This window comes from Phasianus colchicus, chromosome 9, assembly GCF_987193195.1.
Source record: "Phasianus colchicus chromosome 9, bPhaCol1.hap1.1, whole genome shotgun sequence".
Classification (NCBI taxonomy): Eukaryota; Metazoa; Chordata; class Aves; order Galliformes; family Phasianidae; genus Phasianus; species Phasianus colchicus.
The window spans coordinates 19,115,829-19,233,853 of record NC_143444.1 but is presented as its reverse complement, the minus strand read 5'-3'; the positions used below and the strand labels follow the sequence as shown (position 1 = coordinate 19,233,853).

General features: G+C 39.6%; 7 protein-coding genes across 7 annotated transcripts; 2 read left to right on the top strand and 5 right to left on the bottom strand.

The window, feature by feature from the left end:
• The first annotated feature begins 3,663 nt into the window (after window positions 1-3,663).
• Window positions 3,664-9,202, top strand: RPF1 (ribosome production factor 1 homolog). The gene is made up of 9 exons (XM_031600153.2): window positions 3,664-3,967; window positions 4,050-4,106; window positions 4,536-4,616; window positions 5,036-5,131; window positions 6,071-6,224; window positions 6,736-6,818; window positions 7,670-7,851; window positions 7,932-8,058; window positions 8,831-9,202. Exons 1-9 carry the CDS (start codon window positions 3,722-3,724, stop codon window positions 8,870-8,872), a joined length of 1,068 nt encoding a protein of 355 aa, XP_031456013.2. The 5' UTR covers window positions 3,664-3,721; the 3' UTR covers window positions 8,873-9,202.
• Window positions 9,203-9,867: 665 nt separating this feature from the next.
• Window positions 9,868-12,772, bottom strand: GNG5 (G protein subunit gamma 5). The gene is made up of 3 exons (XM_031600141.2): window positions 12,594-12,772; window positions 11,640-11,795; window positions 9,868-10,109 (listed from the first exon to the last, which is right to left on the bottom strand). Exons 1-2 carry the CDS (start codon window positions 12,672-12,674, stop codon window positions 11,670-11,672), a joined length of 207 nt encoding a protein of 68 aa, XP_031456001.1. The 5' UTR covers window positions 12,675-12,772; the 3' UTR covers window positions 9,868-10,109; window positions 11,640-11,669.
• A 61-nt stretch (window positions 12,773-12,833) lies between these two features.
• On the top strand, window positions 12,834-30,939 carry SPATA1 (spermatogenesis associated 1). Its single transcript, XM_031600108.2, has 13 exons — window positions 12,834-13,615; window positions 14,477-14,583; window positions 19,426-19,543; window positions 22,225-22,278; window positions 22,367-22,691; window positions 22,786-23,034; window positions 24,686-24,827; window positions 24,976-25,036; window positions 25,958-26,075; window positions 26,789-26,914; window positions 28,724-28,893; window positions 30,008-30,106; window positions 30,835-30,939. Exons 1-13 carry the CDS (start codon window positions 13,580-13,582, stop codon window positions 30,937-30,939), a joined length of 1,710 nt encoding a protein of 569 aa, XP_031455968.2. The 5' UTR covers window positions 12,834-13,579.
• CTBS (chitobiase) lies at window positions 30,114-38,461 on the bottom strand. Its single transcript, XM_031600129.2, has 7 exons — window positions 38,282-38,461; window positions 37,907-38,045; window positions 36,700-36,908; window positions 35,888-36,059; window positions 34,921-35,018; window positions 34,013-34,174; window positions 30,114-33,022 (listed from the first exon to the last, which is right to left on the bottom strand). Exons 1-7 carry the CDS (start codon window positions 38,408-38,410, stop codon window positions 32,837-32,839), a joined length of 1,095 nt encoding a protein of 364 aa, XP_031455989.2. The 5' UTR covers window positions 38,411-38,461; the 3' UTR covers window positions 30,114-32,836.
• Window positions 38,462-38,567: 106 nt separating this feature from the next.
• On the bottom strand, window positions 38,568-60,202 carry LOC116236052 (vitellogenin-2-like). The gene is made up of 35 exons (XM_031604569.2): window positions 60,114-60,202; window positions 59,769-59,789; window positions 59,485-59,636; window positions 57,669-57,920; window positions 57,342-57,503; window positions 57,084-57,232; window positions 56,713-56,863; window positions 56,433-56,590; window positions 56,188-56,353; window positions 55,579-55,704; window positions 55,093-55,311; window positions 54,476-54,693; window positions 54,262-54,359; window positions 53,731-53,855; window positions 53,002-53,103; window positions 52,288-52,407; window positions 51,999-52,188; window positions 51,573-51,666; window positions 50,657-50,842; window positions 50,291-50,435; window positions 49,577-49,805; window positions 49,313-49,488; window positions 48,814-49,119; window positions 48,432-48,479; window positions 48,197-48,283; window positions 47,273-47,485; window positions 47,040-47,182; window positions 45,546-45,684; window positions 44,706-44,841; window positions 43,540-43,726; window positions 41,791-41,882; window positions 41,328-41,419; window positions 41,087-41,246; window positions 39,863-40,024; window positions 38,568-38,897 (listed from the first exon to the last, which is right to left on the bottom strand). Exons 1-35 carry the CDS (start codon window positions 60,151-60,153, stop codon window positions 38,779-38,781), a joined length of 5,163 nt encoding a protein of 1,720 aa, XP_031460429.2. The 5' UTR covers window positions 60,154-60,202; the 3' UTR covers window positions 38,568-38,778.
• A 2,952-nt stretch (window positions 60,203-63,154) lies between these two features.
• Window positions 63,155-83,391, bottom strand: LOC116236205 (vitellogenin-2). The gene is made up of 35 exons (XM_090146434.1): window positions 83,328-83,391; window positions 83,192-83,212; window positions 82,940-83,091; window positions 81,383-81,634; window positions 80,638-80,796; window positions 80,384-80,532; window positions 80,065-80,215; window positions 79,798-79,955; window positions 79,550-79,715; window positions 78,668-78,793; window positions 78,070-78,288; window positions 77,285-77,502; window positions 77,075-77,172; window positions 76,381-76,505; window positions 76,170-76,271; window positions 75,423-75,542; window positions 75,147-75,336; window positions 74,291-74,384; window positions 73,965-74,150; window positions 73,344-73,488; window positions 73,000-73,222; window positions 72,734-72,909; window positions 71,817-72,386; window positions 71,266-71,316; window positions 70,920-71,012; window positions 70,256-70,468; window positions 70,018-70,160; window positions 69,504-69,642; window positions 68,823-68,958; window positions 68,202-68,388; window positions 67,780-67,871; window positions 66,599-66,696; window positions 65,686-65,845; window positions 64,186-64,347; window positions 63,155-63,476 (listed from the first exon to the last, which is right to left on the bottom strand). Exons 1-35 carry the CDS (start codon window positions 83,365-83,367, stop codon window positions 63,358-63,360), a joined length of 5,433 nt encoding a protein of 1,810 aa, XP_090002560.1. The 5' UTR covers window positions 83,368-83,391; the 3' UTR covers window positions 63,155-63,357.
• Window positions 83,392-88,108: 4,717 nt separating this feature from the next.
• On the bottom strand, window positions 88,109-107,460 carry SSX2IP (SSX family member 2 interacting protein). The gene is given in 16 exon segments (XM_031600062.2): window positions 88,109-88,930; window positions 88,932-89,009; window positions 89,244-89,364; window positions 89,769-89,880; window positions 91,334-91,507; window positions 91,889-92,025; window positions 94,070-94,220; window positions 94,443-94,614; window positions 94,699-94,774; window positions 95,690-95,825; window positions 96,260-96,370; window positions 97,331-97,531; window positions 97,766-97,932; window positions 98,290-98,422; window positions 100,065-100,105; window positions 107,284-107,460. Coding segments are annotated over 14 exon segments (1,755 nt in total). The 5' UTR covers window positions 98,333-98,422; window positions 100,065-100,105; window positions 107,284-107,460; the 3' UTR covers window positions 88,109-88,854.
• Window positions 107,461-118,025: the final 10,565 nt, after the last annotated feature.

The following is a 118,025-nucleotide window of genomic DNA, read 5'->3' as shown; positions in this document are numbered from 1 at the left end:
CTTTGATGAGAAGACTGGCTCAGCAGAGAGCAGTGCATGCTGTTTACACCTTGAGCATTACCTTGAGCATTACCTTGAGCAGGCTACAAGAGCATTGTGGGAGACTAATTTGTGAAATATGGAGTGGATCATAAGGTGGGTGTGCAGTTGGATGGGCTGTTGGGTCGATGTGTGATGATCAGCAATACAAAGTCCAAGAGAACTGTGGCTTTAAGGGTGCTCATCACAGACCCATAAAAAGGCCTAAATAGTTCATGTCCTCATTAATACCTGAGCCAGTGCACACTCAGCAAGTTCTTGCATTATACCTATTTCGAGGAGGGGTGTGTGTGTCAATAGTCTGGCAGATAAAGCTACTATTTATAGGAGTCTTTGCTTTTTTACCATTGTTTTCTTTCTTACTTCAAAGACTTTTTAACATAAAAACCGTAAAAAGCAAGAAGACCAAAGAAATTCTAGAATGCTAGGGATGAAAATTGACCAAGATTTCATTTAGTCTTCTTAAGCATCTATACTATCACAGAGACTTTAATTTTAGGGACTGGCACTCAGTCTGCATTCCTCATGCAGACTTGAGTCTTCTAGAATCTGATAGCTAGAATGATCTTGAACATGGTGAAGTGTTCCTTGAACCTTACAGTAGCTATGGTTTTAATGTACAATACTAAGTATTCTCAAAATATCCAGCTTTGGGTGTTTCACTCTGGGCTTAGATATATAGATATATTTTCCTTTGGCAAACTTGTTTCATTTTCCCACCTCTGTGATGAAGCTAATGCCTTCTTCTCAATATGCAAGTATCAAATGCTACAAAGAAAAAATAACCTGGAAAAGCACATTAAAATAATTAATTTCCATATTGAGTTATGGAATTAGTACAGCCTGAAATGTTAGATAATACGTAGCTTCACTGAGCGTGGATCCCCATTTATCCATTAGAGAGATTGCCCTAGGTGATTGAAAATAGTGATTAAAGTCTATAAACAAGATCCAGTAAGGAATGCAAGCCTGTAAGCCTCTAAGTCCTATACAGGTGATCCAGAAAACTACCTACGCAGTTCCTGCATAGATACCTTGTAATTTTACTTTGCTCCCCTATGTAAGGTTTCCATTTGGTTCTGGGTATGCCCAAGTCTGGGAGCAGTCTGGAAGTAGCTGAGTGGCTAAAAATTTATTTCATGTGTACACACTGTTGGATGAACAAGAGATTTTCTGCAGCAGAAATTCTTGACACTATGGTGCTATGTAACAAATATCACAAGACTAGGCTCTCTAGAACTAAACACAACACAGGCTTTCTCTCAAAAAGTGATGATATCATTTTAATCTTTTGAATGTCAGCACAGCAGCAATAGATTGAATAAGAAGAATTAAGAAAGTTCTCAGTTTTGAAAAACCCAAGGGTTTGTGGCTAGATTGTTCCATTGAAAAGAAAATTATGAATCTCTGTCTGCAGAGGCTAGAAAGTCCTGCCTCTTGTCTCATATGTGAATACTTTAAGTTTGGAACTATCTGTGAAAGAAAGCTACTCTCACTTAGCAGGAAGAAAGCCTGTAGGCCATATCTCTGTTCACACAGAGACAGCTGTTTTGTTTAGAGCACGGCATTTTCTAGGGCACTTTTTTCAGTAAAGTGAATCTTGAAGAAAAGTAATACATCCTGTCTATGTTCAGCTAATGAAATTAGGAATAAATAATAATAATAAAAAAAAACCAACAAGAGAAAAAATAGCAAGATACAAATCAAAATGATGCTTCCACTACCGCAACTCAATCAGTGGTAATTTACAGAAAGGTTTGCTCCAAATAAAGAATATTCTGGTAAAACTTGAAAGCTGGCGCTCTATGAAGAAATTAACAGCATGCTTGCATTCATTACTTCGGCTTTCTCTTGAAATTCGAATTGTACCTTGTGATCTTACTTTACCAGGACCACAGTATGTTTCTGGTGTCTTTCTACTGCCCCTGCTTTGCCCTAGGAAGTTCCTGTATCATTGTGTATCATTATTTTGTTCCTGTGAGTCCTTGGAAGCCTATGAATAATATTAAGAAGTTGTCTTCCCTGTGCTAGGAAAGAGAGTGTGTTTTTGTCCACATATAAGCAGCCACTGAGCTTCCCAGAGTCATGACATACAGGTAATGATTCCAGTTGAATCTGAAACTACAAATAGCTCAGAATTCCCTGCAAAACTCTACTAACAGCAGTAATTAAAAATCTCTATTAATGATTTTTTTAGAGGCACACTTGCAATCTCTAATATTTGAATCAGCTGATGAGATAAAATTACAGACAGTCCTTAGTATATTCCCAACTAAATCCTCCAAACCTTAATTACCATGGAAACTACTTAACCTTAAGGCATAGCTAATTTTTTTTTTTTTAACAAAAATGGCAGTGAGGCCATAAAAAATGGGTCCGTGTGTAATGAGACCTTTGATCTTTCATCAACTCCTGTGTTAATTAGAAAGAACCTCAATGAAACAAGCTGAGTTACACAGTATAATTACTTTACACAGCAAGAGAAGCAGATTTGATGTTTTGTCCAGTTCAGTTTTTTCCAGGTCTTTTTCCATTAACTTCATGCAATAGTGTTAATACGTTTCTTTTTCACTTCTCTATGAAAAGAAATCTAAAATGCAAGATATTATTTGTATATAAAAGCAGTAGACATACCCATGTTTTGAGACAATTCTAGTAACAAATGGAACTAATCAGTCCTACTGAGGAGCAGTACTTAAGCTGAAAAATCACATTACAAACAGAGATCTGCATTTCCAACTTTATATGTATTTCATCTGTGATTACTTGCAAGGAGTCTCCTGTTTCATTTTAACATAAATTTTAACAGCTTTTAATTGAATAAAAGTAATTTGCAGTCAAGTTACTATCAAAAGCCCAGGAACAGGCTGCCCAGCAAAGCTGCAGATGATAGCCTGCCACTGTGTTTGAAGTCAGGCTGGCCAGGGCTCTGAGCGGGAGGTGTCCTTGTGTCTGATGGAAGGTTGGGCTATAAGATCTTTAACATCCCTTCCAACTCAAAGCATCCTGTGGCTCTGTGAAAAAAATTCTGTTTCAAGTAGATGCTCCCAACGAACTAACTTATTCCAGCTCTGCAAGCAAATGCCTGTAACACCCATCACTGTGTCATGTTTGTTGAGAGCTTTCCATTTTCATTTTGTTAAGTCTGATTACGAGTTACACTGTAACTGGCAATAAGTTATCTCATCTCCCATCTTATTACAAGGTTGCTTTCTTGCTGAGCACCTCTCCGACAGATAAAGGCTGAGGGAGCTGTGCCTGTTCAGCCTGAAGAAGGCTCTGGGGAAATCTCATTGCAATCTTCCCGTACTTAAAGGGAGCTCATTAGCAGGAGGGAGACCGACGTTAACCCAGCCTAGTAGCGATCGGACAAGTGGGAATGGCTAAAACTAAAAGAGTGGAAATTTAGGTTAGGTATAAGGAGAAATTCATCTCAGAGGATGGCGAGGCAATGGCACAGCTGCCCAGAGGAGCTGTGGGTGCCCCATCTCCAGATGTGCTCGGAGCCAAGCTGACAGGGTGCCGGGCAGCCAGATCTCGATGGTGGCAGCCCCGCCCATCGCAGGCGGTCGGAACTTAACCCACCCTACGACCACCCCCAGCTCGTTTCGAGCCCAGCCCGCCGAACGCCACGCTCAGTGCGCGTGCGCACCGGAAGTTCCCGTCTTCCTTCCGGCGGCGCATGCGCCGAGCGCGCTGCCCGGCCGAGGGGCGGGGCCGAGAGCGGGCCGAGGCGCAGCGCGGCATGGCGGGAGGCGGTGCGGGGATGGGCTCGGGCTCGGGTCCGGGCTCGGGTCCGGCGGGGCAGGATGTGGAGCCAGCGGCCCCGGAGCGAGTTCTCTTCCCGCCGACCTTCAGCGTGTCTGAGATCAAGAACAAGCAGCGGCGGCACTTCATGTTCCTTCGCTGGAAACAGCAGCAGAGGAAGGTGGGCGCGGGCCGGCGCGGCGCCGTGAGCGGGGGGTGGGCGGCACCGGACTGACGGCTGACGGCTCTCCCTCTCCTTTCAGGAGAAGCTGGCGCTCAAGAAGAAGAGGAGGAAGGAGCGAGAAGCCCTCGGGGACAAGGTGAGGGCCTGTGGGGCACGGCCTTGGCGGAGCCCTGCTTGGGCCGTGGACGTCAGCGCCCGGCCGCGGTGTCAGTTCGGGCATCGTTGCGGCGTGCTCTCATCCGTTGCCTCGCTGAGCTGCTGTCACGCAGCCTGCCCAAACCCTGCGCACACTGGTTGTCTGCTTGTCGCTTATTGGCTTCTCTTCCTAACCTACTGTAAAGGCAGATTGTTGGCTGGAAGTTGTGAGCTCCCGTGTTACGGTTCTACAACAGCCGCGTGAGTAGAGGGGCGAGCATTGTTACATCCTGGCTGTCGTTCAGTTGTGGGCACGAAGACAGCGTGTTCCTGTTGCACACAGAGCTTCTGGTAGCACGGTCTCATGGTAGCTTTTGCAATATGGTCTATAATGATGTGTGTTACATTAATAAAATTACGTTTATTTTAGGCACCTCCAAAAGCCATTCCAAAGACCATTGAAAATCAGAGAATTTATGATGAAACAACTGTAGATCTCAATGATGAAGAGGTAACTTTTCAATTTTTGCAGACGCTGTTAATCATTTTTGCTGTTGTTTTTTTTTTCTTCTTTTTTTCCCCCAAAGAAGAGCCTTAAAATGTGTAGATAAAATTCGTTATTCTTGACTTTTCTGTTAAGATGTTAATGGTTTACTTTTCATGTGCTGGATTCATCAAGACACGATGTCCTTTTTTTTTATTATTATTATTTATCTTAAATAATTGTCCTTTACGTTACAGCTATTGATGGCAAAACCTGTCAGTTTTCTTTAATCTAGACTCTTTAAAATGCAAAAATCACATTAATAGTTATAGGACAGAGCTTGTGAACTGGGATTTTTCCTGTTAAATTTCATTTCATCAAATTAGATCAGATTGAATAACTGTTCTTCAGTTATTTAATATGTGACAAGACTACTTTTCTTCTAGGTTGCTTTCGATATAGCGACTGATGAATTTGCACCATATTTCAACAGACAAACAGTTCCAAAGATTCTTATTACAACGTCAGACAGACCTCGTGGGGTGTGTATGCCATGCTTGGATTGTTCCGGGCCATCAGTTGCACTGTTTTCATGTGATTAATTAATTACATTTTTAGTATAGAAATGACTTCAAAAAACACAACTTCTTTGTATGCTCTCAGTAGAGACAAAGGAAAGGAAACTTGATGAGCAGGAGATACTTTCTGCTAAATTGTTAGATTCTTTTTGGTCAGGAAGTGTCCCTTGGGTTCTAGCACCATTCAAGATGGGCTTAATCTAACTAAAACTTCTGATCTCCAAGTTTAATGTAATGTGCAAGTCCATAATGACTACATACAATCTTATGTAGGAAAAACTACAAAACTTAAAATAATATTTTCTTGTTTTTTTTTTTTTTTTGCTGTGGTTTTTAATTTAGTGACTCTTGGGAAACTTTATGTGTATACAGTCCATTAGCTTCTTTAGCACTGCTTGTTTCATTAAAAAGCTCAAGTATACGTTCTTGTATGGGGTGGTGTGCATTACCTAATTCGGAAGATTTCTGATGCTTTGTGAAAACCATTAGAAAGTGATTTTAAAAATAAGAAGCTGTGTATCTCTAACACGTTGTCTGGAAGCTCAGATGTATGTATAGTATATGAGGCAATATTTCTACTGAAATACTAACAACTTCTTGTAAAACAAGATCCTTAAAAAATAACGAGTTTAGGGGTTATGATTTTTTAATTTTCCCACTTTACTATGAAAAGAAAATAATCTATTCCAAAAAAGCTGTCCCTAGTGTATTGCAGTTACTGCCAATAAATTAGTTTTCCAGCAACTGAATGAAACAATTTGGTAGCCTGTTGATGGCTTTTTATTTCCAGTATCTCTGTTTGCATCAAGGAGAGCAGTCAGAATGAGCAGACCTCTGTCCCACCTTGTATTTTGATTTGTTGCTGTATTTACCACATTGAGATTTAACTCATCTGCTTTACAGAGAACAGTGAGATTCTGTGAACAGTTGTCCACTGTTATACCTAACTCACATGTCTACTATCGCAGAGGATTGGCTTTGAAAAGAATTATTCCACAGTGTATTGCAAGGGACTTCACAGATCTAATCGTCATTAATGAAGATCGCAAAATACCAAGTATCCTTTGTGTATATACTAAAATAAATGTAGTATTAGATCTAGGCTATGGGAAAACTTTTTTTTTTTCTGTGTGTCTTAAGATCTCCTTTATTCTGGATTTTTTTTCTCCACTGTGCTGTTTATAGGCTAGAGTTAAAAATCACTGTGCCAACTGAAGTATCTGATGGTTAATGGCACTTGAAATTATTAAAGAAATTATGGTGTGGGTTTTTTTGTTTGTTTCAGTAAGCTTAGCTTCCCTTCCTGAACAGAAAGTTTCATTTAGTTTTGCTGACCTGATAAGTACTGAAAAGATGACAATATAACAGGTTAGCTATTGAAACAAACCTTAATGGATCTGTTTGAACACTAGCTAACTAGTTTCTGAATGTATCTTGGAAAATATAACTAAACCTTGTAAATTAGGCATAGCTAGCGGATATAATGTGATACCATTTAATAGAACATGCTTCTCCGTAAATTACATTTCAAATTTTACAAACTTTTTCTTTTTTAACACTGTGAACAGATGGGCTTGTTTTAAGTCATCTTCCTGATGGTCCAACTGCTCATTTTAGAATGAGCAGTGTCCGTCTGCGTAAAGAAATAAAGGTGAGACTCCAACAAAAACTTAAAAAAAAAAAAAAAAAAAAAAAAAAAAGTGTACTCTGGTTTATCAATAACTATTTTTCGTTTACTTGAGCTGCCCAAACTAGTTGTGCTTCTGTAAGGTTCATGTGATCATGCACAGATGCTTTTTCATAACCAGCAGGAGGCTAAAGACCATAATAGTCTACTTCCATAAGTGGTGTATTTCAAGTTTCATAGTTACCCACTGAATTTGACTGCCTGCCAAGTATTTTCATAACCATATCATCTAACTTTAATACAGGATACATGTACCCTGTATAGTACATTCACAACAGGGTATATAAAATAAGTGCTATACAAGATTTCAGTAAATGCAGTTCTCAGTCTTGAATAAAACCTAGTTTTTCTTATCTTACAGCCTTGTCACCTGTTCTGCAGTAAGTATTGCTTACTTAGCCAAAGATAACTTGTAGTATAATGTGTTTTATTAAGTAGTTTTTAAAATGTCATCTATTTTTATTAAAGGCTGTTCCATATATTTCTCCTTGCTATGCCTGGAATGATTTTCAGCCTCTTGATTCTTTGCTGTAGTGGGTGCTGCCAGGAATGAAAATTAGTGCAGCAGAGAGGAAATACAAAACTGTTTTTGTGCTTTTTCATTAAGTTTGTACCATTAAACCAAAGATCCTTACATTAGCACCTTCTGCTTTACTTACTTACAAACTTAGTATAAATTTTTTCAAAAAACAATTAGGCATGTCAGCCCAAATCAGGCCTTGGTTGTCTACACTCTATTTTATTTCAATCTTATCTTTGATAATACATTAAAATAATTTTGCATACCATCTAATATTTGCTTTCTTTCACTCCAGAGAAAGGGGAAACAACCCACAGAACATGTACCTGAAGTAATCCTGAATAATTTTACAACACGACTGGGCCATTCTATTGGTCGCATGTTTGCTTCTCTCTTCCCACATGATCCTCAATTCATTGGAAGACAAGTAGCTACATTTCACAACCAGCGAGACTACATCTTTTTCAGATTCCACAGGTAACTTCTTGACCCAAAACTCATGAATGAGAGAGATTGTTCACGTAACTTAACAACTAATCTTTTTTTTTCTCCTCAAGGTATATATTCAAGAGTGAAAAGAAAGTGGGAATTCAAGAACTTGGGCCACGTTTTACATTAAAATTGAGGTCTCTTCAGAAGGGAACCTTTGATTCCAAATTTGGAGAATACGAATGGATTCATAAGGTATGTCTGAGTTATACTAAGTCTGCTGGGGAACACAGAATACATCTGACATGAAATGTAACCACACATCTCAACCTAGAAAAGCACTTCAAGTGCAGTCCTCAAAACAGAAATGCCTAAGTGAAACACTGAGAGCTATTTTTTTGTCAAAGAAGTAAAGTAGAAACATTCTGCTATATAGCAAGGGTGATGAGTGTCAGTATATCATGACTATTTGTACTGTGTAAGGTTTTGAACGTATACCAATTGTAAGCAAAACTGATAAATGCTCTCTTGGTATGATTTATTATTGGAAGCCTAGTAAGCTTGACTAAGAACATTTTTATAAGGTCAAGATAAAAACTGGAATGTAAAAACAATTAAGCTATTTCCTCAAATGTTAATTCTTACTTTCCATTCAGTATTAATGCTGACTTCATCACACCTTCAGGTGAAGTGCACGTTACTCTACGTTACCAATTAATAACATTGGTAGTCACTCTACCTATCAACTGCAATTCCATGGTATTCGAGCTATATCAGAAGAAAAAAATCTAGTATTTATGACGTAGGCTGTGATGTGTATAATATTGTTTGTTTGACACTGTGCCTGCTGTCTGTAAATACTCTTCTAAACAACTGAACTAATGTTTCTCCCTTGTTTGTCTTGAAAAGCTGACTATAATAACTCAGTTGCTCTGTAGTACATTTCACTGCATTAGTGTAAGCTTGAGTTGTCATCTTTGTATACCGTTATATGAATTTGCTGTTAATAACTTTTCTTAAATTTCAGCGTCGAGAAATGGACACAAGTAGAAGAAAATTTCACTTGTAATGTACAGTTACTTGCCAATTGCTCACAACCAGAAATATGACAGTATCTTTGAACTATGGATCATCTGAAATTCAACCAGTAATAACACTGAACAGTATCTGGCTGCAGAAAGACAAAATATGAACTGTTCCTGTAGAAACTTTCTTTTTATTTCTATGGTTGTAGCTAAATCCAACATGACAAAGAGTTTAGTAGGAAGATCTATTGTAATGTTAGAGAAGGCTGTATTAAATGTTATCATTGAAGCTTTGCTATGACCGCTGCTGTACTGTAAATAGTTTACTGAAGACAGCGTTAAAATATTTTCAAAATAAAATATTTTCACATATACAGCTTATTTTCTTCCCTGTTAAGCACCTAAACAGAGTCATTCTGCATTTTAATCAGGTAAGAAATAAATATTTTAAACCTCTAACAGTTTTAGTTTAAAAAAAACAAAAACAAATAAACAAAAAAACACACCAGTATCCTGCCCAGTTAAATCATAAGGCCAGCTTCCAAGAAGTAAATAAAGTTCAGCAGAACAGGTGTGGTCTCTGAGAAGGATTTTCTCCATCAGAATCTTTATGGTTTTTTCAGTTGTGATAACTATAATTGAGTTGGTACTACCTGTGGAAGGAATGTCCTTTTGTTCTGGCTTAAATTTGCACATTCATTTTCTTTTGGATTACTTTCTTTCCATTGTGTACCGAAATAGTGCTTTTTAGTATTAACATAAAGGGGCTAAAAGTACACCAGTGACTCAAATTGCTCTTTTACGAAAGGTAGCTGTAGTTGTGTAGTTGAATCATAAAAGAAGAGCCAAAACCTGTTTTTCCCTGTTCTGCTATGCTTCTAAACATACTAGTGATGAAGCCTCTTTCTTTAAGAGTATCAGCCCAAGGCACACTTGTAGCACCACAGAACACCTAAGATCTTCAGCTGCTGAAAAATAATGCAGTAGCTGATGAGGTGTCAACATATCCCAACTTCTTAGATCAACTTCAACACAAAACTAAGTCAAAACATCTTTATTTTTTGCTTGGTATATAAAACTGATTCCCTCATGAACAGAATTATTGTAACTAGCATACAGTTCTTTTGGAGAGGTAGATGGTAAGAGGTTTGACACAGTAGCAATTTTACAGTTAGATTTGGCACATGAAAGCTAAGCTTTTGTACAGACTTCAAACCAGGCCATTCCTTGAGGCACTCTGCCTCAACAGACATCAGCAACTAGGAAAAGATGCTAAAAGATCTGAAAAAGAAACAAAATGAGGTGGTTAGAGAGATAACAAGCAATCCTACGATTAAGAATATTCATAGACAGCTACTTAAAAAAATTCCTTTTTTCTACAGCTGTTTAATAGAACAAATTATAAAATAAGCTTTTCAAAACCATGAAGCCATCCCCCGGGGGTACAAGAAGATGATCAAAGCTGGTACAAAACAACCGGCATGCTGCATCTCCTGGAAGCCAAATCTATAAAGAAGGGCAGAGTAAGTTGTTTCTGGTCACTTGATGACTATGGAAATATTGAGCATCTACTTCACCTTTCAAAAGCAGGGGGAGTCTGGGTAACTTAACAAATCACACTTCCTCTTCACTCTACAGAGTTGGTGCAGACTGTGCAAGTGTCAACTCTATTGGCTCATCTCATAAACACCAGGATTACAAGAAATTCACTGTTTTGAGGAAGTGCTTGCAAGAGGTGAAAGGGAGAAAAAAAACCTGTTCCATGCAAGTAGTTTAAATTGCTATTCTGATGCCTTTTACCTGTAGCTATAAGCAAAAAGAAGTGCTCAATTCCTTCATCAGAAAAGGCATTTAAGGGCAATAATTAAGAAAAATATTAACCCTGTTCTGCCCTATGAATTACTGCTTAAAACTGGAGCAACAATACTAGGAACACAAGTCAGTTCAGAAAAGTTATCTTTTAAAAATGAACAGTTTATAGAATTCATAATAAGGAAACTTAAGAACTACTCTAGAAGAACTACTCTAGAAGAACTCTGTGACTCGGTCTTGGTAAGACTTCTGTGAATCTAAACCTGATCTGTGTCTTATCACTAGAATTTTCAGGTAATGCCAGATCAATTGTCTTCATAGTGACAGCAATAGTGTTAATGAACTGAAGAAAGTTTCAGAATAAAAATACAAATGAGCACTTAACAGTTTCTAGTTACTTAAACTGCAATGTGTGTAGTAGCCTATTTTAGGGGAACTTGGGTGTTGATACAATTCTTGGCCTATGTAATTTCCTTTTTACTTAGAGGGTATTTTCTGTAGCAGACAGGGCTCTCCTTTGAGAGCATCACTAACCTAACCTCTTTGGGAAGTGCTCCTTAAGAGCTTAAAAACTAAGTCCTGAGAACTAAAATCTGCTTTATCTGCTACAATTGGCATTCACTGCATAACCCTTCAGGCAACTAATCCTATGTGAGAAAAAGGAAATGATGCTTTTAACATAGAAGGAAACTGCAGCAAAGCTACATTACAGCCAGGTTAATCTAGATAGCAGCTCAGTAACAGCTGGCCCCCAACTACTTTGGCTACAGTAGCAGAAACAGGTTGGAGCCCTGTAACATCCAACTACTACTCACTTATAAAATCTGTCTGGTATAGAGTTACCCTCCCAGTCTGGGAGCAAAGGACCAAAACGGGGATCCAGACCAACACCAGCCATACAAGTCAGATGTCTCTTTGGAATGCTTTAAACAAAGACGGTCCCACTTAAAGCAGGCTATTTTTAATGACAGAAGAAAGTTTGAGCCTTTAAGAACTTACCACTGAAAGATACCTAAGTAGTCCACGTAATTACAAAAATGAACAAACTTTCTGGGGACGGAATGGATTTGTACTCGATGATACTCCTGTCAGCAGGGGATCATGCTGTGCGTTCTGCAGGCAGAACTGCTTCAGGTCCACAGCAGCCTGGGAAACCTGGGCGTAGGAAGAGCTGGTGTTAAAACTCACTGATCATACTTCGCAGGGGATGTAATTGCATCAAGAAATACAACGCTGTTAAGTGATTCAGCAGTACACCCTAAGCAGATGTCAAGCAATCGTCTTCTGGTTAGTCAGTCAGTAAATTATAGAGATTATTTGAAAAATTAATGTTAAAAAGCCTCTAGGTATGAAACGTGAAAGAAGCGCTACGTCTCGAGGAGCGCTTTGCTAAACGCACAAAGACTGACTGTTTTCTCGGAGTGCCTCCAACGAGACAAGGCCCAGCCGCAGCCAGGGAGCGCCTCGACACGTCCTCGGCACGCCTGGCAGCGGAGCCTCCATTTTCCAGCGCAGGGCCGAGGCGCCAGCCAAGCAACCTGTTGCTACCCCGCCTCGGGCAGCAGGACGCTCCCAGCGCACGAAAATGAGAGGGGAGAGCGGGGCGCGGCCGTCCCGCTCGGGGCAGCGCTCGGGCCGGAGCGCAGCCCCCGCCGGCCCGGGGGAAGCGGGAGGGTGGGGCGGGCGAAAGGAAGGGACGCGGCCGCCCCCGGGCCGGTGCGGCTCCGGGGCGCGGGTCGGCCTCCGGTGCCACGGCCGGGGCGCGGGACGACGCGCCGCCGCCGGGAAGGGTCGTCGGGGCGCCGGGAGCCGTCGGCCCGGCCCGGCCCGGCCCCGCCCTGCCCCGCTCGCCCTGCCCCGCGGCTCGGCTCGGCCCGGCCACCTCCGAGGGGCGCCGTGGGGCGCGGCCCCCAGCGGTAATGGCGGCGCGGCCGCCCCGGGCCCGCTGCTCACCTTGACGCGAGTCACGCTGGCCTCCAGGCGCAGCTGCTGCACCACCTTCTTCATGGCCGCCACATTGGAGGAGCCCGACATGGTGGCGGCGACAGCAGGCGGCACACCCAGACCCAACTTTCCGACGCGTCCCAAACTCTCGGCCCGGAGGCGCCTGCGCAACCGCCGCCGGGACCGGGACTGGGACCGCCTCGGGAGGCGCTGCGGAGCCGCCGGGTGCCGCGGGGCGGAGGGCGGGGGAGCCGCGTGCGGGTTCGCGCTGCGCCGGGCTCCGCGGCCGAAGCCCCTGCGGGGAAGAGCTGAGCCGCAGAGCCAGCGGCGGGGCTGTGTTCCGGCTGCAGCGGGTCGTGGCCGTCGCCCGCCGGCAGTGCGGCCCGCCCGGGCTGGTGACACGAGGGCGTGGAGCGGTAGCAAGTGTGTGTGTGCAGGGAGTGCCGGGAGAGCTGTGCCGTGTGCTCCGGCGGCAGCCGCTGCGGAGAAGTGATGGGACGGTCTGTGTTATCAGCGTTAGGGACAAACCGGGCTTTTCGTGACAGCCGGGTTTCCATGGCGTGTTGTGTTTGGACAGTACGACGTGGAATGTGCTGCATACAGGTGGCTGGGCTGCGGCTCGCTGCGTTGGCCCTATGTCAGACATCAGCCCGGGCCCTGCGGGAGTCCCGTTTGTGTCTTTGGACGCACAGAACAATTGTGCAGGAAGTCACCTAGGGAGATGCCGGCAGGAAGTGCTGCAGGCGGTGTGAGGGCGGCCGGGCCCAGTGGGTGCCAGGTGACGGGCTGTGTTGGAGGTGTGGGAGGTGTGTGCAGTGAGCAGGGGCCCGCTGTGGCACAGAGACAGATACATGCTTCTCATAAATGGGAAAGGAAAATAAAGTAGCCTCTCTGGCGACAGAGTGTCATGAAACACGATTTTAAAGAATGTTTCAATCAGAAGGAAAATTAGGAAGCCCATCTGGCACCCACTGTGGTCAGGCACAGCAGGCAGCATGTCATTTGGCCAAACGAGGCCTCAGACATCCCAGGTGAGTGGTTTTGGACTTTTCCATAGGGTTTTTTAGATTTCATAAAAAGAATAAATGTATACATGCATTAAAATAAGTGAGACTACGCTGTCTCTGGGAGACCTGAAAGGAAGAGCGTGCCTTTCCAAGTTTTTATTTAGTAACTCAACAATTGAATAAATGCTTAATTTAGCTTATTTGCATGGTGCCTGGAGTGGAAATTGGGAATGATTTTCAGAAGTGTGTCCCATCCTTGCCTGCGCCATTTGATGTTCACTGGAAGTACCAGGACCCAGACCAGGAGGTCCCACCGGGACCGCAGGTCTGAAGGCACTGTGGGTGAGCATTGCTCAGAGCATTGCAAGCATTACCAAGAGCCCTTCTGTGCTCCAGAGTCATTAGTGTTATTAATAACTATCAGAAAAAAAAAAAAAAAAAGTTTTTTTTTTTCTTGTTGACACTTTCTATTGAGTTTGGATCAAGCTTTTATGGCTTTCCACTTTTTATGAAATGAATAAAGGTGTGATTTTAGCCGAAGTATTCTTGTATTCATGCCATATGCTTTTTGTTAGGCTGTGTCTGTCGCTGTCACAGTGACATACAGCAGAAACACAGACTCTCTTTTTTCTCATTTCCACTTGTTCTGATGTGACTTATTTCTGTGCCGTCACCTGGCAGTCGTGGACTGTTCTGCTCATTGCTGTTCTAGTTTATTGGGTCATCACTGGAGATAGAGCCTTGCTTGGGTCTGTACGAGCATTAAATAAACCATTCCTGCCTCCAAAACTGAAAGTCCAGTTAAGCAAAACAGAGTTAATAAGAAGAGAATTATAATATATATTTACTGTTAAGATCATCTTAACAATTAATTGATTTGTTTAGCTGGTGGAGCTCCATGTCTTTTTTGTCCCAGAGGAAGTGTGGAACTTCAAGCTGAATACAGTTCCTTTGGCTCTTGCCAGCAAATTCATCTCAGCTGGGTTTATAAGGTGAGCACACTCTTAGTCTCAAATGTGATAACACCTATAAAATATTTACTTGGTTGGTCCTCTATGTTGTCTTCCAGTCATCTGGTCTAGCTGTTGCTCTGTAAGGGTTAGGGTTAAGCACCAAGCATAATTATACCTGTTAGAAGAAGCTTGTTCTCTACTCATCTCTGGAGAATAAGTGGTGCCTGTGTCTATTTAATAGAATCATTAAAGTTGGAAAAACCCACTAAGATTACCAAGTCAAACCATCCCCACTAACCATGTCCCTCAGTTTCTTCTTCCAAAGACAGCAACTCTACCTCTCTGGGCATCCTGGTCTAACGCCTCACCTCTCTTTCAGAGATGATATTTTTCCTGATATCCAGCCTGAAACTCCCCAGCACAACTTAGAGCCACTACCTCTCATTCTGGTTCTGTTTGTACTGTTACCAGGACAATGCAGCCCTTGATTTAAACCATTGAAATGTACTTTTAGAGCAGTGCTAGTATTGCTGCAGAATATTTTTTGTTGTAAAATCACAGTCTTATACTTCTGGAGTTTGACTATTAAAATCTTGAATTCTTTTCCATGGTGTACCAGCTTTGAGATGGAGTGGCTCAGTGGAGGTGGGAAAGCCTGTCACTGAGCCCTCTTCATCTAAAGAAAAAGATTAAGCTGCGTATCAAAAAGGGATGCATTAGAGCTGGGAAACCATCTGCATATCTTCTTTCTTCTATAATATTTCTAAAAGGCTGCCCACAGTGTGTGCTCTCAGAGGACTTTGTGGAAGAATACTTTGACAGTTTGGTCTGTGCTCCTAAACACTTTGCTCACAAAATCTGTGTCTGTTTGCCATAGAAAGAAGTTGCAGACGAAGTCAAATAATGTAAAGGTTTGTGTTGGAATGGAGCTTTTACATGCATCTCCTCTGTTCATGCGCAAAACCTGTCAACTTAGTAGGATTTGCAGGTTTCAACTCATTTAAATTTAAGTTTGTATTGTCCCCTTAAGACAATATATTATGTAACTGAAAAAATTGGCATACCCACTCTACTGTACAAATCTCCAGTAGAGGTGCAAAATACAAAGCAGGAGTGGCAAATCATTTCACGTGTCTGTCCTGCATTCTCTGGAGTAAATTTATTTCATTAAGGCTCAGTTCTGAAGCAACAACTTAAATTAGGATTTTTATTGATTTCAATGAGTTTGTAACGCAAGAGAGACATGGATCTATTAGAGCAGGTCCAGAGGGAAGATGATCTAGATATCCTGTCCTGGCTGGAGCTCCTTTCATACGAAGACAAGCAAAGTGATCTGGGCTTGTTCAGCCTGGAGAGGAGAAGACTGCAGGGAGTTGTTATTACAGTCTTTCAGTAATGAATGGGGCTTCTAAGAGGGAGGGGGAGAAACTTTTTACAAGGACCTGTAGTGACTGGACAAGGGATGACGATTTTAACTAAAAAAGGGCAGATTTAAATTAGGTACTAGGGAGCACTTCTTCACAGTGAAGGTGATGAGGCACTGAGCAGGCTGCCTGGAGAAGCTGTGGATGCCCCGTCCCTGGAGGTGTTTAGGGCCAGGCTGGATGGGGTCCTGGACAGCTTCATCTGGTGGGGGTGACCCTGCTGTGGCAGGAGTTGGAAGCAAATGGTCTTTGAAGTCCTTTCCAATTCAAGCCATTCTGCAGTTCGGTGATATGTCTAGGTATTTGTTGCATACTAAAGAGTGTAAAGTAATTAATTATTAATTATTCTGTGAGTGCAATACAATGCTACAGTACATAGGCTCTAGCGGTAACTAACACTGGACCAGCTTATCACTGTCTTTAAAACATAAAATATTCTAAGAATCTTCTCTTAGTTTAACCTGGGAGAGAGAACAGCAGCCCTGTTGGTGCAAATTGTGCTGATAGGTCTGCCCATCCAGTTTGGTGATCCTATTACTGTGTGTGTCAGCTCAACAAAGGACTGCCAGATGTAAGTACAGGCCACTTCCATTAATCATGAAATTAGAGGAAAATATTAAGTGTATAATCATCTGCAGCTCAGGGTTCTTGTTCCCATGAACTTGATTTCTCGGCCTATGTGATCTTTTATTTATTCCTCATTCCTCACCACAGAACCAATACTTTTGTTATTTCTAGATGAGATAGCTGCAGTAAACTCTAGTTTGCATTATTTTTAAAGGAACACTTTGAAGGAAATGACTCAGTGTGACTAGGCTTCTGTTAGCCAGTGGCAGCAAGTAAGAAATATGTCATTATATGTTCATAGCAGCTGCACTAGCAAACATCAATTTCTGTTGTGTATTCCAGGTTCTGTATACCTAAATGATTTTCTTCTGTGATACATTATCATAGTTACTTGAATATTTTCCTTGCTGCTCATACATACCTTAGATTTAGATTTCTCTGCTAGTTTGAAATGGCATTATCAGTGAAGGATACACAGTTTTAGAATTGCCTCTGAAAGAGTTTGCAATTTTTGGATTTCAGAAGATAGTTCAAAGGACATATCTGCTTTGAGAAATCAGTTTGAGGAAAGCTTAGAGGAGACATATTTGAATTACAGATTATCTCTTTTCTCACATACGACCCTGATAGGATGTGTGTTGAATTATGTTTCCATCTTTCACGTATTTCTTTATATACTTGAAATAAATGACATCTGCATCAGGTGTGGGCAAAATGTGGATAGCAAAGAAATAAGTAGAAGCTAGATGTTCAGAGACAAAGTAGGATGGCCTAGATATATCCACTCTGCAGACTGCTTGACCCTGGGTGTCCTCAGCTCCTGTGCTCCAAGCAGAATTATAATCCTGAGGAAGGTCCTTTGAGTCCCATGTGTAAAATAACACTTGAAACATTGTAGCTCACTGAAACAGTTTTTATCCTATGGAGCTGGGGGTGTTTTATATATAATGGATATGAAATGAAGGCATAGAGTGCAACTCTGCTGGGTCAGTGCTGAAGATCTGCCCAAGATGAAGGGTTGGTATGTCCTTGTCCATACTATTTACTGAGAATGGTATGTCCCGTACCCCAAGCTATATCTGAGCATCGCTTCAAGAGTGACAGCTGGCCTGGGCCAAAACCCTGCGAGGTATGAAACGCTGCAAGGTAATGTACTAACACTTCAGCAGCGTGGATGATTAACAGTCTCGGGCCTGATTTTGTTCCCTGGTTTGTTTTATATGGCAAGATAGAAGCAATTAGAACTGCTCATGTTGTGATGCAGAGCTTTTGTGTGACTCTTGCACATTTGGTTTCAATCTGTGGAGGTGCATATTTATTGGAATTGAGTGCACCCTCAGCAAGTTTGCATATGACACCAAGCTGAGCAGTGTGGTTGATATTCTGGAGGGAAGGGAAACCATTCAGAGGGACCTGGACAGGCTGGGGAAGTGGGCCCATGAGAACCTAATGAGGTTCAGCGACGCCAAGTGCAAGGTGCTGCACTTGGACCAGGGCAATCCCAGGTATTTATCTAAACTGTGGGAAGGTCTCCTTGAGAGCAGTCCTGCAGAGAGGGACTTGGGGGTCCTGGCGGATGAGAAGCTGAACATGAGCCGGCAGTGTGCATTTGCAGCCCAGAAGGCCAACTGTGTTTGGGGCTGCATTTAAAAAGGGGTGGCCAGCAGGGAGAGGGAGGTGATTGTCCCCCTCTACTCAGCTCTTGTGAGGCCTCGTCTGGAGTACTGCATGCAGGCCTGGGGTCCCCAGCACAAGAAAGATGCAGAGCTCTTGGAACAAGTCCAGAGGAGGACCACTAAGATGATTAGAGGGCTGAAGCACCTCTGAAGAAAAGTTGAGGGAACTGGACTTGTTTAGCTTGGAGAAGAGAAGGCTCTGGGAAGACCTCGTTGTGGTCTTCCAGTACTTGAAAGGAGCATGTAAACAGGAGGGGGAAAGACAGTGGTAGTGACAGGACAAGGGGGAATGGTTTTAAACTAAGACAGGGGAGGTTTTGGTTAGATATTAGGAGGAGGTTTTTCACTCAGAGGGTGGTGATGCACTGGAACAGGTTGCCCAAGGAGGCTGTGGATGCCCCATCCCTGGAGGCATTCAAGGACAGGCTGGATGTGGCTCTGGGCAGCCTGGTCTAGTAGTGGCTGGCTACCCTGCACATAGCAGGGGGGTTAAAACTAGATGATCTTTGAGGTCCTTTTCAACCCAGGCTGAAAATACGATTCTATGATATGATGATTTTGGTACTGAGTTCATTACTTTGATATTTGCATGATTTCCTGTAGTAGATTAAATTATCTAATTTGTATTTGCATCAGCTTTCTCATTCTGAAACTATGATAGAAATGTTCACAATACAGTGTTTGGTTTTGATTTAAAATACATTTGCATGTACATATACACACACCCTACTATAAATTAGTGTTGGAGAAGAGAAAACCAAAGGAATGTGCTTGGCACTTAAGGTGATGAATTATCCTGTTGTTCTTAGTGCATAAATGTGGATGTCTCACAGTCCACCGAAATGGAAATGAATGACTGTAGTTTCCAGTGCTTTTGTTATTCATTCCTAAAGGATTCCTAAAGGAATCTTTTTCAAATTTCAGGCACTCTCGTATACTCACTTCATGTGGGATTCCTTAAGTATGAATATTGCTAGCTGATGTTATGACAGCCTTTTAATACAGTCTACTATAACGTGATACAATGTGCTGATTTCTGCCACACCAAACATCTCTGATCTACAAGTAATTAGGTACTGTTTCAGAAAAGAGTTCCCTTTTTTGTTCATTCTTTCCATGCAAGCCAACATTTAAATATCATTATCTTTCCCCTCGTACTAGCTAGCCATCATTGTTTGATCTTATAGATGTATTAATGAATAACAACATTTTAGGGTGTCTCCTCACACTACATTAAGAATGCTACGGGAGAAGCTTGGAGAATACCTGGGTGGAGTTGCAGTTGCAGACAAATTCCAATTTTTAAAATGCATTGGGAAAAAGCTTGCAGTGGTAAGTTCATTTATTTATATATATATATATTTCCCTTTAATGCACTTCTGCTTTATAGTGTAAACTATGGATTTGGTCCCTGCTGGTTAGAAAATATCATAGAATCATATGTAGGTCACTTCAGAAGTAATGCCTCCTGTTTATTCTCATGGAAAATACAACATACACAAAGAGAATAATATTATTTGATAGAACAAATTCTCAGCTACACAACACTATTTTTCAGTGTAGTCACTGCCATTAGCCAACTGTGTAGATGAGCTGATGGAGACACTTTTCATTTCATGATGTGACAGCTGTGTATGAGCTGTCCGAAACATGGCTTGTCTTTCACATTGCTGAAATGCACCTCCCATCACTTCTCTGTTCTCACATTCACTGTTTGGTCTCCATAAACATTCAGCAAGCATCAGTGAATGTTAGTGGGTGCCACTGCTTCCTTATAGAGGAGTTCATTGACGCACCTTTGCTTCATCCATACTTCCATGTCAGACTCCATTCTGACAGACTGCCCCTCTGCTGCCACCTGTCATATGGCAACAAAATTTAATGGGGTGAGAAGGTTCAACCCCTACTGCCATCCCACCAACATCCACCTCTGACATTGTGGGCCAATATATAGGCCAATGTAGTAAAACAGGAGGCATTACTTTTGGAGCAGCCCTTGTACAATGACTTGGGTTGGAAGGGACTTTAATCATCATCCAGTTACAACCCCACTGCCTTGGGCAGGGATGCCACCCACTAGATAACTTTAGGAGCTCTGTCACCATTCAATTTTAGATGCGTTCAAGAATGAGCTCTTCTATTTTTCCCCAAATACAAACACACAGCTTTAAATATCCTTTAAATCATCAGATGTAATTAGTTGCGATCCAGTGGAAGATGCTAAGACAATAGATTAAATGTAACTATTCTAGCTGAATAAAAAATATTCCCCCAAGGTCAGTACATGGTTAGGAGTATGGCATTTGAAGAATTTGCAATGGGAGTTGATTAAGTCAGAATTCCTTAAAAGGGAGGAACCTGCAACCTTGCCAATAGCCTTTAAAGATCAGTCTCTGAGTGAAAGCTTCTCTGAAGGTAAATTTCATGTCCTTAAATCAGTCCACTAATACAGCTTGAGAAGGTTTATGCAATCAGAAAACTGTGTCTCTGAATCATAATTGTTCCTCACTCTGATTTTCTGTATATTTATCTATCTTACAAACGATAGCTAAAGTAAATAAACTTGAAAATCAGATCAACTGAAAGTGCATTTGAGTAACACACAAAAAACCTGTATATATGTATAGATATATGTAGATAGATATATATATGGATACATGTATGTAGATTTTAAAGACTTTTTTCACCTGCTTGGAAATGGATTTGGAAATTAATTACAGGGCAGAAAGTTGGTGCTGCTCTTGATTTCATTTATAGTCAGTATCACTAAAATTACCCACACAGAAATCTAGAATAAATACCAAGTAATGTGTAAAAAGTAGGTGAAAAGGCTTGAACAGGAGCTTCAGGACTGTGATGCAACCTAAATCTGAAAATATGCATAAACCTACAAAAATTTCAGATGTTTTTAACTGGATGATAGTAACTGAGATGATATATTTTCTTCCTCACTGTCAGATCTGAGGTAAATGGAGAAATTTTCCAGCTCCCTTGAGAATGACAAGGGATTTAATAACATATTTTGCTTTTAATAGACAATTGAATACATTAGTAGATACAAGTAAAGGTTTTTTAGCAATGAGTTAAAAATATAATTTAGCATTCCTTTATATTTGCTTTGTAACAGAGGGTAAAACAATGAAGCAAATAACTAGTTCATTTATTGTTTAGGGTCATGGTAACCTAATTGAATTACCTCTCCATGATCAAATATTTATTGAGTTTGTTTATTTTCTCAGTGTTCCGTTTCACAATGTTTACAATGTAAACAGTACTGAGAGTTGTAGTCTGCTTGCAAATGCAGGTCGTTAAATGAATTCCAGTCAAAACCATTTTAATTTGTTCTTCCTTTTATATAGCTTGTGTCTCACTGTGTGGCCATTTTTGAGAACAGAATTTGGCCCCATGTTAATTTAATTTTGTTATTTCATCGCTTAATTGCAAGCTCAGAATATTTATCTAATGGTGTATTCCAATGGTCTTTCCAGTTTATATTGATTACCTTTGATTTTTTTTTTTTTTAGAACAGCTGTTGAAATCTGAAAACATACATCATACAAAGAATACCAAGACAATAAATACTGCAAGGCATAGGAGAGTTTTTTTTTTTTCTATAGACACCAAATATTCTGCATTGTTGTATGAGGTGAATAGAGAAAATTATGTTAGACTTGGCATTTCTGTTCAGATTTGACTTGAAGCAACTTCTAGTAAAGGTAGACTTTCTACTGCTGTCATTGTTGGGTTGAGTCCTTTGAACCACAGCAGAAACACATACATGTACTCTTGTGTGTCTGATTTAAATTTTGAAAGGTAGAATAGTTTCAGTGCCGTGTCAGAAAACAGAGTAGCATTCTATGTTTCTTCTCTCCATCAGGCTGTTGCGGAAGAAAAATGTAGTATGTAAAGACAGCAAATAGAATACAAAAATTAACAATATTAATTATTAAATGCACAACATTATTGGTAAGAGAAGTATTTTATCAATTATCTTCTGCTTTTTTATCTTCCAGGTGAAAGCAAAGCAAGAAGCAGAGCTGAAACTGAAATCGTTTGCTCCCCCTTATGTATGTATTTCATGGCATTTAAGATATCATTTTCAAAAGCTTGTACATTTCTTTTTTTTATGTCTGTTTAATATACTGCATATTTTAGGCACTGTATCCTGAATTATATTTATTACCTCAAGTGGAATATTTTGAAGATGTTTATCCTTTATCATCATCAACACAACAAAGACATCACTTTAATGCGGAAACTAATAGGTATGGTCATGGATCAAGACTACCTAATCTTCCCCAACAGAAAACTGAAAGCAAACAATTTTTAGAAAACATACAGAGCAGTCATCAGCTAGAAAATCAGAAAGTGTACAGTCCTGCAGAATGGTCTGAGAAGGAATCTCTTCCAGTATTGCACACGAGTCATGAGCAAGACCACAACAGGATTACAGAAACACAGACACAGTTCAGAGAGAAAGGTACGTTTAACCAGTGCAGTGAAGAAGGAGAACTATTATAGTTAACATTTACCATGAAATAATATTTCTCTTTTCTATATCAATTATTTTGTAGATCGAATTGGATCCAAGGGATCTCTCTTCACACCAAGTCCTTTAAATCCTGCAGATCAAGGGACTGGAAAAAGCTGTATAGTACAAAAGAACTCCCAGCATAGCCATCTCAGCCAGGATCCAAAGGAGCCTCATGCTCCTAAGTTGAATGACAAAGCCAAAGGAACTGCTCTTACTCTTCATGTAAACCACAGTGATGAACAAGACCAAAATAACCAAACACATCAAAATCTCATGACATATCCAAAAGGTACAGTTCACTGTCATCTTGTTGCTAAACCAAGCTTTCTAGAAAATTGGCAGAGTAAAGCTAAATTTAAAAAAATCTGTTGGTACAGCATAAGTTGAAACATTGCTGTCAGAGCAGTACTCTAACTTTTAAAATAATATTATCTTTCAAAGTGTACCTTTTATGTTGTATGAGTGATTTGTTATATACTGTTACAGAGAAACATTTCAATATAGTCAGTGCGTTTGCCTGAACTTAATATGGAAACAAAATGCTAAGCAGGTACTGTAAAGATTGGAAGGTAATGATCCTGTAATTCAAAAGCAATTTTAAATGAAAAAAAAATTGTTATCAGGAAACCATGGAAAGCAATTCATTCACTTCATCTTTCATGGTTATCTTATCCATGGCTATGTTACTACTGAAGGGAAATTGCTTTCTATCCTCCTATGTAATGTAGACTTACTGTTATTTAATACTAGTGAACAGTGGCATTTCTAAAACTGAGAGGCAAGAGAACTCTTTGAACAGACTATAGTGAAGATATATGAGAGTATGGAGTGATTTAAAGCTCACATAAACTGGGTAGCAGTTCTGTGCTCAGATAGAAAATGTTGTCTGAAAGACATCTATTAAATATTTTCTATAAAATGGGGTGTCTCAGGATACTGAGAGAAATTAAGTCTCTAAACAGTTATCTAATGTTCTTAATGGTCCTACATTTCTAGTAACTACAAATGAAGAAGTGACCAAGGCATTCAAATTAGATTTGAGTAACCACTATTAAATTAGCATCAAAATGACAAAATAAATTGTTTATTAGGAAATAATTTTGAAAGATAAATCTTAATATTTGTATATAATTTTACAGTTAATATAAAAAGGTGAACCTTCTTTTGTTGCAAATTTTTAACAAGAAATTATTAAATGAGATTATATTCGATTTTGTCATAGTTATGGGCACTTTACTGATCTCATTTAAAATTATTCTTGATATATAGTACTTTGAGTAAGAAAACAAAAAATTTGATATTGTGTTCTTTTAGACATGTCTGAAGAATGTGTTAGAAAAGGCTTTTCAGTTTCCATTCATAATCCATAAAAAATAGTGTTGTCCCTCCATTATCATGTCAACTGAAGTTTGAAGCCAGTTAATATAGAAATACATCTATATGTGTATTTTCATATATATGTGTTTATATACATGATTGAAAAGTTTTCCATAACTTTGTTTTGAATGATGAAGGATGGAGGATTTTGTTGCACAAAGGGTAGGCAAAGTCTGTCAGCAGTTTTCTTCTGAAAGATTTACTGTATACAACTTAAAGCTGATAACATTGAAATGCAAAATGTTTTGCTGACTTTCTTTACCAGCTCCAGTTTGTCAGAGAATTTCAGTCTCTGAACGGCAGAAAGTAGTAGAGAGCTATTTTAGGAAATGTAATCTAAATGATTTCCTTATCTGCTGTAATGTTTCTCTACTAGTTACCAGAAAGAGATAGATACAAATTGCTAAAACAAGTGATTTTTTCATTTATTTATTTCCCGTGTTAATCACAAAAACATTATTTACCCCAGAGATAATCTTATGTATTGAACTGATTTATGATTAAAAGTGCTTGAAGTTTATGATTATAATCTATATATTTTGGTTATCATTATTCTGTCACAGAACTAAACAGCAGCCTAATTACAAACGTGGAAAATAATGATCACCAAAAAGATGGCACACTAAGGGGAGACAGAACACAGCAATCTGGAGTTCACAGAACACTGGAAGACCAAACCACAGAATACATACACAAAAACCAAAGGTTAGTAAATAATGATTCTGACCAAACAGTGAATACCATCAATTCATGAGTAGAAGCTTATTTTACAAAATTCAAGTAAGTGAAAAAAAATGGAAAAGAAACTCCACATCATTCCATTAATTATCACGTAATTCAATTTTATCTTTAGGTTGCTGCCGTACAGAACTAGCAAGTCTGTAACTGTTCTTGGTGAAAACCTGGATGATCAGGTTTGTTTTTCAAATTAGAATATTCTTTGTAATGTGGAGCAGTAAGCATAATCCTCCACCTAGAAAAAGGGTAATTTTGTAAGACGGGTAACTCATTAGAAATATGAAATGTTTGATGTAGATTTTAGAGTAATTGAGTAAATTAATTCATTTAGTGCTGCTTTGGAGATTTGCTAATGAAAAATCAACCATATTTCTAAATAATGAAATCATGGGAAGTGGTACTTTTGGTTATAATCTATTTATATAGTAACCACCTCAATCTTATTCATATTAGCCAATTTATTTATTATTATTATTATTATTATTTATAATTTCTTGATAGTGACATTGTATTGACTTTATCAGTGGCATTTTCTATAATTTAATTATTTCCAATGGGATAAATATTAGTTTTATCTCAAGCAAAAAATTTCATTAAAAATATAAAATTATTTAAAGCATATGTATGGAATTGTCATAGCATCAGAATAAGGACATATTTAGGAAGACACAGCCTGCAATCATACAGCATAATATCCTCCCTATTACTTGTATCCTGTGAGTAATTATAAGTGCTAGTTTAGAAATAGGCAGTCCAGCTTTTGCTACCCAATGAGCATAGTTTTAAAGCCAGTTATTTCTGGTCTTATATGGGTATGTCAGCATCTTGTGAAGTTATGGACATGGACAAGAATATTTAGCAATAGTGTACAACATGGACATTGTGTTTTCCTCTGCAGTTTCAGTGTTGACTGTTCTGATTCTGTTGGTAGATGTCCATCTGTTTGGATTTTAGTAATCATTCCTACAGGCAGAATAAAAAAGAGATAGTATTCAGGATCCATTAATCCCTCACAATCACTCAGACCACTCTCAGAATGTATGTTTAATGTAACTGTTCTGGATTGTAAATCATGTACTTGTCTTTTGACTCACTAGGCAAATGAGAACAATCAAAATGATCCGACTTGTCCAAAAGAATATGCTTCTCCTCCTAGTCTACCTCTTCTGGCAATTTCTGTAAGCACAGCTCAAGTTCCAGCAGTTCAGGCAGAAAGTATGTGCTTCCAAGAAATTTCTGGGGAGTTAATATGTAATATGAAGACAGAAATACTTACCTTTTGAAAGAATTTGTGCATATATTTATCCATCAGATTGTTACAAATTTTCTGTTTGGATAATGGGGGAGATAAGGAGGGAGACTGGGTAAAATACTGTTGATTTACATTAGAATGTAGCAAAGATGAAGATGGTCACTTGCTGATGATCCTCAGCTACTTATAGGAGAAGTATATAAAAAATGTTTGTGATTGACCTGTTGTTGCACACTCGTTGAAGTCTGAGATATTATCTTAACTATTTGCTATCTATTGTTTAAGGCAAAATTTTGCTACAGATTTTATCAGAAATATTTTGAGCAGGAAATAGTCCTCAAGAGGTTTTCTATCCTTATCTGTCAGGAGTTTTCAATGTATATACATCTAAATAGTTTCTGAAAGTAATTTTTCCAATATATTCCACAGGCATTTAACAGGATGTGTACTGTTTGCATGTATATAAATGCCTGAATGCATGCTGGTCTACTCATTTTCTTCTAATGCAGAAGCCATTTCCAAAATTTAGATGGTTTATTAAAATAAAAGAATTTCTACTGCCTATTCTAGCAGAGTTTTTGGCATGATATATGATGGGTGGATTATAAAAATCTTGATTGATCTTTCCTCCTTGCAGTATCCAGATGATTGCTAAATATAATTGTAATATCTTTAGAAAACAAGATGGTAGAACAATTGGAACAAATGAAGAAAGACAGAAGGCTCATGGAAAAAAACAGAGAAGAACTGGTCAAAAAAGTGAAAACACTACTGGAACAAAATAAACTGAAGAGATATCATGGTACACTTTTTTAATTTATTTTGGAATTTGGAATGATAGAGAAATGCTGAAACCAATGTGGAAATGTTAGTCAAATTCTTTGTCAGTGAGTTTAATTACAGAAAGCACAGCTGGCTAAGCAAGAGCCCTGATAATGAGAAAGCTCATTAGAAGAAATAGTATGGTAGAAAGGCTGAAATGTCTTCTCATGTACTTCTGTGTAGTCTTATAAATCTGAAAATACTGTGGCTTTTATAAACCATCCAAGTTGTGTCCTGCATATATACAGCTCCCAGAGAGCTACTGCTGGCTGTTGTATGTCAGGTCTCAAAACTGCACTCTAAAACTCCCTTTAGCTGATGCTTACCAAGGTTTTGACATGTTGATAGCCCTTCTGTTCTAACTGCCAGATTAATACTTTTTTTTCCCCCCCCCCCTCTGCTATCTAATGTATTCAGCATATGATATGCTGAATTAATAACCCTATCATGGCATGATTACAAACCTTGTTTTTTTTTACATAAGTAGTTATTTCATTGAAATCTCACCTAAATTTTCTTTGTAAAAGTATTTTGAAGTTTATACTTAAGCTGCTTTCCTGAAGTCACATTCCAGTTATGCAGAGATTAGGTTTAATTACTGTGATGTTTTGAGAGTACTCTTTGTACTTAAATGCAGCTAAATTGCTGGGAATATCAACTGTTATCTAACTGATATGTAGCTTTGTCAAAGGGAAAATACATCCCATTTCTGCCAGTTGTCCTTTGAGGGCATGGCTGTGCTGCATTCTGCAGCATGGTGAAGCTGTAGTTTGAAAAAGGAAACTTGGTCTCTTCAGTGAATCTGCAGTAGCATGAGTCTGCAAGGCAAGCTCAATTCACCCTTCTGAGATTAAGTCCTAAATGGTTCCTGCATTCTCTTAAAAAACACTGCCCAGTTAGGTAAATTAAAGGTTATTTCACAAGGATTTCAACAGCTTCTCAGGTTCTTTAAGAAGCATTTGTACCTCCAAATTATTTTTATCAGACCTATACAGTTTCAGAAGTGAGTGCATTCGTATTTTTTCACAAGGTACAAAGGTGCAAAGGGAAGAGTATGTTCTTTAGGAACAGCAATGAAGTCTGTATTTAATTTCATCCTAAGATTGCCATGCTGACAGTCATTCTTGGTTACATACTATATAGTGTTTGAACACTGGGACTTTTTTTCTGGTAAGTTTCTATGAAGCAGTTGTCCTGCTTTCCTAAAATATGCCTTAAAATAAATTTCACACTGCGGAATAGCAGATGTGTGTGGCCATCAGATTGCCACACTGCTATAAGCCAGCTGCTGCTAACACGTAACAACACAGCTCAAGAAATCATAATTAAATGTAAAGATAAATAACTGTTTCCCATAACCCTGGGACTTCTGTTCAAAATCTCTCGCCCTGCAGAGCTCAAATTCTGCATAAAGCCTTTAATGGTGCTACAGTGGACTTCAGACAGTGGCAGGCATCCCAGTCTTAACAGGTATGGAGGGCTTGCACAGCTGAAATCTGCAGAATTGCCAGGCTAAACAGAATTTGGGTTTTTGATCTTCTGATATATCTTAGGAGACAGAGAGAGCTTCATGTTGCAAGTCACTGTGTGAAAATTCTAATGCCTCTATAGTGAATGTAATTTTAACAAAGATTGTCACAAATTGCTTTCTTTTAAAATAAACTTACTGATATTTTTTAATATCTGCATTGGCCAATTGAATCCTGTAAGATCAGTTTGTCATTACAGTCTTCAGTAGACCTTAAAATAAGATTAACAAAACCAAACAGTATTATATATTCCTGTGTAGATCGTGAAGAATGGAAGAAGAAATACTTTGAGACTAAGAAAGCTACAGTTTCACTGGAGAATGTTTTAAGCAAACTGAGACAAGATTTAGAGCATTGCTACCAGAAATTACTCTTGCAATTAGAAGCCAGATATAGCCGAAAACAATCAAACAATACAACAAACTTGAAGGTATGTACTTAAATTATTTAATTTTTTTACACAACCTCTTTCTTGTATAAAATATAAACGAAAGTAACAAATTCATCATCAATCAGTGACTTCTAAATTAGCTGTAACAGTCAAATATTCCTCATTAACCTGAGTTTTGGCCACTATGAAGTTACTCCATCGAGTTCTTGTTGAAATGGCTGAAGGCTTGAGTCTGAGCTTTTGAATCTTTCTGCTTTGTGTTTGTACAATACTGTCTCATTACAAAATATCCTTTTGTTCAGTGTGATTTTTGAGTTGTTCAGTTCTGCATTGTTCTTACAATCCAAAATTTCTCATGAAGAGGTAATGAATTGTAATTATGCTTGAAGAAGAGACATCTCTGAAGTTTTTGAAATGGTTACACCTAGACTGTTGAGCAGTTGTGAGTTTTGTGCTGTGCTGCTGGTGTCAAAGTAGGGGAAGTTCATAGAGGAATTACAAAAAAAAAAACAAACCCAAAATGGTAAACGCCCTTCCCAATAGTCACAGCTGCTGCTTTCATAAATGCATCATAGAAGCAAGTATATTTGCAAATCTGAATCTGGCATAGGAAAATACATAAACTGTAGGAAGTACGTGGTGCATCTTATGCCTGTCTGAAAAGTGGGAGATGATCTATGATTGTACAGTGTATATAAATGCACATTAACATAAATACCTAAAATGTAAAAATATGAAGTTTTTATACTACATTTTTATTACAAGCTATGTCTAAGTATGCTGGTATCCTTTTTGGGGAGTCAGAGTTCTTAGGCTCCTAGGCTGTGCACAAGGAGCCTTTATATATGAGATATGCACAACTTAAACTGCAAAACAGTATGCTGTTACTGAGGAGTTCTGATCTGAGAAGTGAGAGGGAGAAGGGAGGAAGGCCACTGGCTGCTGAGGAGAGCCACCCTCTGTTGGCAAGCAGACTGCTTCCAGACCAGGACAAGCAAGCGTGCATTGAAGGATGGAAGAGAGTGGAACTGGAAAGAGTCCAGAGGATTGTTTCTGAGTGGTGAAGTAGTACTCAGGGAATGAACAGATGCCTTAATGCTGATCTACATTAACGTTTTTGTTTTTTGGTTTTTGGGTTTTTTTTTTCATGTAGAATAACAGAATCATCCAGATTACTACAGTGCAGCATGAACTTGATCAACTGAAAAGGAAGCTGGATGGTACAAAAATGAAACTTGTAATAGAAATTAAGGTACTCTGAGTTTATCTTAGAACCTTTTGATTAAAGCAGTAAAAATGTTACTACCTATTAAAATCTTCTCAAACATTAGAAGACCTAAATATTTGCTAAACAGATCGTATTTTCAAGTTTTATGGTATTAGTTATCATACCTTAGCACTTGAACCAAATTACTTCAGAGCATCAGGTTAGTAGCTGTAGTTTTGGCATTAAAGCGCTTTCTTAAATTTTCAAGGTACTATGTTGCAATCTCTTTCATGAGAAGTAATTGAAGAAACATAGTAGGTGAGGTATAAAGAAAAAAAACCAGGCAGAATGATTTTCCAGGCAAATGCAAGTTCTTGTCAACTGCTTTATTCCATATCAGTGCTGCCTATGGCTCCTTTAGAAATGGTAGAGGCCTTCATATTGGATAGCAGTCCAGCTTTGAATGCTTGAAATCTCAGTGCTCTGCATCACAGAGATTGTGGCACTGTTACTGAGTAATCTAGGGTGGATATGCTTCCTTCATTGTATTACAAGGCAATGAATTCCATGGTTAAAGAAAGACACCACAGCCAAGTGCTAAAACAAAGCTGTCTATCTAATTAGACATGTAAGATTTCAAAGATAAAAGATGTATCCTGTATTCAGCCATCCCGCATAAAAGTCAGTCAGTCTTAGTTATATAAACACATATGCACATCAACTCCGAAAACTACTTTAAATTACAATTCCTTAAATGTCTGGTTCTTCTGCAGATGAGAAAGCAGGCAATAGCAGATTTACGAGCACTGAGAGCAGAACTGATGCAGAAGAAGATTCATTCAGCTTTAATTCTCCAGTCTGGGAAATCTGGAATTTAAGAGCATGACTCAACAGTAATGTATATAGAAGCTCAGAACTTCTATGTTGCTTATTTGTACGCTCTTAAATTTCTCTTGTAAAAAGACATCAGCAATGCAAGTGATGTGGAATTTGTAGACTAGCCTACTAATGTACTGCAACTCACATCTTTTTCTCATTACTGAAAGGTTTATCAGCTACATGAACCTACATTTTAACCTAGCCATGTGTCTAAAACAAAACTAATTTAAAAATGTAAATCAGTGAATCATGTGACATCACATCAGTATGCTGATGTTCCTTCATACCTACTAAGCAAATAAACCTAAAATCTAAAGTCTTCTTTTCAGATTTTGGGGCACACATTTAATTTTTTGATACATGATTAACATACATCTTACACAGAAGTAGAGCAGAAGTAATCTTTGTTTAGCTGTTTACTGAAGTGTATTTTAGTCATTATGTGTATACTTGTCTATAAAATATCAATGTATTACTGCTACGTTATTAAGTATGAACAAAATCTTTTGGTTCTTTCATATCTAGGTGGTATTATTTCCTCTCTCAAAGGAAAGCTGCATAAACATTAGCCTTATTCTGTAATTAGTGGAAGATGCAAGCTCTGCCTTCAATAAGTTTTAATTATGATCTTGGTGCTACTTACAGTACTGTACAGTCTGCTTTCCTTTGAGTTCTTTCTCAAGAAAGGATTTAATAAAAATTTTAGTGCTAAAGTATTAATATTAAAATAGCAAAGCCAGCTCGATGTATCTAATTCAACTTTAATTAGTAGAGTGACTAAAGCAAAGCATAGTTGTTCTTTGGTTAGGAGACACTTCTGAGAAGCAGAGAAGCTGTGTGGCTGTAAGCTGTGAAACAAGTCATACATAAACAGACAACAGCATTTATCAATCTTAGAAGGCAGTGTTTCATTTAATAAAAAAATCCTGTGGACAGCAGACAGGCTCTCCATGACTACTGTTACTTGAACAAGTTACACAATTTCCCTAGGCAAATTATTTTATGAAGAATATTAACTAGCTAGAATGAAAATACAATCCCCTACTATCTCAGGGGAAACACCACATAAAAGCAAAGTAAAGACAACTAAGTGGATCTTGAAGTGTGTGGAAAAATATGTATGCAGTTCATTAAATACGAAAACTGACTTCTAGTTTTGAGGAAATAGAAAAGTTTGAAATGGTAGAAAACACCATCCCAGTCCTTTCAATATTAATGCTATCTCTTCAAGATAAAGTCCAAGATTTTTGGCTTTTGAAACTAAAGAGTTTACATGATACACAGATATGGTGAAACGTGTTTACTGAACGTTCTTTTCTAAGAAGAAGAATGATAAAAACTTTAAGGGCAATTATTTCATGTTACATAATTCCTTTGATGTATAAAAGATCTTCTCTCTAAGCACAAGTTTCACCAAGCTGCATCTAAGCAGCAATCTGCCTATCAGTAATCTGCGTTGAGCCATACTCAGGAATGACTTTGCTGAAATACAGGTTGGGCTGGGAAGTCAGAAAGCTGAGTCTGCAACTGTGTGACCACAGACTGATTACCTGCTGCACCAGGCAGCCTTAGCAGGGACCATTATTATATGGGCCCTGTAAATTCACTTGGTCTTGTTACCAGATAAACACTAGGTTTGAGCTTTAGGTAATTTACTACTGTTTTGAAAAATGAAAAAGATGAGAAGTCTTTTAAAGTGCACAGGTAAAGCAACTTTACAAAGAATGAAAATACAGTCTTACGTACAAAATAGCAAGATGAATTTCAGTAGGTCTCAAAATTTTGATTGTTATCGTGGTATATTTATAAAAAGTCAAAATCTGTCATGCTATATGCTATAATCAGAAGTGACCAATTTTCATAATTCTAAATCAAGTAGTTCACGATTTCATATACTTATGGTGTCAGGGCTTGCCACATTGCTTTAGTTTGTTTTTCTGCTACAGCTTCCCTGGAATAGTCAAGACTGTTTCCATTCCACATGCCAATGCCCCTTAGGCCTCGATTCTTCACATATGCTGCTTTTAGAGAGATGCTGTGAGGGTCATCATACCATACTTGGTGGAAGCGACCAAGAGAATCCTAGAAAAACATGCAAACAGATAATGTCAGTATATACTTACCTATATAAATATGATATATTAAAGTTAATTGAGTTTTGTTATACTTTCTATTCAATACAGTGAAAAGTACAATTATAAGGTTGGATATACAAGCTATGTGTATTTATATTACAATGCTTTCCTGATTTATGGTTGTTTCTCACACGGGACAATTTAAAAAAAATAAGTCAAATACTTGGCTATAATTTTACATAGAGAATTTAAGTTATAAAGAAGTGATGCATTTTAACTGAAGTTAGAAGAAAAGACCTAAATAATCTCTAATGTTTTTTGTTAACTATAGCTATGATCTAGACACGCTATCTAAACTAGCATGTAAATTTAGTTAGAAACTATGTCCCTTTTTTCCAGCAATAAATGTTTTTTAGAGGTAGTTGTAAAACTCTTAGGAAAGTTATGTGGCCTTTACCTGGTCACTGCTTAAACACCTTCTGATCTTATATACCTTACACTGAAAATTCTGCCCAAAGAAACAAACAGTGGTGTTCATGTGAAGTACAATTATTGGTGGACCCTTTTAGTAGTACTACGTAGAAATCAAATGCAGAAACGAACACCCAAGCCACTAGTTTAGAAAAACTTAACAGCATCCGAGAATCTCTATTGGTTTAAATCAGTCTTCAACATCAGAAATCTGTAACAGTGAAGAATCAAGCTAAAGGATTTCTTTGAACAAAATACCCTTTTTGACATGGTACAGTTTCTTCTCAATAATAGCTGTGGAGCAATGAAAACCTTCATTACTCCTGTAATCTCAGTCACTACATTCCCTTTTCAGACTAGAAACAGAAGAGATGGAAATCCAGTCATCTTCTACTACACAGGGAAAAAGAAGAGAGACTAGAAAACACAAATGAAAAAGTCTAACCCCGAAAATTTTATAGTCAAAGAACTATGGCTCACAAACAAGTAGTCCACAATGTGTGGTGTTTTGTGAAGAGACACATACCTTGTATTCATAAAATGGAGAGTTTTGTACCTCATCCCATAGCGCCCCTGAAATAGAACTGTTCACCTGCTTCATTATTGCTCCATACGGCACCTGATGCCCTGCAGCATCACTGCAAGGGGCATCACGGAATGGTACTTTGGAAAGGGAACAAACATGATCCTGAAGGAAAAGAAAAAAAAAACCAGAAGGTTGGTTGGAACACATTACAGTGTTATTTAACTCCAAAATAGCAGTACAGACAAGAACAAAGTCACAAAAGCCACAAAACTCCTAGATATTTAAATATCTGTGCTAGTCGTGTTGTTTCTAGACAGAAGTAAATTAAAACAGTTACATTTTGTTTAAACCATAGTGTCACAGCATTGGCTGGTTTTCATTCAACTTACACAATTGTCTTACCTATTTCCCTTCCAATTCTAATTCACTTTTACATTGTTTTCTTAAGTACAGTGTAATTTGAGATTCCATGATTTATCCATAAGCTGCTGTACTGCAACAGCCATAGTTTTACTGTTGTTTGTTGCATCTAATGTTTAAGCAGTGAGCTTAATCTGCAATCAACTGTGTTGAGAAGGCAGATACAAGCGTTGCAGAGCCTTTGGACATTATCTCTTCTCATACAGATAGTATCTATAGCTCTTTAGTCAGTCAAACATGTTGCTTGGGTATTACAGGGTTCAGGTTACCAATGAGGATGGTAACTGATAAGCAAACAGGACAAGGAAAAGTCTCAAGTCCCAAATTTATGCTATTAGCCATCAGACCACAGTATTTCCTAATCCAAAAACAGGATTACTAGTATCTAGCTGGTTTCTTCCTTAGAAGTAGAAAAAAGAAAAAAAAAAAAAGAAAAGAAAAGAAAAAAAAAAAGAATTATTCATTTGCAACCATACAGTTAATCTTACCTCAGATAAGTTTAGGCACACGTAATCATAGCCATACCAGGGGACACCCATCACAAGCTTCTTAGGATCAATGCCCATTGTAATGTACTCTTCATACCCTAGTTTTGATGGAAGTAAAAATTAAAATGCACTACTGCATTTTCCCAACTGACTTATAGCCATAGTCAGCACAGGACTTGCATTATCCCTGGACAGAAACTAAGATGTAAGCTCCTACCAGCACAGTCCCAAATTGGCTCTGTTCAAGTTGCCAGTAGCAGCTTTCTCAGCAGTGCTGATAAGCATTAACATATTTACAGTAATTCAAACTATCCTCACTAGGTATTTCTTAGCAAAAACAAACAACAGCAACAACAGAAAACAGACAGCTCTAGATTGATCAGATTTATGATTCTCATTTATCTCTCAGTTCATCTGTGCTGACAGTTCCTTATGGGTCTGTGTGGGGAGCCAGATCAGAGAACTGATTCCAATTTAAAATCATTGCTTCTCTTTTATCCTTATTTTTAAGCAAATCTATCCATTCTGTAATCCATCCAGCTCACTGTGTATGTGCATGAACAGTTGCACCAGCAAAAAATAAATCCACCCTGTTGCCAAAGGAATCATTTCTTAAAATTTATCTTCAAAGGAACCTGCACTGATCACAAGGATGAGACAAATGCTGCAGGTTCTTTGCAAGCTCAGGCAGACACTATTGCTTTGGCTGCCTTTTGTCATGCTAGAAGTGTTCTTCCACAGCCACAAGTGCAAGATAATGATTTTACAAGTGAAAATGCAATTGCTAAATGTCTATCTTCAGTGTTAGAGGGATCTGAGATGCTATTTTCCCAGTAGGACAACATGTATTTAAGGCCACTAGAAAACCTTAGTACAATCAAAAAATATTTCTAAGAAAGAGCAATCTTTTCTAACTATTCATGTGAACATACAAATATTTAAATTTCTGAACAGGTCCTGTCCTCACCAACTAAAGTCTGAAGGTAAGGAGCATTGGCTTTTGCAATACAGTCGGTCCAGATCTGGCTCTGCTCATCATAAGACATCACAAATAAGAAATCACAGGCAGCTGCAATCCCAGTGTAGTTGTAGCACCTCTTATCAATGCACGCAGGGGACCAGGCCACATCAAATGTTACCTCAAGGAAGAGTTAGTTAGAGATACATGTTAGTATCATGTATGGCACTTTGGCAGTCGTTTTCTGCTTACAAAGAGCTGTATCTTTTAAAGACAGTATTTCCCAAATGTTGCACAGCGTTTAGCACACAGTGATACCAGTAAAGTCTAGGAGAAGCCGCTCAGCTGACAAAACAAACTTTAGATAATAAATAGTGACTGCCATTATTTGTGAATTCAAAACTAGACATGCTGTTTTTCTCAGTTTTTCCACAATTTACCACTTAATTTTCAAGCACCAAAGAAATTAAAATATAATGTCAAAATCATAAAAAATTTAGAAACCAGTTTACTGTTTTTTCACTAGAAGGCCCTACTTTAAAAGGATTCATCAGGCCATACTAACTGGTATCTCAGTTACTGACAATAACATTGTACCTACAAATCTCAGATAAACCCTTCTTCCATTTAAATTCAGATTGGTCAAAGAGGTGATTCTTATGACAGAATATCAGATCTAACATCCATAATTAACCACTGATGATAATATCACACATTAGCTCTGCATATTTTTTCATATTCACATGCTAAGCAGTGTTGTTAAAACTCCTTGTATTTCATTAAGTTAAGCTTAATGTTTGCATAAGGTACATTTTCATTACCTGTGATCCTGGAATTTCTTTGTGAAAAGCATCTGTAGTTTCTTTAACAAGCTCCGTTAATGCATAATACTCAGGAGAGGTTTCATTAACTTCTTGCTCTATATCTATATTAATTCCATCCATATATTGTTTTTTGGCAAGGTCCACCTGCTGGGATATCCACACTGCTCTTTTATCCGGGTCAACCATTTCCTTAAGAGGTACATCACCTAGGCAGGAGGGCTCCAAGAGTCAACATGTATTTGCATCACAGAATGGAGAAAAGATTTGTCTTTACTAAGCTAACTGACACAGACAGAAAATAAAAATCCCCACACATATACTGGTATCTATTTCATCCTTGTGCCATTCCTGGATAATAGAAAGGGCTTAATTTAATTTTTTAGGTATAATTTTGAGAACCCACACCAGGAGAGATTACTAAATTTCTTTAAGACAGCTGTGTTTAAAACAAAGTTCCTTTTGGAATTTCATCTCCTTCCTTCTGCCTATTACTCTCAGCCACTGTAAATTTCCTTTCTTGAAGGCAATTGACTTCCTGGATTTCCAGAGATCCAAAGGAACTGCCTTTTTCTGCTTTGATGCACGTGCTTTTACATTCAACCCCTCTTGTTTTCCACACTGTCATCTTTGACCCTGTTCTTGCCTTGGCAGATCCTAGACTTGATTACGGCACACATGTGCAGACTGACATGATGGACTTTGCCTTTCTAATGAGCTTTTGTACATGCACTTCCTGAGTATTCATGTTTTCAAACTCACACTTGTAACATACAAGGATTGAGTGAAAAATGCTAAAAATAACTTGCAACCGCTGTCTTTACCCTGTCTTCTGGGTATTGCACATGATATGTAGAAGACAGACCAAATATTGTCTTCTACAGGCTTTTCCTTCTCTCTCTTCTTCCCTGCTCTCCTCCTGCTGCGATGCTCTCTGTTAGAGACCATTTATTTAGATGTCACTGGAATGGTTTTGTTATTACTGTGGCACAAGACAAGGTTGGTTTTAATAAATACCTTGCATACCAGCACATGCAAAAGGTCAAGGTAAGATAACCCTGTGTGCACTATCCTCTTAGTCATTAACAACTCACTGATTTTTAATACCTTGCATAGCAGCAGACGTGAAATGTCACAGTATTACAGTGCTACGTACATTATGCTCCTGGTAATTTACAAATACCCACATTTTGATGAAGCAGCCCACCTTTCAGTACCACCCTGGCGCCTTTGGAGTGAGCAAAGCACAGGAGCTCTGGATCGTATTTCCCGAAGGCTGCCACGGTTGTAATTTTTGACCAGTCATAGGATTTCCAGGCTTCTTTCCCCACATCGAACACGAACACCTAGAGGTGGTAAGAGGCCATCTCATCAATTCTAAACCCTTCTCCGTTGCAGAACACGACTTTCTGCTGGACCAGAGCAGGGAGTCAAGGGCTGAGGTGCCCAGGGCTGCCCACGGCCACCACAGGAGCCCCAAACACCAGGCTCGCCCCGGACAGCCAGGGTCACCCCGCACTGCGACCGCTCCCCCCCGCCAGCCGGCCCGCAGGAACAGCTCCAGCAGCACCGGGACGCGCACCTCGAAGCCGCCGGTGCCCGCGATGGGCTGGCAGAGCCGCGGGTCCTGGCAGGGACACGCAGCTGCGCAGCCCAGCAGCTGCAGGAGGCCCAGCAGCGACAGCAGCCCCGCACGCCCCCGGCACGCCATGTCACACCCCGCCGCTAGCTCCGCTTCCGCGGGCGGTGCCGGCGAGCGGGCCGGGCCGGGCTTGCAGCTCCTCCCCGCAGGGCCGGGCCGGGTCCGGGCTGGAGGGTTCTGATTGGGGCGGTACGCGTGCAGGAGGAAATAATCGTCTCCACTGAGGTGCTTTTAAAGAACAGTGTTTTATTAAAAGATGAAACCTGCTTAAGGGAATCCACAGTTATTGTGAGGAGCTCAAAATAACTGCGGAGGAAAACAGCGTAGTGTGAAGCAGGCTCGGCCTCGGCTTTGCCGGCCAACACGGTTGTGTCCGCAGTTCGGCAGTGAGCGCTTACGCCGATAAGCAAACGTGATGCATCGCGTGATACGGGGCGTCACGCTGAGCACGGCTGCTGGGCACAGGCGCACGCCGTGTGGGCATCGACCCTGCTCACCAAGTCCTCCGACTTCTGGTCTAACCTCACCTGCCTCTCCTCCAGCTCGAGTGTGGAGTCTGTAAATGAGAGGAGAAAGGAGCCGCGTGAGGGGTTTGTTAATACGTCGAGGTACTCGTGCTAACTATGATCAACCTGAAAGATTCACAGCTTTTCACATCGGCGTGTGAGTGACGTGGTGTTACATAAACAGCATGAAAGTTCATCCCAAAATGTGTGCTTAGGTACAGCTCTCCACAAAAAGTCCTGAAAGTAAGAGTAGACTCGTGCTTGTGTGTTCAGTGTGTATCGCTATTGAATTGATGTAATTGTTACAAAAGTAAGTTCACTTCTTTGATCATTTATATTAGGTAGCATGAATTCTAGCTAAGATGCTTGCTAATAAGGCTTATTTGCTGGTGTGCAAAGATTTTGAAATATCCCATCCTCATTTTTTATCCAGAGAGGGTGAAATGGGATGCCTGAGACTGCCTAAGACTGAACTTTTTCTCCTATACACATAAGCTGAGTTTATGTATCTACATCCCATGGAGCCTTAAGGTGGGCAATGGCTTTGTATTTCACTGTGGTGAGGAGGAGTAGGGAGCAGCATAAGAGTAGAAATCATAGAATCATAGAAGTATTAAGATTGGTAAAGACCTCTAATATGAAGTCCAACCATCAACCCATCCCCTCCACACCCACTAATCCATGTGTCTCAGTGCCACTAACCCATGTCCCTCAGTGCCCCATCTACACAGTTTCTGAACACCTCCAGAGACAATGACTCCACCACTTCCCTGGGCAGCTTGTGCCAATGCATCGCTACCCTTTCAGAGAATAAATTTTTCCTAATATCCATTTGAATCTCTGCTGATGCAGCTTAAGGCCTTTACCTCTCATCATAACTAGTTACAACTAGTAACTACAACAACTAGTTAGGTTGTAGAGAACAGCAAGGGCTCCTTTGAGCCTGAGGAATTGCATCCTAACGCACGCATTGTGCTGTGCACATGTTGCACAAGCACAGAGTTTGTATACTCACCAGATGGTACACAGTGGAAACCCACAGAGACAGGAACAGTCCTGGTTGCTGAACAGCCTTCTGCACAGCGTAAAACTGGCTCAATGGAAAAGCATTTTGAGGCCTTTTTGTCAAATGCAACTGGCTTCTCAATTTTGACAAATTTCCTCTGCAGCTTGCAAGCTATAAAACATGAATTCTTTTAAATAAACTAGAGAATTTCTATGAATAACTTTTTTGAATTCAGTATGTAGTATTAACAACAATTAAGACCAGTGAACATATTGAGGGACACAAGATATATAAAACTACTCTCATTGAAGGGAAGGCTATTTTCTGTCAAACTCTGTGAGAGAATGGGGCATTTGGGATACAATCCCCAGCACAGGCACAGGTGAAGAAATAAAAAAAGATAGATATTTGTGAAAACCTTGCTCAGCTGACCCTAAGCTTTACCCAAACTGTGACAGCACTTAAGTTTTGTTGTGGCTCCTACACAACCATACGTGCACTTCTGCACTGTGCCTGTCATCACAGCTGAGCATGCCTAGACCACGTCTTCAAGGGAGACTGATGGAAGAGTATGTTCCAAAAATGCCACGGCTTGCCTGCAGAGTTGGTTCCCATACAAAATGCGGTGTACCCTACTGTGTCCAGTTATGTGTTTTCATACAGGAGCAAAATGGGAAGAGCAGTCATTCACAGGCTGAAAGTTTCAGATTAATTCCATCTTTAGCCTGAATAAATTAAAATAATTATTTCCCACCACAGGTTCCCTCTATGTTTTTAGCCAGAACTAGATATGTAGATATCTTGTAATGGGATTTAAAAGCTTGAAATAACATAACGGAAATTGAAAAAAAAAAAAAGAAAGAAAGAAAGAAAAAGAAAGAAGGAAACAAAAACCCCACAACTGTTATGGACAAGATACAATGTCTTTTGTCAACAGTCAAACCACCTAGCTTCCATATTAATTTATCAGCTTAGGAAGATTTATGTTTATAATTATATCTAGAACACACAAATTTCAACTAGCTTGGTAATGTGGAAGAAGTTACACAAGAATGCAACAAATCCAGATTTTGCAGTGAACTGCCAAACTCGGGGAAAAAAAAATTTAACTTTCCATTCATCGCAAGAAGAGTAATGACAAAAATAATATGATAAAATAAATTAGTTATGTAAATCTTACGGTTACTCATGTGACTACTTAATTAGTAAGCAGTAATGATGGAATCTAAATACCTCCAGTACATGCGTCTTCTGAGATGACCCAGGACTGAGCAAAACTCACTGCATCTTCAGCTAAATATCCACTGGGCATTTGATACTCCCTTTTCTTCTCAGCATCATATTTTCCACAAATACCACATGTTTTTCCAACCATCCAGAAAGCAACCTGAATCTTTGTGGAAATAAAGAAAAGACACTCTTAGGTGTTTTTCTTCTAAAAATAAATCCTCTGAAAATAATAATAAAAAAATACCTCAAGTTTATGTCCATCATAATATAGTTTTTCTACACCATATTCAGGGGCTTTTAATGACAAGCCTTCCTTTTCACTGCTTATCAGCAGACCTGCAACAAATGAGCAAAATGAGAAGTTACTATTTTAGGATCCAACCTTAACCACCAGTCAGATTCTTGGGGCCTTAGTGCAGTCAGTGGGTAGGACAGGGGGAGATCTGGTTGCCCATTCTTTGAGTCTTTGTTGACATCATAAGGGTACGTAGCCTTGCACTATATGGTTTACAGATACACAGGATTGGCATCTCTTTCTTTGCTCATCTTTCCTATCACTCCCATGAAAGTCAGGATGAAGTTATAATGAAATCATCTAATTGTTTCTCATAATAAAATGATCTCTATCTTGAGAGAGGTTTGCATGATCATGTAATTTTTCAAAAGAGCAGAAAAGATTAAACAAAATATAAAGGTGAGTCTCCTACCAGACTTAGATTTGTATGGTACATCTGTTGGGGTTTGAACACCGTTAATCTTCAGCTGGATTTGTCCACTGGAAACATACATGTCAACCTCACTTTAAGTAAAGAAAATGAGTGTAAATAAATGCTTGTGCTTCTCACCATTCAGTTCACAGTTTCTAATCTTGGTAGAACCAATACTGCAGAATGCCTGAATCACTCTGAGAATTACCTGCTACCTTGTGTGAGGAAAGTTAAGAGAACCCAGGAAAGCATTCCAGGGAGACTGCTCACAAAAGCTCTTTCCCTGGTCTCATCGAGTTCTGAGTGTCTGCTTGTGGCCATAGTTCAGGCAGTCAGACACCAGACTACATGGATCCTTGCTGCAAAACAGTATAGTTCCTCTTATGTTCATATAAATTGAAGGTGCTTTACATTTCAGAGGAAGAATGACCTCCTTACATCAATTATAATCTCTTACAGCTTGAATAGCCTGTGTATTGTAGTATATTCTTGAGAGCAGTGTTTGTTCTAATGAAGTCTGATGTACAAACACATCAAAAACACATCAGTACACTTGTAAAAAAAAAAACAGTTAGGAATGATGCAGTGACAAGGAATGTCTTTATCACAAAAAAGTATGGTTAATAAAACAAGCATCTTTCTGGTTTTTTGGTAAAACAATGCAGGGAATACCAGTTTCTCTCTGTTTCTCTAACATTATGACACAGCTAGACAGACAATTTTCAGATAATTTTAAACTGTACGGATCAAAGTTTACATATGCACTTTGAAGATTATTCCCTGTGATGACTTTGGTATGCATAATCCCATACTACTTAGAGTATCAGATTATATTTTTAAAAAAGAGCCCGTGGCTGTTCCAAGATGAAACAAAGCATGTCTTAAATTAGTTTCAAATAGTTTTGGAAAATTATGTATCAATTAAGGGAAAAAGTAAACACTAGGGGAACTACAGGCCAGTCAGTCTCATCTCAGTGCCTGACAAGATTGCAGAGCAGATCCTCCTGGAAATTATGATAAGGCATGTAGAAAACAGAGGGGCAATTGGGAACACCATGGCTTCATTAAGAATAAATCACACCTGACAAATTTGGTGGCCTTCTATGACAGGGTTACAGTACTGGTGGATAAGGGAGGAACAACTGACATAATCTACCTGGAATTGTGCAAAGCCTTTGGCAGTGTTCCACATGACATCCTTGTCTCTGAGTTGAAGGGACACGGATGTGATGGCTGTAGCACTCGCTGGATGAGGAGCTGTCTAGGTGTTTGCCCTCAAGCAGTTGCAGGCGATAGCTCAGTGTCCAGGTAGAGACCAGTGATGAGCCATGTTCCTCAGGGGTCGATATTGGGACTGGCACTATTTAACACTCACTTCTCAACATCACTGATGACTGCAGATATTAACTAGTCCTAGTTATTAGTTTAGCACAGGAATTCAGGCTAAATTATTACAGTAGTCTCTTTTGGATTTATAGTTTATGTTTCTACCTAATTACTAAGAAATAAAATGGTTAAATACTAACAAATTAATGAAGAGTTTCAGACAGCATATTTCAGAAATGAAGGACTTTTCAAAGGAAAAGCACAATCCCAATCCTCAGTGATATTCCTAGAAATCTTTCCACTGACGTCAGTAATTTTTCCATGAGCTTTATGCTAGTACTGATCTGCCCAAACAACCTGGTCTTCACATTTATAGCATCATCAGCTTGACTTCTATCTGTCATTACATTTGCAATTACTTACTGGCTGGCAAGTCTGACATTTATTGCTGTAAGGTCAGTAGATTCTTCGAGTCTTTTTATCATCACCAGAAACTTCAATTCTGGACTGCAATCCTGAGTCAAGATGTGGTAACAATTTGCAGGCATTGAATAGTTAAACTCAACTCCATTGAAGGTTGTTATCATATTTTGGGAAACTGAACAACGAGCTGAAAAAAAAACACAAAAGTAAACATTTTGTATTTTTAAGACAGTTATTCTATTTTAGATTTGTGTATTGTTCTTATTGTTTTACTGTTGAACATTTTCTGGTTTTACCTACTCCCATGTAAAAGAAAAATGATTCCTTCAGATTCATTTTTGAATTTGCAAATCAAAACTTAGTCAGTCCACAAGCAGCACAGCGACCCATTCACAGTTCAGTCACTGAGAGAGAAATTCTGCTCAGAATGGGTGCAGCTCTCTGCATGTGGCCTTTTGGCTTTTGTAACTTTGTTGTAGTCAAAAGAATTTCTTGACTGTTGTTAACAATTCTCATATCACGAGAACAAGAGTAAATTCAGTGACAAGTGTTGCTGTTATGTATATTGAGACATAATCAGGAGTAGAAATGGTAAGAAAATGGGGAGAAGAAAAAACAACAAACAAAACACTGTAATAGATTTTTCCCTTTTTCACTGTAATTGTATTTTGTTGGAAATTCTACTTGCTCCAATTAAAAACTGTTTTACATCAATTTTAATTAACAGACCAATTTTGGTGTAAGGCCTTTCAATTTAAAATTTAACCTATGTATCTCTTAAAGACTGTAACAAAAAATGATTTTTCAGATTTCACCTTCAAGAAGTGAAAGTAATGGGTGCATTTTTGAAGCTGGTTTATCTACTGTGTAACAGTACTATTCAAGTAGAGCACCCCAAGACGGAGTCCACTTAAACATCTTTCTAATAAATTTTTAAATTCTTTTCCTCCTGGAACAATATCTGCAGTGAAGTTTAAATAGATGTACTGAGAGATGTACTGTTGCTGTTTGGCATAGAACTGAACATTTACTCTTGCCAACACAAATTTATTTTTCCTCACAACTTTGCAGCCTCATAGATATTCATTTTAGACAGAATTACTTGCTTGTGAAGTCCAGCTGATTTTTGAAGCTCTAAATACTTGCGCAGATAGCTAATTGCTGACCTTTAAGGTTTTCAATGATTGAAAAGGCTGCTTGGGAAAAGGTATTCCAGACGGAGGATGGAAGCGTTGTGGTTGGTATATCTGAACTTGAAGGGAGTGGCAGGGGAAGTCTGATGGCTCTCTTGTAAACTGTGAGCTGAAAATCAGTCAGAAAACAAACATGAATGAATGCAAATGTCATATGCAATGTGGAGATAGGATAGAATTTTCCTATAGCATTCATACCTGTACTTACTGAAATCTAAACTAGAATCTAGATTTAGGTCAGAACTTAAAATACATCATGTCCTCTCTCTACAGCACAAAATATTTTTATAGCTTGACACATCTGCTATCAATAGAATAGCAGTGTTATAAATTAAGTTTGGTAGTTATCAATTCACAAGTTTTTCATGAGTTGTTCATCATGCTCACAGTCCAAATGGTTTTCTTACCTGAGATGAACACTTTTTCTTGCCTATATGTTCAGGGCTATTGTTTGGCTGTCAAGATTACCTACAGCCTGCTTTCATTATCTCTCCCAAGGCACAGCAAAACCTGCCTTCTTCCTGAAGAGTTTTGGAGGAGTAGTCTCCTTAATCAGTAATTGCTAAAGTGTTATCAATATGATTATGGTACTGTAGTCTCTTTCTTATTTCATGTGTTTACATACTACTTGTGAGAAAGAAGCTTTTTAAGACATTTTCATAATGGAATCATCTATGTGAAACAATGCCCTCTTGATGGGGAAGCTTCTTTATGGATCAATAAATGAAAAATTTTTTTAGATGGTGAGTTAAAAAAGCTATTAATTCTCAATTTCATAAGTACTTCTGGACAAAAGATGGTAGAAATAGTTACCTCAGGTAGCTTCAGGACCACATCGCAGGTTCTCGGAGATGTCAGAGCCATCACCATGGCTGCTTGGTGAGAAGGACCACGCTGCCGCTTTTGGGAGTAGCCAAGCATATATGCAGCTCCTGGAAAATATGTGTAGAACCTGGAAAAGAAAGGAAGTAAGTGATTGAAACCATCCATCCTTGAAAAGATTCCTTATCAGTCGTTCAGACTAAAACAGCCCCTATAGCAATATGCACTCTGCATTGGATTTGCATTATGTAGCAGGGTTTCTAACACATGGTGTTTTGTATGGGGAGGGGGATGGGAAGATTTTAACAGTGTTAATGGGTGAAAGAGCCTTCAAGAGACTGAACAGCAGCATGATATGAGAAGAAAAGTACAGCTAACTAGTTTTAAAGACTTACACAGTTAAAAAGTGAACTCCAATTAAATAAAAACTAAAAGACAGATGTCCTAAAAAACAGATAACTGGTTATTAATGTTTTGATCCTTCAATAATCATTTTTAGCAGGGATTGTCAATCTTAGCACTAAGATTGTCAATGAGATAACAGAGGGATCTCTATACTCAGACATTATATGCTTGGGATTCAAATAGAGAAATACAGGAAATGTTGCTAAAAAAGAAAAAAAAAAAAAGGTGTAGTCTCAGGTGCAAAACAAAGCTGAATTCTGTGGCTATGCTCCAGCATAGTCAGTTGGATGCTTTCCTCTGCTATAGTAATGGCAAGTAACAGCACATCAAGGTAATACAATCTAAGAAAAAGTTATCCTCTTCAGAAGGCATTTGTTAACTAAATCACTCATACCCCTTTAACATGTGTTGCCTGCATAACCAGATTGTTATATATACCTGTATTTTGGCATCACTGTTAAAAAGATGAGGATTCATATGGGTCTCTGCATTATTGTGGGTAAAATGCAATGTAGGTAGGTATAATGGATGAATGAATACAACAGATAATGAATGTAATATGTCAACATATATGGATAGATACATATAAACTGAATACAGTAGTTTTCTTCTACTAAATGCCATGTATCACTTGCTATTTACTGTGCAATAAACCATATGCAAAATATTCACATCATCTTCAGAAACTGGAAGTAAATTTCCTGTGTTAGGAAATGAGTCTCTTAAGGCTCACTGTACAGTCTGTAAGAGACAAGTTCCTCTAGAGAACCAAATATAGGCTTTTGCTCAAAGCTTACATTGATTGTGAAGCATCAGGAGACCAAGTTCCTAATTCAGCACTTTAAAATAAAAGCCTACCGGAAATTATGTTAATCCCATCATGGTCTTTGTTATCTTGCAAACAAAAAAGCACCAAGTTTTGATGAAATGAGTGCACAGAGAAAAACAGACTTGTCATCTGATATTATAAACTCATATTGATTAAGGGAAATTTTTCCAGCTCAGATTTGCAGAATTGATTCTATAATATCTGAAGCATTGACATAGTTGAATTCTTCAAAAAACAGAGTAAAAACTCACCATCTGGCAGTTTTTCGGACACTTGAAGGCACTTTTGACCACTCCACTTTCACCTGTATAGCTGGATGTGCAGCAAATTGCCCTGTTGCAATCTGAGTAGCAACCTTATAGTCCTGGCAATCTTTACCCCACTTAAGGGTACCCTATCAGAGGAGAATACATATTTTGTGTACAAAGCACAGTAAGATTGTTAAATTTCATTTACATTTGAGCTGATCACATTTAAAACCTACCGATGCTTTATGGGAATTTACTACTGAAGCATCACCACAGAGTTTCCACCTGTTTGATTCTGTGATGCTTGAAACAAACACCTGCACCCTCAGTCTGGAGGCCTGTCTGTCAGTGTACAGTACAAGCTGGTATCCTGTCGACTGCTCATTTCTTTTGATGGCACGAAGAACTGCAGCCAGTACTGGTGACTTGCTGTCTCCCAGGAACATAGGCTTAAGTCAGTAGAGAAGAGAGACCAAAGATGTAAACAAAGCACTAAAATTGCTATATTCAAATCACAAACAAAAAAGCATTTGTAAAGTTTCATTCAAAAAGTCTTTTCATATAAACTATATGACAGCATCATAGACCATCACACAATCAATACAGGTTGTGTATAGTTTTGCTTTTTCAACAGAGAGCTCTTACAACCTACAAAAGTAAAACACTATAATGTTGTGAAACTTTTGGTAGCATAATTTCAGTATAACTTTTTTTTATAAAAAGGAAGCATGAAGTAGAACCCTGTTGTGTAAAGAACCAGCACTGCCCAGCTCAGCATTGCTGTCTTATCAACCTGTAGTTTTGCCAATCATCTTTCTGATAAAAATTGTTTAGACACCTGCTTAAAACTGAGATAGTTTTTTTGATGGAAGGATCTGAGAAGGTCATGCTGTCCAGAGCGGGCTACTTGCACGTGTAGCAGCCTGCGACTCCTTCAAATTCAGAGCCCTTTGGCAGCAGCCGCCCTGGCTGTTCCTGTCCTACCAGAACTGAGGGACAGAGATGCCCACCTGGCCAAGGAGAGCAGCAGTGGGACAAGCAATGAAGTCTATGGAAAGGTTGGTCCAGATGGAACTGGCAAGGGCATAGAGTCAGCATATTTTTCCTATTCAATTATCATAAACATACATTAATTACTTCTTGTATATAAAGACTCTCACCTGAGACACAGGTATGGAGATGCCTTCATTGCTAGATGACGAAGAAGAGGAGCTGATGCTGCTGTTCCGAACATTCCTTTGTGGGTCCTGCAACAACAGAAAATCACTCTGAAGTAAGCTGTTTATCACTGCAAATTATTGTACAACTTATTTCTGATGATTTTATTCTCACTAACCCAGTAAAGCTAATGAGAGCAGTTATAGGCCTTGCCCACAGCATAAGCAGGAAATATACCTGTTCATCTGCTGGCTTGAACCAAAACTGGTAAATGGGTAGATCTGCCTGTGAAGATGAATAAAGTGTAAGAAGATTCAAGAGAAGAAAAATAACTTTTGACAAATGCATTAAAAAATCAGTATTGAGTATGGAGAAAAAGCAAAATTAGATGCAAATTTTAAAGCATTTTAAACTAAAATCTTCTGGAATGTGAAATTCTGAACTGAAATGCTTCAGAGAACCAGAGAATTGAAAACAGGAAAGAGCTCTACTAGGTTACCTCGTCCACACTGCAGCAAATTGTTTTTCACTGATCCATTCACTATTGGCACAATTTCCTGATTTCTGGTACAGAAACATTCACCACAGAAATATAAAAAATTCAGTCTGAGTGAATTACCTGTTGATTGAAATATTCACTGTCCACATTGCAGAGCTTGTCTCCAGAGCTGTCCTCTCTGCTGCTGCTGCAGGTCTTACTGCTACCAGAGCCAGTGCTGCTGCTGCTGCCAGAGCCATGCTTTTTTCCAAATTGCCACATCTCATCTTTCTCATGTTTATTTCTGGGCTCCTTACCCTCAGCAGAGGAATCAGTAGAAGATGAACTGGAGAGGGGGGTTGCACTGGGCTCTTCCCAGAGGTCTGTAACTGCAGCTTTTACTTTACTGTGAATCCACTTCTTATGATGACGGGTTTTATTTGCAACCTCCAAAAACAGATCAAAGAGTTTGAACAGCTTATATACAGCTTGCTCTGTAACATTTCTCTGGCTGTCAGACAAGCTGCTCACCACAGCCTTTCAAGGAAATACAACCTCTTTGCCCCACATGCTGCAGACATTGTACCTTGGTATCATTTGAGAGAAACTATTCCTACCTTCCATGCTCAAAGTCTCCTACCTTGAACACATTTTCAATGCCTAGAATCTTCTTCAGTTTAGCTTTAATATTCTCATACAGAGATGGCTCCTTCTCTTCTTTAGGTCCTGAACTTGTTGCATCAATTATTTTGGAAGCTGCTTTGGCTCCTGCTTGTATCTCCAGCTGTATTTTTTCAGTATCAGCATCTGTATGAACTAAAGTCAAGATACTTATGTTCCAGCGTTGCGCTATTTGAGTATTATTCACAGACATTGACAGAAAAGCTTGTTTTTGTTACTGTACCTGGCTTCAAAACTATTTTGGCTTCAAGTTCTCCAACTAATTTATTCAGAAAGGTATTTCTTAAGAAAGCAGAATTCCGTGACTTCAGGCTGAGACAAGCGGAACATCCCAAACTGGCTAATTTTCTACAGAAGACGTGTGCATAAGACCTTTGTCCTTCACCATGATGATGTTCCTCTTCTGAACCTTGCAGGTGTCCTTTGGATATCACACTGTGAATATTTCTTTGCTGCATTAAACAAAAACATGGTAAAATATTTTACAGCTCTCAAGATCTTTTCTATATTCTTATTAATGATGAAAATGATGACAGCTTTGTCTGAGAAAGGAAGCATTGCTTAAAATTATACACCCAAGCATTGGAAGAAGTGGGGTTTCTTCCAAAACATAATTATAAAATCATAGAATTGTGGGGGTTGGAAGGGACCTCCAGAGATCATCGAATCCAACCCCAAATGTGCTGCAGTCAGGTCACCTAGCCAGCCTTTTCCAGGCAGTGCTTCTCAAACTAACTCCCAAATGAGAACCTCCAGGACTTGCTGGTGAGATAAGAGTCTTCCTGCAGCAGTTCAACATATCCATCCCATGCTAACAGTAGGCCTGAGAAGCCAAAGAGCACTGCAGAGAATGGGCTTCTGCACTTCCCTGCAGGGATTCTCTTGGGATTTGGGAAGCTGTCTGTTCTCTACCTGCCTGCAGTACAGGCCTTGTTACCTCCCAGCTTCTGGCTCTTGAAAAGATTTCTGATGACTGGAAATGCTGGTTGGCGACAGTTGGCATTTCTCCTTTGGGGAGAATAGGAGACTTCTTTTCAGAATCTACTTCTTCCATGTTTCTTGAAATAGCATAAGCTTCACTCCTATGGAGGTGATAAAAAGAAAGCAAATAACATCTAATTTTGCTTGCCACCACCATCTTTAATACTGGAGAGAGATGAGCAATGAAAAAGAGAATACTAAGCTTCATATGGAAGCCAAAGTACAACTCAGTCTGAAAATGAGTTGTACATTCATAATTTATAAAGGAGAGCTCACAATCAGTTAACACACAACAAGCAATGTATGGTCAACTCTTCTGTACCTTACAGCTGCAAGCTCAACTTCTTGATGGCAGGGAAGGGTTTCAATCTTCACATTCTTCTCTTTCATATTTATCCTGGCATCAAATTTCATTGTAGTGTTGGCACTGAACTCTGCATGAAGTTCAAGACCACTCTGAAGGTACTGTGTATTAGTACCCATCATCGCAATCATATGAAAATATACTCTGAAAGTGTGAAATAAAAACATGCATAATTACAAATTAATATACACATTTTTATCTTTGAAATGCAGAATTGAATTTTCATAGTATTCTGTTTATTGCAAGAACTACTGCTGACAGATTAAAAAGATGTAACAGGATAAAAAAGCTGAAGTGCCATTGGAGAGTAAAAGGTTTTATCTGATGAACAAAGTGAACATGGATCCTCTCACTGCTTTATCACTGATACATTGCTTGAGGACAAGCTAACATCAGAATCCTCCTCTAGCTACCGATTTTGTCTAATTGCTTATTATTATCACTGTTCTTATTATCATTATTACTATTATCACTGTTAGTAGAGTTGCTGTTGCTTTTCTCTATCTAGAAGTGTTTTCCTTTTCTCCCCAAAATCTCCCCAGTTTGCAGCTTCCGGTGATGAAGAAAAGAAATTATACATAAGCAAACATGTCTTCACAGCTTAGTAGCTTTGGTCACTGAACAGGTACAAGTGTGAGCATTTTCAGCAATGGCAGAACATCACCACATTCCTTTTTGACACTGTGCACTTTGCTAGGCTTGCAAGGTCACAAAGCATCACACGATTGTGTTGCTTTCTTACAGGTTCACTGCTCAGGACTTGTACAGCCACCCCAAATTTGGGACAAACAACATCCTTATCCAACACACCTACTTCAAATATAAATATAAATAAATGTGCGTATATACACATGAAAATATACATCATTCATACTTTGGCTTGATATCAGCATGAATATCCATGTTGGTTTCCAACAACTGTGAAGGTCTGAAGTTGTTGGATAATGGTGGTGACATCTGAATATCAACTGTAAAAGACAGAGAAATTACATGAGCAGAGAAAAAAAAAATGCCAGACATAAAATTTTTCAATTAACACAGTAGTTAATACACAAGCTGTGCTTCTACATTTTTAAATACTTCCCATGGTTATTTGAAGATCATAACGCTTGAAACAGAATTATACAAATACGTCCTAAGTGCAACATGATAATTACTTCACAGCCCCTTTGGAGGTTCTTGGACACTAGTATTTCCACATTAAAAGAGCATTTTTCAAGATTACAGAGGGAATTAATTCCGTAAAGGGATGGAACAACAGCTGCTGGGAAGGAATGGCTGTTAGGTGTCCCACGCTCACCGGCGGCTGCAGCCTGGGCCAGCGCAGCACCACACATGCTGAGCTCCAGCGGCAGGCCCAGCACCGTGGGGACGGCATGCCGCAGCTCGGCCACCACTGCTGGCAGTGTCCATCGGCCTGAAACACCTCGCTGGACCTCCTCCACTGCTCTTTTCACTGCTGGCTGCCAGCTTGACGATCCAGTTAGACTCTGAAGACAGAGAAATAGGTTAAATGAGCAGGTATGGTGAGCTGGGGAAGGGAAATTATTCAGCAACACAGACAGAAAAGGCTACAGCCTTGTCACTACCTTCATGGCCTGCTGAATGATGCTGTTGTCAATGTCAATGAAGGCAATCTCCTGGCCCAACACTTTGATGTAAGCAGACAGCAGAGGATCTTCAGGAGGCAATTCTTTCCACCCCTGAAGCTGCAGTGTTAAGAAGAGGTGAACAGAAAGGGAAAAAACAGTTTCTTAACATACATCATTGTATTAACAAAGAGTAGATCACATCTGAAGCATACTGCAGTTGCTTAGCCAAAAAAATGGTAGATATCTTACAGGCATGAACTGATGTGTCCTTTCTCATGTTGCTTAACTGACTTCAGTGGGTGTTTCCCTACATAAGAGTGTGGTGAGATAATTTTTTCTTCTTAAGTACTGGGTGACACCCAAGGGCTCATAAACAAAAGTCTTATTCACTAACCATTTTAAGAGAGAAGAGCAACCACTTACTGTGTTTTAACATACACTTTAAACCACATGAATTTTGCCTAACATCATTGTCATCATCTTTTGTACTGTACATTAAGGGCAGCTTTGCATGGTGTGCTGACACACATTGAGTGAAAAGATGGCATCTGTGCTCAGTGTAGGTACAGTCTAACTAAATACATCTCTCTGTGACCAAACAGGATGGCTGACTGAAACATCAAAGGGGTGGCTAGGACGGTAGCTGATGCAACCATGGTGCTGGTGGGAACTGTCTATTCAAACAAATCAGAAGGGTGGATAAAGGCATACCGTTTTACCAAGTTCCTTCAGTGTCTTGTATGTATCATATTCAGCAAAGGGAATATTCTGTTTCCTGATGATATTGGTTAGGCTTTGTGACCGGAGAGCCACCTGTAGGAAACAGCATGGAGCATCACACCTCAAGTACCAGAAAACTCAGGAATACCTTTGTACCTGACATTACACTCACCAAGGCAACACTAAATGCATACTACATGAAGCCTCAGCACTTATAAGGTTATGCTTACTTGGCAGGTGACTGCTGGCTGTGACTTCAGATGCTGAGGGCGTGCTGAGCTAGCTTTGCATTAGTCAGCAGGGATAATTTTAGGGCAGCTCAAAGATCAGTGCAGGCTGCAAAACTTACCCAAGAAGGTGAGTTAATGCCTGCATGCTGTTACACGGAGCTTTGTGCTGCTGGGGCTGCATTGCTGCCTGAAATTTAATTTCAGCTGCTCGTTCCCTGTACTTACATGTACTTACATCCCGGATGTCATGTGATTTTAGGTAGGCAGACAAATACTCTGCTATGTAAGCTTTCCTTTGCTCTCGTAGATTTTCATGCCTATACTGAAAGTGCTCATTCCACTTGTCAAGAAGCCCAGATACAAGTAAAATCATAATCATTGTATAAATTTTCCCTTCCACATCAATCCTCTCAGACAGTCAAACAATCCATGCATTAACAAGTAATGATGTCTGTAGCTGGGTTGTAGCTTGTTTTAATGAAATACTTACTTCTACAATATCTGTTGCAGTATTTGCGTAATATCCTCTTACTTTTGTGATTATATCAGATGGAAACATAGTGTTGGGACTGTTCATTAGATAGACCCTCCAAATTGCACCAGCTTTATACACATCTATAACAAACAAAAAGCAGAAGAGATTTTTTTAGGGTCTCTAAGGTATCTGGTAAATTTAAGCTACCTTAGGTGCATGCTGTACTATACGGCAAATGACTCTGCCAGTATTCAGCCCCACAGGTCCTCAAGCTTATAACTTCAAGAAGGGACCTTTGTTTGAGGGCAGAGTCAAAAAAATCACAGTGATCAAAGCAGAAGGTCTAAATCCATGCGCAGATACTTCTTTCCCCAGCAGATACCCAAAGAGTAGTAGAACACCTTCAGAGGATTTTGCATTTTAGGAGGCTCTGGTGCTTTATTTGAAGGGTGCACTAAGCCCACGGCAGGATTTTGGATGCAAATTATGAAACACAGTAGAAGCATTGAGCTATGTAAGCCTAAGTGGTGAGCATCTGGTACTCACAGGAATAACCACCAGCATGAATGATCTTGCTGTAACGATAGCTCGACTCGTCAAGTCTGGAGCCCAGAAGCTTAATGGCAATGTTGCAAGCAGCAGATCTGAGTAATAAAGAGTTAAAATCATATGAAGATAGTCAACTGTGACCAAATTCTTAGAAAACTGAGAAAAATTTATATCACCATTTGCAACTAAAAGTTGTACTTCATCTGCTTACAGATTGTAGAGCTGTGGTATCCCACCTACTGCCAACGCCTTCATGTGTGAATATGTGAAACTGGCTACTTGTAAGCTGGTTTCCGTCAGCAGTGAGTTGGCCATGGCTGCCACGACAGGAAGAGAAGGCTTTGCTTCAAAGAGGACAATGCAAGCCATCATGCGCACGTTAGGAGCAAGTGTGTTGTCCATAAAAATTTGGAGAGTGATCTCCCTAACCTAGAGGAAGAAGATACAACCTGTGAATACCTCACAATTCCTCAGGAAGAGGTGTTTCCTGAACTGTTCATGTCTGATCCGCAGTGAACGGTGAACAAAACCCAAAATATTGAGCATGGAGCCCGTCACTGAAAATGAAGATATTGCTTGGTGCATAATAAACAGAGCTGGAAGAGCCATTAGCAACAGCGTTATGGTGGGTGAAGCAACTACCTTCCCAGGATGTCGACAAGGATGGGATAATAACAGTGATTTGCAACATGGGAAAGAGGAAAACCTGTTACTATAAAATCTTCCCAGAGTTCCTAACATCACCCGATGGCTTTATTATCCCTTCATCACTAAGGCAGCCTAAATCACACCCTCAAGGGTAACCAAATAAATAATAATTTCAATTACTTTTGCAGGGTCTTTTCTGGCTATTTTCCTCAAGGCCAGCACGGCATCAGCATGAATTCTGCTCGGTAATTCTGCAGCAGCAAGTGAAAATGTTGGCAGAAACTTCTGGATTTGTTTGATACTGGCTGGCTCTCCTGCATTGCCTATAGCTTTCAGGGCCAAGACCATGTCTTCAACATGGCTTCTGCTGGAAGCTTCAGCAGCAAGGTCATGGAGTGGCTGAAATCAGAGCAGGCTCTTGTTAATTACATCAGGCAGCAATCCTGCAATAATGCATAAAAATATACACTGCCATAGCAAACAAAATGACTTCTCGTGCAAAACCCTCAGTAAAGCTGTTCAGATTTTTCTCCCAGATGGACTCACTGCTAAGAGTGAGGCATGTAAACACCTCGTTGCCAAACTTTCGGCATTGTGAGAGGCAAATTAGAGGCATTTTAAAAATTTCTTCACCCCTAATGAAATAATAAGAGTTGAGACACCTACCTGAAGGAGTTCATTAGGACAAAATGAAGGCTGAGCACAGTATTTATTTACCAAGCTACCATATCCCAGGTAAACAAGTACTCGCAGCATTGGTGCTTTCAGAATTTGGGGACAGGTAAGAAAAGTCTGCAGAAGAAAGAAGTAATAGTCATTAACATTTTGATTTATTAGAGCTGGTATGCAGTGAAACATTTATGTCTAAAAAGTAAATAAATAAAATTACTTTGGATTTTTCATAAGTATTTTTAGTATTTCAATCAAATGCTAGTGATTCAAGCTACAATTAAAGTAGAGCTGCTCCAGTTCTGATGCATGCACTTTAGGTGTTGGTTACTTTGTGTTTTCTTCAGTCTGTCCAATTTTTTAATCCACATTTTGGCAAAATGAAATCAAAAGCAATTTTATGATGAAAGTTTTTAAAAATATTCCTTACAATTTTTTTTTGCAACAAATGTTTGGAAATATTTTCTAAATTATTTTCCATTTTTGTTAATAGCTTGCATTTTACAAAATAAGAATAAAGCACGTTGCGGTCTTTTCTTATAGCTGTGTGAATTCACCTCCAAAATGAGTGGCAGGGTAGCAGGTGCGAGGATAATTTGTACTCACTGAGGCAACTTCTAGGGTTTTCTTATTGGGCATGACAGAATGGAAGGCGAGAGGGAGAGCCACAGCTGCTTCCCAGATATTAAGATTCTTATCATGAATTTTTTGTTTGAGGAACTGGAACGTGTCGGTAGCTCCAGCGGCACAGACAGCGCTCATGAACCAGTGCCTGCCAGGGAGGGGAGGACTCATTACTGAATTGCTCAGCACTCTTCTGGTTGAACCCCACCTGCCAGCAGTGCAGTTACCTGTATGGTGGTTCACTGGCAAGCTGCACCCACACAGACTCGATTTGATCCACGGTCACTACACGAAGCAACTGGACCATTTGTAAGAACTTAACTGAAGCTTCTGTAGTGCTTCCTTCTTCATTATTCTGAACTAATTGTTGCAGTGTTTCTGTTAACTGTGTTGAAAAAACAGAAAGTTGAAAGATGCCATGCCTCAGATTTTCAGAGCTGTTAACAGGTCAAATGACCAGTAAACATCATAAATAATGAAAAAGTGTGAAGAATAAGCCTCTTCTACCTGCACATCTGCATTTTTGACTCTTGTTAGAGGAATTGGCATCTGAAGCAGCCCTTCTGGGAAATGATAACGAAGACTCCCCTGGTTTTGCAGTTGAGCATTTGGTGCCTTTATGGGAATGCTTTTAATGTCAACCAGAACCAGTTCTTGTCTTGAAGAGAAAGACAGAAATGCTTCAGAGGCAGTGTGGCATATCACATGAGAGCTGGGCATGTACAGTCAGGGACACAGGATGAGGGTGCCCAGCACTGCAGCCGCACTGCCACAGTGCAGAGCAAGCCTGGGTTTGTGCATTGCTCTGCACTGTCTGGAAACGTCACCAGACTGATGAGAGCTTTCGCTACCATACTACTGACATTCACTGCACTCACCTGGCTTCCACAGCTGCTATCCCATCGGGCTCATTGAAGGGGGAGATCTGGTACATCTGCTCAGACATGGCAGACGTCATCAAGGCTCCGCTGTCATAGTACTTCATCTTGTAAGTGAACAGCACCGTGCCCTTCATGTTTCTGACTTTCTAAAAGTGCAGAGAGACACAGATATTAAATGGGAATCATTAACTGATTACAGACAAGCCAAATTCCCTGCCAGCACCAGCAGAGAGCGGGGTTGGGCACGCAGCCTACCATGGGGCAGGTGGGGCAGGGTCGGATGTAGGCCATGCCTGTGCTCTGCACCACGCTGTCCTGGCAGTCTGTCAGGTCCTTGCTCTTGGAAATGGTGGCACGGTTATTCTTGCTGTCGTCCTGGATAACATATCTGGTCTGGCAGGTGCCTTCAATCCCAGACTGTGAGTGTTCATAAAACATGACAAAATTTCACTGGAAATTTCACTTTCATTACAGCAGTATATAGGTCAGTGAAAATTACCTGGCAAGGGTTATGTGTGGACAAGCTACTACGTAACAGTAAAAGGAGCATAAAAGTGAAATCAGAATGGGAAAGAAACAAACCTCTTGTAGTTCATACACATTTTGTGACTTTCTGATGGTTATCTGCATCATGTTCAGAATCCCTCTCACGAGGTTAGTGCAGAGGATGGGACAGTTCTCAGGGCTGTAAATACTTCCCACTCTTCCCTCAGTGTATTCAAACTTGAAGGCTTGGCTGAAACAAGCAGCAATGGTCCCTGTGAGCTTTGGAGACAGAGTGAAGGGGTCTCTGGGCCAGAAGCCATGGTATTCCTCCAGCTTTGGTGATCGGATCTGTGAACAGAATTAGGAAAACATTCATCTTGTTCACTCAGCTTGAAACAGTGCAATAACAGTGAAACTGGACTCTCCTAGTCCATGGCCAGGTACTTCTCCAGCACTCAGGAGGTGTTTTTCTCCTCAGACTCTTGCACCGTGCCTAGGACACCACCTTAAAAATCAAATTTCCATAAAGGATTTCTGCCAGAAAAATAAGGTAATGCAAGCAGTGTCCGGAACTTCAGCAAGCATAGTGAAGCTTACTGGGTAGTGAAAGCCTGGCTGCCAGCGATCTGTATGGAAAGGGCATCTCCCATTTTCCCCAGTTTTTCAGCATGTTCTCCCTTCAGTCCTGCAAGTCAGCAGGCCATCCCTCAAGCTGCCGACCTAGACTATTTTGGTGCTGCTCCTGGTTGAGCATGTCCCAGAGCAGCAAAGCTGCGGCAGGGCTGCTGGGGAAGCAGAAGCAAGCAGGGAAGCGGGAGCTGGCAGCTGCTTTGCAAGTGGCTGTCATCACTCGGAGCGTATCAGGCTGTAAAACTTGCTTGCAAGTCCTGGACTGCTCCCTAGTGGGAAGTGTGTGCCTGCACACACACACGTACACAGTCACACGCGCAGACATGCCTCCCGCCCTCCTGCACAGAGGCGCATGTTCCTGTGCAGAGGGAAATGGTGTGGTTTTAGGGCTCTATTTTGGGCTTTTTAATCAGACCTACAGCAGTGGCTTGCCTCTTAAAGAAAATCCTATTCAAGACTTTTGTCTGTAATTGCTGAAGTTATACCAAATTTAGTGAGGCTACAAAAAAATCCTGCTGTTTTTAAAGTGTGTCGTATCTGAAAATAGATATTCCCTCTCACTTTTTCAGTAATAGATGCACAGAGTTACAGATTCAGTAAACTCCTAGGACAAATGCTAAGTGCCCTCTTAGAGCTCTCTCCACAGAGCCCTCCCTTCTCTATCGTCTTTTGTCCTGTCCCAGTTTCTTAAGATGTTTGTTTTAATCTTTTCTATGTGTAACAGCACTTCCAGATCTGATATCATTATGCCAAGCGAGAGCATTACCATTGTAATTCTTCACATTTGAATTAAAGTCTACGTGAAGAATGTCAACAGGAATATAATGGAGACAAATGTGAATTTCATTTCTAATGAATGAATTTTAGCACTGAGTTTTTCTCAGGCCGTGGACCGGGCTAAAAAATATGGATTTCTCATACCTGAATTTTCTTCATTTTCATACTCAAGTTTATTGTTACCTTTACTAAAGCTATCCTAAGGGCATTGCCTGAAAGCAGCAGCTTGCCATGTCTTTCCATGGAGCAGAACCTAAGTAGGATCTGTTAGTGGGCTCAAGCACTAGAGCAGCTCTGCCTCCCTCCAGAGACTTGCAGGGTGAGAGTGCTGCCTGAGCAAAGCCACTCAGGCACCGGGATTGTAGGATTGTCTCAGCACCTGGAAGGGCCCTAAGGTTTTGTGCAAGGTTTGTATCCCTGTCTTGTTTATTTTTCCAGCAGGAACTATGTCCCAAGCTGTGTGGTGCAGGAGGAGGGATGGGTTCATATACCCATGGGAAGTTACCTGCAGAAGATGGTCGCTGCGAGATACACGGCTGATCTCCAGCCTGCAGATCAGCTTCAGCCCCGCTGCTGCCAACCCCTTGCCTGGCAGCCCATGCAGGATGAGGCCCTCGTAGTCATACAGGTAGGTCTTGCTGGTACGAAAACCAGGCACTATTGAAAAATAAATTACAGAAATGCCTTCTTTACTATGACTGCTGTGCTATTAGCCACATGAACCGTCCCAGCATTGGAAGGGGTGGGAAGGAGGTACATACCACTGGCAGATGGGGAGAGTGCACTTACCAAGGTTATGCTTCTGGGCCCCTGCATTGGAGGAAAGAGAAGGGTGCGTGAGGAAACCCAAACTCTGTGGGCACTTTAACATTTATTGTTCATTTAATCAGTGAACTGATGGCAGCCAGCACTGGACTTCTGGAGCACACCCCTGGGACTCCAAGCCTGCTCCAGCCCTGCTCACTACATGCTGCTGTGCTCAGGCACAGAAATCCAACAGCTGACAGTCAAAATCAGAAAAAAGCTTCAGCAGATTATGCTGGGAATGTCCCTGAAAGGTTCTGAGGAGGTGCCCCTTCCTGACGAGCACAGCAGCCGTCGTGGCTCTGTGGTACCAGTAAAGTTCAGACTTACCCACAAGGGCGAGCACCAGGGCCAGGATGAGTCCCCTCATGCTAAAAGTGACTGAACACTACAGGGGAAATGTGCACCTTTTATAGAAGAATTATTAACAAGCCCAGGGAATTCTGTTGAGTTATCAGTTTCTTATCGACTACTCCAACCCTGTTGGTGATAGGGCTGGGAACTCCTGACCAAAGTCATTGCTGTGCCAAAATCATCACAGGCAATCTTCTCACCTCACCATCTAAATGCTTAGAAAGCACCTTTTGGAACAGATGGTTAAAAGTATTAAAATATCACTAAAGCCAAAATATTTATTGTGTAAGGAAAATTACTATCATTACTCATTGGAAGCACTTGGTGCTATTGCAGCCCACAGTAACTTTGCCCGGGTTATCCTGACCTGACCAAAAGGCACAAACCTTATCTAACCAATAGTGCTTCACAAGGATTATGCAAAGCCTGGACAGCACTCCTGTGACACCACACTGATGCCCTTTGGCTGCTGCACACACTGTCATCCACATCACTGCTCCCTGAGGGTGGGGAATCCACCCAGCAACACTAACTCCCACCACTGTCACAAAGGCCGCAGCAAAAAGCAACCGCTCGCATACACGTCTCCCTTACCTGCCTTTCTTACCAGGACCACACCAGTGTTCTTGCCAGCCACGCACAGACGTGAGTGAGGAGAGACTTGGTGGGGCTGCCAGGCATTGTGGACACAAGGCTCCCAGCTGATGAAGATGTACAAACTCTGGTTTGCCTAAAAAAAAGGGGCAGCAACCTCACAAAGTGTGCACACAAACTGGGGAGGGAAACCAAAGCTGCTTCTGAACCACTGGGAAGGGCTGGGCTCACAGGGCACAGAACTCATCTCAGTTTTAATCAATGCAGCAGGGACTCCTATTCAAGACAATTTGGTTTTCCTAAGGCTTTTCAGATTTTATAATTGAGCAGTTGGGATTTAATTTATAATACCTGATACACTAGACTTAGTTTGTTCATCAAGGATGTTTTACCGGTACTGTATCCTGGTTCTGTTTGTTTTAACATTTTCCTCTATCAAAGTGACAGAGTTTGACAGAGAAGCTAAACCATGCAGGCAGTGAGCAGCTCCAGGGAGTTGTGTCATGTCTTCTGAGATTTGGCAAATGGTAAATATAGCTAAAGGATTTGCACACACATCTACAGGCACCTGGTGGGGGGCTCAAAATCCAACATACTACTGAATGTTTATATGCAGCTGCACGATATAAAAATGAAACAATCAACCAACAAACCCTACCTATGTAATTTAGCCATGTCTAGACTGTGAGGTATAGCAGCTCATATTCCAATAGAGAGGGAGGTTGGAACCAGCTCCCTCATATCTCTGGATGTAATTTCCAAACACTACAGACCTGTCAGTGAGGAAACTGCCCTCAGTTGTGGCAGAGCCCTTTCCCAGCAAAGTTGGCAATCCCAGAGGAGTGTTTCGTTTTCATCTCTTGCTCACTGTTGCATTCAGCCACCCCACCCCAACATCCAGGCAGTGAATGCTGCACCCTAGCACCCTGCCATACTGTGGCCCAGACAGGATCCTTTCTGATGCTGCCCCACAGTCTGTCAGTAGAGACTTCATCTTTGTGGGTTTTTCTGTGTGGAACTGGATCTTCTAATCTTCGTGGGCCATTTCTCCAGACTGTCAACAACAATTTAAACTCTCATTATGGCCCCTCATGTCCCCATGTACTCATATACTCACAATACTCACACCTCTTCATGATTTACATTTCTTCAGAGGATATAACCTGTATTAAAAAAAATAATAATTAAAAAAAAAAAAATTGGGGGGGGAGAGGAAATAAGAAAAAAAAACCCTCCATTTTGAGGTAATGATCAACTCTGCTGTGCTCAGGAGCAGCCATGAACAGAATTTCCGTGGAGCTCCAAACAGTGCCTACAGTACAGGGCAGGATGAGGCCAGGGCCCCCAGCAGCCACACCACAGCTTTGGCTGAGGAAAGGAGCCAGAAGCCCACCTTCGTGAGAAGCCTCTGGTGTGCTGGATGCCTCTGGGCAGGGCTGTGCTGCCCTGGAATTGCTAGCACCCATAAGCCCCGATGCCTGGGTTGAAAGCCCCTCAAGACCTTTCCACCACTGCCCGGGTGTCTGCCCTTCATGCTGACTTTCCAACAACTTCCCTTCAGTATCAAGGATGTTACCTTTCCAAATAAAAGCCACATACAAACAAACACTGAAGTGTCCATGCTGCTGGAGAAAGCAGAACGGCACAACTTGCATAGAGCTTTCTCAGTCCCTTTGCCCAGCAACCAACTTTCCATTCCATGTGGTTAGAGGGAAGTGCAGTTTTGCCTTCGTTGGTTGCTCCTGATTTTAAGAATCAAATCACTAATTTCTCTTTTAACTAATTTACCAAAAAACGACAGGCATGCAGCCTGCCAGTATAGCCCAGAGCAGACAGAAAGACCAACAAGGAGCACACACCTGGAACCCTATGGCCTCCAGCACCTAGGGCAGCCGAGTACATCCCTCACCATGCCCAGAGAGATCTGCTGCGGGTGGGCTTTGCACCCCAGGTCTGCCCAGAGACTCTTGACTCACACCAGCTTCTGTGTGCTGTGTGTCAGGAACGTCACATTTCCTGCCTCCCTCAGAGCAACCTTGTCCATACACTTGAGGTTCAGGTTCATTCCCTGAAAGCTGTTCCCTACGACAGCGCAGGCTCACCACACTATCACTGCAGAGCACCTCTTCGCATTGCTGCTGCATAGGGCATTGTCTCACCCAGAACCAACCAATTCCTACTGTGGTGCCCAGGATCTCCGCACCAGGGAAGGAAGCACAGGGAAACAAGCTGGAGCCTGGTAGGCAGCTTCTGCCACTCCACTCAACCCATATCGCAGGTGGGGCTTGCCACAGACCCTCACCTGATGACCACCTACACAGCAGGCTGCCACAGCCTCGACTGGGGTGAAGAGAAGCATTGCAGACATCCTCTTGCCACAGTCAGTGAAAGAAGGAAACCTTCACTGGTTTTTCCATGCATGTATTTATTATGAAATCAGATAGTTATAGGCAATTAGAATAGTTTCTACAATAATAAAGTTTAATATTTTAAATTACTTGGGAAAATTCCACACATCTTTAAACATTTAATTTAATGTTTCCATTGCTTCTTGAGATGAGTCTTCTTACACCACACAATAAAAACTAAAATGTTTCTGTATTCTCCAGTGCTGCAATGTACAGCTTCATGTACTGCATTCTTCATTCTCACATGAACATGCTGTGTGTGCATCAACAGTATCCTGCATGTCCTCTGACTTCTGGTCGAACTTCATCTGTTTGTCAGCCGTGCTCGTAGCTGAATCTGATGATTAACAAGAAATGGAAAGCAAGCAGCATGTTTTAGAAACAGTTTTGCAAGGTATAGCATTTACCATGCACTCATCATTAATTAAACCAGGCTTGGCTTCTCCTTGCTGTCATCCATATTTATACTCGGCTAAGTCAAGCTGAGACGTTCCAGGAAAGGCACTTACTTAATAAGTCATTTCTACATTGGAAACCAGTTCTTCCATGTAGAATTATATTAAAAATACATTTAGAAAAAGAAATTGTGGTCTTAAAGGAAAGCACACTTTGAAAACGCACACAAACATATAATCAATATAATCTATATCTATCTAATCTAATATCTTTGATACGCAATATCTCTACAATATGCTTGTAGAAGGGATATGTTCCGGTATCATCACACCTGTGGGCAGGAATCCTGTTCACACCTGCCCCTCTATGGCCTAAATCAGCTCAGGAAAACAGGATTATGCCCAAAGGCAGTGATAAATGAAAACAGACAGGATGAGGATCACTGTTTCAAGGTGTGGAACATGATCCTGAATCATCACACGCTGCAATACAGCTGAGTCACATGTTGACTGTGCTCTTACCCTCTCCTTACAATGTTAGATTCAAGGATCGTGAAGAGGAGATCAGTTTAGATTTTAAATGCCACTGCCATGAAAAGCAGTAAAATTACAACAATTACAATTACAAAATTACAATTTCTGTGGACATACCAGCTGGGAGGCAGTGGAAACCAACAGTGACTGGAGTTGTCTTGGTAGCAGAGCATCCCTTCATACAGCGCAGCACAGGCTCTGTAGAGTAGCACTTGGAATCAACACCCGCAAGCTGAACCGTCTTCTCAAGCTTCACGAATGAACGATGCAGTTTACAAGCTGTAAGAGAATCACTGATGGTAGTTTATGTTCTTAAGTGCAAAATCTTCAGATCTCCCCAGACTGACCCATCTGCCAATTTGCAAGCAAATTGCTTTTATAAAGACTGAATGTTGATCATAAGCAAAGCAGTACTGCATCACTGACTGATAAGCTTTTCAAATCAGCTAATTAGATTGGAGTTATTGAAAGTTAATTTCAACTGTAACTGGCTTAATTTCTAGATTAACATGTAAAAACAGTCTGGAATACATTCTAATAAACATTTTGCAAAGTAAACTGGCTCACTGAATAGCTGCCAAACCACATTCAAAGGCTTTGAGTATTCATCAGTAGAAAGAGGAGAGGGGTGTTTCCAAACAAGTAAAAACAATAACCAAAGAATTACACTATTACCACCGTCATTCAGACTCAAAACTGCTGCAGAGAGAGCAAAGATCACTGCTGCCAGCTGGTAATACTGGTCTCATTTTGGATTCCCAGGACAAGTTACAAGTGTGTGAGTGGCTAAATGAACCACATCTAAGCTTTATTCACAGCATGTCAGTCATTTTCACCATATGCTGAAGGGAAACACAGAGTGTAGCAAGCAGCAATAGCATGAATTTTGTTGTGTGCATGCCTGTGTACTGCACATACATCTAAAGCAAGTTTGATGCCAGGTATTCTTTATGAAGACACACAGAAGAATGACAGTTGATATACAGCTGGACATGTGAAAGTCATCTCCAGATAATAAGTAAGTCCTTCCCATCAGGTTCACAGAGCCAATGTGCTTGTTCTCCTCCCTCCTCCATTGGATGCTGTTGTACCATAACCTCAGCTGAGAGAATGGAGCACACTGTAAGATCCTAATCTACTGAAGCACTTAAAATATAGCCCTTTTATTTTTTCCTTCAACTACGTAATTAAGTCCCTGGAGCTACTTGTGTGCTCAAATGTTTGACAGGTTGCACTGGTTTGAAACTCAGGTGGTGAGCCATAGTAATTACTAATCCCCATCTGCTTTTTTGGTGGATCAAATGTTGGCTAGAAAGTGCTATTTGCTTACACCAGAAATTCCATGTGAATTTATTTTCTTACTTTTTTAATTTAACCTTCTTCTTCATAGTTTTCGCTTCTAAACCGTGGCTTCATTTCAGCTTGATTCATTTCAACCGATTAGGTTTTTTTTGGATTTGACTAACTTGTAATTTCTTATTCCTTTCTAAGCTGAAAAATATTGGTTATATTTAATGTAACTGAAGAGTGAGACCTTTATAAATGTTTTTCCCAATATATTTACAGATTTAAAATTTTTTAAATGATACTAAATTAAATTAATAATAGCTTTCATACCTCCTCTACAGGGCGCTTCTTCCAAGATCCAAGAATGACCAAAGCTCACAGCGCCTTTAGCTAGATATCCATTGGGCATCCAATACTCCTGTTCACATTCTGCATCATATTTTCCACAGATTCCACATGTTTTCCCTGCCATCCATAAAGCAACTTGAATCTTCAAGGAAAAGAAAAGTAAAAAACATTTCAAATTTAAAACAAACAAACATAACAACAATGTGGGACAGATTTTTGCTATGTATGTGCCTTTCAGTATCATAGCATATCATAGAATGGCTTGGATTGGAAGGGACCTCAAAGATCATCTAGTTCCAGCATGGCAACACACAAACATATAAATGCTTTTCTTCTTTGCTAAGAACTCACATGTACCTCACAGTCAGATAGCAAACTTCCATGATGCCTTTAGCTCTGTTGCAGCCTTTAAAATCTGCTGAGCCTGGCTAGCTTATTAAGTAATTATTAGTTTTGACTATTATTCTGAAGCTTCTGTATGATTGATGTTTTCTAGTAGGTGATAGATGCAGTATGATAATACTGGTTTTCTTACATTTCTGTTTCCTACTTTCCTAGCACAGCTTTTCAAACATGGACAGAAGTTGAAAACTCTTTTTTCTTCTTGCAGATACACTGCTGACTCAGACTATGTATGCTCACAGACCCATTTTCCAGCACACACTTGCTGCAAGAATAAATTAGTATTGGTGAAGAATTCTTGGATGTCCTATTAAGAAACACAGAGAAGAACTCTGCAGCACTGGCTGCATTATCTCCTTTTAAGTTTTTTTTTGGGGGGGTCAGGGCCTGGACGGATTTAGCTTTGCTGCTGCACAGTACTGCACTCACACATACAGATGTAAGGAGATCCTACAGAAATATGCCATCTAGATTTATGAAGAGGAAACTATACCGAGAATATTTGTCCATCGAAGTACAATTTATCAATACCAAAGGCTGGGGCAACAAGTACAAGCCCTTGGTTTTCATTGTGAATCCACAGAGAAGCACCTAGAGGAAGAACAGAATATAAATAATAATAATAATTTAAAAAAGAAAAAACACTTCAAACAGACCCAAACTGTCTCCTCTAATAGAGAAAAAAGTAGCTATCGTTTTAAAAAATGCTCTTTTGCCTCTTTTGCTTTGAATTCTTCACTAGTTCTCAAGAACTGTAAAAAAAAATAAAGAAGAGTGTACACATGGATAATAAGTGTTTGTAAAAAGTTGGAAAATAATTTTAATTATCACAGGTTTACTTATTTTTCTTGGGGTTATTAGCATATCATATTTATTCCTAGAAAGGCTTACAGAGCTGCTTATAATACCTGTGCTGTTGTGCAGCTATTTAAAACTCTGACTACACTGCATTGGAGTAAGAAAATACAAAAAAACAACACGATTGTCATTGGGGACATTTTTAGCACAATTACTGCTCACTAAGTACATAATAATTAGGGCAGAGCACTGCACTGGCAGATGCTAACGCAATTTCAGAAAGATTTATCCTGAATCCTGTACCACAGATACATAGTCAGAGAGCATCTGCATTGTGCATTGTCCCCAACTGTGCAGCGAAGAATGAAACAATGTCCTCCTGTGTCCTTTTACAGAAAAAATATCCCTGCTTGGAAATAAGAAAGCAGCCTGGTTTTCCTGTATATGCACAGTTCTCTGTATTTATTCCTGGCAGACTTCAGAATGCCAACCAGAGGTATACCTATGAAGCAAAATGAGAACATCTTGTATCTATGAGGGTGGTGAAGGTTTTATCAAGCAAGGTTTTATTCCATAACTGATACACTTCTCCAATTTGGAGCCCCGGTGGAAGCCACAGCAATATATGAAACAGTAGTTACGCTTTACTTTGCTTGGCCACCTCAAGTATTTCATGCTCCAATTGATCTTTGTAAACATTCACATGCAAGCGAGTAACATGCAAATTTTTAAGTAACAACCTGACAGCAAAGGGTATAAATAGTTATAGAACACAAACTTATGGAAGATCTTTGATACAATTCTTTTGTCTAGTCTTCCTCTCTTTCTCCTAACATACACATAAAAATGAAACCAAAGAAATGCTGCGCCACTTACCAGCAGATGTGAGGGAAATGTTGGCTGTGGGGCTCTCAGCCCCGTCCACCAGCAGTTTCACCTGTCCGTTCACAGGATGCATGTCAATTTCGCTGTTAAGAAGAAGAGAGTTCTTATCCTGTTTGTGTCACATTTATACACATACACTGACCTAGCAATTTTCTTGCTCACTAAATATCACCGGTCACAACATAAGCACATTCCAACTGTTTAAATTACATCGGGGCATTTCTGTCACCTGAAATGCAGGATAACAACATCATAGGCATCATGTTCAGTATGCATAGCAAGTAAATAAGGAAAATGCTGAAAAACCATGGGCTGCTGAACAAAGCTGAGCAAAGCTTAGATCCAAGCTTCTCTTCCACTCAATGTGGACAACGCAGTCCCTCATGCAATGGCAGTTGGCAGAAGTTACTTACTGACTGCCAATCTTGATGTTGATGGCTTTAAGGTTTGTAGCTTCTTCAGCACTTTTCATCATCACCAGGAACTTAAGCTCAGAGCTGCAATCCTGAGCCAAGATGTGATAGCAGCTTGCTGGCATCGAATAGTTGAACTTGACTTCATTAAAGGTTGTGATCTTGTTGTGCGAAACTGAGCAGCGAGCTGGTTAAATAAAATGCCAGTGAATATTTGCTTTTCTGTTAAGAAAAGCCATTAGAGGCCATGTTGTATTTTTAGCGCTATATTATTTTTTTTTTCTCTCTATGATATTTTTGTATAGACTATAGAGACTTTTTGCCACCAGCCACCCATAACTTCTAAAAAAATGCGTGAAAAACAGTCCTCTGCCTAACAAAATAATTGCCAGAAAGGTCATGTTACCACTTCAGATAATTGTCAGACTCGATTTCCCTGAAATGCTTTCTCTATATATACACAATATTCTCTCCTAGTTGAACCATCCTTGCACTATTGCATCCCATTTCCTAATAGACTGGAGACAAATAATCCCAGAAAAAAAACTAAAAATCAGAAGATGTTCAAATTAATTCCAGAAACTGAGGACATCCTGCTTCTGAACCTGATCCAACTCTGACCTTTCAAATTCTCGAGCACTGCAGAGGGGGCTTCAGCAAAGACATTCCAGATCGGAGGCTGCAGCTCTGAAGCTGGGATCCTTGGACCCACAGGGAGTGATAGAGGAAGCCTCATGGCTTCTTGATAGAGGGTCATCTGAAAAAGAATTTGGAAACACTGTAGAAGTGTAGTTGTACCAAGTATTCACAACAAAAAGCTGAGATAACTTTTTCTCCTATATGGAAATGAATTTCAGTCTCTTCTGCCTTGGTTGACAAAGAATTTATGTGAATTTATGAACTGTGTTCATCTGACTCACTGTGCATGAGATTTTTTTGCTTCTGTGTACAATTTTCTTTCATGGCATGGGTCATAATTCAGTTAGTATTTATGAGCGAATGTATTACTTCCTTTTCAAATGTGTTTATGTGAACACTTAGGGAGCTCCCACAGATGGAAATGCATGTCTTCATGAGTACCCACCACACTCTTTTTGCAAGAACAAAAACACTGTATGAATATTCTTTGATGAAATATAAAAAGATTGAAAACTCAAAAGAGCTGTTTTCATCATTTACACTGATGCTTACTTTACTTAGCTTTTCCTTCTAAGAATTGGCCCTGTATAATTGAACAACACCAACAATCTCACTTTTCTATGAGGAAAACATAGGAGAGCAATAACAGCGTTTCATATTTACATCAGGCAGCTTGACAACAATATCACATGTCCTTGGAGAAGTTAGAGCCACAACCATCCTGGCTTGTCGAGAAGGATTCCTGCCCATTCTCTCAGAGAATCCCAGCATAAATGCAGCCCCGGGGACAAGCTTGTAGAACCTTCAAAAAGGAAAGATCTGGTCAAACAGAGAGGCAAAAAAGGGCACTCATCCAAACCAGGCAGCCTCACATTCGTGCAGAAGTGGCATACAGGTTCTTCAGGATCACTGGCCACATTCCCATAACCACTCCCTGCTTTACTGATCAGTGTTCAGAGAAAGAACCTGCTGGTTTTCATTATAACCAGCGCAAGGAATTACTGTACACAGGATGGCGATATCTCCCATTTAGGTTTTGTGTCCAAAGGCAGTACTCAGACAGCTTACAGAATTCAAAAATAGCTGGTACTTTATTCCCTAGAACTTCATGGGTGGATACTGATTTTTCACATTTGACCAACATCATATACAAGTGCATTAAAGGTTAAAACCTCACCATTCAACCATTGATCTGACACTTGAAGGAACCTTGACCCACTCCAGCTTCACTTGTGCAGCAGGGTACCCAGCAAACCGTCCAGTTACCAGCTCAGTAGAAACCCTGTAGTCCCGGCAATTCCGGCCCCATTTCAGGTAAGCCTACAGTGGAGTGAAAAGCCGTCCGTTTTTAAAAACATGGAACATTATTTTATTGCTATGTATATGGTTGCATGTGACAATTTTTTGAGCCTTACCACTGCCTTGTGAGCATTGAGGACCGAAGCATCTGCACAGAGCTTCCAATTGCTTGAATCTGTGAGGTTTGTCACAAATACCTGCATCCGCGGCCTGACGGAGTCCATATCAGTGTATACAACAAGCTGGAGGCCTCCTGTCTTCTTATTGTTACTAACGCCACGGAGAAAAGCAGCTAACACTGGGGTTTTGATGTCACCCAGAAACTTAGGCTAAGAAGGGGGACAAAGTTTGCAAAGAACAACATTACAAAGGAGTTGCTATGGAGCATTTTAAATGCAAGATCTAGCAAATAAAAAAGGGAACTACAAATATATAGCAGTGTATGTACTGCACATATATCTACGTGTGCCTGTAAATTCTCATGCATATGCCTTAGCATGAATGTGCCCCTGCAAGCACAGAAGGATCTCATCACAATATTTGAGATAAGCCAGAATTTGTGCCATTTACTGAACTATACCATGCTCACCATGAAATGACTGAACCATGAAAGGCATGTAGGAGATCTACAGTTTGAATCTCACTCTTGACTGATATTCAGAACTTGACAATTTGGTGTTTCTCTGTTCCCATTGCCCTAGCTGCACAATTACTGCAAATGCACGGCCACTCTGCCACTCTCCCAAGATGTCAAAAGTCCCTAGAAATGATGCAACTAACCCAGGAAGCAGCACGGGATGTGTCATGGCTGGATCTGGTAGAGGAGGAGTATCTACTGGTAACTCTGTCACCTTGAAGTTTTCTTTTGGGGAACTGCAGGAAGAAAATACATCATGCTCATGAAAGTAATTTAAAATTACACATGAAGAAACTGCACTAGGCAGTGCTGCAGAATATCCTTTGTTATGGAGCTTATTACTGATATCAGTCTCGGAAGAACTATCACAGTTGATTTGGTGTTATCAGTACTGCAGTTTCCCTCAGCAAAGACAACACGTGGACTTCAAGGTTTTAATTTAGCTCGTAATAGATTCCAAACTCAATTAACTAAGAATGGAAAACTCACCTCTTGTCTGTGTGCTGATCTAAAGCGATACTGATAAATCTCATGACGCCCCTTTGAAAACAATAAGAAGGAGATGAAAAGCCTTGGAAGAAAAGAAATGCTGCAATTGTATTCAAATCTGAGCACTGGGAACTAAGTCAGAATGTTAGTAATTATCATTCATGCATAGCTCTGTACGCTTAGTTATAAGCACATAATGCAGTAGTCAAAATGGTTGAAATAGTTTATATAAAGCATTAATGTTCTTACTGCAAAATAAAGATATAAACAAGCAATTTGTACAGACAGAAAGCAATACACTGGTGAAACATGCTTCCCTACCTACAACAAAAGTCTCAGCAAACTTGCAGAAACTTTTGAGATGCTCTAACAGGGACAGCTGAGCTGTACCTTACTGACACTGCAACTGCGTTTGCAGAATAGATGTTAAAATTTTATGTTGCTAATATTTACAGTGTCAATTAAAAACTTGATACAAAGCCAGCTGCCATGAAGAATACAATTCACAAATGCTATCAGCATCATTCAATTTACTGACAAATATTAGTTACCCATATTTTGGAATGCATGCTGCTGCTGCTGCTGCTGCTGCTACTGCTGTCATCTTCCAGATGTCCTGAGTGATGCTCATGGCTGTGGTGACTCACTGACCTGCTGCTGCTGCTGCTGCTGCTGCTGCCATTTAGGCGCCCTGACTGATGGCTATGGCGACTCCTTGTTGTGCTGCTACTGCTACTGCTCTTACTATTGCTACCTTTGCTACTGCTGCTGCTGCTCTTGCTGCTGCTACTGCTGCTGCTGCCTCTGCTGCTGCTACTGCTGCTCTTGCTGTTACTGCTCTTGCTGCTACTACTGCTGCTGCTACTACTGCTGCTGCTACTACTGCTGCTGCTGCTTGCATCTTTGTTTCTAGCTTGCTTTACTTGATCATTCTCCTCTTCATCCATAGGCTTTTTACGATTAGGAGAGAAGGCAGAAGATGAGGAAGAAGAGGTGGCAGTTGAGGAAGCAGAAGATGAGCTGGAGGAAGTTTTTGCATTGGGCTCTGTCCCAAGCTCTGCTAGCATAGCGTTTCCTTTCTTAGATGGTTGATTTTTCGGGTGCCGTGTTTTGTTTACAACCTGCAAAACAAATCATAGGAAATTACGAGAGGGGAAACATCTGTTTCTGTATTTACAACGTGAAAAATCTGTGGGTGTCAGACAAGCTGCTCACCACAGCCTTTCCTGCCTCACCATGGAAGCTCACTCTTCCCCTCCAAGATCTGCCCCAGCGAGGAGGACCAGCCCCAACTGGATGCACCCCTCAGGTCAGTCTCTTCAGATGTGACATGGGCTCACAGCACTGGCACCTTTCAAAGCAACCCCATCCTGGCTTTCCCATGCCAGTTTTCCACCCTAGCCTTCAAATCCTTTACGGCTTTATTTACTGGAAAATATCCTCCCCTTGCAGGCTCCAAGTCTCTTACCTTGAACACATTTTCAATGCCTAGAATCCTCTTCAGTTTAGCTTGAATATCCTCATACGGAGATGATTCATCCTCTTCCTCAGACTCTGAGTTTACCTCATGAATTATTTCGGAAGCTGCTCTAGATCCTGCCTGAATCTCCAGCTGAATTTTGTCAATATCAGCATCGGTAGGAACTGCACACAAATTGCACAGATTAAAAAATTATACCGCTTAAAGGGGCACTAACAAACCTAAGAAGAAGAGGTTTGTGATCAGTATTGTACCTGGCATCAAAACTATTTTAGCTTCATGTTCTCCAATTAATCTGTGCAAATATGTATTCTTTATGAAACTGGCATCTCTTGACCTTCTGAAAAAGCAAAGCTGGCAACCAAGACGATGCATTTTGAGGCAAATATCTCGTTTGTGTGTTCTTTTTCCTGTGCTATGATGAAGATCTTCTTGAGAACCATGGGACTGTTTCCTTGGCATGCTGTCAGGCTCTTGCTGTAGTGGAGATGAGCATGTGAATGCCACTGAGAGCATATCTTAGGCAAGAGTAAAACTGCAGGTATAGATAGCACATAAAGGGTAAGGGTAGCTGTGCAAGCCAAAAAGAATAGGTTACCATTGTGAAATGTTCCCTGGAAGTCCTCTCTGATGTTTGGAAAGGTTCTTCCATAATTTTTAATGGAGCATCTCCCAGCAGAATTGAGGTCCTCTTTTCAGCACCTAGTTCTCCTATGTTCCTTGATACAGCAAAAGCCTTATGTCTGTGAAAACATACATAGAAAGTGGTAAACCCATGTATTTGGATTAAACAAATTATTGTCCTGTCTCTGTCAAGTATTATGACAGAAGTATGTTCCTTGAACATGGGAACTGTATATGCAACTGTTAGTATAAATATTGTTAAAGACAATTAAGAGGTCACGAGGAACATCACAGGCAGTTTTCAAAGTATGGGTAAATTTAAATAAATTTCCAAAAAGAGAGACATTTATTTGGAAATAAAAATATTTAAAAAAAAAAAGAATTAGTAAAATAATAAATAAATTAAAATAAAAATTAAGCCCCTAAATATTTGAGGCATCTTTTGACTTTCAACTCCTTTATTTCTCTTCTTTGCCCTTTATCCTGAAGATTATCTATCACATTGCTTGTCTAGAAACCTCCATAAAATGTCAGTGAATCATGAACTTCATAAGGTTTCAACAACAGAAATTATCCTGAAGTAATGCCATCGTACCTTCCAACCACTATCTCAGTATCCTCACGGCATGGGTTTGTTTCAATCTTAATGTTTTTCAATTTCACATCTATCTTGGCATCAAACTTCATTGGCATTCTTGTCTGGACCTCGCCTTGAATTTCAATAGCATGTTGAAAGTATTCTGTGTTGACACCCATCGTTGCAACTGTATGCACGTATAAACTGAAATAGAGCGATGTGGTTGTATGTAAGAAAGGTGTTCATTTTTACGTTGAGTTCTCTGTCATAAAAAAAAAAAAAAAAAAAAAAAAAAAGAAACAACAAACTTCCATCTACAATTAAGGCTAAGAAATCCGCCATACCTGGGGTTTAAGTCAGACCGAATCTGCATGGTGGATTCAAGCAACTGAGAAAGTCTAAAATCTCCAGTTAAAGGTGGAGTCATCTTTCCATCAACTGCAGAAGACAGAACAGCATTTTAAAATAGTAAAATTAAAAGAAAGGACTTGAATGTAAGCAAGATGCAGTTTTCAGGAAGAGGTAATATTTTCTCTTAATACAATGAAAATTGCTGAAAAACAGATCATGACTTTGAGATAAAAGGTCTTTTTCCAAATCTGAAAAAGAAAAAAATATACAGAAAACTTGTTCTGTGTTCAGATGCTTCGGCCTCCAACCGTTTCTGTGCTGCTGCCAGGCTTTGCACTGAGGACGCAGAACTGGGCACAGAACTTCTGGTGCAGCCTCAAACGTGCTAAGGAGAAAAAGCCTTTCGGACTTACTTTGGCAGCCAAGGATGCAGTTGGCGTCCATTACCACAAGGGCACGCTGCCGATTCACCGTCAGCTTGTCCAGCAGGCCTCCCAGGCACTTTTCTGCAAAGCTGCTGCTGCTACCTGGACAACAGCCAGTCTGCACACTCACGGGGGTTGCTCTGTCCCTTTGCCACGATTCAGCACGGTCCTGTCAGGCCATCCCTCCAACCTGTCGCTGTCCCCTGGAGCGGCAGCCTGACCTCCCAGCACAGTGACAGCTCTCACCGCTTTCATGTGTGCCCAGCTTCTTTTTTAATACCTTCACTACCTCTCTTCCTGTGTTTTAAGACACTACAAAATTCAGGTCTTTTTTTGTTTGTTTGTTTTCCTACATCTTTCCCCAGCCTCTCTAGCCTGTCCCTCCCACCTGCTAGCACAGCAGACCTCGTACTTCCCAACCCACCGCTGACTGCAGCTCGTGCCAGGGCGGTGGTGTAGGAGCTGTACTCCAGCGGCAGGCCGAGGCAGCTGGGAACCACGTATCGCAGCTCTCCCATCCACACTGGCTGTGTCCACTGCCCTGCGATGCCACTGCGGATCTGGCTGATGATTCTCTTCATTGCCGTGTTTCGATCAGCAGGTTCCATTACAGTCTGCCAGAGGACAGAGGTCCAAGAGGTGAGGAAATGAAAGGACAATGGTGTCAAGCCTTGCAAAGAGAAGTAGGGGGCCCTGGTACCTTCATGGCTTGTTGCAGGCCTTCCTTGTTGATGTTGACGAAGGCCACTTCTTGGCCAAATATTTTCAAGTAGGCTGATATCAAGGGGGTTTCTGTTGGTAGCTCTTTCCATCCCAGCAGCTAGGGAACAGATCAGGAAACAAGTGAAGTTCCTTAATGCAATGCTTTACAAATGGCAGTTTAGCAAGGCAATGACAACTATTACTGACCAATCCAGCCTTCTTTTGCCCTTCATATTTCCTTGGTGTTCTGTTAACAGTGTAGTGTTGGTATTTTAGACATCCTCCCTATCACTGTTCACTTATTTACAGTGAAATAACTTTAATACAGAGAAGGTACATTTGTACTGTTAAACCCAGTTTGAAAGCACTGCACCAAATCATCGTCTCTCTTGAAGATAAGGAGAACTTCTTATAAACTACACTGAGAAAATGGAGGGAGGAGAAAACCTGGCAGGCATGGGAGATATTTGTACTGTGACATCCACTTTCCCCTCATCTCACTGCTCCTTCTGCAGTCATACCTGAGGTGGGCAGGAAGTGGGGCTGCAGCGAGATTGCGAAAGCTATCACAGACATTACAAGAGGAATATCTCCTGCAGTCTCACTGCAGATTCCTCTTCTGCAGAGATACTCAAACTGACTGCTGGTTGGTAATATACCCTCTGAGATGAGCTTAACTTTCACAATAAGCCTCACTAAATATCCCCTCATATAACCCACACATTGTATTACTAAAAACACCTACAGCTTTTCCAAGCTCCTTTATCTTCTTGTATGTGGGAAATTCAGCAAATGGGATGTTTCTTTTCCTTATGACATCTGTGAGGCCTTCCACTCGGATGCCAACCTACAAAAACAGTGTGAGAAGGAATAGTCTGAAACATACTTACAGAGTGGAAACTTAGGAGTCAAATTTTAATATGAAAATTGTTCTATTTGCTTTATTACTAATTTACCTCTATCAGGTCAGCCACTGAACCTGCAGAATTTGCCATCAATTTGGAAATTATTGCTGATGGGAACATAGTTCCTGGGCTGTTCATAACAAAGATTTCTCCAGCAGCACCAACTCTGTAGTTATCTGGGGTGGAAGCAAACAAAAGACCATTTTTCTAACCATTCTACTCATCATTCAAGACTGTATTTCTGCAGCATTTTCAGTTACTGGCTCTAAGATACATCATTACATAAGTTTTAATTGTTCAGGCTCAAATTAATAACTACTTATTCCTGTTCTTTTAAATATGTAACTGCCACACTTAGTTCAATTTCTTATCCAACTGCAGAATCTTTTACAGAATGACAGGAGGCTGGAGCAGCAGGGAAATGAAACCAGAAAATAATAGAACAAGAGAGACCATTGAACTGACCTGAAGTATGCTAAATACGTATTTCTGTAGCAAAGGGAGAAAGCTTCTACTATAGTTGTAAGAAAAAATAGATTAATTTTTCAATAAGAAATAAACTAAACATTTCAGAAACCAATCTTAGCAAGTATCATACAGAATCTCTTTTTGCAGAGAGCAGCAGTTCTAAAGGGAGAAACTTTTCTACATACAAACCACACGGGTGCTGACAATTTGCATTTGTCCAAAGGACTTGGTAACCCTTAAGAAGGGATTTCTAAAGTTGCTGAAATGCTTTACTCACCAAAGTAAGTTCCTGCTTGAACGACCTTGCTGTACTCATAGTTCAGTGCGTCCAGTCTGGGGCCTAGCAGCTTAAGGGCAATGTTGCAAGCTGAAGATCTAAACAAAGAAAGGTAATATATCCAGAAAGAAGCTACACTCCATGAGAATAAGAAAATGAGTTTGTTGGCATATGCAGAAAATAGCACACTTTATCCTTGTCTCTACTTACATGTTGTACATAAATGGCAATCTGCTCTTTGACAAAGACTTCATGTGGGAATATACAAAACTCGCCACTTGCAAATTTCTTTCCTTCATTGCCACATTAGCTATTGTTGTGATCAAAGCAAGGGCAGGCCTTGTCTCAAAGATAACAACACAAGCCATCATTCGCACCTCGGGGGGAAGTGATTGGTCTGCAAGGATCTGGATGAGATAGCCCTGCACCTGGAGGGAGGAAACACGTTGTTGGGAATTACCAAAGACAGTGTGACTGAGGTCTGTATCATATAACACCTCTAGCTATCTACACCATCTGAAAGGCCAAAGCCTTGCCTACACTCGCCATGCAAGTAATCCCAGTGGTCAATGGAAGGTCAGTGGTGACTCGCTTAACTTCAGAGAAAGGTCTAAAAGAAACAGCCCTGTGGCAGTATTTTGCTTGAGAAGTCAACAGAAGGTCTCTTTCTCCTCCTGACTCTTGAGGAAGATTAAATTATCCACTTCTAGGTGGCTAAATTTCAACCTTATATAACAAACATCAGACTTAATTAGTTTTATCGGTTGACTTCAGAAACAGTGTTCATGTCCTTCTGGAAGCTTCCTACTGAACAATATTTATTATACATTACCAGAAAACATTAGCTGAAATATAAGCTTGTGTTCTGTTGTACTTAAAAATAAGCAAACATAATGAAACCGCAGATTTGATCTTATTGAATTAATTACCCTCAGAGTATACATTTTCCTTCTTCAGTTCCTTAAGTAAAGAAATCCCTGACAGATGCTACTCACTGTTTTGGGATCCTTCCAAGCTATCTTTCTCAAGGCCATGATGGCATCTATCTGAATGTGGATTGGGATATCAGAAGCACTGGATGAAGATATTGGAAGTAACTTCATGATACGCTTTAAGCTGGCTGGTTCTCCCATGTTGCCAATGCACTTCAGAGCTAATTTCATTTTGTCTTCACGGCCCCTGCTGATTGCTTCATCTGCCAGGTCATGGATGGGCTATGGACAACAAAGCACAGTTCAACCTTTTCCACCTAATGTATATATATACACGTTGTCCATAGTGTTCCTCAGTAAAAAGCCTATCACAGTAAAGTAAACAGTTCTAATAAAAATACCCAGTGGTGACTGTAGGTGGGGGGGGGAGGACGGGGGGAAAGGAAAAAAAAAGATGCAAAAGCTGTGTTTTCAGTGATGAAATTATTGTCTAATTTAGTAAAATGATTTATTGCCTTTGTTCTAAAGGAAGCCAATGAAATGTGTGTTTGTCTAATTAATTGATAGTTAATCAAAAATGTCCAGTTGACATTTTCATGCCAAATCCAAAAAGAGTTAAGCCAAAGTAGTGTACATTAACAAGCTATTGGAAGCAGTCTACCTGAAGAGCTTCTTTAGGACATGCTGAGGTCTGAGAACAGTATCTGTTGACTACAGAACTATATCCCAAGCAGGCCACTTGCTGAAGCATAGGATTTTTCTGAATTCGAGAGCTGCTCATTAAATCCTGTGGGGAGAAAAAAAGAAAAGGAAAATAAATAAATAAAATTAAAATGAGCATTTAAGACAATGCTTGGCATAGCTTTCAGAGAAGGAAAATCATCACAGCTTATCTAGTGGGATAATTTCAGAATGATTATTGTTCGCATCAAAACAAATTAAATCAGCCTGTAGACATTTCATTAACAAGCTTCACTTAGGACCTTAGTTCCACACTGTTTTCAACATAAATAAGCACAAATATTAGTTCATGGAGAGCCATTTGATATTCCTCAGCTGAGCATCACACATAGTGAAGATCATGGGAGAACATCAATCAATAAATAGAATGTCTTTAGAACGGTGTGTGTCTCAATTACATTAACAAAGCACTGTCAGTTAATGTATTTTGCTTCCTATTTATGAAGAGGAATACTGACTAGAGATGGGAAAAAATCCTGTTCAGTATAAATGATTATGCTATTCTATTCAGCATGCAAACAAAGATTTGCCTGTAGAAGGCAAGGCACATTAGTCCAGCATACTAAAATGGTACTATTTCTCAGAAGCTGTTAAGAAGGGCTCTTCTATCACTATAGCAAAATGAAGACGCATTATCTTCTTATATATGTTAAAATAAGAAAAAAAATCATGGATCAGCATTTGTGCAAAATTGCTATACATGAAGGGAGAACCCACTCTAGTGAACTTTACAATCAAAGGTTGCCATGAATTAACATTCTTTTCGTTATCAAATTGAAAAGATTCATGCAGATCTACTCACTGCTGCTAATGGAAGTGTGTGTTCATCAGCTTTCATCAAATGGAGAGTCAAAGAAACAGTTAGAAGGGTCTGAATGTAGTTGAGGTCATCATTGCGAATTCTGGTCTTGAGGAATTTCAGTGCTTCTGTGGTGCCACTCACAGAAACTGCGCTCAGGAGCCATCGCCTGCAAGCATGTTAGAAAAAGAAGTCTAGCTCTCAGGTCTCCAGAAATGAAAAATTTCTTAGCAGGTCACACAGTGAAATACCTGTAACGAGGTTTATCTGAAACTTGTCTCCAGACAGACTCAAGAGTGTCAACACTTGCTATCCGGCAAAGCTGGCCCAGCTCTAAGAATCTGTATGCAACATCGTCATGGAAATCTTGTTGGTTATTCAGGACTATGTGCTGCAGTGTTTCTACTATCTGTACAACACAAGACACGTGTAAAAATCCCCTGATATTTCTGATCATATTTCTGGTCGCTCTTAATTTTCAATTAGGAGAGTGATTCAAAGACCTAAAAATTCCATACCCGCTGCTCAGGGTTTTTTGTCTTGATCAGCTGAAGTGGCATCTGTGGCAGTACAGCTGGGAAGTGGTAGCGTAGGCTGCCATAGCTCTGCATGGGGATGTCTGGGGCACTGCCCCGCTCGCTTCTCACCTCCAGCAAGGTGAGCTGCTGTCTGTCAAGGGACAGAGAAGAATAAAAAGGTGTCGTAAAGTATGTGTACTTACAGCTTTACCCAACTGCTGCTGGGCTTATTTCTCTTCTCATTTCAACTGGCAGTGAAAGGGACCATCAGAACTTGCAATTATTCGCACTTAGAGAAGCAGCCTTGCACCCCACTTACCTTGCTTCCATGACAGCCACCCCAGTGGGCTCACTGAATGGGGACATCTGATACACCTGCTGCGACACAACCTCTGTGATTAGCGTGCTGCTGTCTGACTGCTTCAGCTTGTAGGAGAAAGCAGCAGTCCCTTTGGTGAGCCTTTCTTTCTAGAGAAGCACAGAGAGACCACAGAGTGAATGGGGCAGATGGCTCATGTTACTCATCTTTTCCATCTGCTTGGTGTGAGGAAGGTTTTCCCATGTCTCACATACCATGTCCACGGGGCAGGGATAGATGTAAGCCATCCCAACACTTTTTTGCACCTTTTCCTGGCAATTATTCAAGTCCACGGTTTTGGTAACAGATACTCGGCTATTCTTCCTGTCTTCCTGAATGACATACCTTGTGTGGCAAACACCTCCAATTCCAGCCTGGAAGGATCAGGAGAGGGAGACAGACCTGTGAATTGTATCAGGACTTCCCTGCAGGAGAGCAATCTTTGAAGTATCAGTAGGAGGGTAAGGATATACTGAGCCATGTATTGGGTGAAGACAAATTGGATAAGGATTCACTGAACTATGTTTTGAAAGCTGTTACCCATTGCTCACAATTAATCCTACTGAACTAAAAAACAGACACAAACACATGAAATAGACATATTTTAAGTTCAGTCAAGGAACTCAGAAAAAGTAATCAACTAATTAATACAAAAAATGAACAAATAAAACTGATCATGTTCCTGCAGCAGAAAAGCTATATAACAAACACATACAGCTAATGGTTCTTTTTTGATGAAGGCATTGCATTTTAAACAAAGCAATTTAAGAAACATCTTTAAAGAATTCCAGTAAAACTAATTCCTTCATATGTTCACACGTATTTTCTATGTGAATGAAAAACAACAGTTTTTCAAGATGTATGCTTAAAAGGAGATTCAAATAAAGAGAAACACAAACGAAGAGCACCTAACCAGAACGCATCCTTCCAGCAAAGTTGTTTTAGAAATTGAACACAAACCTCTTGTAATTCATAGACGTTCTGTGATTTTTTAATAGTTATCTGCAACATGTTCAATATTCCTCTCACTATGTTAACGCACAGATCTGGGCAGTCTTCTGGGGCATAAATGCTTCCAATCCGTCCACTGCTGTATTCAAATTTGAAGGGCCGGGTGAAACACGATGAGACCGCTTGGGTGATTTTGGAAGATCGAGTGAATGGATCCCTGGGCCAGACCCCATTGTATTCCTCCACTTGAGGAGAACGGACCTGAGAGGAAATTAAAAATAGATATTGACGTGAATAAAATTACTCTGGTACTAAAAGTGTGAACAGATTAGAAGAAATTGACCTAATCACTAGTTATCTACTCCTTCCTTCCAAATTTAGGCTTAGATATCCGTGTAGGTGTTGATTCTTTGATTCGTCTATCTGTTGCTTACTTTGTAAAATCAGTACGAGTCCTGGGGCTCAATATTGCTCTTTTGTGGTAGAGAAGCAGTTAACACATCCTTGTTAACTCTTGGGAAGATTGTGAACAGTTTAGTCACATTAACTACATAGGGGAAAAATATCATTCAGAAAGTAATAAAATAACATTTCAAATAAATCAAATGAAATTCCCTCCATTTTACTTCAGCCTTAAACTACAATAGCTGTGCCAGGATCTGCTTTAGACTAAATTTAACATTTAAAAAGTAGAATTATTCTAATTCTAATCCCCCTCCCCAAAATATTCTTAGAATGTTTCATTTTAATTCTTGTCCTCTCAAAATGTTTATTGCTTTGGCTAAACAAGTTACCATATTTGATCCATAGTTGTGAGTTGATTAAATCAACACTTCTTCATTTGTTTACTGTTTCCTTCTATGTACAGAAACACAATGGAAATCAGAAGCAATTTTACTGACTTTGTTGAAGTTACTGCAAGTTGAGTTGTGTATCACAGAGCACAGTCTGGGGCACTCAACACAACAATTTCAAGATGAAGACAACAGTGAGAAGTACAATCCCTAACTCACAATTTTAATATCTTACCATCATTAACAACAGAAATTCTACAGCTCTTCTAAAACCCCTGAGAGACGTCCTTTTGGATGCCTTCCACATTTTTTCCCAAGTGTGTAGACACAATCTATGCTTATTAATTAGCTGCATAACTTTACATCTGTGTAGTTGCATTTTACATACCCAAGTCCTTTCTCCCCACAGGACTTGGAAAAATTTGTTGAAAATTGAATAAAATCTTAAAATCAGAGGAAGCTTAAGCACCTTAAGTTAGAAATGAACATTTTGTAACAGAATCCCTGGTACTGACACCTCTACTTTGCATACAAATTCTTGAGAAGTCCCTGCTACAATTTTCACAACAAGCACATGTAAGCAATTGGATGGTAAATCGCTCCTCAATTCTGAAACTTCAGTTTGCAAACCATTCCCTGAAACCTATAGCACTAAGTTACCAATTCTGTTCCCATAGGCGTTCTTAGAACACAGGTGAGCAAAACACAAGTAAATGAACGTGACTTAAATTCAGTATTGGTTGGTATGTTTGGAACAAGATGTGGTCAGTACCTTGAGGAGGTAAGCATTCTCTGATAGCCCATTGATCTCTAGTTTGCAGCTCAAGCGCACACCGGCTTTGCCCAAACCTCTTTCTTGAAGCCCATTCAACATAAAACCTTCATAGCTGTACACGTAACTCCTTCTGTTACTGAATTCCGGGTCTGTGGGGAATAACAGCCATTTACACAAAATCTGTAAGCATATCCTAATGAATAGTCCTCATAACAAAGTCACCAAGTTTATAGGTAGAAATGTACTTACCGATGTCGAACTTCTGGCTGCCTACAAAAAGAGATAGAAAAACCACATGAGTTATATCCGGTCTAAACCTAATTGTTGTCAGTGAACTCAAGGAAATTCCAGGGAAGAGGAATGCAGAAGGGACGCATAAGCTTACCCACAAGGGTGAGCACTAGTGCTAGTATGATCCCCCTCATAGTGAAGGTGAATAGGGCTCTGCCAGGCACAGCGAGACTTTTATGGAAGAATGTTCAGGAACACGTGGCTGTTTTCTGCTGAATTCTCAAGTTTTTTATCAGTTTATGTAAACACTTCTCTTTTTGCAATCATAACTTCTCTTCACAGGGAGTAAAGAAAATTAAGTATTACCTTGGCATCTCTGATAAAAAACCTTTTGTCTGATTGAGCAGAAGTTTCAGTGTTTCACAGTAAAACACTTTTACTTTGGCATTTACAATAAATTTAAAATAGATGTGTTACTTGCTTTCCTAGATTGGGTCATGGCTGGCTGCTGGTACATGGTACTACCACAGATGAGATTTGTTTTGCCCAGGTTATGTTGACCTGGCACCTGACCCAGGTTGTTATCTAGCTGATAATAACCCAATTAGCAGTCAGTGTCATCTACACTGACTGTGCTCTCCCTCTGCTCTCAGCTTTGGTTTACAGCCATTTCTGTAGGCCAGCGACTAAGCTAGATAAGCCTTTGCTATTTATGTATTCATACAGGCACCCACGCACATGATTTAACAGGTTACTGAGAAACAATATATGGAATCTATGTATTTATTGAAATCACAGGATCAATGTGTCCTTTTCAGCTCCGGTCATGCTGACCAGGAATATTTTTTAAATGAACCAAGGTTTCATAATCATTCTGTAAATATTTTATCTTCCAAAGTAAATGGCAGCAAAATGTGAACAATTAAAATCTGCAGGGATTCTCAGCAGCAAGGCAAGAGGGATAGAAGTGCAGGTCAGCTAGAACTTTCGCATTCACCACAGAACCAAGTACAAAATGCAGCCAAGTACCTGAATTGATGCAGGTTTGCAGCCAACTTCCTCACTAACGGTGATTTGTATTGATAACACAAGAACGCATTCACAGAATTGTCTGTTCAGTTCACAAAATCACCCTGTGCAGCGCGGGGCTCTGGGCAGCCTGGTCTAGTATTAAATGGGGCGGTTAGCGGCCCTGCCTGGGGCAGGGGGGTTGAAGAGTCATGATCCTTGAGATCCTTACCAACCCAGACGATTCTGTGATTCTGTTTTAGAAGTGTCAGGAGTGTGAAAGCAGCTCATCAGCTACTACCCTCAGAAATGGGAGATAAACAAAGGATTAACTAAGAGAATGAATGAGTTCTCGTCAACCCTACAAAAAAGTTAGTCCTCCAAAGCAAGCTGGGTGGCAGTTGGATCAACAAGAACAAGCGCACTGGTCTTCTGCACTGGAGGATGTCTTTAGAGGTGCAGCTTCTGGCAATACAATAAATTGTGATCTTCAAATCACACAAAAACATTCAGTTATATTCTAGTTCAAAATCTATGTCATACTCGTTCTTTGGTTACTTTATTTCTGTTCCCACAATAGGACTTACCACAAGAGAGTATATTGTGGCAAAGTGTTTTTATGACAACAACACAGTACAATTTCTATTTCAGTAGTTGCTAGTAAGTGCTCCCATTTCTGAGGGTAGTCCCATAGGTGTTGACTTTTTCAACTGGATTTCATCTGGACTTCAATTCCACTTGGAATTCTCCTACCTCTGTTTTGGGAACTGCTACAGAATTCACCTCAGGGAATGTGTTGTTTCAGGGATTTGCAATCAATCAATTTATGCTCAAGCAGACAAGTGTAATTTGTGCCTCAGTTGATATGCTGTTGATAACAGTGCATGGCCAGCCCTTCTCTGTATTTGTAACTGATTTTATTTTATATAGTTGACCCTTTCTATATAACACAGTTATATGTTACGTGTTGTATTAAGTTGTAAGCCTTGCACAAATAAAAGAAAACCAAAGCTACTAACAAAAACTTGAATAAAGGAATATAAGTACAATGCCAATGTGAAAAGTAAAACACAGCGTACACCATGGACTGATGCTTTAACTAAACTGCAGCTTTGATAGGAACAATGAACACGTGATCAGACATATTGCAACAGATAATAAATAAACTCAAAAAATTTGAATGCTTCTTTCAAGGACCAGTTTTTGGACCCACTACACCTTCCTTTCATTCTTTGTCACCTAATTCTCTCCCAGATTACATTGGTGGGAGTGATGGTAAAGAAGCAAGCATGTCTCCACTCACAAAAGCTTCATGGTAACTCCAAATTTAAAAAAAAAAAAAGAAATGCACACAAGTAGCAGAATTCAATGCACACAGCATTCTCCTTGTCCTGGAATCCCAGAAATATTTTCCATTCAAAAATAACCTGTTTACATTGGGATTATTTTAAGATTTATTAAGTAGTTTCCTTGGCCCAGTTGAAGTATATATACAATAACCTCTGAGAAGAGCAAGAATATGGTCTGAGTTTTTTCCATACACGTAGGAATGTATTTGTCCTGCTGCATCTACATAGAGCAAATCTGCAGCAGCTACTAGAAGCAGTACTTCAAACGTGGAAGGGGGCTATTCTGTAGGGGGAAAAAAATCATAAGCAAAGCTTTCATTACTTAAGTTTTTTTGCCATGCAGTCTGCAAAAGCTATTTTGTATCATTCTCAGAGAAAGAAAATAAATAAAAGGTAAACTAAAGTAAAGGTAAACAAAGGTAAACTAAACCTGAAAAATAATTTCTCCTACCCAATTAAGCTTGAATTTATGGTAGAAACACACTCCCATTATGCAGACTGAAAGAAGCCCAGATAAATATAACATGCTTTGTGTGCTGTTAACAACTTTGTAAAATAAAACAGATAAGAGAAATTGTCTTTTCAATACCACACACAGGTGTACTGTACATGTCATCTTCACTAGCACTCCCTCTTAAATAGGCCACTTGCCCTGTTATCTCAGATAGACACCTCTGTGTACTGACACACCTGTACAGCATTCATGGGAGCACTCTCCCCCCTCTGCTCCTCAACAGTCTCTGATTAAGTAGGCTCCAGAAGTTCTAATGCTTCACCATGGTGGAATCAATGCCACCATAATACCGTCCAGGTTATCTGCAACACTCACACCATTATCAGCAGCAGCAGCACATTTAGAAGTTTCCTCATCACTGCACAGAGTAATCCAGCATTGCCAAAGGAGGCAATTATCTCCTTCACAGAGAAGGAACTGACCCTGTACCCAGGCCCATGAGGCTAGCTCAGGACTCAACTGCATACATATTTCTAGCACAGTTGATTCTTCCATACAAACATTCAATTAAATTTCCACTTCTACGATATGGGTCACAGAGAGTTTAAAAAAAAAAAAGTTAGTACAACATAATTAGGTTACTAATCATTCAATAGACACAACAGATTAAATAAGTTAATATATTATTTTGCTCTTCAAAAGTACTATTATCTTAAAAGTGATCATTGAGGAAAAATTGCTTTGTAAAATAGTCCAAGTACGCAGCAAGAACACGTTTAAGTGCCCCCAGAAAACATTAGAGAACAATAACTTCAGGACAGCAGCAGCCCCTAGTGGCATCCTCAACTCACAGTGGCATGTGTCAACTACAGATTTACAAATCTTGAGTAAACTAGTTTCAAAACAAGAATCTTGCAAGTAAATTACTGTTCTCCCACTTCAAATCACAGAAAATCCTGAGTTGGAAGAGATCCACAGGGATTGAGCCCATCTCCTGGCTCCTCACAGGATTACCAAAACTCGAACTATTGTCTGAGAGCACTGTCCAAATACTACTTGAACTCCAGCAGCTGATGTTATGACAAGTACCCTGGGAGCCTGTTCCAGCACCCAACTTACTTTCTCGTGAGGCACTTTCTCCTAATACTCAGCCTGTACCTGCCTTTACACAACTTCATGCTGTTATCAATATGTATATTAAATTTTTCAGCTTTATGTCTTTGAGTATAATTTTAGATACAGGTTTTTACTCTTTCATGACTAATATTTATGCAAGTTCTGTCCAGTATTGTGAGGAAGGCATAAGCTCAGCAGAACTTACGAGTAACGATCACTTATTTAATGAGAGGGAACTGGAGAAATACCTTTTAAAATAGTCTTTTTAAAAATAAATACAATGAGATGATATTTGTACTGTTTTCCCTATTTGGTTGCCTATGCAGAAAAAAATGCTAACCAACAAGATCAGTATATACAGTTCTGCTTCTTTACGGATGCAGAATGGTTCTTGCACAGCAAGTATTCCCTATAGTTTGCACTGACTACTACTTCAAATCAAGCAGTAGCTCAACATGCTGAACTAATAAGCAAAAACTCCAAGACTTCCTACCATAGTTCCTTGGAGTATTCCAGTTTCCCTTTCTTGTTATTCTACTGCTATTTTTTCAAGTATCCCAGTCACTCTATTACACCCAGTTGTAGATTAAGAGCAGAGCAGCAACACAACATCAGTGAAATATTCTAGGTTTCAGAGTTAATTTCCTTCCACTGACCTGAAGAAGTGCAGAAGTTTCTTAGGCACATTCCAAAAGCTTAATTTGACTAGGGCCAGAGCCATACTCACACATTAACAAATGCTTGAGCATCCAAAACAGAAGAGATGGACATATAATGGACAAGGAAAAGTACATGCATTGACTCGGAAAGGAGACTTTGAAATATCTCATCTGTACACAGCTATTTTTAGAAGGTTATAAACAAAATAGATTTCACTAAGGCTACTCCAAAAATTCTGGAGCCCACTAAGATGAAAAGCAAAACAAAACTAGCATCAAATAGGCAGTGAACCTTGGCCCTACAACCATGATAATTTTAAAAAAATTTGCAGTCATAAATCACAGAAGCAGTTTCTTAAAACAGACGTACACATTTATTTTTTACACTTGAAATAATTTTATTCCTGACTGAACCACTGAAAGTCCTAATGCATCTGTAAACAGAGTATCACTATAAAACAATTTAAAATACCACGTAAAATAATATTATGGATGTATGCATTTCATTTCATGGTTTCTCAGCATAATCGTTTGGTCTATTTACAAATATATAAAGATTTCACGCTTTAGGTCATCTGAAATATCAAAGAGGTATTTTCAAATCACGCAAATTAATAAATATAGAACTTGTTTTGTTAAAAATCTACAGTATACTGTACATTCAAGTTGAGGCAAAAGAAGTTTTAATGTCAGTTATGCTTGAGATGTTTCCCAAGATGAGCGTTTCCAATAATTAAACCATTTCTAAAAGTGCTATCTCTGCCTGTGATGAAAAGAAACATTAGGATCCAATATTTCATTACAGCCAAACTTTCAGACCATAGCTTCATTCACAGAATCACAGCTTCTGTTACTAGAAAAATATCAAAGCTTTAATATACTTTTAAATAAGCATCTTTCAAGAGTTGCAAGAAAAAGAGGCAAGAAATGGTCTAAAAAAAATTAAAAGTCATGTGCACACACATACATACACATCACAGCTCAGCTTACCACATAACCCTTCAGAAGAATGATCAAACTCACAGCATCCTGATATACTTTAGAACAGTAAGTTTATGAACATCTCTAACAAAACAGCAGGCAACCCTAGGAAGTCTAAGGCAGTTGTTCTATGTGCAAGTTTCTACATAGCAGAGTGCCAGCTTCAGAGTCTTCCTGGGTCTGTGTATTACTCGGTTTCTTCCTTGTCACTTTCCTCCCACTGATTTGGCTTGCTGTCCCCAGCAGGTTTTTTTAATGCAGCATTGAAACTGGTAAAAAGATAAAGTTATAGCGTAAATAACTGCACATTCAGTTACAAATTACACATCATAGAGAAGCACGACACAGTTATGATGCTTAATATGTTCTACACATCCATCACAAGACCTAGATGAGATCATTCTGTAAGTTATCACAATTTTGTCACTGCTCTAAATAGAGTTCAGCACCATGAAAAACAAACAAAAAACCACAAGAAATATCCACAACATCATTTGAGATACCTGTTATGTGAAATATACTGAGAAGTCTGGCAGGATTCAGCTGAAATAGGACCACTCAGCATACAGTGAGGTTTTTTTTGCTGAGACATCGAGTTCACTACCCGATTGTCTTGGTCAGAAGCTGGAAGGCATACATATAGTCAGTTAAGCTCACACTACGGTTGAAAACATTTGAAGGATTAGATTTAAGTAGTCTTAAAAAGAAAGGACAAAAACAAACAAAAAAGAGCACAGCAAACACTTTCCTTCCAACTTACAGTATGACTGTAATAATAAATGCAGTCAGAAACACCAGAATTTGGAAAAAGATAATTATAAATCAAAAGCTTTAGTATGCAGTCTTAAATCTCACAAGTTGCTCAAGATCATTAGAATCAACTCATTCTTCATGGGCAACAAGGCAAGTGATCTGTTCCTAAAAATACAATTTTTTTCTACTATGGAAATGAATTATATCCTAACCATCTTATAGGTAAAAGGAGGAAAAAGCATGTTACAGTAACATAATTTGAACCAAATACTTGCTTCCTATGAAGGCACTTGGAGTTGTCACATTTTCAGACTGCTTGTAATCAGTAGACATACTTAAGAACTGTTGCTTCAACCATGCTCCTCTATCTTCTTCAAATGCTTTTCTCTAGGAAAAGAAATACTGTTTACAGTTATGACCACACGAAAAAGCTTAGTCCATATCAAATTTATGCTATTCCATATTAAAAAAAAGAAGTTATGGAATATCCACACAACTAAGGTGAGTCAACAGTTAAACAAAGAGTTACAGTCATATAAGCAAGCTTTTGATTCCAACAGGGATTAGCTGAGGAAGTATTTATTTACAAGCCAAACCCCGTGGTTTGTTTCAGAGGTCTGCATAATCTTTTCATTTCACTGCTCTCCACTCCAGTAACAGTCTCCTACCACTGTCTCCTGTGCACATCCCTGCCCCCCCAAGTCTTGCACTACCTCATGGAGATACCTCTAATTTCTAGGCAGTTGCTAATAAGGATTGCTGCTTCAATCTTAGTCCTCAGCTTTCTCATAAACAAATAAAAGTAACATTGAAAATAGCACTGATCACTTCCATAAAAAAAACTGAGCAGAAAGTTGATGTTTCCTTTTCCAATCACTGATGAAGGCTTGCAGCATTGCTTCAACTTTCTCATTACTCCTTTCAAATTTAAGTATTTTGCCAATCAGAAGCACAGGTAACTACATCTATGTTGTAATATGGTCTTACATATTTCAGGACAAACATTATCCGTCAAAAATTACAAAGCTAAATTCAAGATCACATTAAATTCAAGAATTCACTAAAATGTAAGTAAAAGAAAATGAAAAAGTTGACGAATGTATGATTATATATGTAGTGGTCTGATATTTGTCACTGTGTGAACTACTGCTGTACTAGTGTCTCAAGTAAAACTCAAAATATACTATGTTCTTGACTTTTCACATTCCTCCTTGCTAGATTTGTAGTCTTCATGTTTTCATCTTAACTATTGGCCAGACAATGCTAGATGTGCTAGAGCACATTTAGAGAAATACCCAACCCAATTCCCTCCCTATGTAAGTCTGTTTACTGGCCAGGTTAACTACAGGAACACAAAATGGCCCTACTGAGGCAAAGATATATTTTGGCTTTCTGCAAAACTGCTTTCCATGAAAATCTAGACTCTTTGAGAATTCAATACTGCAGCCAAATCTGACAGTGATTTGCATAAGCCTTGCTGTCTTAGGAAGCTAAACTGAAAGAGCCTCTAATCAAGAATTTAGTGAATAAGCAGACAGATCTTTCAGAAGTACCCAGATATTTCCAAAGCTGCAAGAAAAATGATTCATCTAGTTGCAGCAAACTCATATTCCAATACACACAAGAAATTTGGTGTTTGTTGTTTTGTTTGTTTCAAGTGCCAGCTGAATGATCTGCTGCAATGATCAAAGCTGTGTTTTACAGAGTATGAGAACAAGCTCTCTGTATAGAGATATAAGCAGACAATGTGGATTAGGTAGTTTTTAGTGAGTATTAGAGTTATTATTATACTCTCTTCCATAGGAGTTCCTTTTCTAATACCTTTCCACTTTTCTAATACCTCTAGTCCTAATCTAATAGCAGCTTCTGTAAAACTTCTTCGTTCCTTCTCAAAATTCTTTTTTTGTTCTTGAAATAGTCTCCATTCTTCCTGAAGACGCTCTCTTTCTTCCAGCAAATAGCAGTCCTGAAGTAACAGAGTGGTGTCATCATCACATGGAGACATAAGCTGTTGCTGTAGATACAAATAATAATTTTGGAATGACTATTAAGTTGTTCAGAATTTCCACAGATTCAGTTTCATCAAAAAACAGTTGAAGTTCGATAAGTGAGCAACACAGTTGGTAGGGGCAGAGTTTCAAGCAGCTAGCAAAATACCTCTGGCCTCATCAGCCTTCCTGTCTTTTAACCTCCCCCAGAATTTCTCCTACCAGGATTAAAAATTCATTAAATTACTAATCAACTGAATAACCCACTTAGACCAACCACCAAGACATCCTATTTAAAAAAAGCACTGTCAATAAAAGGAGAAAAACTCAGAGGTGAGCGATAAGTGATATTAAAAAAAAATAATAATTCAAAGGTCTTGAAAATAACAAAATTTAAAGCCTCCTACCTGTAAAAGTTGTTGCTGAGTTTTGATCATTTCTTTACACTGCTGAATTTCCAACTCTAGTTTTTCAGTTTCCAGCTCGTGGTCTTCCCTTGAGATTACATCTTTGTCATTCAAAGTTCCTGAATGCACACGTGACACTAAGGGAGGGGGAAAATGGGGAAAAAAGTTACTTAGAAATAATTCCTCACAACACTTAGGACTCAAAGCAATAGCAAAGATTTTTAAGCTGTAATAGTTTCATTCCAAAAAACACATTAACCATGCACTCAAAATTACTATTATCAGAACAAGCAATCCAGAATTGGTGCTACACACATAATTAAACACTATTGCCGGTTTTTCTGAGCTGAATGTTACAACGTTGCCTCAAATTTTATATTTCTTTCAGTAAATCACAAGTCTGTGCATTGCACAGAAAAAAAAAACAAAAACAACTAACCAAACAAAAAAAACCACCATAACTTGTTCTGGCATTTGTTTAAAAGAAAATCAGGACAAATTAAGATTTCTTTTCACTGATACATCAGTAGCCTATTTGGAGCCCACTATTGAAGGGCCTGTATGTTCATAAGAGTATGGCAGTAACTATATATATCATAGATAAAAAAGGAAAGATTTTTTCCTCATGTTCTATGAAGGAGAAATAGAGCTAACAGTTGGAACACTGTGTGCACATTTTTAACCCAGAAAGGGAATGAATCACAGAGGAATAAGATGTGCGAGATTAAATAAGGTAAAATGTGGTTGTACAAAGATACAACCACCACAGCATTTGTAATATGCCAAGTTTTGATCCCCTGATGACAGTATTTAAACACTAAGAACATGATAGTCTTTATAAATTCAAAAATTAAAAAAAAAAGTGACTCCAAGAAAACTACAAATACTTGAATCTTTTCTCCTGATGCTTACAATTATTTTTCGGTTAGTATTATTCTGAATAAGTGATCTTAAAATCCTTTCTATAAGAATATATCTACACCAGAGACCACCTGCTCTTTTATTTGCAACTACATTCATGACCTTCTCACTCTTATTCCTGACTGCAAACATCCTTGTTGTAGCAGCAGCATTTGCTTACACTGGAAAATAATACTAGGAAAGAATTTTATATATTTTTAGCTGTCTTTTAATGCTGTTTAACAGCTGGAAATGAGGAGATCCCAGCACCATACCATCAGCTAGTTCATTTTAGAATGCCAGCAGAAGCAGTAGAGATATGGCTGTGACAAGCTCAAACTCTAAGAAGGATCTATGTATCACATATCACAATTTGAAAGAAACTGAGTATCTGCAATTACTTGAACAGCTCAGACAAATGGGGAAATACAACCAACATTTACGAAGGACGCTCTGAAAATAATGTTTCCTGTTTAAGTTGGCCTAAGACATCAGAGGCAGAGAATGGCGGTATGGCAATAGAGGTTGAACCTTCCCATCAGCATTCAATTACATTTTGTTGCCACGTAACAGATGGCAGCAGAAAGGCAGTAATAGCATCTGACATGGAAACACATATGAAGCAAAGGTGTGTCACTGAATTCCTCCATGCAGAAAATTAAAAGCTTGCTGAATGTTTACGGAGACCAAACATAGTGGATGTGAGCAAAGCAAGATGGTTTTTGGTGTGTGCTTCAGCAGCAATAACAGCATGTCACCTCCACTAAGGCAGATTTTTTTGTTGTTTTTTTTGTAAGCATGACAATAGGCTCTTGTTCATCGCTGGCAAAAGCACATAGCTAATGATGGCGACTACGTTGAAAAAATGCTATTATGTAGTTCAGAATTTACTCTATTAAATAGTGCTATTGTGCTTTTTGTATCTGTTATAGTTCCTGTGGAAATAAATAGGGAGCATTAGTTTTGAAATGACCTGCATATTACAGGGCACGTATGTCCAAAAGAAAAATAAATTTTTTTGGAAGAAAGCTGTTTACTCTGTCAAACTACAGTGTATCTGTTCTCAGGATAAAAGGCTTGCTAAGGTGATTGCTTTCCTAACTTCCCACAATTTAAACTCACAAAGAAAAGGAAAAACATAAGTCTTTTCAGGGAGTCTACCAGGTCAGTCCTTTCCATTTCAGCCTCAGTTTAGACATACATAACGTAAATCCAAAGAGCATGACACCAAATGGAATTATCAGCAGCATTTTATGTGTATGTGTAAGAGTTAAACACCACCTTGGTTATCCAGCTTTTCAACGTGATTTTTCAACATTCTCCATTGTTTTCTAATGCTGTTGGTAAGCTGCTCTCGCACAGTTTCACAAGACAGTTCCCACATATTCTCTTTATTTAACTCTCCAATGTCCTCCTCCAAGTCTGAAAGTACCTGTAGAAATAGAAACAAAGCCTGCTGCAAGCCATCTTACCTTTAAAAAAAATACATATTTAAATACGTATATAGATTTGTTTTACTAAAGTAAAACCCTTATATACTTAAAAGATTTTTCCAGGTCCTTCCATTGCAAGCCTTCCAAGCAATATTTTAATAATCAGATGGCTCCAGCACTGCAAACTACCAAAGACTTAAGCTTAACAGAGGAATACTTACTGGCCCATCTTCAGACCTTTCTTTAGGTTTTTGTTTCTGAGGTGGAAGAAGTGAAATAATCTCTTTCTTCATTTGCTGAAGAACTTTTTTCAGCTCAGCATTTTCCAATAAAAGCTGTTTTTGGCGCTGCTCATAGTCATTTAGCAGAACTTTGTACATTTGTTCTTCATTTCTGGAAGCAGAAATGTGACAGTAACAAGGTGACAACATAACAAATACTTCAATTAATGCTGTTCTAAAACAACTACAATTTCACCTGGCTTCCGTCTTATCAGTCCTCCATGCACCTCTCTTCCCATCAGCTCTACCAACATAATTTAGAACTTCCATAGCTACAAATGAAAAGGAGATTTCAAAGCATGAAATAACGTGCAATTACACACATATTCAGATGACACTTCTTTTACCTTTTGATGTAATTACTGTCAAAAAGACTACATTATACCCAAATATCCCCCTCACTCCTAAGACCAAAACGAGACCATGTTGCCCTGCTTAACGAAGCAAGAGTAAAATAAACAAGGATAGAAAGAAAATTGTGTCTGGAAAGCCACAGTGGGGATGTTACTCTATCTTACCTATTTTGTACACTTCTTAAGAACACCCTCACTCTCTATTTCAGCTTTTATATAAATTGTGTATACATTATTTTAAATATTACATCAGAATAGTAGTTCAAGCTCAATTCTCATTAGCTCTCAAGGAGACAGGAAATGGACTTAAGATCTGGTTATTTTGACCTCACTGATATTTCAATTAGCATTAACAAATTTGAGTAAAAAACATGCCAAAAGTTTTGTTTACTTAAGCCTGAGGCTTCTTGAGATTACTGTGCAGATACTAAATTACCTTCAGTTGCCAAAATAGGTGTTCCTAATACAGTGTCCTAATGTGGTCTGTTTTACTTGCATGGTTTTAGAAAAGCAAAACCAACTCAGCCACAACATGAATAGTTGTCTTCTGGCTCAGCAAACGAAACCAGCTCATTAAAATATGACATGCTATAGATGGCAAACAGCTGAGGGTTTTGGAGGGTGGCAGGAGGGATAAGAAAATAAGAGTAGGACTTCCTTTCCAATGACATCAGTCAACACATTTCATCTAACAAAAATTTCACAATATATTTAATGTTCCACTGGGTACTTAAGCACTGGGGAAAAGGGATATGAACATACCTAAAATCAAATATAAACATTTTTAACATACAAAATTCACTATTTTTTTTTTTGCCATAGCACTCTATTTACCTATCTTTTTGTCCTTTTTGTTCATGACCAATTGATGTAAGCGTTCCTTTAATTTATTGTATTCTCTCTCTTTCCTCTTCATATCATGATTGTACTGTGTAGCTCTACTTGAAATTATGTTCTGTAACTTCTGAACCTAAAAACAATCCCACAAGAGAGGTTTATTCAACTAAAGCTCAACATAGACACATTTCTTCAAAAAAAAGAAAAGAAAAAAAAGATGTGAAACATTGCTTACTATTTCTGGATAAAGGAACTAACAACAGAAATCAGGAGAACTCTCCCAGCCTACAGACTCTGACTTAAAGACTTACCTGTTATGTATAATCAAAAGCATAAAAAAAAGCATAAAATTGTACAGGATTCTGTAGTACACTCTAACAGAATCATAACTTGGACCTATCCATTATAAAATGTATTTAATTGGTGTGCAAGATGTCAGTTTGATGCTGAGAGAGAGCATTCACCAGCAAAAAAACAAAAAACATTCAATGTGAACAGCTACCAGACACCTTGCAAAATCATCACTGAAAATCTATGTAATAATTTGCATTGATGTACATAACTCACTTCATCCTTTTCATTTTTAAGTAACTGGTGCAAATTCCTGTTCTTGCTTTGCAGTTGTCTGTCTCTTTCCTGAAGGCCAACTATTTCCCTTTTAGATAACTCCAACTGCTCCTAGAAAAAATGTTGACATGTCAGTACCAATAAAAAAAATAGCTAAGGATAAAAAATATTGGAAAAAAAAAAAAAAGGCTAAACCACCTCACTTGAGACAAGTCTTCCTGCATATTCGACCACCAACGTTTCACCTTGCATTCTCAACAAGTTCTATTTTCTGGACCAAGAACTATGATTCTCCAGTACAAGAAATACTCCCACTCATAAAAAACAAAGATTTAACTTGGTATTTAATAGATTCTATTTTATATAGTTATTACTTTTTAGTAAATCAGGATTCTGTAAGCATCTATAACTCAGGAATAAGAGGAGATAGCAAGCAACATGTATGGGTTGGGAACAATTTTAGTGGAGTATTTCTCTTAAATAAGCAATGGAATAACATACGTAGATGTAGGCTGTGTCCACAACAAAGCAAATGGGACAATTTACATAAAACAAAGCTTAACCTAAGTTTTTTTTATTTTGCCAATAGCTTCAGAGCAATCTTTATAAAAAGGCTTTGTGGGCAGAAATCCAATGACAAAAAGAAATGCAAAAGACATAAGGAAAAGAGTGACAATGAATACTAGAAAAGTTACCTACACAGTTTTTACTAATTACGGTTATATTCTGAATTCATCATTTAGAGCTGGGCATATTCTTTTGGGCAAAATGAATGAGCTGCATTGAAATATTCAACATTTTTTTTTCCTTTATTAAAGAAATCATTAAAGAAAACTTCTAAGCATGATTAAAGTTGTCTTATGAGTTCATAGCTCATTAAGAAATTTTCAAATGAAAAAAATTCAAAAAACAAAAACATTCATAAAAATACAATTGCAAATTAGTACTAGGGATGTCAAAAACTAAATTTATTCACTGATAAGAAAGTACAGTATCTGTTAAACACAAAGACTGCATTATATATGTATACACACACTAGGTATATATAGGTGAAATCATCTTGTTTTCTACCTGTAATTTAGCATAACAGTTCTGTAAGTGATCCATATCACTACCCAGTTTCAGATGCTGCATTTCTACCTCTTCCTGAGCTCGAAGGTTCTTGTGCTGCAGTACAAGCAATTCATTCATGCAATTTATGATAGATATTAAGTTTAATTCCTTTCCTTTCGACTCCGCATAAATAGAAGGAAAGCCCAATGTTGTCAATTCCTGGTGAAAGACAAATTGGAGAGGGTGGTGGAATAAATAACTGGATACATCTCCGAGATAAACAGTATCAGTTGAAATCCTACATAAGAAGGCAAAAAAAATGTATATTTCTGCAAACCAACTCCAACTTCTGAGCATCAAGAAAGAAGCCTTCCAAATACAGTGCATCTTCATTACCAAAACTGACTTAAAGACATTTTCAAAAAGCCTCAAAATAAACAAGATGTGGCTTACCCTATTGAGATAGGATATACTCTGTTCAATATTCTCTTCTGTGCAGAAGGCACTGAAAAAGCTGTGCATGCTTTTGGATGAAGGCAGTGGCAAGCGTAGCACTTGAGAGTTCATGTTTGGAGGAGATATCTTTTTCTCTGAGGTATATTGAAATATATTTTTGCTATCTAAAAGTTAAAAACATTAAGAAAAAATTCAGGACTAGTAGTTTACACACATACAAGAAACTTAAATCAAATCCCTTTACTGAAATTATTATTCATAGCTGTTCACAAATCTAGAGCCTAGAACTTCATCTAGCATGAAATAAAACACAATAACCATATCACAACAATAATTTTAAAAGGACAGTTAAAATTTGACTGCATTCCAGCAGCATTTCTATTAAAAAAATTACTGTACTATTAGACCGGTTAATATCACATTAAATAAATCTCATGTTTAAAACCTTAATGTCTCTTTAGCAACTACAATACCCTGGTAGAGTTTGCACATTTACTAAATTTAAAATATTACCAGTTTACCTGATGACAGCACTGGCACAGTTACAGTCTTCCAATCTCCCATAGCAACAAAACAGGCAGGGTACCTGAGCAACCCGTTCAGCAGTGAAGTATTTAGTACAATTCCTGACAATCTGTGTTACGTAGGCATCTCCTAAAATAGTAAGAGCATTTTAGATTAACAGCTAGAAGATTAAAGTAAACATGGGAGACAGACTACTAGACCTAAAAATCACGTGACATTTTTTCTTCTTCTTTATATTGTAAAGAACAACATAATCACAGTAAACATTATGCTGTACAAGTGATGCATCTATCTATACTTAGGCTCAGACTTCACTACGTCTTTTAAACCATCAGCTCAGTCTTAAACGCCACCTGCACATGAAAAGAATAAAGACACTGTAGATAATTCAGTTGTTTCTGTTGATGTGTGTCAGAGAAAGCAGGCCAAACATCCAATATTTTTCTGCCGCATAACCACTAAGCAATTTTATCAAGACAAATTTCTGTGAATCCTAACATTAATCTGTCTTAGTAAGATTATTACTTGAAGGGTAAAGAATACTCTGAAAGAGATTTATTGTCTCAGAGAAGGCAAAAGAACTTCTAATACGTATTTAACTATTTAACTTAACCTATACAATTCATTGTACTGCCTATACACAGCTATATTGCCTTTCCCTGGGAAGCTGCTTCATTCTTTGCAACATCTGCAAAATTGCTGAGGACTGTAGAATAGAAAAAGCCTTATTCCATTGGTACTGCCACTCAGTATAGTACCTTCCCTCTGAAAACCAAAAGAAATTCACACATTCATAAGGTGCATGAAGACACGAAGCATCAGAGCTGGTGCACTGCCAGAAATTTAAAATCCAGCTCTGACATTTAAGATCTAGACAGTCTAACTCCTCAGCTGCTATAGGAACAGCCACCCTACAGGAAAACAAACCCTTCACCTGTTCAGGTAAGAAAACTCCCCTTTTTTAAAATTACAACTATTGTCCAAAATCTCAAGTCAGTTTGAGATGGACACCATAGCTTTTAAAGAGTACAGACAAGTTTGCTACTAACTCCTCCTAATGTTCTATTAAGCACACTCTTGGAAATGCAACTTCTGAAATGCTGACACTAAAACCTTGCTTTTTTTATCACTATGCGGAAAGCTATCACTTGGAAAACCAAACTGCTGTCTATTTAAGCCACTAGACAGTTGTAGGTGATCTGTTACCCACAAGGTCTCTTGTGAACAGAGAAGAAACAACAAGAATCTCCTTATTGACAGTATAAAGTGTGCAGAAAAGCATCCAAATCAATGTTAACTTTTTAAGAGGTCATACTGGTGTACAGCCATGCCACAGAACACTCAGCACTAGAAAATAAAATAAAATATCCCACTGCATATTTCTGCAGGTTCATAAATATTCCTGGATGAAAAAGTACACTATTCCTCAGATGAGAGGAAAACGTGCAGAAAGTACTAAATTACATATCAGAAAGTTCACATAAGACACTGAGAAAACAGTTAAGTGTTGTAACAATCTAGTGGCCATTCTTATTCAAAAATGAGATGTGTCTACTTTCCCTCTGCCCATTCACATTTTTCAGAGTTTTCTTCCTGTAAAACTAAGATGTGCTGAAAAAGAAAATGGATATTCAGATCCTAAAGGAAATGACTGACTTTATGCCTGTCATTTCTGACATCTGTAAGGCAATCTTCTCATTTTTCCCAATGAAGTCAACTGTGTTTTTAAAAATGTAATTCAAAGACAAAATCAAATGAAGACACTTCTTACATGCTTATTTGGCTTCTGTTGGATCCATCAGATAGAGAAACCTGCAAATGAAAGAGTGAGAAAAAGACCAATTAAACTACAAGTATATACAGAATGCAATCCTGCATTCTAATAAAGAATTTGAAACTCAAAACATACAAATTCCATTAACGGCTGTTGGAAAGTCTACAGAAATACCACCAACACTTCAGATATGCACTTCACTTCAAATAATCTGGCTTCTATTCTTTAAGAAACCACATAACCCCTAAGAGAGCTTACCAGCCAAATTACCTCCAAGCACAATAACACCAACCCACAGGTCTTTACACCAAGAAAACTGTTTTGACACATAATCTATTAACCCACCATTCTCCATATTTTAGTTTTGCAATTTGCATGCTGTGTTACTCGCAGCAAAAAGTTTTCAGGCCTCCTCTTCTGTGAAGCTTTGTTTCTAGGTACACCAACAAGAGGATACAATGAAAACGAACAGAAAGACAGATTCAGAAGGATGTCTAGCAATTAGAGAGAATGCAAACATACAGAGGGAATATGAAAACATCCATCTAGATAATGCAACTATATTCTTCTCAAGTGTAGGATTCTAGAGCTTTCTGACTTGAAAGGGGAGCTAGCAGTACAGTACATACCGTTCAATACATCAGGATTCACAAACATACACACAAATTCACTATCTGGTGAGTGCTAAACTAAAGAACTTCAACTGTTATGCCAACCCAAAAAAGTAGCTTAAATTGTTCCACGGCATCAGAAGAATGCACTAGCTTTGAAGCAGTTATTAGTTAAGAGCACAGTCAGCATTTCGTACTTGCATCATCTTTATATACCATATTTAGAACCACAGTCAGATGTGCATGAGACAATCCCCATGTCAGCTGCAGAAGGGAATGCCACAAGCTGTTAGTTCCGTGCTAAGATCATCTCATCAGTTCCACATGGCTTCTGCTGCCAGTTCAGGACCTCAGCAATGATTTTTAAAGTTACCTCATGATTAAGAATCATCAGCTACATTTCCCTGCCAATCTAGGCAGTTCCTCTGGAGCAACAAAGCTCAAAATAGACTCACTGAAACATGCAAGAGCTACAGATGAGCATCCCTAATGAAGATAGTGGGGATGCAAAACGAATTTAGATACACCGTATTCATAAGAAACTCCACCTTTAGTACTTTACAGTACTTGTTTTAATCACCACAACATATGGAGGAATGCATTCAATGTATATCTGAAGCAGTGTTTGTTTAATTATAGAAAAAAATAAAATAGCACACAAAAGATTTTAAAGTGTTTTTGGGATCTCTCTAGGCTATCCAACTTAACACAGGAAAGCTTTAACTAAAGAAAAGGGCCAAGAGGTTTCCTGCTTCAGTTTTTTGAGGGAGAAGTGGAGAAATTGAGTTGTTTTTCTTGTTTGTTTCCCTTACCGCATCCCCAATCCCCTTAAATCCTGTTGGTAAAACACAGCAAGAAGCTAAAATAATAATAGTAATAAAAAAATCAAAATTTGCTGTTTCCCAGAATCTCATACTGAAACTAAAAATCTATGGGTGGGAGAGAAAAGAACAAGTCTCTCAGCAGCCCAAGCTACTGTAACTACTTAATGATTTTCTTTCTGTGCCCATTCTGCCTATGCAGCTATTTCACTAACAGGGTTGGTGACTCACGCAAATATCTGTAATGACCCAGTGCCTGCCAGACACTACTTTGCCTATTGGCAGTGACACTTTTGTTCCAGTGATGAACAAGACCTTGGATGATCTGGGGGCCAATTTCACACGGGTGAACACAGTGGCAGAGCCATCCCACTGCAACTAAAAAAAAAAAAAAATCTGAAAAGAAAACAAAGAAACAAAGTGTCTCCCTCCTTCCACAAATATACATACAAAAAAAAAAAGTACAGAGCTTGATTAATACCAATAATCAAACAAAAAATCACTAACAGGAAAGTACACAAAAAAATCCTAGAACTTAAAGCTGTCATGATAATATACTACAACTTAATCCTAGTAAATGCACCTGAAGTTTTGCTGACTTTTTTAATTTTTTTTATTTTAAAAAGCCCATAGGTATAGCCCCATGAACTCCTACATGATTCATTAACACGCATCTTTCTTTTCAAGAATAAGTTTACTCTGAACTTTGAAAGCTACACTACAAATAGAGAAGCAAAAGTGGTTCCTAAAAATCATTGTTTTATGCTCTGAGGTGCAGGGGAGGGATTGTCAATGACTGTGACAAGATTCAAGATAAATCAGATAAAGAGAGCCTGAGTTTAGACTGTCAAAATCCAAAGCCCACAAGCAGTAAGCACTAGGATTATAAACTTCACACATCACAGTATACTTCCGAAAATCTGAATATTGTTTTTAAATTTGAAAGCAAGTAGGTGCATCTGAGTTTATAAAATTCGTTCAGGCAACTCTGTATCAGGAGAGAAAAGCTTGTAGTAGCACTGTACCATGATCACATTACACCATCTGGTCATCTCGAAACTGCACTGGGTGTGACAATGACTGGATGGAGATCAGTGACAAGTGATCAGGAATCAGTACCGGGAGCACTGCTCTTTAACATCTTCATCAATGACATCAACAGCGCAATCAAGTGCACCCTCAGCAAGTTTGCAGATGACACCAAGATGCGTGGTGCGGTCTGACATGCCTGAGGGATGGGATGTCATTTAGAGACACTTAGATGTGCTCCAGCAGTGGGCCTTGGTGAACTCTAACAGGTTCAACAAATCCAAGTGCAGGTCTTGCACTTGGACAACTCTCACTATCAGTACAAGCTGGCGGACATAAGGATGGAGAACAGCCCTGCTGAAAAGGACTTGGTGATACTGGTTGGTGGCAGACGGGCATGAGCCATGCACATGCAGCCCAGAAAGCCATCCATATCCTCGGCTGCATCAGAAGAAGCATGGCCACCAGGGCAAGGGAGATTATCTTGCTCCGCTCCAATGTGCTGGTGAGACATCATCTGGAGTACTGCATCCAGATGTGGAGTCCTCAGTACAGGAGAGATGTGTACTTGTTCAGAGCACGAACAGATGAGGACCACAAGAGTGATCCCAGGGGTGAAACATGAGGACAGGCTGAGAGCTGAGGCTGTTCAGCCTGGAGAATAGAAGGGTTCCAGGGAGACCTGAGAGTGACCTTTCAGTATCTAGAGTGGAGGCTGTAAGAAAGAAGGGAACAGACTCTTCAGCAGGGTCTGTTGCAGTAGGGCAAGGGGAAATGGCTTCAAACTAAAAGAGGGGAGATTTAGGCCGGACATAAGGAAGAAGTTGTTTGTTTTTTTTTTTAAATAAGGGTGGTGAGGCACTGGCACAGGTTTCCCAGACAGGTGGTGAGTGCTCCATTCCTGCAGACATTCGAAGTCAGGCTGGATGGGGCTCTAAGCACCTGATCAAGCTGTAGGTGCTCTTGTTCACTGCAGGAGAGTTGGACTAGATGATCATTAAAGGTCCCTTCCAACTCAAAAGATTCTATGATACATGAAAAATGCACTATCTGGTAACCCAGAAAGCTTTTTTCCCTAAATTAAGGTGGATAAGTGAAGGCAATCTTTGAAAAGAGCTCTCCTCATCCTCAATGTTACAATGCCATGGAAAAATGTGAGTCAGCATCAACCAAAAAGCATCAACTGAACATTTCTCTTCTATATATTAAGTATTACAAGTTCCAACATATACACAGATTTTGACTTTAAAAAATGAAAGAAAATTAAAGCCTTAGTTAGTATTTACTTAAAAGGCAATATGATTCCTTCTAATTACAGTAACATCCCAAGCTGAGCTGTGAATCTGCTTAAGGCTATTACATTTGTCTAGTAATCCACAGATGCCGAACAGATGGCTTTTATCCAGATAAATCAAAGACGTATCAGTCCATGCAAATTTAGGGTGCATACTAGTCATTACATTATAGGTTTACAAACGTATCCCTGATAATGTCACAAGAAACACACTTGTTTTATTCATACAATCACCTTGAAGGCCCATCCATCTCTTCCCTAGAATTTTGATAAATATTCTCTCTCTACGGCTGTTTTAATAACAAAGTTGACAATTAGCACTAGAAAATCGCTCAGATTTGGTGATAACTGCATATCTGAGAGCTCCTTTACCTGTAGAAGCCTATTACAATTGTAGTGACTTTCGTTAATACTGTAATTTCAGTGACATGTCCTGCAACCAAAGCAGACCCTAGATATTTCCTCCCTGCTCTTACAGTACTGTGGCAATTAAAAAAAAAAAAAAAAGAAAGAAGGGGGAGGGAGGCACAAAAGAGGGCGTCCTTCCACTTACTTAAATTCAAAGAGAACATTTCTTTAACATGTGCCAAATTTCCAGCTAAACTCATCAGTACTGCCAGAAGTGACCTCAACAGGTAACCCCACCACTCAGCCTGTGGGTACTGCTAAGTCTTCTTCACTATGAGCATAGCAACCTAGAAGATCCCTTACCTACATTTTTCAGATCTACTTTACTTAACAAATTGTGAAAAAGTTGTACAAATGATTTTTTCTTTGATATTCAGTAAGTAAAACGACACAAAAACATACCCTTAGAGCTGATAAAATATGATGTTCAATGAACGTTTTCTTACTGCCTTTGTCCCAAACACTCAGGTTACAAAGACTTATCTACCATCTCAACATTCAGCTCTACCTTCAATATACACATAAATGTTATCAGTGCAACCTCTGAAAAAATTGGAACACGTGGAAATATTTCATCTGGCTCCCAAAGTCCTACCCCACACTGAGCTAATACTATGGATCTTTGTATCAGAGTTTTCCTCTTGCTAAAGAATAGATCTATTTCTGTTAATCTTCTGAATTTTATTTCTCTGTTGAAATCAAAAACCATTTGCTACACATAGCAGGATATTCTATTCCAGCTACAAGACCTTTGCATATCATGAATACATAAGAAAGCCTCAGGAACTCTGTCTTCTGTAGTTCCTCCTTTTCCTGAACTCAACTTTAACCAAATTCCATAACTTCGCTGTCTCTGCGAATGGAAAGCATTTAAAAAGAAAGGGGAGGGAGTGCAAGTCTCACTAGTTCCTAAAGCTGGTAATAATACAGGGCAGAGTCAGATCTCAGCATTCCAGCTCTCAGAAATGATGCAATTCACAAGGTTCAGTAGCATGTAACCTGTACGATAAAATAGGTGGCAGGTAAAATGAATGGAATGTCGTCAACGTAACTACTTTCTCTAATGAATGCCAGAAGATTCAAAGAATGGTTGCCCTGTAGACTACATGAGTCACAGAGCAGATGTTAGCTGCCAGTAAATATGACTGGTGAAACGTCACCGTAACTTAATGTAGAAGAAACATTAGCAAGTCTGCTACAGTGCCCTGAAAGAAGGAATCAGTCAACATGCTTGGGCAAGAAAGCATAACTGGATTTCCAAAAAACTTTCCACAATGTTCCCTACCAAAAGCTCTGAAGCAATGATGCCAGGGGATTTATTAATGACTGATTATTGATGGAAAAGGGGAAATGGTAGGAAAAAGTTGAATATTTTCCCCTTCCTCCTTCTTTAAGTATCGTGTAAGTGTTATATGAAAGCCCCAAAGAAAACTAGAGTCACAAATGGGATCTGTTTGTGGCATCTCTGCTGCTGGGAGAACTTTCAAAGGTGCTGGGTAGGTCAGTGAGAAAGTTTACTCATGGTACTGCATTATTCAGAAAAATAAACACTAAGGTCAAATGATAAGAACCCCAAAAGGTTATGTGCATACTACACCAATGGTAATAAAAATCCATGTTTGTGAACTATTATTATTAGGAAAAAAACCCCACAACACCAACTCAGCTATGTACTTAAATCAACAGGCTCTAAGTTAAGCATCATCATGCAAGAGATCACAGTCACTGTGATTACTCCTCTGGAAGTAACAGCTCACAGGCAGTTAACAAAACATTGAAGCTCAGGACAGAAAAGATGAACACCATAATGGCTCCATACAAACACTGAGCTTCCCCAGTTGAAATAGCACACATCATTATGACCTTCCCTATACAAAATGCAGAAAACATCTGAAAATGGTGGAAGAAGGTCAGCCAATGCTTCCATACAAGAAATTAATAAGCAGTGACTTTTCCTCTGGAGCAGCAAGAGAAATAGGAAAAAACATGTACAGAAACATGCAAAGAAAAAAAAAATACCGCTTCGTTTCATGTAACAGCTATGCAAAATGAAATGAAACATTTAACATGAAAGCTGGAAAAGAAGCACTGTTAAATCACAGACTCATATCACCATGTGCTGGGAATGGAAACTATATAAGCTGGCTGAAATCATATGAAAGGCACACATCAAAAGCTACTGAACGTAAGAAGAGAAGCAAGCTCTGCTGGGAAATCCTTCAGCTCCACAGCGCAGTACGCTGGGAGGACACTGACAGACACATCGCTGCTCAGCAGCCTCTGCTGATCGTCTTTTCCTCAGCATCTGCTGCCAGCTGCTTTCAGAGAGAAGCCGAACCCAAGGAACCTGGGATCGCCTCCTGTGCCCTCTCCAGTCCAGCCAATGACTGGTACTATGCTTTTTCTCTCCCAGAACAGAAAGAACGTTTTTCTCCCCCGCTACTCTTCCGAAACCTTCATCAACGGCATCAAATCCCGTTTCAAGCTTACTACTAACGTTTACCTCACACGTTTCATTCCGCACGCCTCCCGATTTGAGTCCTTCCCCTGAAATTCCCGAATTCCTACCATACTTGGCAGCACACGGAGCCCTGCGCAACCACCTCACCGCAGCACAGCGCTCTGCGCAAGCAGGGGCTGCAGCAATACTACGAGCACGTCCCGCGTTACAGTTCGATCCTCAAACCGAACGGAGCCTTGCTGCGAACACGATTTTTGTTGTTGCTGTTTTTTAACGAGGCACGCGAGCAAGCCAAAGCCGACTGTCAGCGCCTCCCGCAGAGCCCCGCTCCCACCGCGCGCAGCCCCAGGGCTCCCAACCTCCCGCGGTCGCCGCTCGCCGCCCCGCGGACATCGCCAAAGCGCCGGCCCGCCTTCCAGGGACGCGCTTCCCTCAGCCCCGCGGTCAGCCCGCAGCCCGCCGAGGAGCGCCTTCCACGCCGCAGCGCTCGGCGGCGGCTTCCCCCGCGGGCGGCCCGGAGCCGGGGAGAGGCGCGACCGCCCCGCCGTCACCAACGGCCGCGCAGCGCCCGTTACCCGCCGCGCCCGCCTACCCTCGCCGCCGGTGAGGAGAAGGGGCGGGAGGAGGAGCACCGCGAAGCACCACCTGCTGCGGCGAGCAGAGACGGAAGAAAGGAGGAGGGACCGGCTCCCGGGCCAGCTCCGCGCGGCCCCGCGTCCCGCAGCTGCCGCCGCGTCGACCCCGCGCCGGGCCCCAGCGCTGCTCCCATTGGCCGCGCGGTTGCTAGGAGACCTCCCCCACGGGGCCGCGCCGCCCCGCGGGCCGCGCCGCACCTGCTCGGGGCGGGACACCTGTTGGCGGCCGGGGCCTCGGGCAGAGCGGACGGCTGCTCTGTGACAGACCGCCCCGCGGCGGGGCCGGGCGCGGAGCGTCGTCTGCTTCCGTACAAAAGTGTAATAAGCGTTTCGTTGTGCTGTGCTGGGACCAGCTCGTCTGAAAAACGCGTTTCAACGCTGGCTTACCGAGTCCCGTCCCTAAAACGTGTCCCTCGGTGCCACGAGTCTCTTAAACACCTGAAGGAATGGGGACGCGCCACGTGGTCGCCCTCTCCGGAGGAGACCCTCTGTCCTGACATCCCGTCCGAGTCTCCCTCGGTGCGACTCCATCGTCAGTTAACATCAGTTAGCATATTCACTCTATTGCAAAAGAAAAATGCTGATTAACCACAAACCCAGTCATGTACAACCCGCTGTATGCCATCGCTATCTTGTAGGTGTGATTAGTTTGTAAGACTAATTAGAGGAACGATGAAATCCTACAGGTCTTTACCCCCACGTGTTTTTAATTGACCAGATTTTTCTTCGCTTTTAAGTATAAACATTTTGTTTGAAAGATTCTGGACTCGGAAAAAAAACCTGTAAGGATCCATGTTTCCAATTTTACATCCTGTACACCCCCATGCACCCGCACAGACTGAGTTGCAAGATCACATTATCCAGCATTACTTCATGAAATCAATGAGAATATTAATTAAAATAACCCAAAAGAACTCAGAAAAATTAATTGAATAGTCATGATCCATAGCAGATGATTACCTTTGTTATTAGGTTTGCAAGATTGCAGCCTTCACTCACATCCTCAGTGGTTTTTCTTCATACCTTCAAATCCAAATACATCAAATTCTGTGATCACGCAGGTGCATACCCACAACATCTAATTCTCAATTTGAAAGCTACCATCAGAGAAAAAAAACTGAAGCAATTAGGAAAAAAAAATACTTATTTTTAATTAATTGTATAATTACATACCCTTTTATAAATTCAGCTATTCACCCAGACTGACAAATATTGATGAGCATTATCCATGGCCACTATAAAAAGGAGTAACAGGATACTGGCTGTATCACTGATAATTAGCATTTTCCTGACAGAGTGACAAAGAGGACGGTGATGCCCTGTGGCATGCAACAAGGGATGAAATCTCAAAAGAAAATGAATCCTAAAGGTTCTCCTGCCACAAACATAGCTGTGACCCCATTATATTTCCTACACACATCATTTTCTGCTTCCAGAATCTTTTGCATTCAACATTTCAGATTCTCAAAGTTTAGCTCGAGAATGAAAAATAACGTCAAAACCAGTCTTTCAAAGTTCTCATCAAAACTTAACTCTCAAGAATGGAATTTACTCTCATTATTGGGACTGGAATTAAGGCCATTTCTCTTTTGCATAGGCAGATCATGATTACTTCACCTTGCAGATAGAAAGTAACTATTACAAGGTTACTACACTGATCAATTCTTGCTGTGTAGGCAGCATACTCCCGGTGTTTGCAGAAATACCGGTTGTTGGTTTGGCAGTAATAATTATAAATATTTTTAATAATGCGTTCTTTTTAGAGTTTAGTTCATAGGAAATCAATCCTTGCAGTGCAATATATATATGTTTGTTTTATTTTATGACTCAGGTAAATTGCAGAAACTTTGGACTTCTACACTGCAGCACTGCTGCAGGTGCTCTCTTAAAAGGAAGTAGTATTACATAGAATGTAGTGTGTTAATCGTAATAGCAAGTGAGACAACAGACATTGTTCATGGGAAGGATTAAGTTCCTGCAGCTTTAAAAGATAATGGATGGGATGGGTGCTGCTGAATCCCCTTTGTCTATTTGATCTTAGCAGCTGTTCCTGAAGTTGGTGCTATTCAAATGAGAAATCCCTGAGTGCTTTGCTCTGTATCGTGGGTTGGGTTTTGTTTATGTTTTAAAAGGCTGGCCAGAAACAGAGAAGTCTTTATGGGATGGTTTCAGGCAACAGAATCAGAGGAAACTTTACCTTATAAAAAGTACTCTAACACTCCTCTTTATTCATAATGCACCAATTCAGTGTAACATAAGGCTACCTAAACCACAGTGACAAGAATCAAACCGTTTCAAAGTGGTTCACACCAAGGTGGTAGGTATGTAGGATTTAGTAAGGAAAAAAGTGCAATCCCATTGGAGATTTTGGTTCTTAAGAGATGCAGTAGGGGACATCAAGTATTTCTTGTGCTCTCTTGAGCAAACTTACCATAGATATCCTGTAGTTGATATCTGGTCTTTGTCAGTAACCAAAATTTTGACTGAAATTTGTTGAAGAGTTTTCTGTTTATTTTTCATACTTACAGTTTCCTTGCCTGGGTTGAATCTAATTGATGGAATGATCTGGAGATTCACTTTGCTTTACAATTTTGTAGCTTAAAAAAACAATCCGGTTTTGGTATTTCATAGCTGTTCCTCTCTGTGATATAGATCATTATTCTTAAAATTTATTTGTCATATTTCTTTTATAGTTTATAGAATGAATGAATAGAGAAACTTAGAAAATTTATTTATCCTTCACTCTTCCTTATTTTTTGCTAAAAAAATAATACTAATAAAAAAGTGGGATTAAAAAAGACATTGAAGTACTGGGAGGGATGGGGATAAAAAGGATGCTTTGTGAAACAAAGCACAAAATGCACGTTTATGAACTTAAATTTAAACAGCATTAAACTGTAACATGGACGAGAAAGTAAAGAAGCAGCTACAGTTCAGAAAGCGATGGACTGATCTGCACTGTGTTTGCACTTGAATTCAAACTCATCTTTTTAAGTACATTCAAAAATGCTTTTTGGTGGAGTCGTTTCTATAGCAGTGTCCTGCTTCATTACAAGTCAGCAGGACTGATGAACCATTGACTAGCAGAAGCTCATTAAAATGTCTGATCCTGTTATGCAATAGGCCAGTGGCAGTCTGCGACGCCTTTATTGTCTCTTAATGTAAGACCAGTGCATCTCAACAAAGCCCAGCTCATAGGGCTTTCATGTCTCTTTTGTGGACATGCACAAAAATAACCTCATAAGCCAGGCTGTGTGTTGTGCTGTGCACTGTAAGCAGTTTAAGTTCTGCTCTCAGTTACAGCTCCTGTATTAAAAGCTCCAGTTGTACAGTGACAGATACATCTACCTGCACAAGGCTCATTAGAGGCTGAGTGCTTTCAGCCATCTCTGAAGATGCAGGCAACCACAGCAGGATTTAGGTGGAATTTGCATACCACAGGTTACCTGTGTGATCCAGTCCCTCCTTTTTCTCCCTGCATGACATCCATTGGCCCACTGTATAAAAGACATTCAATTTTTGTCTGAAAGTCTTTCTGCTCTTTCACTCTGTCTGTCTAACTCTGACCTTTCAAGTTAATCTCTGTTAGATAATAAAAGCTAGATAAAAGGAAGCTATGAAGCTATCCTTCCCCAGAGGTTTGCTCAAACTATGCACAGCAACATTCATAAAGATATCCAGGGGATGGGCTATTGTTGCCTGGTAAGGGTGTCTTCCCTTAGGTCTTCGTGTCAAAGGGGTACTACAGAAAGCAAACTAAACATGAAGGATTGAGGAAGGTGCAAAAAATAAAATAAAATAAAATAAAATCCAGGCTCCAGGTAAGGTGTGATAAGCACCTTGCTTGCAGTCACCAAAGCCTTTTATTGGATTTATCCCAAAGTGCTCTCTGGAAAAGAATACATCAGATGGCTACAGCACATGTAGGAACTCAGGCTCACTTCTGAGATCTTTTTTATACCTTTTTGAGTTCAAGAAACTACTCGCATGATGTAAGGAATGCACAGACAATGCCACTTAATTCAACTACATTTCAGAGATGCAGGGTTTCAGAGATGCAGAAATATTTCATTAAGTACATTGATCATAGCATCTATAGCAACTCATGACATGAAATAGTTGTTCTTCTTTACTCCCTTTCCCATGCTATACATATTCTATCTTCTGAGAACGCACACAATATTTTCCATGCCTGCTTCAATCTCTATGAGAAGAACATTCACAAACATTTGTTCAAGATCTTACACTTAGGAGATATTACTATAGACAGGGCAAAACATCTGGTGCGCTCAACTGCTTCTTTTCATTAGGATAGCTGCTGAGACAGTTGAGAAAATACCATTACCAAACACTAAGGCATTCAGAAACGTTTGTAATTGTTGTAATGTGTTTGTAAAGAGGAAGAACAAGAGTAGCACCAAGGAGGTGAAGAGAAATGTCACGCATGGTTTCTGAAAAGCTACAAAATAGGATTTCAGGGAAAAGTCGTGAATGAGAAATGAAGTGCAATGTCCACAGAACCAGACTCTGGTTTACCTGACTCCTCCCTGGTCACGACAACAAAACTTATTTTATTGTCAGCAAACAAGCATGTCTGTGTTACTGTTCAGCTGCCCAAAACAACATGCAGAACTTCAAACTCTGTTTGGCTATCAGATGAAAAAGGAGCAGGAGTTATAATTAATATTATAATATTAAACACATAGGAACTGAGGCACAAAGGCATTAAGTACATATACGTAGAAATGGCTTAGGTTATTTTCAGGAGAGCCCATTTCACAACTAGGAGGTATAATTCGTTTTCTTGGCTATAATTTCAGATAATCAATATCTTTTAAATTAAATATCAATATAAATATGCCTCTGACTCTCTCACACAAGCTTAATATTCATTTTCCATTCCTATGGAGCAGCATTAGCCTAAGAGTTACCAGGAATTAATCTTCATGCAAGTACAAATGCCCTACTTCCACAAGGAGATTCACTGCAACATCATTTATTGACTGCAAAGAAATTATACAAGCATCAGAAGAGAAGAATTAAAGCTTTCAGCTGGTGCCACTATGAACCACATAGGGAAAAGATTTAGGAATATACAATTTCCATAATCATACTTCACCACAGTACAGTCCTTTCAGATCGAGACCAAGTATATCAAAATGTCAGAAAATCAACAGAATATAACGATTTCAGTCTTGCATCTCTTCAGCTGGTCTGTGACTAGCTTGCAGAGCAATTAAACAGCAGTTATCCACTGTGAACACAGCTGATACTCCTGTTCTTAAGTGTCCTCAGCTGCAACTAGATTCAAGGACTCTGCTCCCTTGAGGGGTGCTCCATGTAGCACTACTGAACTGCAGGCTGAGTGGGGGAGAGCTTGCCACTTGAAGTCACTTAAATCAAAATCCCTTTCTTCGTTTTAGGATGACCTCAACAAAAGCATAGAAAAACAATTTTATCTATGGTTCTATATTACTCAGTTTAGCAAAAGAAGATTCCTGTAAGTACTACATGCACAAACACTGTTCTCCAGTAGGAAAAAAAAGTGAATGTCAAAGCAGAACACCAGCTGAAATCATTTTGCAAAAATACCATATTCAAATTGATGTCTCAAGATAAAATCACTTTCTAGTTAAAATGTAGGTAAACATGCTGGAAATGAGCAGTATCTCTCAGCTCTACTGAGAAATTGTTCTGCTGCAGAAAGGAGATGTCATGCCTCCTGCATACTGTGCCTCCAAGAGAAGGACAAAAACAAAAAAAGAAGCAAAATACTTTAAAGCCTAAATGTTTAAAGATCGAGTCAAAATCTTTGTAACGTGAGTTGTTTTCTCCTTAGTTCCTAATCTGAAAAGAAACCTGTCTTTAACTTATACCTACCCAGTTTAAGCGTAGCAAACACTGCTAGTACAATAGCTCTCTGTAACTATAAAGACAATTGTAACTTGTTCGTAATGCTCTTGTGGGTAAGTAGTTCAAGAAAGGTTTTTGTTATTTGAAAATACAGAGTGAACTGCTTTAAAACTGCGTGGAGAAAAACAAACAGACCTTGAAAAACATCCCTAAGTGAAATCATTTTTGTAGAAGTAGTGTCAGAGGGTGCATTCCAGTAAACACCGCAACAGCCCACTCATAGCTTCAGATTTTTTTTGAGCGGCTGCAGAAACAATGTCAGGTTGTGTGTTGTGGGGATGGTAACAGCTGCCTTGCTCATCGCTTTGGCTGCTGGCTAGACTGGGATACATAGGCTGTTACTTTGCCAGGTCTCTCTTAAATGAAAACTGACATTCTACTCTGCATACCCAGATTTATAAGAAACTGAATTGTTCTCCTAAAATGAAGCCCAAGAAATCTGTTTATACAGCTTTGGTTGAGCACATGAGGAACCCACGGTGGAAAAAAAGGCCTTTATTTTTTGAGAAATAATATCAGGAAACATGGTAGGAATGGTTTGTTGTCATATCAAAATTACTTAAACTCCTGGAAATTACAAAAGAAACAATAAGAAGCGTGGTAGATTTGTGTTGGTCTCAATCAGAAATTATACTGTCAGTTTTGTCTGTCTGCATATAGATGGCAATCACCTTTCCCTGGTGACTGAAGTTCACTTGCTGGATTTTGAAATACAGTTATAAAATCTATGATTACAAAATGAGATTGGGGACCCCTCAGCTAGAGAAACACAATCCTGATTTTACTTTCAGACAACCAGCATTTGTGTGTGTGTGTGATGTTGCCAGTAGAAGAAGGAGTAACAGTGTGCATGCATTTCATAAGAGGAAAGAAGAAAAAAATCTTATATTTCCCTTGTATACTATCTGTAGGAAAGCACTAGCGTATAACACTATCAGCTAATGTAGCACAAAGTTTTGGAGCAGCCATCCGAAGGTAATGCTGCCTGCAGTTGCTGTCTTCCCCCCTTGCTGGAGGCGAGGTCTCAAGGACATGAGTGCGAGCAGCTGAGAGCGCCCTCACCTTGGCACCAGCACTAGGAGAGAGGTCTGCAGGCAGGGAAAAGCATGGGGAATTAACCACCGGTCTGAAAGAATCCTGCATAGTTCCAGAGTACCGGCTGCAAGACGCGTGGTAGCTTTGGTGCTGTCACTTAGCACAGATTTGGAAGTAAAGCCTCTGCCTTTTGCAGGTGGCAGTGCACCCTGAGAACACCTCAGCACCCGGTTCTCAGCGCTGCAGGGAACAGCACACAGGAGGGGCCGTCCGCCTCAAAGAGATCAAGGTGAGCAGCGGCTCCGAGGGAAGTCAAGCGACTGCGTGCAGTGAAAGCCATGAATAATTTCAGAGCCAGCCTCCACTGCTCTGCAGCAAATCGCACGTGCTCCCGCTATTGCAACTCCCTCGCCCGAGGCAGCGAACCGGCCGAGGAGGAGGCGGACGCGGCGCCGCGTTTCGGTGGAACAAGAGTGGCACCCAGCGGTCAGGAGGCGAAGCTCGGGGCAGGCCGGCGGCGAGCCGCGTCCGTCCTGGCGCTGCTCGGGGCTGCCAGCCTCCGCTTCGGTGTGCTGCGCTGGCGGCCCGGCCAACGCAGCAAGGTACGTTGCGCAGTCCGGGGATCAAATGATGAATTCTCTGTGGCCCGAAGAAATTGTACAGAGGGCATCGTGGACTCTGGTGCAAACGCACTTGATTTGAAAGCCCTGTTCTTGTGACGAGGTCAAGCGAACTGGAACGCGGCATTGCAGCCAGGCTCTGTTTGGAGCTGCTGATAAATCAGCAGATCTATTTCCTGGGAGGCTGTATATCCTTGGACATGTATTTTTGCCATATCACTGAAGTGACTTGCGTCATGTCTCCAAACAGGCCATACTAGGAAAATATCACTGGGTGGAGTAGCTTTATGCCATTTCTTCCCAGCATGAATAAAGGCTTCAAGAGTTGTTCCTTCATGTTTGTTTTTAGAATCTCACCTTTAAGGTGAGGTGGAGAGCACCCCTTCATGCTGGGCTGACCACCGCAATGCCCATCACCTTACCTGGAAGCTGGCCCTGGCCAGCCTGCTGTTTCTGGTTCACCAGCCCCTAAGAACTGAAGAACACAATTTTGTCTTTTAGATTTTTTTAAAAAAGTAGTGTTTACTCCACCAGACCTCCAAGGAGCTCATTTACATCCATCTGCTATTTTATTTAGATTGCAGCTAAAGCAGCAAACCTGACTGGGTAGTGACCAAGGCACCTGCTGCAGTCTCATTTCAGCAGAAAATGAAATGCTAAAAATGAGATGCTGCCATACCTCTGGAATAAAAAAAAAATAGGCTAAGCAAATCTAGTAAGTAGAGTAATTTTCTCCTCAGATATACTAGCAACAACTTAAAGGCCTAAAGATTTATCCGTGGAGGTTGGTTTTTAGTTGTCCATCTTTGCATCAACAAATAGGTTGTATTCACATGCCCACCAATGAGAAAACTAAGTACATATGATCGTGGACTCAGATCTCTGGTGTATAGGTATTGCTAAACCATCCTTGATTCTCACAAATATGCTCTGAATGGTTTATCTATATCATTTTACCTTATAAACTAAATCTAGCTTTACTTTCAATTCAAGTAACATCAGTAAATATAAACCAAAACTTTCCAGCTATCTGCTATGATAGCTTATACTTAGGTCAGACATGAATGATAACTATAAGCTCTCTAAAGCTTAACACATTAATGATTTATACTGCCATAAAGACGAAGTTTGTATTTCCTGCCAAATACAGAAATACAATGAATTTAAATTGTATATCATGACATCCTGGACATCTGACAGAAAAATAAAAAAACAAAACAACAACAACAAACAAAGAAACAGAAGATCTGAACAAAATCTTCAGGAAGTTCAAAAGAGTTCATTGTCCTTTAAATTAATTGCATGGCTGTCAAATGGCAGAAGGAACATAGCATGGAAGGGAGGGGGAATCTTGTTCTGTTGTGGTTGGTTGATGCTTTCTGATAATAAAATATGTCTGCTGCTATCTCATATGTTGTATTTATTTTATGTACATGCATGAAATTCTGGATTCTGATTTTGTACAGTTATTCACCACCACCTATGTTTTTCTTAAAATGTGTTATTTCCCTACCCTGTCCACTTTGAATTAAATGTAAAGCTTCCCACCGATTGCAGTGGGAATTGGATTAGGTCTCTAAAACAACAATTACATGGCTAATTGCTTTTTACTGCTCACTTAAAAATGCATTCTTTGAAACAGTACCAGTATTTGTAAAAGGCTGAGGGTTTAATGTGGCAAACTATTTAGGTTATTTGGAGACCTATTTTCCACTAGTGCCTCGGGATTTAAACAAATGCTATAAAAAAGTGTTATTTACATTCTGCATTTGTAACTGAAGTGATTATATGGTACCGTTGTTCTTCACAGTGATTTCCTCTAAATACCAAAACTCACTGCTTTAAAGTCAGTGGGAGATCTGCTATTGGCTTAATTCTGAGACTGGGAACTAATCCAAGGAAAAGGTAATGCAGGTTTCAAATAATTCAGGGAAAAAAAAAAAAAAAAAAAGACAAGAAAAAAAAAGACAAGTGTTGTGAAAGACTCTTCACAGAGCTGTGCTACTGGCTCTTTCTCCTGTAGATCATCCTTACCTGTCTTCTCCAGTCCTGAGAGTCTCTTGAGCAGCAAAACACTGTGTGTCAGTTTGGCAGTGCCAGTAACTAGCACTTGAAATGACTGCAGTACATTGACAGTAGTTTGGACAACTTTAACCCTATTCTGTAAGTGGCAATACGTACCAGCTCAGTGCTCTGAATTGCATTCCTGACTCTAAAATGAGTGCATACAAAACCCACATGAAAGTGATCAGAAGATTCTGCAGAAATTAATTAACCATCAGTGAGCCTTTACTTGGCCTCCAAGAATGAAAAAAAGTAGTCACTGAAAGAAAATAGCACAATCCTCTCCCTGTAAAATCTACTGAAAAAAAAAAAACAATCTAATCAAAATAACTCTGGGTTTAACAAGCATAGCCAAGAGGAGGTCTGCAAGATCTGAGTTTGGCTGCATGCCTAATGCCTGCTACTACAGAAGCTATAACTTTCTTCATTACCAGCATCCCTTCAGAATACAAAAACACAATCTCTGCCACAGAGCTCCTTCTCTATATAAAGTGGAAAGTTTAGGAATCCTTTTAAACAAGTATAGTAGGAACTCTCTGTATAGACTAGGGATAATTCTGAATAATACCATTAGACAACATGGGGAAGCATGTCAGATTTGGGGGAATAGATGAAAATGGTTAAAGAATTTTCTCTGTCTATAGAAGATTGATGAATGATGTATTGAGATTAGATGGCCTCAAAAAACATTTATCTGCACACAAAATAGCTGATGAATAACTAAAATGAGCAAACTGCGAGTACAGAAATTAAACTGGGGAGTATCTATACATCCATAGAATCAGCATTACTTCAGAGTAATATTTATGCATATTCTCTAAGAGGACCAGAACTCTCCAAGAAGTAAAAGCATGTTATGTCATTACAATACATTGATATACACACAGTTCAGATTTAAAAGCATTTTAAGAACAGAACTTAATAAGCTGTAGTAATTTTAAAAAGCAACAACAGTTTTGGTATACAATACTATTCCTCGAGCTGGTGTTAGAGTAAAATATACTCTTCCACTAATTTGGTAAAGGTAAATAACTTAAGAACAACCTAGTAAAATATCCCAAAGTTAA

What these genes read in the sequence shown, in the direction of transcription:
- RPF1 (XM_031600153.2), top strand. Translation starts at nt 3,722, where the DNA reads ATGCGCCGAGCGCGCTGCCCGGCCGAGGGGCGGGGCCGAGAGCGGGCC. An exon ending in GTCTGCGTAAAGAAATAAAG is followed by an intron (nt 6,819 to 7,669) that starts GTGAGACTCCAA and finishes CTTTCACTCCAG; the next exon opens with AGAAAGGGGAAACAACCCAC. An exon ending in ATCTTTTTCAGATTCCACAG is followed by an intron (nt 7,852 to 7,931) that starts GTAACTTCTTGA and finishes TTTCTCCTCAAG; the next exon opens with GTATATATTCAAGAGTGAAA.
- GNG5 (XM_031600141.2), bottom strand. Translation starts at nt 12,674, where the DNA reads ATGTCGGGCTCCTCCAATGTGGCGGCCATGAAGAAGGTGGTGCAGCAG. An exon ending in CCAGCGTGACTCGCGTCAAG is followed by an intron (nt 11,796 to 12,593) that starts GTGAGCAGCGGG and finishes TCCTACGCCCAG; the next exon opens with GTTTCCCAGGCTGCTGTGGA.
- SPATA1 (XM_031600108.2), top strand. Translation starts at nt 13,580, where the DNA reads ATGTCATTTGGCCAAACGAGGCCTCAGACATCCCAG. An exon ending in TCTCATGACATATCCAAAAG is followed by an intron (nt 23,035 to 24,685) that starts GTACAGTTCACT and finishes ATTCTGTCACAG; the next exon opens with AACTAAACAGCAGCCTAATT. An exon ending in AACTTGTAATAGAAATTAAG is followed by an intron (nt 30,107 to 30,834) that starts GTACTCTGAGTT and finishes GTTCTTCTGCAG; the next exon opens with ATGAGAAAGCAGGCAATAGC.
- CTBS (XM_031600129.2), bottom strand. Translation starts at nt 38,410, where the DNA reads ATGGCGTGCCGGGGGCGTGCGGGGCTGCTGTCGCTGCTGGGCCTCCTG. An exon ending in TTACCTTCAGACTTTAGTTG is followed by an intron (nt 35,019 to 35,887) that starts GTGAGGACAGGA and finishes CATCAAAACTAG; the next exon opens with GGTATGAAGAGTACATTACA. An exon ending in CTCCATTTTATGAATACAAG is followed by an intron (nt 33,023 to 34,012) that starts GTATGTGTCTCT and finishes ATGTTTTTCTAG; the next exon opens with GATTCTCTTGGTCGCTTCCA.
- LOC116236052 (XM_031604569.2), bottom strand. Translation starts at nt 60,153, where the DNA reads ATGAGGGGACTCATCCTGGCCCTGGTGCTCGCCCTTGTGG. An exon ending in TGAAGGAACTTGGTAAAACG is followed by an intron (nt 52,408 to 53,001) that starts GTATGCCTTTAT and finishes TTAACACTGCAG; the next exon opens with CTTCAGGGGTGGAAAGAATT. An exon ending in TTTCCACTGTGTACCATCTG is followed by an intron (nt 38,898 to 39,862) that starts GTGAGTATACAA and finishes TCTCATTTACAG; the next exon opens with ACTCCACACTCGAGCTGGAG.
- LOC116236205 (XM_090146434.1), bottom strand. Translation starts at nt 83,367, where the DNA reads ATGAGGGGGATCATACTAGCACTAGTGCTCACCCTTGTGG. An exon ending in AGAATGCTTACCTCCTCAAG is followed by an intron (nt 81,635 to 82,939) that starts GTACTGACCACA and finishes ATTTCCTCTCAG; the next exon opens with GTCCGTTCTCCTCAAGTGGA. An exon ending in AACATCAAGATTGGCAGTCA is followed by an intron (nt 67,872 to 68,201) that starts GTAAGTAACTTC and finishes TCTTCTTAACAG; the next exon opens with CGAAATTGACATGCATCCTG.